The sequence below is a fragment of the Haliotis rubra genome, unplaced genomic scaffold (assembly GCF_003918875.1).
Source record: "Haliotis rubra isolate DU_JTF1 unplaced genomic scaffold, ASM391887v1 Scf328, whole genome shotgun sequence".
NCBI lineage: Eukaryota > Metazoa > Mollusca > Gastropoda > Lepetellida > Haliotidae > Haliotis > Haliotis rubra.
The window spans coordinates 24,048-168,226 of NW_025767000.1; the positions used below are offsets into that span (position 1 = coordinate 24,048).

General features: G+C 41.1%; 5 protein-coding genes and 1 long non-coding RNA gene across 7 annotated transcripts in view; all 6 read right to left on the reverse strand.

Annotated features, from left to right (window-relative positions):
* The window catches only part of LOC124284020 (2'-5'-oligoadenylate synthase 2-like), a 14,397-nt gene extending 7,485 nt beyond the window's left edge, over nucleotides 1-6,912 (reverse strand). For both annotated transcript variants that reach the window (XR_006900455.1, XM_046720057.1), the window contains exons 1-4: nucleotides 6,815-6,912; nucleotides 1,809-2,004; nucleotides 1,048-1,327; nucleotides 155-312 (exon numbers count right to left, since the gene is read on the reverse strand). Coding sequence is in view for 1 of the 2 variants with exons in the window: in XM_046720057.1 (XP_046576013.1) it covers nucleotides 155-312; nucleotides 1,048-1,327; nucleotides 1,809-1,988 (618 nt within the window). In the remaining variant the exon portion in view is untranslated. The remainder of the gene's footprint in view (nucleotides 1-154; nucleotides 313-1,047; nucleotides 1,328-1,808; nucleotides 2,005-6,814) is intronic.
* Nucleotides 6,913-9,878: 2,966 nt separating this feature from the next.
* On the reverse strand, nucleotides 9,879-21,600 carry LOC124284019 (2'-5'-oligoadenylate synthase 2-like). The gene is made up of 11 exons (XM_046720056.1): nucleotides 21,470-21,600; nucleotides 17,316-17,496; nucleotides 16,710-16,989; nucleotides 15,728-15,885; nucleotides 15,397-15,452; nucleotides 14,893-15,030; nucleotides 14,124-14,430; nucleotides 13,257-13,533; nucleotides 12,815-12,972; nucleotides 11,792-12,006; nucleotides 9,879-10,282 (listed from the first exon to the last, which is right to left on the reverse strand). The coding sequence occupies exons 2-11, from the start codon at nucleotides 17,493-17,495 to the stop codon at nucleotides 10,129-10,131; spliced, it is 1,923 nt and encodes a 640-aa protein (XP_046576012.1). The 5' UTR covers nucleotide 17,496; nucleotides 21,470-21,600; the 3' UTR covers nucleotides 9,879-10,128.
* Nucleotides 21,601-29,979: 8,379 nt separating this feature from the next.
* Nucleotides 29,980-37,687, reverse strand: LOC124284006 (trypsin-like). Its single transcript, XM_046720043.1, has 6 exons — nucleotides 37,645-37,687; nucleotides 34,996-35,173; nucleotides 33,513-33,646; nucleotides 33,092-33,247; nucleotides 32,085-32,254; nucleotides 29,980-30,757 (listed from the first exon to the last, which is right to left on the reverse strand). Exons 1-6 carry the CDS (start codon nucleotides 37,685-37,687, stop codon nucleotides 30,557-30,559), a joined length of 882 nt encoding a protein of 293 aa, XP_046575999.1. The 3' UTR covers nucleotides 29,980-30,556.
* An 11,663-nt stretch (nucleotides 37,688-49,350) lies between these two features.
* On the reverse strand, nucleotides 49,351-76,807 carry LOC124284007 (NPC intracellular cholesterol transporter 1-like). The gene is given in 20 exon segments (XM_046720044.1): nucleotides 49,351-51,682; nucleotides 52,196-52,363; nucleotides 52,503-52,624; nucleotides 54,260-54,404; nucleotides 54,710-54,835; nucleotides 55,570-55,716; nucleotides 56,337-56,467; nucleotides 58,539-58,716; nucleotides 60,261-60,454; nucleotides 60,457-60,508; nucleotides 61,404-61,576; nucleotides 63,169-63,292; nucleotides 63,733-63,853; nucleotides 64,803-64,900; nucleotides 65,476-65,503; nucleotides 65,799-65,900; nucleotides 66,175-66,291; nucleotides 66,818-66,891; nucleotides 67,250-67,496; nucleotides 76,207-76,807. Coding segments are annotated over 20 exon segments (2,643 nt in total). The 5' UTR covers nucleotides 76,320-76,807; the 3' UTR covers nucleotides 49,351-51,499.
* Nucleotides 52,887-53,567, reverse strand: LOC124284021. The gene is made up of 2 exons (XR_006900456.1): nucleotides 53,261-53,567; nucleotides 52,887-53,060 (listed from the first exon to the last, which is right to left on the reverse strand). It is a non-coding gene; the product is annotated as an uncharacterized LOC124284021 (long non-coding RNA).
* Nucleotides 76,808-96,139: 19,332 nt separating the features above from the next.
* Nucleotides 96,140-139,793, reverse strand: LOC124284005. Its single transcript, XM_046720041.1, has 5 exons — nucleotides 139,711-139,793; nucleotides 112,585-112,752; nucleotides 108,976-109,592; nucleotides 101,569-101,718; nucleotides 96,140-96,396 (listed from the first exon to the last, which is right to left on the reverse strand). The coding sequence occupies exons 3-5, from the start codon at nucleotides 109,199-109,201 to the stop codon at nucleotides 96,152-96,154; spliced, it is 621 nt and encodes a 206-aa protein (XP_046575997.1). The 5' UTR covers nucleotides 109,202-109,592; nucleotides 112,585-112,752; nucleotides 139,711-139,793; the 3' UTR covers nucleotides 96,140-96,151.
* Between the last annotated feature and the right edge of the window lie 4,386 nt (nucleotides 139,794-144,179).

The following is a 144,179-nucleotide window of genomic DNA, read 5'->3' on the forward strand; positions in this document are numbered from 1 at the left end:
TTATCAGTTAAAACTAGTATTTACAAAATTATTGTATAAACACGTGCTTTAAAAGACCAACAACCAACGTTTGGTGGGGATCATGGAGTTCCTAAGCTTCATGTATGATACCCCAGCTGTAGGGTATGTGAAAGGTACTTCTTAAAAGATTTACCTTCAGCCAGTATTTCATGAGTTTCATGAGGGAGTGTACTTTGCTCGGTGCCCGTTTGATGAATTCGATCTGTATCTCTGCCAGACACAATGAGTAGCATTTTTTGACAGCATCAGAGTGTTCTCCCATGTCTATGTACACATCGTGCTCGTTTTTGTCTGGAGGAATATTTGAAAAAGAACGTCATGCACCAGAACAGATATTACAGCTTCTCTAATTGTGGTAAATCACTACACAATGATCTCTATCGAAGCCTATTGTTCCACATAACGGGAAACATCAAGGGCGATGAACTATAGAAAGACCTCGCCTGACAACCACCCTTATCACACGTTGTAATGTCTACGGCAATGTTGTGACAATCGGGTGTGGTACATGAATTGTTCATGGAATACAAAATGTACAAAAATAGTTCCTAAATTGTCTTACAATAAGACTAGATTTAGGTCTGTGCTTCACGAGAGGGTGATGATTTAAGGGTAAATTTCAGACTTCACCACCACGGTGGTTAAGGACCAAGGAGCCCCATGAAGATCAGAGTTAGAAGTGGTTCTCCAGAACAGGCTCGCTGACTTGGTTGACACATGTCATCATAACTCAGTTGCGCAGTTCAATACTCATGATATCAATGACTGGGTTGTCTGGACCAGGGCCCCGTTCCTCAAAGCGCTCGTAGCGCTACAACAGTCGTAAGTCTATGTTAAAGTATGGGAGTTACGATCAACTTTGCGCTACGATCGCTTTGAGGAACGGGGCCCTGACTGTATTATGTACAGACCGCCGTCACATAGTTGGAGTTCCAACAAATAAGCATGAACCATGGTCTTAATAACCAGTAACCAGGAATTCGAACAATTCCTGTTGGCTAAAAGAGGCAGAATGAAACTACCTACATTTGAGGATGTCATACACAGGGAATATTTGTATCATGAGTTGTTGTTCCAAGTCGTAGCATGTCAGAAGAAACGAGATTGAGTGATCTGTGCATTCCACGGTTCCTATAGCCCCAGCTGATGGTAGCCACTGTGGAGAGTCCAGCTTAGATCTGATTATGTGGAGAAGACTACTTGTCTGTGTTTTCATGTCAGGAACAGACCTCAAGTCATTACAGAAGACGAAGATGTCCACGTCGGAGGGAGAGCAGAAAGAAGTGTTCCTTCCAATAGATCCACCCTTCAATGAAATAGAAACATGGTCAGAGTTTACCATGATAATGAGGTCTTTTTGAAATCTCCTTGGATAAATAATACGCTTAAATTGTCATGGTTCGTTTGCCTGATGATTGATGTGATATGCGGCCTAAAACACTCGTTCATATCGTCTTAATAGATTCATGAATTTGAGGAACTCAACTTAAACATATGTCTTTTTCTGCATGGAGCGATATGACATTTTGTATACACATACCACTCAACTCAAGCTGAAGAGTTAGCGGGTATGGGTTTACGCCGCTTTTAGCATATTCCAGCAGTATCACGGCGCGGGACACCAGGAATGGGTTTCACACAGAATACCCATATGGGGAATCGAACCCGCGTCTTCGGCGTGACGAGCGAACGCTTTAACCAATAAGCTATCCCACCGCCTCCTGAAGCTGGAGGACTTTTAACCAACTAATCAGGCATGTCAAGGTATTATTATCGCTGCTACCTACCTTGACGATCTTCGCAACACTAACTGGAACGTTATTTCTCAGAAATCTTATAACTCGGTCGATGAGTTCATGCGTCTTCATCCCATCAGATGTTCCCCATTGCGCCATGAACTGTTGCAACGTCTGGCCTCGCTTCATGCCAGGGAGGAGAGGTTCCGGTCCTGGCTGATATGTCGTCATACTTGCCTGGAACCTTCTGCCCAATGGAAATATTGATCCCAAGTCTTGAAAATATCATCGTAAATTTACGACACAGTGTAAAATACAGAATTTACGGGTGTCAGATAAATATGATTGGAGATCCGGGTTTGAATTGGTCTTCAGTAACCCATGCTTGTCGAAATAGGCGACTAATGAGATCGGATGGTCAGACTCGCTGACTTGGTTGACACATGTCATCGTATCATCGCGTAGATCGATGCGCATGCTGTTGATCACTGGATTATCCAGTCCAGACGCAAATATATACAAACAGCAGCTATATAGCTGGAATAATGCACAATATGACGTTGAACAACAAAGATATAATCAGAGGAAGATCGTGTGCGATAGTGGTAGTTAAAACCGTTACAGTGATCGACATATGACATGTTTGTTTTATGATGTGGAGTTTATTTGTGTACATTGTGATTGCGGTGACTTCGTGTCAGCAGCTGCCAGTACTGGTCGAGACTAATCCTGTTCTGAGAGCCGCCCTTGTCTTATACCTTGATGCCGAGCGTCAGGCACGGAACACGTAACAGGTACAAATGTCTCCCAGTTTGACGCGGCCAGGAATCACTCCACCATCGTTCTGCTCTCCCGGATACACGTAACACGTAACTATGTCTCTTGGTATGACGAGGCCGGGAATCACACCACCGACATTCCACTCTCCCAGGAGAAGGTAACACGTACAATGTCTCTTGGTATGAGGGGGCTGTGGTTAGACGACCTACCTTCCGCTCTCACGGGTAAATACACCACGTACCAATGTCTCTTGGTATGAGGGGGCCGTGGTCAGACGACCTACCTTCCGCTCTCACGGGTAAATACACCACGTACCAATGTCTCTTGGTATGAGGGGGCCGTGGTCAGACGACCTACCTTCCGCTCTCACGGGTAAATGCACCACGTACCAATGTCTCTTGGTATGAGGGGGCCGTGGTCAGACGACCTACCTTCCGCTCTCACGGGTAAATACACCACGTACCAATGGCCTTGGTGAGGGGTCGTGGTCAGACGACCTACGTTACGCTCTCACGGGTAAATGCACCACGTACCAATGTCTCTTGGTATGAGGGGGCCGTGGTCAGACGACCTACCTTCCGCTCTCACGGGTAAATACACCACGTACCAATGTCTCTTGGTATGATGGGGGCCGTGGTCAGACGACCTACCTTCCGCTCTCACGGGTAAATGCACCACACCACGTACCAATGTCTCTTGGTATGGGGGCCGTGGTCAGACGACCTACCTTCCGCTCTAACGGGTAAATGCACCACGTACCAATGTCTCTTGGTATGAGGGGGCCGTGGTCAGACGACCTACCTTCCGCTCTCACGGGTAAATACACCACGTACCAATGTCTCTTGGTATGAGGGGGCCGTGGTCAGACGACCTACCTTTCGCTCTAACGGGTAAATGCACCACGTACCAATGTCTCTTGGTATGAGGGGGCCGTGGTCAGACGACCTACCTTCCGCTCTAACGGGTAAATACACCACGTACCAATGTCTCTTGGTATGAAGGGGCCGTGGTCAGGCGACCTACCTTCCGCTCTCACGGGTAAATGCACCACGTACCAATGTCTCTTGGTATGAGGGGGCTGTGGTCAGACGACCTACCTTCCGCCCTCACGGGTAAATACACCACGTACCAATGTCTCTTGGTATGAAGGGGCCGTGGTCAGGCGACCTACGTTACGCTCTCACGGGTAAATGCACCACGTACAATGTCTCTTGGTATGACGCTCGGCTAAATTGCTGTATTAAAAGAGAACAGCCTAGCCATGCCATTAATCATGTCACATTTAGTTAAGCTATCTCTAGACTAACAACTAGTCTCTGAAATGAACATATTTTACTGAAAAAAGTTCATAGTAAAAAAAAATATATATAATGAAAAGGAGCCCTGAGACTTTCTTCATTTTCAGAAGCTGAGGAAATCTAGACTTGCCACATTTTCTAGACTTGTGTGGGCTTTCTTGGATATATTTGCTTCAGGGTCTGTACGAGAGACTAAGCTATCTCCTAAACAGTTATTTATGGATTGGTGCAGATATCATTTGATGTATGTGACATAACACCCGTGCGTGCCTTTGTGTGAGAAGCAGAGTCGTTCCCAGTAAGATTGTGTGAGTGTGATTTGATGCCGCTGTTAGCAATAGTCCCGTAATATACCACTCCTAGAACTCCAGAAAAGAGCTTCACATTCTGTGCCAATGAACGGAATAGAAGCCGGCTCTCGGCGTCACGAGCCAAGCATTTAACCTCTAGCATACCTTACAGACACACACGCACGCACGCGCACACGCACACGCACACGCACACACACACACACACTCTCTCTCAACACACTTCTCCAGACAAATACATTAACAACCTTTCTTAAAGGTCACATGCAACCAAAAAATCAAACATAATTAAAACACAATTATCACTTATTCATGACATATAGTATACATTGCTGGTTATGAAAAAACATATAAACAAAATTATAAGCGTACAATCGCAAATCAAAAGTGCAATATTGTGTACTTGGGTTTACTTCCCAAGAAACGAAGCAGCCGGGATACCGAACCCAGTCAGAGCGGGTGGGTGTGCACTCAAGTGTAACGGCTGGTTCATTTGCAGATTCCCCCACGGCTCATTGTGTGTGTGTATATATAGAGATGTTGGGTTTTGTAAAATACATGCTCATTTTTTGTGTATAACATTTTACAATCAACAGACATAACAACATGTCATGTGTTCAAGTATCACACCTGCCTGTCTGTGTAATTACATAAAGTGACAGAGACCGAACTCGGGCCATAAATCAATGCATTTTGTTTATGGTGTATAGCCTGATTGGTGTTAAGTTCAAATTGCATGTGGTCAGTGATAGCAGTTGTGTATTGAATATTGTCATTAGCAGACAGGCAGGCAGACACACAGGTGTCAATAAAACAAGACATTGAGTTTTGTCTGTGACAACGACATATCTATATCACAGTTAGAAAATTCTGTCAACGCTAAATAATGACATTGCTTTTAAGTATCGAACTGAGAAAGTGACTTGGTGAGAAGAACGTGTGGTGAAATAGACAAAGGAAATTATATAAACAGTTAATTTACTGTCATAACATATAAAAAGCTCGCGCCAGTGAGATATCAACAAAACATTAGAAAAATAGCTCACACCAAAGCCTTCACCGAGTATTCACTGGACAACCCGCTTCCAAGCTGCGCGAACCTATTTCACTGCGCACGTGCTATGAGCGCAGCCCAGCTGTTGAAACCAGTTTTTCCCGAAAAGTCGGGGGAAAATTAGTGAAACGTTTGAACTCCGATTTCGCGCGGTTTTTTTCATCGCGTAATTTTTCAACTTTATAAGTTGAATTTGCATTTTTGACGTTTTGTTTCAGTCAGTCCATACTGAAAGGTATCAGAATCTGCAAAGTTGTGTTTTACGTTGCATGTGACCTTTAAGAAAAAACTGATTGAAGTAGTAAATAGTACTTGAAAGATACCTGACAAACTTGAGGTCAGCACTATAAATAATTCGAATAGAGCAGGGCGAAAATCAAAATACAATGTATGAAATCCAGGTCAAACTTCAAAAGATTACAAATGTATTACACAGCATAACAAGATGTAGTTGGTAGGCAATATCGGATTTATTGTTGCGTTCGGGATTATTGCACTCAAATAAGAAAACCGGTCCATGAGGTTTTTTGAGCGGCTGCTTGTGCTAGTCCGGACTAATGGATGATTATTGCTCGCACTTAAACGCGGATACAACATTCTAACAATGTATATTGACTCCGAGCCGACTTGTTTTATCCCTATAATGCCAGAAGGTAACAAGGTCTATCTTCTCGAGAGCCAAGTAAGGAAACAAGATCTATCTTCTCGAGAGCCTAAGGACCGTTCATAATTTATGGCTAGGGGGGTGATGATGATTTTAAGGGGTGTCACCCATTTTGTGCTAGGGGGGGGCAGCAATTTTGTACACACGTACTAGGGGATTTTTAAATTATGGTTAGAACTTATGGGAAGGTGGGGGTCATTGATTTTGTACATGACATGCAAGGTGGGGTCACTTATTTTGGACATAGATTTCAGGTGGGGTCATTCACATTGTGCATGCTTCTCAATAAAAATGATCACCCCCACCCCTGGCCATAACTTATGAACGGTCCCCTAGCAAGGAAACAAAAGCCAGGTAAAGTTAAAGCGTTCTATCGTCACGCCGACGGCGCGGGTTCGATTCTACACATGGGTAAAATGTGTGAAGCCTATTTCTGGTTCTCTCTTCCCCCTCCGGGCAGTGATATTGCTGGAATATCTATCTTCACGAGAGGCAGGCACCAAAATTGAAATATACTCTATCCAATATACCACTAAGCTTGTGTGTCACTATCTGTGGGTGTCAGATATCATGTCATCATATCATTACATATCCTGATTGTTAAATCAGACACGACAAACATGATTATCAAAATCAGCGCCATATACTAGAGCTGGGCGTGTACTGCCCTGGTGAACTAGATATGCCCGAAGCGTTGTCGTGTAATAAAATTAACTAAGGCGTCATTTGGATGTGCTATTCACACATCAAGCAGATTCAACCTAAAGGTTCACTCAGTACACTCGCGGTAGACATCTTACACATTGAACTTGCAAGTGTGTACACAGATAGACCGCGTGGCCGAGTTATGTGTAGTTGTATGTGTATATAGTGGATGTATAACCCATCACTGCCCAGACTCATTAGCACATACCATGACTGCTGCTGACTAAATGTTCCCAGTATATACTCACTGTTTTGTACGACGGCGTGTGTGACGGCGTGTCGCTGAAAAGCGATCTACTTCGCCTCTCTCCTATCGGGATTGCACAAACCTCGGGCCGGGCCGGACCGGGCCAAAACGAGGCAACGTTATTATTGACTTATTACTACGTCATCGACAACCCGGTATATATTATGGCGTAACGCCATACCTGACGCTATTTACAAACTGTACAAATACAAATATGCAACAAAACCACGTTATTGACACTTTCTTCCTCCGACTTTTACGCAACCATCCTTTATCTAGTGAACCTTTCGTGGAAAGGCCTCTGTTTCTTGGAAACCTATCCGTATTTGGAATAGGAAATCCCAGCAAATGTCATTGCTTAATGTTTTGTACAATATTTTAACCAGTATGTTATTTGAACAGGTTTAGTGTACAATTGTTACAGTAGACACATACTCTAGACTACAATTTTTGTGAATTTCCTCGGTGGAAGTAGGGCTCGGTTTTGCCTGTTTGTTGTTTAACGGCACACTCAACAATTTCCCAGGTACATGGCGACGGTCTGTAAATAATCGAGTCTGGACCAGACATCTAGTAAGCGCATTATACAATACCCTGAACCTTTAGTCGACACTTACGATAAGCAGACAAGCAACAGTTGCAGAATTCAATTCTAACAAGATCGCATCGGTTAAATCGCCGGCGCGGTTCGAAGCCCGTGCATGTTTCATTTTCTTTATAATTTTTTTTTTTAGTGTTATTTCATATTATATACTTTTCATCTTTTTTTAGGTTTGTTTGTTTGTTTATCTTTTAAGGTTTGTTTGTTTGTTTGTCGGTTGGTTTGTTGGTTTGCGCTATTGTTCCGGTAGACATGGATATGGGATTCAAATCTGGTCAGTTGACAAGGGACCCGGATATACAGGTTGCCGCTATTCCGGACGCTGTTTGAGGAAACGAACATGCATGAGTGCAAGTGGATGGATGATACAATGTGTGGTTGTATCACCTCTCCATCTACCTGTACTAATCCCTGGAAATCGTATGACACGTCCGTAAGTAGCATACGGCACCTCTCGGGTTTACACACCACTGTCTTGGGTAAAACAGATACACCGAATTTATCTTTGATAACATGCCGTTGTCATCCTCATTCTGAAAACTCATGTAAAACCAAATCTTTCACTCCAAAACGATACGTTCGGATGATACAGATGCTTTGAAGCTGACATACTGATTAGAGAGGTCATATATCGCGACCTGCTAATGAAGAGTATTCGGATTTTCACACAAGGGTATGGAATATCAGATCTAACTTCAATACATTTCCAATCTGCATGGAACAAAATTCACCCCGAACCGTGCCTACAGTATCACTAATGATTGATTGGTTGGTCTCAGCAATATTTGAGTTATATGGCGGCAGTCTGTAAATTAATCGAGGTTGGACCAGACAATCCAGTGATCAACAGCAAGAGCATCGATCTACGCAAGATGGGTATGTGGCCAACCAATTGCAAGTCAGCGAGCCTGGCCACCCTATCCTGTTAGTCGCCTCTTATATTATTTTACAACAAGCATGGGTTGCTGAAGACCAATTCTAACCCGGACCTTCACAGGTCGTATTACCAATGAAGTTAGAAGATTAACCTAACTGCTACGGAACTCGCGCTACTGGGCGTAACATGAAAAATAGCCGTGACATGAATGGATCAGGATCAGTCAGGACACCAGGTGTTCGCGAAAAGGGTAAACATGCCCTGAAACTGCCGCGGACATTTTTCTTGTTGCAATTCAAGTCGTGAACACAAATCAGACTACCAAGCATTTTTATTCATTTCCCATTTTGGTTATCACATAAAAATCACACTAATAGGAGTATCAGATACATGCGTAATACATGTACATGTACATAGCAAATAACAGTAACACCACAGAAACACAATGAAAACGCAATAAAATGTAATATTATAAAGCTTTCTAATAAAACATGTCGGTGCATTATTGGTTCTGGGGTTAACCTTACATTAAGATTAACTCTTCAGGTTTGCAATGAAAACTAAGTGTGTGCTAGATGTGGTGACCATTATGTTGGAGAATCTGGTATGTAGCTAAAGGACCGAGTCATTGTATACAGGCAGGAAATTCGAGATCCTAATGTGCGATAGGCATTTACGTCTACCACTGTTATTACAAACTATGACGTCAAAAAACATGATGACGTCACACACGTAATATTACTGCTATCTATGACTACGTTTTACGTATCCGGCTATTGTCACTAAATTGTAACGTCATATGAATGGTGACATAGATACTAGTTTCCATTGAACACTGTATTCACACACGCGCGCACCTAAATGCATATGGATAGACAGAATGATAAATAGACACACAGACATACCTCACTGTAACACAATGGGCAGAAATAGACAAATAAGGCACGAGATGTTCATGAATATCAAAAGCACGATTTACTGCATACATATCAGCACTACTTTAACAGCTACAAGGGGTGCCTAACATTCAAATAGATAAATAAAAACATGTAATTATTTTATGTGCTTGTTTTCTGTTTAACGCTGTACTCCGCAATATTCCAACTATCTGATGGCGGTCTCCACACATTAAAGTGTGGACCAGACAACCCGGTGATTGACACAATGAGCATCAATCAGCCCAATTAGCATACAATAACAAGTGTCAGACAGACCAATCGATTCCGTTGGTATACACTCTTATGAATAAACATGGGTTATTGAAGATGGCATCAATCAATCTATCAATACAATCAATCGTCAATGACTACCACAGCACAAAGTGGGCTTTTGATTAGGGCTGGGACGATTCATCGATGCATCGCGATACATTTAAGTTTGATACAGCTATCATATCGTCGACTGGTGTATCGATACAAAACGATACACAACTTTTTTTTTGCAAAACAGTATTTTCTTAAACATGTTACAGTACTTTTTGAGAGAAAAATACGCAAGTATGATGGAGTTACTTGTTTGTTTATTACAATAGTGTTATTGTTAAACACAAATACCTTGAAATAAATCATTTTAAATCTTGATACCGTGTCATTCTTTCAAGGTGTATGTACCGTGATACGTATCGTATCGCAGGTAAAATATCGCGATATGTATCGCATCGTGACATAGTGCATCGTCCCAGCCCTACCTTTGATGAATTTTGATCTAAATCTACAGGGTTTTATTAGAAATTGATATGCTAAGCAGTCAACACTGAAACTGCCAGATGGCTTTCCTCACATTATATTCAATGTATCCATACACTGCACTAGTCCATATGCAGTGGTCCATATGTCCTTTAACTGTCAGCGTAGCGTCCTGTTCTGTAGTTCTTCCACGCCTGCATCCTGTACAACACGTTCTGGGCACACGTCATCACCAGGGAGTGGTGCTTCTCCAGAGGTGCTACATTGATGTAAGGGTTTGCTGGATCCAGTACGACCGGATTCTTTCTGAAATACATTGAAACATTCAGTCTTTTATAAATGAACACCAGGAAGTGGTGCTTCTCCAGAGGAGCTACATTGATGTAAGGGTTGGCTGGAACCACTACGACCGGATTCTTTCTGAAATACATTGAAACATTGTGTCTGTTATAAATGATCACCAGGGAGTGGTGCTTCTCCAGAGGTGCTACATTGATGTAAGGGTTAGCTGGAACCACTACGACCAGATTCTTTCTGAAATACATTGAAACATTGTGTCTGTTATAAATGATCACCAGGGAGTGGTGCTTCTCCAGAGGAGCTACATTGATGTAAGGGTTGGCTGGATTCAGTACGACCAGATTCTTTCTGAAATACATTGAAACATTGTGTCTGTTATAAATGACCACCAGGGAGTGGTGCTTCTCGAGAGGTGCTACATTGATGTAAGGGTTGGCTGGAACCACTACGACCGGATTCTTTCTGAAATACATTGAGACATTGTGTCTGTTATAAATGATCACCAGGGAGTGGTGCTTCTCCAGAGGTGCTACATTGATATATGGGTTGGCTGGATCCAGTACGATCGGATTCTTTCTTAAATACATTCTTCAGTGATAGTCAGTTCTCAATGTTTGTATACACGATTATATTGTAAACATGATTATTAACATTAGGTAGGAAGTTTCAGTAGGAAAACCTCGCCCCCGGTTTTATGCACTCGATCCCAGCTACAAACCGTTTTAGAAACATGATTGTATGTGTGATTGAACTAGGATTGCATATGTTATATACATAACACATCCTTTAGTACAAATGAAACACATGTGTTGGTATATTTGAATCACACTCTTTAGTATATATAAAACACGTACGTTTTATATGTGAATCACATAACTAAAGTATCGTCTGTAAATATGTGAATCACACAAGTTGGTATATGTGATTTACACATGACTGTAAATAGGAAGCATGTCCTATATGTGAATCACATAAGTTTGTATATGTGATTTACACATGACTGTAAATATGAAGCATGTCCTATATGTGAATCACATAAGTTTGTATATGTGATTTACACATGACTGTAAATATGAAGCATGTCCTATATGTGAATCACATAAGTTTGTATATGTGATTTACACATGACTGTAAATATGAAGCATGTCCTATATGTAAATCACATAAGTTTGTATATGTGATTTACACATGACTGTAAATATGAAGCATGTCCTATATGTGAATCACATAAGTTTGTATATGTGATTTACACATGACTGTAAATAGGAAGCATGTCCTATATGTTATTTACACATGACTGTAAATATGAAGCATGTCCTATATGTAAATCACATAAGTTGGTACATGTGATTACACATGACTGTAAATATGAAGCATGTCCTTAAGAAGATCTGAGCAACGTACGTTTGTATGTATGAAACACATACGATAGTATACTGGTAAATGAAACACATACGTTTGTATACATGATAAACATACATTAGCATATGTGAATAGAATGCAGAAGATACTCACGGAAAGACCTCGTGAACGTTATAGTACAAAGACACTGTGTATTTGTCTGGCCATAGTATCCGCAGTGACGTCAGGTCGGCCAGCTGGGTCATTATCTCTTTGAACCAATCGTTGGTGTTAAAATCATCCGGGGATCTCCGATTTTTCCAAAAGGAGATGGCGACTAGTTCCAGAAAGTAAGACGTGACGGCTTTCTGTTCTCTGTTGATCTCAACCTATCAAGTACAAGCGACAAAACCATTTCCATAATCAGGAGGAATCACTGCTTAAAGCAGATGTCTACAGTATCATAGTCGCGAGTTTAAGAATCACAGTCAAAATGTACAATACCAGGTGCTTGCGAGAGATGATCTACGGGTGGTGAATCACAAACACACGCAAAACCAAGTAAATCGGGAAAGGCAAAATAATAGCAAACGAATCAGACAGGCAATAAGCATAATTTAGTGGAATGCCAAATGGCCAAGTCGTTTACCATGTTGATTGCGACTATGGTACGGCGCTGACGTTCCCAGGATCACAATCGGTGAGAATCTAGCATTCAGACCAGTATGTAATCTCGTTAAATTCTCCATAACATGACTTTTTGTGAAAAGATCTATTGCTGTTTATGTTATATTGTATATAATATATGTGATAATAGTTTCATTTCTACATTGAACGAACATCGAATGAAAAACATCAGGTTGTTTCTTTCATGTGAAGAATTTTTACATGGCGACCAAGAATTGAAAAATAATTTATGATATGAAGAGTTTATGACATGAAGACCAAAACCACCAAAACCTCGTGTATTGACGGCTTGAGCATGCTGCACATTTATTTACCTGATATACGATATTTAGATGGCGCTTTAGTCCGTTTATGGTAGGGAAAGATTTTAAACATCTGTTTGCATACATCATGGTTTTGTGGAAATTAATATTAAGAGATCTTAGCAAACACACATTTCATGGTTAATAGAAAATGTCACTGACCAGTCACTGATCAGTAGTTTAATCAGGAGATATGAACATATTTTACCTTTGCCCAATATTTCAGCAGTCTTATGAAATTCTTCACTTTGATAGGAACCTCCTTCACAAATGCCACCTGTTTCTGAGCAAAGCATACTGAATAGTAGGCCCTTTCCTTCGGAGTCTTAGATTTCATCTCCTCAAAGGCATTACGAGGCTGCTTAGCTGAAATGTACAATCATGAACAAACATGTGACATTTCATTAAAATGCCATTTAGAGTGATTATAGCGTTTGTTATACGACAGGAATATTTGTTACCTGAAAGTAATCGAGAGTAAACACGAACCTTCAAACACAAAACGTCGATGCAAAAAATACACAGTTTCAACGTCGAAAACCAATATTTTGGTAAAACATGTAGAAAACTTATTGCTCTGTACTTTCGTGGTTGATTCCTGATGCCTCCCTCATTCATCTATTCGACTACATAGAAACATACAGAAATACCTTCAAGGATGTTGAAGGCTGGTAGAATGTCAACATCGTGGACATGGCTGGATTTACCACAGCCCAGTTGGTACTGAATACCATGAGATGTATCCCGGATGTACTTCAGAGAGCCAGCAAATTGGCTCCACTGAGTATCAAGCGTCTCCTTCAGAGTGTCAAGTATGTACTTCATGCTGTCTTGGAGATGTTGAACTGAACTGACATCGTTGATGAAAACGACCATATCGACGTCAGACTTCCCTAGAACATTTGTGCTCTTTCCGAGTGACCCACCCTGTGAAGAACGATTCCATTTCGTGTAAAAGATAAGCCTCGTTGCATCAGCAGGTAACATACAAGCGACAAAACGCTGGAACATATGGTACAAGTCAGACGAAGGAACGAGACTAATTAAGTACATTGTAGATGGGCCGTTAAGTTCAAGTTAAAGAGTTGCCCAAGTTCACTTAACGTGTGTCAATAATATAATTTTACTTAGGTTCTTCCCATTGTAATCTATTATGTATTTTAGTGAATATATTACCAATACACTATTGTTTTTGCACATATATTAGTGTATATGTAGGATTATTTTTTTAAATACGGGAACATAATGTTCGAGTCAAAATAATGAATGACAACAGACATGCGCGCTAGTTTCTTTATGTCAGCGGTCTTTAACTAACTGGGTCCCGACCAGACAATACAGTGAGTGACATCATGAGTAGCGACCTATGCCACTGGGATATACGATGACATGCATTAACTGTTTCCATATGTCTCAGCACCTCATCCCCCTACGGATTTCTCACAGCACAGATGGGCTGCTGAAGACCAATTCTAACAAACATCTTCGCGGGAACACACCGGTAGAACATCGCCTACCTTAACCACCATTGAGACCCCGAAGTTTGTTTTATGCTGCAGGAAGTTGGTGACACGTTCCACAAGATGGTCGCACTCCCGGCGGTCGTCACTGCTGGGTTGTATAGTGTGCTGGATAAAGTGTTGCAGTGTCTCGCCCCTCGCCATTCCTTCAATGATTGGGGCAGGGCCACCACCTATGTAGTCCTTAAGGGCTTGGCTCCGAGTCACCACTGCTCTGGCACATTTCATTATCTTCTCACAGCAACGTTGATCGGGGACGACATTCTTGTGAGGGTTTGCAGGGTCCAAAACAACTGGTTTAGATCTAGGAAACATGAAGATTTTTCAGATCAGATCTTTAGGCCTTAGTGGCTTTCGGGACACCTATTATCAGTTACCACCTATTATCAGTTTACAAATATTTCCCGCCGTATTCACCAAAGATTGGGTGATCCACTTCTTTCTTTTTAAATGTAGATTAGTCGAGACACCTGGATTAATCGAGACACCGGGCTTCCATGTTATGGTATTTTGTACATTACGGGATCAACTACTGACTTCTCTAGACGCAATCACAAAACAACAAACATAACGAATACGTATTAGAGGATGAGTATATTCCGGTTTTAGCATTGAGTTAGACATCTCACAGTGTGGGACACCTCATATTGGCTTCAACGCTGGTGTCCACGTGGGAAATCGAGTCCGGGTATTCTTCGCGACGGGCGAACCCTGGAACCCTGCGCTACAAACTGACCCAACAGAAATGGAATTTGAGTGTACGTACGGCACGGTCCTATAGTTGCTTGCGGTATATTTGTCTTCCCATATAATGCTTAGAGATGTAAGGTCGGCCAGCTGGGTCATAATTTCTTCAAACCAGTCTGATATGTCGAAGTCATGTGGCTTTCCTGCTCGCTGCCATCTACAATGAGTATTATGTAAACATCATATCAAAATTTGACACATTAATGTTTACAATAAAACATTTCAAAGCACAATGTTCATTGAACTACTTCTCAATACAATGTGCTTGTGATTGTGAGAGGGTGGTGTGACGTGTTGTGGCGGTTGGTTTTAGGTGGACGGTTTGTGTGAGATTGTGTCTTGCTGGGTGCTGCTGTAGTTATTTGTGACTTGACTTGTGTCCGTGATTGCACTGCAGACAATATATATACAGATTGTTTGATTCCTGCACTTTCGTAATATTTTTTACAATTTAAAGTAACATTATAGGTCATATCTGTCAACTTTCGAGATACTTACAGTTTAGATAAATGAACTTACATACCTGTGCATCGCCATGACCTCTAGGAAATAGTACCAGTCTTCCGTTTTTACTTCCTCCTGTAACAATGACATACACACATGGTTACCACACATGGTTACCACATACAGTCATGTATAATGTCACTATAGTAATAATGTTAACAAATCCAAACATCTTCCCTAATTTGAGAAATCGGTTTGGAGACCATGGATATTAATTAGTTGGTACAATATGTATCCATACATTGGATGATTGGTCATGATAAACATTGTATTTACCTTCAGGGACAGAAAAGACAATATTTCCTAAAACACGATACATTTGTTGCAATACCAACGTATGACTTTATTACCTTCAGCCAATACTTGAGGATTCTAATGAGAGTGTGTACTTTGCTCGGCGCCTGTCTGATGTAGTCTATCTGTATCTCTGCCAGACACACCGCATAGAAGTCTTTGTCGGCATCGGGGAGGCCGCTCATGTCAATGTACACGTCGTGCACGTTCTTGTCTGTAGGATGCACATGACAAAAATATCGAATTATAACGTTAATTGTTATTTTATCTATTAAGTGAAGAAATATGTTTTCATATATCGAGATGAACATACACTCACGTGTGTCTGTGTGTGTGTGTGTGTGTGCGTGGGTGCGTGCAAATATCGTAAGCACATGTGACACATGTGGTCTCACCTTAGGCAAGTGAGTTTGTTCAAAATTGTCTCTGTTCACCCGGCAGGAAAATGGGTACCCGGTGGGAAAAAGTCATATGATTATAACCTTCTGGCGCCCAACAGGCAGCTTGGGTTATCCGGGGTAATAATGTGCTGTGCCATGATTGTTAGCGCTATGAGCATACCTAGTGTGGAGTTTGGCGCTATATAAATGGACACATTATTATTATTATTATACATGCACTGGAGTGTTCTAACACACTATGTGATAATACTTCAAGGTGTGTTTTTGTTAATCATATGTTTTAGATGAATCAGTATGCATCAACAACACAAGGACTAGCGTATTATTGATCATTTATAAAACACAAATACACTGAGGTTTTTCCCATTAGGTGTGCGTCTGTGAAGTTTTTTATTTAGACAAGAATTCAAACAGGAAAATTCTGTTCATATTTGTACACATGATCATAAAACCTCAGAAGTATGCCACACATGTCTGCATTGAAACGGAAATACAAATATACTACTTCGTAGATATTTCTCATGGATATGCCCTAAATAGGTAAGACGACACACGATGACAAAGAAGTTTGGGTCTCGAATAGGGAATTTAAGAAAGGCAAACGTTCCGATGAACAAACGCATAAATGTATACGTACATTTCAAGATGTCGTATGCAGGGAATACCTCAATGGTGTGTTGTTGGTCCAGATCATGACACCTCAGGTGCAACTTCATCGACTGAGGTGTATATTCAATGAACTGAATGACCCCATATCGCGGAACAAATTCAGAAGAATCCAGCTTTGCTCTTATACTTTTAACGATGCGTCTAGTTTTTGATTTCATGTCCTGCATGGAACTCAGATCATTGATGAACAAGAACAGATCCACATGTCCCGGAGTGGATGCAAATGTATCCTTGCACATGGGTCCTCCCTGAAACGACATTACACATCATGTGACAATATTTCCACTGAGAAAGGACTTTATACAATACACGACAGCACTAAATTACTAACCGGGTGGTCACAATATTAATTAAATGATTAAATGGTAACTATTCCATCTGCTTGTTAGAATGTCTGGGTCTAACAGAATATTTAGATCACCTCTGACTTAAGCTCAAAATAGACAGCCAACATGTACTTGTCAGATAGTATGCTGAGTTTTCCCCATAAACATTATTAGGAGAGCACATCTCAAGATCAGTCATTACATGACATATATCTGTGCACTTGTGAACTGATTTGGAAAACACTGACCTTGACGACCTTTGCCACTCTGATAGGTACGTTCTGCTTCAGAAACCGAATCACTCGCTCAATCATCTCGTCACACTTCTTGGTGTCAATTGAACCCCATTCTGTCATGAACTGTGGAATAGTCTGTCCACGCTTCATTCCACTCAGAAGAGGATCCGGACCAGGTGGGTGTGACGTCATTCTGGAATATTCACTCTCGAACATGTACAATAAAATATAAGAAAACGTTGTTGAGAGTCATCAACATGGCGGCAAACTCTTAGCTCGTCAAATTATCATCAACCCATTATGTATAAAATGATATCAACAATATAGATTTTAATTCAATCCCTGTTTTACTTCTATCACCATGTTCTAACACTACGCAGGTACCGCCCATGCATACTGAATTTGATATAAAGTTAGTTACCCGTCTAAACTAGAAATAAAGATGACCAGTGAGAACGCTTCGATTCAGACTGACAAAAACCTTTCCACAAGAACCTGACAAAGGGGATGACGTAAGAGTAAAGGTTTTCTCGAGCACCTACTGGCATTACTGTTTGATTGTTATTCATAAACACAGGCTCATGATAAGACGAAATCGAACAACCAATTTGGGTTCCTAATTCAATCGTAGAGTTTCAACAGAAATTGGAACATAAAGTACTGGGTCCCGTCCTCAAAGCATTCGTACCCGTGATGATCCGGGTTAGAATTGGTCTTCAGTAACCCATGCTTGTCGCAAAAGACGACTGACGGAATCGGGTGGTCAGGCCCGCTGACTTGGTTGACAAATGTCATCGGTTCCCACTTGCGTAGATCGATGCTCATGCCACAGATCACCGGATTGTCTGGTACAGACTCGATTATTTACAGACCGCCGCCATATAGCTGGAATATTGCTGAGAGCGGCGTAAAACTAAACTCAGTCAAACTCAAGGCATTCGTAACGTTACGACCTGTCTTAACTCTATTAGTTTATCACAGCCTTACAAATGTCGTAATGCTACGAACGCTTTGGAGATCGCAACCACACTTTAATGGAAGGATAAAGCACCACTCCCAGGCGATAGTCGATAAAGAGAGACTAAGACAAGATGGTATCGGCAAGGTAAGACCGAGAAACGAAGAGGTTTTATCTTGTCGACACCCTCTGAAATCTGTGACACTGTCAGCACCAAGAGAATACAAGTCCGTTGTATTGAATTTCTACTGATATGTCATCTCAATAGGGAATGAGCGAGATAATTTATTTCAGTAATAAGGCCATGAATCCAAGATACATTCATTACAAGTATGAATACCATAGGCCCAAAATACATTCACTATAATATGCATGTAGCATGTGAATAGTCCCCCGAATCTTTTGGTAATGAAATTTTTAATATCGAATAGTATATAATTCATCTGTTGTTTTCCTTAACTCTTGAACTTTATTTAGATAATAGCAAATGTTATACAATATATCGTAATATGTTGATGACATTACCAAACATGTACAAAGTGGTGTACAGACTGATACTGATATCTCGTCTGATACGCGAAGCATCTACTGAATTGTTTCGGTTTTAAGATATTTTCTCTTAGTATACTGTAACATTTTACATATATACTACCGTCCAAAAGAAAGTATACAAAATATCTTTGCAAATTAAAATCTTAATTTTGAACCCATATCCAGGAATATTTACAGAAATATGTGACAAGGTAATGGCTACCTCTTTGTAATGACAAATTTCTCGTCTCGCGAACTGTCTCGCTCAAATGCTCATTTTCTGAAGAAGTAATATGCTCGTGCTCCACAATATGCACCTGCACAAAATTGTATAAGCAACTGATGACACAAGGCATTGTCACAGAATAAAAAAGCACACAAGAAAAATGCCATGCCTCAGCGCAGTAAAAAGAGAGAGAGCCGTAGGAATGGCCCAACAAGGAGCGTCACATGCCCTCATCGAGAGAACCTTCGGCTGCACCCGGGCATGCATCACTGGGTTGTTTCAGCGTCTCCGCCAGACAGGGCAGACAGTAGACAGGCCGAGAAGTGGGAGACTGAGGGTGACCACGCCCCAGGAGGACCGCTACATCCGGGTGATCCACCTCAGGAACCCAGCAACAGCAACGGCACTCGGACATCGTATCAGTCGACAGACAGTATCACGACGACTGCGTGAACATGGTTTTCGAGCTCGAACGTCCATACCGTAGGGTGGTACTGACACAACAACACGTAACAGGCTCCAGTGGGCAAAGACAAGTTCGACGTTGGCAAGTCCGAAACTGGTCACGTATCCTCTTTTCGGATGAGAGCAGGTTCTGCGTATTCACAGCTGATGGCCGTTAACGTGTCTACGGACTTATTAGAGAACGTTTAGCTCCTACCTGCATCCAGGAAGTTCCGGCGTATGGTGGAGGTGGTATTATGGTGGGGGGAGGAATATGTGGTGAACTGAAAACAAGGCTAGTCATCATTCGTGGCAACCGTACCACACAAAGTTACAGGCATGACATTCGGCGACCGGTAGTCCTTCCATTCATTCACCAACAGCCACGTGGCATTGTCTTCCAACATGATAATACAAGACCTCATACCGCCAGACTGACAAGAACAACATGGACGTCCACGTCTTACCATGGCCAGCGTGTTCACCAGACATGAACCCTATCGAGCATTTGTGGGACCACCTCGACAGGCAGATTAGGAACAGACCAGTACCCCCCAGTCAACGTGCGACAGCTGGAACAGTGCCTGAATGACGCTTGGCAACAGATTCCACGCAACGTCATTAGACGCTTGACGTCATCCATGCGCTGACGTTTTGTTGCTTGTGTCAATGTTCAAGGAGAACATACTCGCTACTGAGGCAGTACATGGCTCTAAATTGTGTACCGGGCATGGTGAACTGTTTCCCAATGAGTGTATTCGTGAAAGAGACTCGTGGGGTGGTCCAAGCATCATAGTGTGGGGTGCAGTCGGTCTAGTTGCACCATGTTCCAGAATCTTGGTCTAGGATGAGGAAATGACGCGGCAGCTGCTCGCTATATTGATTAAGTCATAAGACTCCACGTTGTACCACATTTTTTGACGTTACAGAAATCGTATCTTCCAGCAAGACAACGGTCGTGCCCACACTGCCAGAGCTACATTGTACTTCCTAAGACAACATGGCATCCAAACCCTACAATAGCCTACACCCGTTTTGGTGATTTTGTTTGTGTAAACGGTAAATGTGATTCCCGAAAATGTGTTAACCATAATTGTCAAGTTTGAACTCAGTACTCCGGTTTTAGAGTTAATTAGAGTTAATTAAAGCGTGTGCTTTAAGAAACAGCTATCGGTGCGACATTTCTTTTGTGGTTCAGTATATATTATGCATGAAATTCATCTTTAGTTTGTCAACTGAATAAAAGTATATTAACTGGAATTTATACATTCCCAGGGATAATCTGCATATCATGTTTCACTGCCTAAATCACACTCAGTTTATAAAAGAAAGAATGCAGCCAAGTTACTAATTTTTAGGATTTTATAACCGCTTCTTATCGGGTTTGAGAACTATTCATACCATTCACTCACTGAATAGAGGAACAACTGATACTGCTTTGTCGCAAGCAAGGGTTGGGGCTAGGCAAAATGAAAAGAGTTCGTCCATGTTAGTTACGTAAGGAGAATATAATGTAGTTTTGATTTTTTATTCATCGTTATATTTCATCTATATACAACATCCAATGAGTAAAAGATAATTTATATAATTAAAATGAGAACGAAAGAAAACATTATTTTTTATTGATGGCAAACTATTCAAAAGACCACTCCACTTTATAGTGTATGAGATCTACGCCCTTTGACAGTGATACGCATCATTTTTGGCTTTCAGGGTGCTCCTCCCACCCTTTTTTAAATGATCATTGAAACTCTCTTTCCTCCCCCAGCCCTACCCCCACACCCCTCACCCCCACCCCTCCGACGATCAAATGTTTGCCAGTACCGGCAATTTTGTTGCCTGTCAACTACGCTTTGTACTGATAATGCTCAAAGTTTAATTTTCGTGATCGTGAGGTAATCAAACGCTAGTGAACATGATGTGCTTGGCAGGAACTGATAACTCAATATTCAATCAACAATGGTCGTCTTAAATGTAACGATAAATTAATGAAAAACTACAACTCACGCTTGTACAAGTAATGCGATGGCACAGGCGCTTCTTTGGTGACAGACCTCTGCGTCGAGACGACCCAGCTTTGTATCTGTTACACAACTGATTGCAACTGGTTTCCCCGAACCATTCTACTTTCGCTTTCCAAGAAAATGTATTTTATGCTTGATGATGTCAGTGTGTCTTTCATGGCACGTGTGTTATGTAGTCAGTGCTATTTGTGTACAGCAATGATCAACAAACGTGCTGACGTCACTTGATGATAGTTTACAATGGGTGGTGATGTCATGAACCGTTAAGTATTCTCCTTGAGTCCTAGAATGTGCGGTAATATCTGGCCACCTATACCCGTGATGAACCAGGGCTAAGGGACCGTTCATAGTTTATCGCTGGAGGATGGGGTTGGGTGGGGGTGTTGAGATAAATTTAAGGGAGGGTCAACCATTTTGTTTTGGGGAGGCCGGGGTCCTCAGTTCTTCTTACATATATGTTTTCTTTGTTTTGTGTGTTTTGTTGTGTGTGTTTTCTTTGTTTTGTTTTTATTATTGTTGTTTTCTTTTCTTTTCTTTGGGGAGGGGTACTTTGTTTGTTTGTGTTTATGTTTGGGGTTTTGTTGTTGTTTTCTTTTTGCCTTTTTTTTTTTTTTTTTTTGGTGTGGGGGTTTTGGGGGGGGGAAGTCATTCACATTGTACATGCTTCCCCATAGAAATCACACACACACACACACACACACACACACACACACACACACACACACACACACACACACACACACCACACCACCACCTCCACCCCACCCTTGCCACAAATTATGAACGGTCCCTTACCACAGACATTTGTAGTGTTGTGATATTTTGAGGGTTGATGTGAGTTGTGATGTGAATGTATGTGAATGGTGAGGTATGATTTGCGTGCTTGCGTGTGTAGGAGGAAGAGTGTGGGTGTGTTTGGTGATGCGAGAATGAAGTTGGGAATGCAAGTCTCTATGAACTATTGTAAGTAAGGTAGATTTAGTAAATAAATTATATTAACTTTTAAATTTGGGGTTTGTGTTTACTCTAGTATTTGACAACCACTTTCGATGGCTTTACAACATAATCACTTGAATTCATTTCACGTATTTTGCATTTTTAGGGTAAAGAAGGTTATGTAGCCGTTGTGTCAAGATTTTAGCTTCTGTTAAAACATACAAACTGAGGTATTAGCAAACACTATAACTGTACGCATCGATGGTAGTTGCTCATGTATACAAATCAACTGTACGGGTTGTTGAAAAGGTACTGTACGGGTAGTTGGTTTCCTGTTATTTATCAGCTGAGGTAGGACCTTGGTTTGAAGCATGCAGCTGTGTATTAAATGACATATTTGGTCCTATGTTTCACTTTTCCATCTACACAAACGTTTAAAGCGAGTGAGTTAAAATTTTAAGTCACATCGGAAATATTTCAGCCATATCGTGACTAAATCAAGTTATAGTTTTATAATAATTAAAGCGTAAATATAATGTTGCCAAAAAATTACAAACACGGCTATGCTGAAAACACTCCAGACACAGCACACACAATGCCTCAAACACAACTGAAATGCAGCACTAAATATTGGCTTTGGACTGGCAGATATTCTTGGTCAAACAAGTCAAAGCAACCCGAATTCCCACTTTAAATTGCGGTAATATTGGCTTTCTAGATGGTGCTAACCTTAACAATTGCACTATTAACGTTGTTGATGGACCAAAACCGAACACTGACATGGTTGGCATGTTGCAGGCTATGGTCTTGTCAAAGGCCAAGGTCGAATATCGTCACTTTCTGTTGTGACGTCACTTGAATTGTTCGATGACGTAATTGCATTCGGGCAGTCAACCCCGTCAGAAGTTGGTTTTAAGTAAATTTACAGTCAAATTCCTTCATTGTTTCCTTTTTCTTTCAACACAAATTCCATGTATATTAGCAATAATAAGGGTAATGCTATTTTTGAGGGCATTATCATTTGCAGAAGCCCTCGGTCTTCAAAAGTTCATGGAAGACCGCAGGCTCCTGCAAATGATAATGCCCTCAAAAATAGCTTAACCCTTATAACAGTATCATTTTGAACCACAATCAAACATGAATGTTTACTTTTCTGTGCAGTTAATTGAGGCTGGATAAGAAGATCGATAGACGGAAATATCGTCGACGGGAAAAATTATTAATGATTGTCGATATGAAACTGGTCGATAATAACGTACTTACACTATCGTGATGTAACAAAGTTTTGTTTTACTCAGACACAACAAAAAGGTAGGCTTTTATCCATCGGCTACTTCTAAATTATGTTTAAGATGGTGTTCTGTTAGTAATCCAAGCCTAAATATCTCACCACTCACAGTGATGTGAAATATTTGGATTTTTCAGATTATTTTGGTCTATTTGTTCAAAGTTACTTCTATATTACTCGATAAGCGATCCATATTCAGTTAAGATCTATTTCGATAGCTAGCCATGCGGTTTATGTGCTCCATTAGTAAATGCTTGTGGTCGTTAGGTCAGCCTCTGTGACTAATCAACATCATGGAGGGTTACTCATTATATCGACCACTAGTTTGTCCAACCCAGTTTATAATACAAATCAATGGGATATAACTTGAATATATCTTACTACCTAAAATAACAATCACACAAACAAGATCTTCTTGATTGGTTCGAATCCCTGACTAAGCCCGATAGACATCACAACTATAGTATGGCAGACTAAAATAACTAAAACAGATTACTTTAATCATTGTCGCCATTTTTATTATGATCTTGTCAACAAGTAGTTCATAGTGCAGTGACATTTTGCAATGGGAAACGAAAGAGACTGAAAGGTGATCCAAAATTGCAAACAAATCTGTACATAATTATGAGACAAAATACCTCTGCATTATCAGATAGCACTGCACGATTGCTGCCAGAGCATGAATATGTGGTTATGTGTCCCTGTCTTATAATAATGAGATCAGGAGTTCGTGTACTGTTGGGCCTACCCTGCTCTACCGACCAGTGATAGCGGTCACAAACACATGCAAAGGCAAGACAATTATTCAACTAAAACACAGGAGCACATGGTGTTTATGTTTTGAAACATCACAACAAAACGCACCATCCGTTAAATACCCGTATTTAACAGCATGATTTTCAATTTCAACACATACACACGCATGCACGTCGTCATATGAGCGAAATATTCTCAAGCACGACGTTAAACCCAATTCCACCTCACCTGTTTTGTAACTAATTAATTAAATAATTTAAAGTTTGATTTGCATGCTAATTCTCACTTTAATATTAAATTGAGTTTTACATGTGGACAGTGTCTTGTGTGGTATACTTATATGATGACACTGCCTTGTAATGGTTGTGTGTGTCAGTCAGCATACTGTGGTGTAGTATTACAGTATCATATCATCTAGTGCATATCGCGTCATAATCTATTCTGGGCTTCCTGGAAAAGGTGTTTGCTTTCGTTTTCTTGGAAACCATTTGTGAATGCTTCAACCTCGGTGATTTTTCTCCCCGTTTGTTCTGTACATGTATTGAAAACATTCAACGTGTCGAATGAATGCAAAGTCCCAAAGTTGTATAGCTATAAACACTTATAGCTCGGCGGTATCTCTACCTGTGGAATGCTCTCGCTGTGCTAGTCAGCCCCACATAACAGTTGCCATTTTGCTCAGTCGTGATTAACAACAACATACGCCCGAGGAGTGAGCAGATATGCTCTTTTCGGCATGGGGGAATGAGCGCAGTATATGCTGTAGTGTGTTTTGCATTCCTTTTCAAGCTACCTTTTCAATTTCAAATATTTTCATAATTCTTAGTAGTTTCAAAATAGACAATCTTCTATAATCCCACCTTGATATATATAGTCAGTGACAGTGACGTGAAAGGTTTACTTACAAGTTGGAGGTTTCATGTAGAGTACACTTACAATTTCATATACTTGGATGTTGACAGTGAATTTTGTGATATACATGCATGTTAACAGTGTCCACTAGGATATACATGTACATGCCTGTTAACAGTGTCCTGTAGAATATACATGCATGTTAACGGTGTTCTGTAGGATATACATGCATGTTAACAGTGTCCTGTAGCATATACATCCATGTTAACAGTATTCTGTAGGATATATCAACATACTGACAGTGTCCTGTAGGATATGCATGCAGGTTAACAGTGTCCTGTAGGATATACATGCATGTTAACAGTGTCCTGTAGAATATACATGCATGTTAACAGTGTGCTGTAGGATATACATGCATGTTAACAGTGTCCTCTAGGATATACGTACACACTGACAGTGTCCTGTAGGATATACCAATATACTGACAGTGTCCTGTAGGTTATACATACATGTTTACAGTATCCTGTAGGATATACACATATGTTGACAGTGTCCTCTAGGATACACATGCATGTTAACAGTGTGCTGTAGGATATACATGCATGTTAACAGTGTCCTCTAGGATATACGTACACACTGACAGTGTCCTGTAGGATATACCAATATACTGACAGTGTCCTGTAGGTTATACATACATGTTTACAGTATCCTGTAGGATATACACATATGTTGACAGTGTCCTCTAGGATACACATGCATGTTAACAGTGTGCTGTAGGATATACATGCATGTTAACAGTGTCCTCTCGGATATACTTACACACTGACAGTGTTCTGTAGGATATATCAACATACTGACAGTGTCCTGTAGGATATACTTGCATGTTAACAGTGTTCTGCAGGATATACATGCATGTTAACAGTGTCATGTAGGATATGCATGCATGTTAACAATATCCTGTAGGATATACATGCATGTTAACAGTGTCCTGTAGAATATACATGCATGCTAACAGTGTCCTGTAGCATATACATCCATGTTAACAGTGTTCTGTAGGATATATCAACATACTGACAGTGTTCTGTAGAATATACATGCATGTTAACAGTGTCATGTAGGATATACATGCATGTTAACAGTGTGCTGTAGGATATACATGCATGTTAACAGTGTCCTCTCGGATATACTTACACACTGACAGTGTTCTGTAGGATATATCAACATACTGACAGTGTCCTGTAGGATATACATGCATGTTAACAGTGTCCTGTAGAATATACATGCATGTTAACAGTGTCCTCTAGGATATACTTACACACTGACAGTGTTCTGTAGGATTGATCAACATATTGACAGTGTCCTGTAGGATACAGCTACAGTATCAAGTAGAATATACTTGCATGTTGACACTGTCCTGAAGGAAATACATGCATGTTGAAAGTGTTGTGTAGAATATGACAGTTTCTTTAGCATATACTCACAGTGACAGTGGCGTTTAAAAATATACATACATGTTGATAATGGCCTATAGAATATACTCACGTGTGTATAGTGTCCCGTAGAATATACTCACATGTTAATAGTGTCCTGTAGAACATACTCACATGTTGACTATGTCCTATAGAATATACTTAGTTGATGACTATCTACTGTAGAATTTACTTACATGCTGAGAGTGTCCTGTAAAATATTCTTAATTGTTGACAGTGTCAGGGAGGATATATTATGGCGGAATGGTACACTGCGTTTGATGGCTAATATAATATGTCAATACTATCTTATCGGTATGGCCTTTCCTAGAAATTGCGTTTCCGCAATTTGCGTGTCATGGCGACCTGGGTCAAAATCAGATCGATGTTTTTGATGGCTGATTAAAATCCTCGCGATGCATCATAATCACGGTAATTACATATAAGCATTTGCTGTGTACTTAAGTTTGTAATTACTTTATACAATTAATTGTATATACCTATTTACCTAAGTACATTTTCAGATTGTTCTAGCAAGGGCAAAGTTTGGTTGTTTAGTTTACGGATTCAAATAAATCAAATGTGTGTTTTTAATATCATATGTAATAGACATCATATTTATACATGACATGGTTAAATATCGTGGTAAAGAAAACACATAAATAAGATCAAATTGGATCAGTCACTATGCCATCCAGACAGTAGAAAATCCGAAAAGCCTACATTGCTGGGATACTTTATTGCAATCAGACAAGAACTACCGGGGATATTTTCAAATAACGGCATCTGATGTCCCGCTGTTTAGGTTGAAGAAATCTTGCCAAGGTGTACAGTAGCCCAGGCCCCATGCCCGTCACGGTCGCGGGAGCAGGTACTGACCAGCTTGAATCAGTGCCCCTTTAATTATAATTGCAGCTTAATACGTAAACATTTCGCTTGTGGCTGAGTGACTCAAAACAAATAGATCAGGCTCTGAACTGATATATGTTTTGTAAAATTTGTATACGCTAAACACGTCGCTAACAGCGTCTTGAAAGCATGTAAATGAACACTCCAAAGAAAGCAAATGTATCTTTATGACAATATTTATTTCCAAGGAGCTGCAAAATAATGAACGGTATTATCAATAGCCAACTCAAAATGTTAACATACTTCCTGATAATTCTAAGCAGTTAGCAAAATCGAACATATTGCATTATAAAGTCTCGGAATACCTGTTTTGAAATTATAATTATAAATATCATGCAATTGTTGATTGGCTAATATGTTTGCAGAAGTTATCAATCAGCAGTTGAATAATATTTCATTATATGTGGTATTTATAGGTAATTATTTTATAAAGATCATTTTACCGTAATTTTGTTTTTGTACCATACATGATGGCACTGAACTAGCACAAATCATCACTTGATATTTGATATCATAGAGAACATATTTAATAGATATCAACCATGGATACAAGGTAGATCAGATAAGAACTAATATCTATTATTTATTTAGATCACCGTATTCCTCAACTGCAAAAATGATATTTGAAACTATTATGTTTCTTTCCTCAAGATAATAATACTGAACAGTTGGAGTCACGCTGCAAGATTGTAACCTCTTCTCTGAATGCCTGTAAGTTCCCCTGTGTTTCTGGTGAACAACTGACTTGGCCTTGCATGTGTTTGTGTCTGAAGCCAGCAGAGGGACATGGTAGTATTTACTCATGGTGACATCACTATTTGATCGTAATTCTGGGATACAGCACAAATATTCGTAAACATATCAAGAACCGTCAGTGAAATTCCTTAGAATTTTCGGGTCAATTTAGAAATTGTTGAGATTCGTCATTCACCATGCAGTAAATTGCTCTGTTTCAAATTAACGCCAATTTTTACTAGTTCTGAATGAGTGGGTTTAGTTTTACGTGGCGTATAACAACACTCCAGCAATATCACGGCGGGTGGCACCAGAAATGGGTTTCACACATTGTACCCATGTGGACAATAGAACCCGGGTCTTCGGCGTGACGAGCGAATGCTTTAACCACAGGGCTACCCTACAGGCCCTCTCTATTTCTGAGATGCCTCTAATCTGTGCAGGACATCCTGGGCACAGGTCATTACAAGGGAGTAATATTTCTCCGAAGGTGTTTGGTTGCTGAATGGGTTTGCTGGATCTTTCTGAAACATCTAAGAGACAGAATATTGTTTCTGTGGTATAAATGCTTCAACACCAAATCTAAAAGTTCGATACACTTCTTTGAACCTAAATTTTATAACAAAAAAATATCACGATATTATTTGAAATATTTGTTTTGTAACATCTGATGCGAAGTCACTTTTCCAGTATTTTCCATATTTCAGAAACATGTGGAAGAATATATAATGATCGAAGCTAAATTCATAGAAGATGCCACGTACGTCTCGCGAATGTCATAGTACAAGGTCACGTCGAATCATACCAATAATAGACCCGTGAAGGTCCGGGTTAGAATATTGATCTTCAGTGACGTGAGGTGAGGTGAAATTGGGTTTTACGTCGTGCTTGAGAATATTTCGCTGTGACGACGTGCATGCATGTGTATGTGTATGTGCGGCTGCTTGTACTAGCCCAGACTTAAGCTGGTTTTATAGTGCTAGCCCACTGAGATACCATGCCGCAGTGAAGCATGAATACCCAACTCAGACACATTATACTGACTCCGAGCCGACCAGTCCTTGTTGTACCCATTAATGCCGAGCGCCAGGCAGGGACCAACAAGGACCACATTTTAACGTCTTTTTGGTATGACGCGGTCGGGGATCGAACCCGCGACCTTCCGCTCTCCGGGCGGACGCTCTAACCACTACACCACGGAGGCGGTCTTGATCTTCAGTAACCCATGCTTGTCGTAAGAGGCGACTATCGGGTTCGGGTGGTCAGGCTCTCTGACTTGGTTGACACATGTCATCGGTTCCCAATTGCGCAGATCGATGCTCATGCTGTTGATCACTGGATTGTCTGGTCCAGACTCGATTATTTACAGACCGCCGCCATATAGCTGGAATATTGCTGAGTGCGGCGTAAAACTAAACTCACTCACTCACTCATTGATGTGGAAACACATAGCCACATTCAGTAAACTTAGTGCTAACAGTGATTGTTCCGATGCCTTTGGAACAATGCCTCCAAATGAGATGCCGAACAATACAAAAATACAAAATATTGTCAGTTCAGCACATTTTATTCAATTTCATTTGTATATATGTATGGCATTATATCTATATATTATTTAATGAGGTATTCCGTTACAGCATGTCTGTCCCAATGTAGATACTGATGAATTTCTATCAGTTGTCTCATGGAAACACCAGAATGAATCACGTGCAAAGCAAATAGATCTACTTCTGTTCATCGTTGGTTTTTTACTTGAAATGAATATAAATGGCATCACGCGAAATATTTCTCTTCTATTCAGATGTTAAAAGTTAAAATAATCCCATCTCAATGACTTTCCAACCTTATAACCTAAGGTAGAAAACTCATTTTCGTATTTTGAGAACAATCTAAACGCAATGCAGCATGCACGCTGTGATGGAAATGGGTTTAACGATAGTACACGTTTTATCAGAAAACATCTTTTCTTTCTGAATACAATAGAAATTTTAAACTCTCATTTTACGTTTGGTTTCTTAGTTTGTTCACAGCATATGGTACAGTTTTAGAATACATAAAGATTAAAGCTGATATAATTGGATGTCGTGGTACAGCTGATTAACTTGTCTGTGTATTGTGTTTCATCTTATAGCTGAATCTTATCCGTGTGGGGCTGGCCAGCCTGGTCTTTGCCACCAATAACGTCTTCAATCCAATCTTTCAGAAGAGACACTCGAGTGTAGATTCCATAAAGGTTTTCCCTGGCACAGCCGTGACCGTGAGAGACGATACCGCTCACGACCTCGGCGACATCGCACACACACACCAGAGGCCCTCCGGAATCCCCCTGAAGTAAACAACATGTGCTTGTTTTTCATGCAAACTAGTATTTGGTTATTATTCAGAAAAATAAATTCGAAATTTACAAAGAAGCAATGGAATTTTCCATCTGCACTTTTCAAAATTAACAGCCTTTCGCTCTATTTTGGATGAGCTGTTTCAATTTAGCAGAAAACTTACGAGAGCAAACATGGTCATTGACAGAAACAATAGAGAGTAACTCATTCTCTGGTATGGTATGACAAGAACGTTCCTATGGACATCATCTTTTTTACCAAATTCTGAACATGGGTCGGTCGGTCGGGAAAAAAACCAAAACAAAAATCTTAATAAAGACAAAATTACCTGAATAATGTTCTTGATTTTCATATATAGTAATTCTTATTACAATTTCTCGCGTTCTTTGAACTTGTGGCAGCGACTGATTCAAAGATAATCCTTTTTTTTTGATATGACGAGACGGTACGTTTTAGGTTCGAGTCGGCGATGTTGGAATGAAAACATAATTGGGGTGGGTGGGGGAAGGGGTGTTCGGCAATAATATTAGAAGGGTCGGGCGGGCGTTGAGGAACACAAAAAATATAAATTCTGCCCTATTTGAATGTGTCAACGCCAGCCCCAGTGAGCGTGCCCCGGGAAGACTCCTGGTGCTAAGCAATAGGACTGCAACGATTCGGTTCGATTCATCGAAAATCGGATCTGACACCTTTAGTTTCGATAACCATTATCGCTATTTCGATTCGATATTTGAATACCTATTTAAATTAACTCCACACAGACAGAACGTAATGTTGACTCCAACCATCCTGGTTCCCGGACATCCTGGTTCCCGGGCCTCTCATTAGTTAATGAGAGGCCCGGGAACCAGGATGGACTCCAACTCGAGCAGTTTCGAGCGCTGAAATAAGGCGAAACGTGATTGGTTGAGGCTGGACTAATTATCCAATGAGAATTATTGTTAGTTGATATCGCCACGTTGACGATGGATTTAACGCTTAAAATGAAACTAACTCTGAGAGGTAAATGAAATCTGATGTTTTTACTTGTATAAAGAATCGAATCAAAAATCGAATCAAATCGAGGTCTGGGTGAATCGTTGTATACGTAAGAAGCATACGTAAAAGAAAATAGAGCTACCTCGTTGAAATTGATACATACAACACGTTACGTTAAAGTCGCCCGGAGACAGACACAGATGCGCTCATACTTCTACTATTAAACGTCAATGCCAGACAGCAGCCAGGTTCGGTTATAAGGCCAAACAGATGAACACTATGAATGAAATCACACACTGATGGACGTCACCATGTGCTCGACCGTGCATATATACTTACAGAACAAGCGTCCACCTCTCCCTCCACGTGGCCGGCACACACCAGGCTGTCGTCGATGGCGATGGTGCGGTTTTCCACGTTCTCTGGCTTCATCGCCTCCTTGCAAGTCTGTGTGTCCACAACCGGTATCTCTGCCACCACCGGGATATACATCCCGTAGCCATAGGGTGCTGAGATACAGAAATAGAGTGAGTGAGTGAGTTTAGTTTTATGCCGGCTTAGCAACATTCCAGCAATATCACGTCGGGGAACACCAGAAATGGGCTTCAGACATGGTACCATGTCGGGAATCGAACCCAGCTCTTCAGCTTAACGAGCGAACGCTTTAACCACTCGGCTATCCCACCTTAGTGTAAGACTCTACCGAACGTGCTGCAAGCGTTTACGAAATACACTTCTTCGGTGAAAGTACGCACTTCCTTCCTTTCACTTCCGTCCTGATCGCCGACAGATGAATGTGAGTTTCTGTTTTTGCCCACGTTTGTGTAATACATCGTATGTTATCGCATTTCATTTCTAAACCAACAACATAAACCATACAAACCTATATAGTGAAACACCATCGAGTCGAAGATGAAGGGACACAGTAAATACTCTACGTTATTCGAGGTTCGACCCAACCAATAAGAACTTAATCATAATTACGCAGGGACTAAGCTTTTACTTCGAGACAAGCGTACGCTCGACACATCAAAGTTCGTATTCTAAAGGATGGACGATATTTTATGTCAAACGGAAGTATTTCATCTCAACACATAATTTTGTAACGTTGGCTTCGGCGTCAACATAGTCCCTTTCCATGCGCTTCATTAGTACACATGGGGTCAGGCCCATGCTCGCCCTAAGTCACTTCGCCATATCCTCACAACATAACAAACAGCTCTTGCCACGCCGTATGTGGTGTCTCTCAGATCCATCGTACTTCCAAGTGCCGACTACCCCTACCCAACAATCAGATCCTGCCACGACAAATGTCGTCATCAACGTCATCCTATTGATATACTCACCCTCAGTTACTTGTCCCCACCCCACGACATAACAATCAGCTCCTGCCACGGCGCACGAGGGGTCGGTATCCGGCTTGATGACGGAAACATCTTCCCTGGATAAATCCACGGGTTCGTTCAGCTTCAACAAGGCAGCGTCTCCGAGGAGCTTTTTAACTGCAAGAAAAATACGAGTATTTTGTGTGTGTGCGCGTGTGTGTGTTTTTTCAAAGTCAGTTAATCTTTATCCACAAGGAACCTAGTTCATGGGCAAACAATGTTTCACGCACAGTGAGTTATTAATAATCATGAGAATTTAGTTTGATTACTGTTCGACTGATCCCATATATTTCCACTGATCGTTCATCTACAGCGATAATGCGACTGTTCACAGCTTGTCTACCTACTAATTAATCCATGCTATCATTTCATTGATACCCACTGTTCCAGCCGCTGTACTTATGAACTTCCGTGATGGTGCGGAACTGGTCGGAGTCTTCGTCGGCCACCTGATTGAATTTTCCGGCAACTACCTTCCACGACTCCTTCACGTCAATACCCGGCAACACCCGAGCACTGTGTAGGGAGAGAAAACCAGTTTGCGTTACACAACAGACTATTTTCGACAACTACTTCACATCATGACCCGGTACACCCGAGCACTGTGAAGGGAGACAAAACCAGTTTTGCGTTACACAACATACTATTTTCCACAACTACTTCTCATCATAACCCGGTCTGACTCGAGCTCTGTGTTGGGAGACAAAACCAGTTTTGCGTTACATAACAGACTATTATCCACAACTACTTCACATCATGACCCGGTATCACCCGAGCACTGTGTCGGGAGACAAAACCAGTTTTGCGTTACATAACAGACTAATTTCCACAACTACTTCTCATCATGGCCTGGTATCACCCGAGCACTGTGTTGGGAGACAAAACACATTACAGCGTCACACTACAGACTGTATACCATTTAGACGATAACTAACGAGGGGCGGGGAATGACAGATTATCCTTATCGAGTTATATTAATTACGTAATTTTCGAGCCTTGGCGAGAGAATTACATAATTAAAATAACGAAGGAAAGATAATCTGCCATTCCCCTGTCACGATTATTGTTGGTTATTGTTTTTATTACCATATCCGTTTTCGATCGAAAAAACGCTAAAATAAATACAGGAAATAAGAAAATCCGCGATGTGGGGAATCCCTGTATACCTACGCGTTGTGCGGCTTCATTTCTAAGGATTCCATCGCATTACCACAATCTTAAACGGGTGTATTACGCGAGACTAAATAGTCTAAAACAGTGAATGAACTGAAAAGATGAATGAAGTAGTTCCGGCATATTGTTTTAACCAATGAAATCGTTTATTTTCTGAAACAGTCAATCAAAGTTCACCAAAAGGTGTAACCTCCCTAGGGACTTACATGAAAAATACCACCCTGTGTCCTCTTTCCCATATGGATAATACATTCACATCAATACCCGGCTACACTGTGGCGTCATCAGTCATCTGGATTGTCTGGTCCAGATTCGATTGTTTACCGACCACGTCGTAAAGTTGTAATACGACTGAATGTGGCGTAAAACAAACACAGATACAAGACAGTCAGATTGTACAATACTCAGCTTCTAGCAGATAATTCTTATGGAAGTGATAGGAGTTATGTCGTATTTTGTGGGTTAGCTAGCTATATTTAGGTGAATATTTGACTTACCTTTGCACGTGTTTGTGATCACAATATGATAGTGATACTCATAAATGCATGATAGGATTAATTATAAATAGCAATCGTACAATGGACTTGGCTGTTAGCAAGGCTTTCATTACAAAGTGGAAATGATTTGTGTGATGCCATGTACTCTTATGAATTCACTGCACTGGACGTATGTGTGTATGAAGGCATACATACTCGAAGCAATGTGCCGCAGTCAACACCCAGCTGGGGTCTATCAGAGCTCCCCCGCAGACGTGGTGCAACTTGGTGTTGTTCGTGAAGGGATTCTCCTTCATATACCACAAGGAAATGAGGAAGGGGTAGTCTCCCTTGGACGTCAGCTCGCCGCCAACCACACGTCGCTGTAATGAGACTGAAAATAACGCTTAAAGAATATCACAGAATCAAGGTGTGTTTCGCTTGTATACAGCACCGGTTAACTCTTTGACGGGCATTTAGATATGGAATGCATAAGAAAAGCAAGATTTATGGATGTCAACTTCTTTATTGTGAATAACACGACGTTTCGGAGTGTATGCTTGCTCCTTAAACACCCGATGAAGGAGCAAGCATACACTCCGAAACGTCGAGTTGTTCACAATAAAGAAGTTAACATCCATGAATCTAATTACTTTTCTTAAGTATTGTTTATCAACATTTTCTTACATTTGCTCAAAGAAAACCTCAGAACAATCTTTGTTTTTGACGTATCCCCTTAATTTAAGGGATGACTTTGTTTCCAATGAGTTTCGATGTTTTGTTTTCAGTTCAGTTTTCTAGCTGCTTTTGTAATTTATATTGTCTGCATTTAAGAAAAGAAATCTTCCCTTTTCTTAATTAAAATTATTTAACGGTTTCAATAGTAGTAAGATCGCCTCGTAAGGAATCAATCCATTCTCAAAAATGAACCATGTGCAGTTTGACGGCTAGACGCTGTTATGACCTACGAACATGACTGCGCTACGCTAAATACGCTCTGCGGGATGTCTCGTTAACTCCCTGCTATCCACCAAGTGTCAGTGAATTATGGCACCCTGGAAGGACATTATCGCGCTGTCGCCCACACATTTGTTCAGTTTTTAAGGTGCTGCTGTTCCAGCTACATGACGGCGGTGTGTAAATAATCAAATCCGGACCAGGCTATCGAGTAACTGACGTCATGAGTGAGTGAGTTTGGCTTTACGCCGCTTTTGGTAATATTCCAGCAATATCACGGCAGGGGACACCAGAAATGGACTTCACACATTGTACCTATGTGGGGAAACGAACCCGGGCCTTCGGCGTAACGAGCGAACGCTTTAACCACTAGGCTACCCCACCGCTCCACTGACGTCATGAACAACGATCTACGTAATTGGGACACGAACCAAGTCAGTGAGTCAGACCACCCCGTCCCCTTTAGCTCCTATCGGGGACTGACCATTTGATATTCCGGAGGAGCTATATTCCAGCTATATGGCGGCGGTCTGTAAATAAGCGAGTTTGGACCAGACAATCCAGCCATCAACAACATGAGCATCGATCTACGCAATTGGTATACGATGACATGTGTCAACCAAGTCAGCGAGCCTGACCACCCGATCCCGTTAGTCGCCTCTTAAGACAAGTATAGGTTACTGAAGACCAGTTCTAACCGGGTTTTGGTATTATATTGGTACGATATTCTGGCGATAGCCTGGAATGGTAATTACTTGATTGTCCCAGAAAATAAGAAAGTAAGATACTTTATGGATGACTTCTTCTTATGATGCAACGTTTCGGTATATATTCTTATACTGTGAGTGAGTGAGTTAATATTTAACGTCACATCGGCAATATCTCAGCCACGATCTTATACTGTGACAAGAGTGACAACGGTATAAGAATCTATACCGAAACGTCGCTTGTCAGTCCCGAAGCGCGAGTTCTATTCCCCACATGGGTACAATGTGTGAAGCCCATTTCTGGTGTCCCCAGCCTTGATATTGCTGGAATATTGCCAAAAGCGGCGTAAAACCATACTCAGGCAATCAGTCAGTCATTACAGACAAAGCGATTGCAGACTTGTGTACATGTGCGTTGTTCTCGTTAAACAACACGCCTTAAGTGAGTTTTCTATGACGTTTTAACCCTGATATTCTCACGCTGTTTCCTACGCAAATTAGCATAACTGTGACCATGGGGGGTAGGGCATTTCGTGGGATAGTGCACACGTAGGATTCAATCCCATAATTTCTTCGCCAGGTAATGGAATAGAATTTGCCTTCTAAAAGAGGAAATGTATGATATTTTGATATGTTTACGGTTCTGGCTGATATTTGTGATCCCGAGATTCACACATGATAGTGCTACTTCAGCATTGTTAGAGACTGCACAAATTACGTCTGTGTAAGCAGAGATTACATTTGCAGACACTGGTTTTAGTTTAAACATATTTTATTCACAATGTGAAAAGGATCGGGGACGAGTTCTTTCAACTTATTAAACCCCTCTCCGAAGATATTTACAGTAACTAATTACATCACAAGCAATTATTAGAAACAGAGACAGAGAAAGTCTGAAAGATAACAGGGGGAAATGCTATGATACAAAAGGTGTATAGAGAGAAGACTACTGGAATCGTTTAGATTTGCATATATATTGATGTACATTTTTTAATATAATTTCATTTTTATGATTTGTCAGATCAGCAATGCCGTTTAAAATAACAGATAGTGTTATCACAGAATTACTACCACATACAGCTTGAATCGCTTTAAGCATGATCTTTCTATGTTGATTGTGTAAAGAACATTCTAAGAAATAGTGATGAGCATTTTCGCATGGGTTTCCACATGCGCAAGATGGATCAGTGATTAGCCCTACTGGTAGGCGTCGACCGAGACTTTGTCTTGATGTACATGTACATGTATACTTATATAATCAATATTGAAACTGGGCCACGCTTTAAGCTTCATTGTATCCTTAATGACAAATGGCGGGCAATTTCACAGATGACTGGCCGGTCAAGCTGTGACACTTATTTTTTTAATAATACTTTAATTTTGTGATACCACTGCGTCAACTGTGCTGGAAAATGAGGATTTAATTTAATAAGTCACTTTTAACTTTATGTGTCTTAAACAGGGGGTTCATAAAAAATACACGTGAATAAGTACAAGTACACTCTCCACTGAAGACTTTTAACGTAGTGTTTTGTTATATTATGACGTACGATATATACGGAGTTTCATGGACTGGTGGTTGTGGGTTGGTTTAACGTCGCACTAAGTAATTTTACAGCTATATGGCGGCGGTCAGTAAATAATCGAGTCTGGACCAGACAATCCAGTGATCAACATCACGAGCATCGATCTACGCATTTGGCAGAAGATGACATGTGAAAACCAAGTCAGTCTGACCACCTGATCCCGTTAGTCGCCTCTTTTGACAAGGATGGGTGGCTGAAGATCAATTCTAACCCGGATCTTCACGGGTCACACCCACGTATGAACATTAACAGCAATGCGCCCCTAAACACTTGTTCAATATACAACATCAAGGGATTTTTCGGGTTTTTTATATTTCTTTTACTTGCTTCAAAGGGACAGTAAGGAAGATGTTGCATGCCTGTCAGACTATATTAAGTTAGTGAGTGTTGTTGTCATTGATAGAATAAACAGCTAATAATGACTGTCCAGACTGTCCAGTGATCAACCGCATGAACATTGATCTTCACAACTGGGATACGATGACATGTGTCAACCAAGTCAGCGAGCCTGACTAGTCGATCCCGTTTTTCGGCAAGCCTTTTACGACAAGCACGGGCTGCTGAAGATGGATTCTAACCCGGATCTTCACGGCTATTCAATGATGGTAGTGTTGGCAGTAGTGACAATGTGTGACATGATAATTTTAGAGAAAAGATACAGAAATATCACAAAGCAAGCATTCACTTTACATTTAATCTTTGAATGTGTATTTGTATTCGTACTAATGACATCTAAATAACTTTTCCTATCCCTAACCTCTTTATATATCACTATAAACATTTTGTAAACAAACAGACAAATAAACTGCAAATAAAGTATTTCTATTTTTGCCGAAATCTTTTTGCATTGATAATATAACAACTGTGTATTATGTTATTAAACGTAAGTATTTTTGGCGTTTACACTCAATGTTTCATCGGATAATTTAGACTGGTTGACGCTATATAAAACATAGTCAGAATATCTATCACGCAATTTAAGATTTACAACGTCGTTTATCTGTTCTTTAAAGTTTAATAGAAGGATGGCTATTACACTTACCTGCAATGCATGAAGTAACTGCAGCGAGAACGACAACAGCTGTTACCACCAAATTTCGATATTCCATTTTAAAATCTGTAATTAATTCAAAATACAGCAATATGTATTGTCAGCTTGCGGACATGTAGATTACACCACAACGTTGATAGTCAATGAAGATAGGCATTAACAAAGACGGAATACTAACTATTTCTATATAATTTCATAAATAGCTTGTTAAGCAATCATTATGGTATGAAATTACTGGCCAATTATTGTTCTGATTCGCCGCTATAACTTTTGACTCTGTGTCAGACATAAAAAGCCTAATGGTCCAATTAGAATAGCGATAGCGACTGATAATGATGATACTGATGTTGCTTAATTATTTCATCGGTGCACATCATTGGAAAAATATCCAATTAATATGACAAACAAATCAATTAAGATACATGTACATAAAAACCGAAACGTTATTGGCAAAATCTAGATTGAAAGGAGACGGTAATTTCACTTTAGGTTCCATCAGGTATACGTAAAACATAGAGAAGAAATGTCAGTAAGTATCGGCAACTTTAAAAACAAATTTTGAACTTTTATAGGCGTAAAAGTTCATGCGTAACTTATCATGTATACTCCCAAAAAAAAGAAACGCATATAGGAATTTCAACTGTATTTTTATGTTTATTTTGAAACATCTTGTAGGCTTTATGAGTCAATGAAATATAGCGAAATTGCACACTGGGAATGCAGACTTATCCGTCTTTGGCACCAACTCGAGGAAAGTCAGTCTGAGTGTCACATGGAGACGTGTGGTGGCGCTGAAGTCAATACCTCGTGTGACCACCGTGGGCATCCAGAACTGTACGGCATCGCCTTGGTATCGAACGAATAAGTCTCAGAATCTCGTGTTGCCCAATCGCAGCCCACTCCGCCTGTAGTGCCTGTGCGAGTTGCTGAAGTGTCTGGGGCTGAGGGGTTACGGCGTCGCTCCCGTCTGTCCAGGGCATCCCACAGATGTTCGATCGGGTTTAAGTCCGGTGATCTCGAGGGCCAGGGGAGCACATTGATGTTGTGGTTCTGGAGGAAGTCTCTAGTGTGACGTGCTGTGTGGGGCCTGGCATTGTCCTGTTGAAACAACCCCCTCTGGCGATCAATGATTGGAAGGAGGTGTGGGCGTAGGATTTCGTCACAGTACCGTTGAGCTGTCAGGTTGGATCATCACCAAATCACCATCATAACACTGCCCCGGCCGAATCTGTCCACCTGGGGAACGCAAGCGTCGGCGAAACGTTCACGTCGACGTCTGTACACCCGCATTCTTCCATCGCGTCGTTCCAAAAGAAATCGTGATTCATCACTGAACCAGATTCTATGCCAATTCGGTAGGTTCCAGGCCTGAACGTTAGTGCACCATTAAACTCGATGTCGACGATGTTGTTGTTGAAGCAAAGGGCCAAAATATCGTCTTCTGGCACGTAAACCAGCCTCTCTCAACCTGATCCTGACGGTCTGTGCAGAAGGCCTCCTCAATCCAGGTATTTGTCGAGCGGTACTGGTCGCTGTAGCTGTTCGATGACGCAGGTGATGTACCCGGATGTAGCGACCCTGCGCCGCTGTGGTCGCTCGAGGTCGCCCACTACGAGGGGCATCTGCTACCGCATTCTGCCGGCGATATCTCTCCCAGAGCCGTGAAATGGTGCTTTGGTGAACATTCATGCGTCGGGCAACTGCACTTTGAGACTGGCCAGCTTCAAGCAAACCAATGGCGATATGACGGTTGGCTTCACTTAGACGTGGCATCAATATTCCAAATACAGTGAATAATCGACAGACTTTCTGATCCCCAACTTTCACGTGCATTGCATGTGAATTGTGTATTCTGTGACACTACACGCCGAAATTGAAGATCATGCTGTTAAATATGGGTATTTTACGGATGGTGCGTTTTGTTGTGAGGTTTCAAAACATAAACACTATTGGACTCATAAACAGAGCAAAACCTATTGTAAAATGAATCACGTTTTAATTCATTGCTACATGAAATTGCTATTTTCATGATGCGTTTCTTTTTTGGGAGAGTATATAACTAACTTTATCTTTGGCAATACTCTATTGTTCAGACCATTCGAACAGTTGTTTGATTTTTTTCAAGTCTACCTATCTGAATTTTATTCGTGAGTGCGACGTTTCGATACAGATTCTTGTACCGCGAAACGTCGCACTCACGAATAAAAAGAAATTGTTATCCATAAAGTTTGTTCTATATTTTACTTCCCAACTTCTAAAATGCCACTCAAAGAAACAAATCAATTTATCATAGCTGTTTGGGTTTTTTTCTGTGAAGTTCACGTGAAGCACACTTATGTCTATGCAGTGCAGCCCACCATATATATCCAGATATACATAAATCACACGTCACGTGATGTGGCAATTTTTTATAAAGAAAGAAACGTTTAACCTTCTAGGGAGATATTTTATGTATCAACACAGGTGGTGGCCGTACATCCATCAGCGATTATGTAGATCACGACATTTACTGGGGATCGTGGTATCCTTCCATATTTTACAGTCTCATGCTTATTCAGTAATTTGCTTAATTGCTGTCTGCGGTAATAACGCTGACGTGAGGTAATTAGTCAAATTCACGTACGTGACGGTATGAAATATATACATGACATCAATTATGAAGATCCAGGGCCTCTCGAGATTATATAGGATTAATGACTGTTCTCCATACCTAATGTACTTTGTTACGCGATGTTTATTTCCATTTATTATTCCATTTATTAGATAATAACCGTGCAATCAATTATTTCTTGAACATTGTTGTGTGGAAGTGTTATTTATTGTGTAACAGTGTTTCAAGTGTATTATATTGTTTCTGTTGACACTGAGTAGATGGGGAAGTGGTTTGCCATATTTAGACGTGTGCTGTATTTAGACTGAGAGTGAGTGAGTGAGTGAGTGAGTAAATGAGTTTAGGTTTACGCCACACTCAGCAACATTCCAGCTATATGACGGCGGTCTGTAAATAATCGAGTCTGCACCAGACAATCCAGTGATCAACAGCATGAGCATCGATCACGCATTTGGGAACCGCTGACATGTGTCAACCAAGTCAGCGAGCCTAACCACCCGATCCCGTTGGTCGCCAGGACAAGCATGGGTTACTGGAGATCGATTCTAACCCGGATCTTCATGGGTGTATTTAGACTGAGAGTCCTGGAAACTATCAGTTTAAGTCTCATCAAGGGTATACAGCATAGCCATATTTTATGACTTATGAGAGACTGTTGGAGATAATCTAAAATACAAATTGAAAAATGATAGAAAAAGGGCATAGAAATGTACAACATTCACTGTAAATAAACATTCATAGGGCATAGAAATGTACAACATTCATAAATGTAAATAAACGATCTACTTCATACTAAAATTAGGTAGGGGCATAGAAATGTACAACATTTGGCAACTTATACTCAAATAGGTGACAGGGTTTTGGCAATTTCTTTGACAGATTTAGATAGCAAAATGAAGAACTTGTGTACATGACAGACACCACTTTATATTCATCACATAACAACTGAGACTGACATTTGAAGTTAAAACGAAAAGTGGGACAACTCATTAAGACATGTCGTTCTCAGCAGTATTTACACAACACATGGAACATAATCCCATGTAATTGAAATTCCTTCGTAATTATTTGTAAATATATAATAATTTTGCAATACAATAATTATTGTAAAATATATGACATTTCTGTGCTGTTTGCTGGTTTCACTTCAAATTCTTTTAAGGACTTATCTTGTGGTGACTTCTTGTTTGGGAATCGACAAGTAACAACACGAGTGTAACCATTAATGTCTGTTCCTTTGTTTGTTTGTTTGTTTGTTTGTTGTTTTATGCCGCACTCAGCAATATTCCAGCTATATGGCGGCGGTCTTCTAATAATCGAGTCTGGACCAGACAATAAAATGATCAACATCGTGAACATCTATCTACGCTTCAGAATACGATGACATGTGTCAACCAAGTCAGCAAGCCTGACCAGCTGATCCCGTTACTCTTACGACAAGCATGAGTTGCTGAAGGCCTATTCTAACCCGGAGTTTCACCAAGTGAGTCCGGAGTTTCACCAAGTGATCCCTCTAGTCTTCACGAATGAATGTGCCTTGATACGTACCTTAGGAATATCAGGGAACGACGACGTCTTGGTTAAACAATTATAACGATATTAAGCTGTCGCGGTTTTGCCAACAGTTCCTCTCTGGGGTGTGTGTCTGTGTAGGACCCCTTTTTGTACAGGATGCGCTGCCCAACAGCTGGTCTAATCATTGTGAAATTGTGATATACATGTCTTGCATTAGTGTCAAATGAACATTAAAGTAGCCTTTAGGCGTAATTTCATCCTTCGTACGATATAGAGTGGGATATACCACAAGGATGGGCGAATGAAATAAACAGCTGTTGTAATATTTTTGTCAAAGCCAGTACACGGCTATGGTTTCTTCCTGAAACAAAATAGTGATTTCAATTAACAGAAACGAACAAAATAACAAAAGAAAATAATTGAAATTGCCGATATAAAGTCACCCTCGAAACTAAAAACTATCTGTTTACATTACAATCTACGACATATGCACCATTGTTTAGCTGAGGTGAGCGTTTAGAACTTAGGTAACATACAACGTTATTGATATCAACAATGGTACCGTTGTAGACAACAACCTTAGCGTTAAGACAGTCGTACGTTTGTGTTACGGTATGGCAGTTACGGCAACCTTAGCGATATGTTCGTTTTGAACAACGGCACCCAGGTCTAAGCGACTTTTTCACGAAGTTTCTTACCCTCTTATAAAGGCAAACTGAAGGCCGTCAAGTATATATATATATTTGAGATGTTCTGATAAGCAGTATGTCAACATTAATAACAATAGATACTCGCCAGATGTAAGTCGGAATAGCAAATAACACACAGGCAATTAATCCAGGTATAAAGTACGTTTTAATATGTTGTAACAACCTTATCAGAACGAAGTAAATAGGGCATTTTATCATTAAATGAAAATCATCTTCGGAGACATATTAGTGACAAATTGTACAAATTCTTAGATTGAGGCTCATGTCATCTAACCGGGTCGATCTAATCTCTTTAGCATACTGTAACAAATGTTTAAGGTATCTATTATCAATAATATATACAAGTTTAGAAGTTTCACCATTAATATTTGAATGTTCGCCAAAATATGACTTCGTGTGAAATTGTTCAATTTCTTCCCACTCGTGCCAAGCAATACAAAATTATTGGTTTCTGTATGAGAATGAAAGGCCTGTGGAAGAAAGGTTATTCAATGTAAATTGCAACTGTTTGATAGGAATAAGTGATTAGCTTGCTCTCAAAATTAACGTTTGTACTGACTTCGACCATGATAATCTATTTGAATTTATTTTTTTAAATGCAATACGTTTGAAATATTCAGTATGTTTTAGTTTACCGCATTACGAGATACATCATTTCAGTTTTGTTGAAGTTAACTCTTAAGCCGTACGTCTTACGAAATATGCCACTTCATCAAATTTCATGAAAACAAATGCAGCACCTTAAAGCAGAATTCATGAGCATTATAATTCTAGAAAGTCATCGCCTACACAAATACCCCTTCCTTCATGCCGTTATTAACTCATCTTCAAGTTGATTAATAAACATGGAGAACAAAAGAAGACTTATTATATAACCCTGTGTGACACCACTTAAGCAATCGAAACATCCTGCAATGCTAATGCTAGATAATTCCACATCTGCTATAGTCTTGGAGTCGATATCACGAACAATGTTTAACATTCTACCATGAATACTTTGCTTTGATAGGGCATACCTTATAAGGTCCCTAGATCGATTGGTAGAATTACAAGCTTTGTGAAAGTCCACACATATACAACAGAATCTACCCTTAGAGTTTGATGAATATTTTTTGAATCAGTGGAGTCTGGGAACTGTTGAGTATCTTTTACGAAAACCTTGCTCACGCTATGGGTATCTATTATATAATTCTAATAATTCTTTAGTCTGTTTTTAAGAATATATAGAATTTACCAGAAATGTCCATTAAAGAAACACCTCTGTAACATTTTTTCAGGTTGTCTTTCAGATTTCAACTTTTCAATCGTCAAATTTCTTTTCATGTCGAGTAATATTCCAACGGCTCCAACCTTTGGTGTTTACATTTCACAACGTTTGAGGTACAATCGAGCGTGCTCTTTTTACCAATATTTGAAAGTTGCTCGCTCAAAGTTGTTTGAAGTATACAGCATTCAAGGCATCAGTAAAGCTTTCAAAATGGTTTATGGTAGATATGTGTGTGATATTTCATTTATTCCACGTCAGTGACAAAGATGCAGTTCCCTATTTTGACCATACGTGCCCATTCATTTTTCAGATGAACAGTTGACTTGCCTCTGCATGTTTTTTATGACGTATGGGTGAGTGAGTAAGTGAGTCTAATTTTACGCCGCTGTTAGCAATATTCAAGCAATATCACGGCGGGTGTTACCAGAAATGGGCTTCACACATTGTACCCGTGTGGGGAATCGAACCCGAGTCTTCGGCGTGACGAGCGAGCGCTTTAACCACTAGGCTACTCCACCGCCCCTTATGACGTGGTATGACATCGGTGGGGCAGGATACACATTTTCGCGAATACCTGGTACCATCACTATCTGATAAGGATTCATAACCACATGCTCTGTCACAGTATCTCATGGTGTCACTCACTGGATTGTCTGGTCCACACTCGTCTGTTTACAAACCGCGTCGTACAGGAGTAATACTACTGAATACGGCGCCAAACAAACACGTAATCATTATATAGTCAGAATTGCTTTTCACAGAGATTTCTTTCGGATGTGGAAAAGGGTTTTGTCGTTTCCCTGGCTTTGGCGACCGATTTTTGTCTAGCGCTGATGTTAAAAACCAGATACTAATTAGTGCCTGGCTCTGGTGTTGTTTATCAGAGACCGACTATTCTGCGGAGCTGACAGTATGATATAAAGCATCTGGAGTTTACTTTTATATATCCACTCTCTAGTCAGAAGCATTTCAGGGGACAAATATTTTTCAATAAGATCATTTTACGAATCGATATGCAAATAGCCGCGTCATTGGTTTCAGGAAATTAAGTGCGACATCAGATTGACGAGAGGATGTCAAGACAAAAACTTTTAAAACTGAATTAATGTAGTATCGTCTTTCCAGTGATACCCGATGAGGATGTATGCATTTTATAATTGATGTTTAGTACGTAGATCCTGACATCGCGTTTATACTTTCACCAGAAAATGATATCTGTAACATAATAGGATTGTAATAGTGGGTGTTTTGAACAGCTGTTCAGTAGAAGGAAGGACTATTTAAAATAACGTACATAGAGATTAGTATTAACCTACCCATACGTGGACCACGTGGGTAATAAATCGGTATAGGTTATCTCTGCGTATCCATTGAAACACATTGTGTTCATCTATTTATTAAAATGTATAGGCTTCTGCAACCAGATCCACGATATTGTATTGACTGAATTTGCAGTTTAAAAATATTGCTGCGTACCTGAAGATTTGAGCAGGCGTCGTTATGCTTTTATCGTCTCTACACTGCAGCTATTTACAACAGCTTGGTTTTGTTAAGTCGCCTGATTTAATGAAACACCTGCATTGTATCAAATTTGCACATTCCAGCTATGCTTCGTAGTGGTCGATGCCGACCCTTGCAGTACAAAGTTGCGTCCCTTTGCTTTATCAAGATCCGTTGCTGATCCATAGATCAGACTAGGATTCTGGGTCTGAACCATGCAGTGAATGTTGACGTCACCTATTGAATTCTTCTGTGGTCATAGCTACAAAAAGCGTAGAAAGCCTCCCCCACAAAGTTAGCTTCACACGCTGAAGACCCGGGTTCGATTTCCCACATGGGTACAATTTGTGAAGCCCATTTCTGGTGTCCCCCGCCGTGATATTGCTGGAATATTGCTAAAAACGGCGTCAAACCATACTCAGTCAGTCAGTCAGTTAGCTTCACGTAAATAATTTATAAACTGCCGGACAAAAGTAAGTACACGCTTGAAATCTGGACTTGACCCAAAAATACGTTATTATCAAAACGTTACTAGGCTAGAAAACACTGACTGAAACACTGAAAACTTGACACTTCAATCAGAATCATCACCTTCAAATAACCAGGCTGCATTTGTGCATATTTTCAGCCACCATTAAACATGGGCGTATACTTTCTTTTGTCCGTAGTTTACTACAACATGTACCAGAATTACCAGCACTACTGCGGGGGACGCGGGGGACGCGGGGGACGCGGTGGGTGAGCTGACTAAGGTGCCAGGCTAGTGATCCAGCGAGGTTGAGGTGTCGGGATCGAGCCCACCCGTAACCGGGTGTAAAAACCTTGGATTCAACATTGTGTGCACTATTTCCGTGTTGTCACAACCCCTAGTGTACAGTACACAACCCTGTGGACTTAAAAGAACCCACGAATCCGTTGGCATATGACCAGATGGTGGCCGCATGAATACGTGCAAACATCTATAGTTGCGGGTTCAGCAACGTGCAGTGAACTTGGACAAAGTATTGTGACTATGTGTCCCAGTCCAATCAGCTGTAAATGGGTACCTCGTTAGAATGAGAAAGCCACAATAACCCAGTGCGCCTAGTGGCTGCAAGAGTTGTATACTCCCCAGGGAGTTGAGATTGATAATACGATGTGCAGTTGAGATTGACATCCAATGATCGAGGGAAAAAATACCAGCGCCTTGAGCATGCATTAGTTGCGCGGATATGTGCCCTATATAAATATCCTATAATAGTAATAAACACTTTGGCCCCTTTTGGGATAGGATGAACAAATTTATCTTAAGTGTCCTTGCTTGTGAGAGCCGACTAAAGGGAATCGATCGGTCACGCTTTCTGTCCCGGATGTGTCTTGTCGAGAATATGTGCTGTCCGCCGTTTTATAATGGAAAGTCACTGCGTCATTAAACAACACTCACTCCCCCATTTCATCTTGAGATCCTGGTCCTAGATTTTCGGAACTCTCTCAGCGCTAAGATAATCGTAAGTGCCATGCATTAACATTAACGTACGACTATCTTAGCGCTAAGATAGCTCCGAAAATCTAGGCTCAAGTATGATCAATCACACAATACATTCGACTATTCACACAGACAATGACTGATGATCATCATTAAAAAATCATCACAAACATTTATGTTATGATTGAATGTAGTTTTAATCAGTTTCATATGAAATCACTAAACGATGGTGAGACCCTATTCCGCATGTACCCGTGAATGTCCGTGTTAGAATTGATCTTCAGTAACCCATGCTTGTAGAAAGAGGCGACTAAGGGGATCGGTTGGTCAGTCTCGCAGACTTGTTGACACATGTCATCGTATCCCAAATGCGTAGATCGATGCTCATGGTATTGATCACTGGATTATCTGGTCCAGACGTGGTTATTTACAGACCGAAGCCATATAGTTGGAATATTGTTGAGTGCGGCGTAAAACTAGACTCACTCACTCACTCACTCTACCGTATGAACAGCAGCCTTAACTGTGCAGTACGCAGATGTTAATCATGGCATTCAGGTCAATATACTCCATTGATACTGATGATAATTTCCGGTAATCAACAATTATATGTTCTGTATAGGCAGTGAGTATGTCATTATAAGTGGAAAGAGGTCTTTTAAAAGTCATAAAGATGACGAGTATGACATCAGTTGAACGCTGATAAGCTCAGCCAGATTTTTCCAAATAGCACCAAATGTTTGCAAAATACATTTTGCCTATATTGTATTTATTTTTTTCTTTGTTTACCGGTATTGTAATAGGAATGAAGCACATATTCTTACAACTGTTCAGCTACTGTTGTCTTTAACACCTACTTCGTTAGTGAAAACAAAGGTTTCGGTTATTCGGTTATCTGAATACGTCATGGTCACTGGCAGATTCTTCTTTGTAGTCATACATGTGTGAACATCTTGTCCTCCTTGAGTAATTATTGAACAATTATTATAAGCGTACACAACTGTTATATGATGAATGGAAGTGAACACAAGCTTTCTGTGAGAGTCGAACACATCTACCACTGGACCCCTGTTGACATGGGGACATAACAGAACACTTCTAAAGTCGATATACCTGCTGAGTATCGACATGACTCGCTCAGCTGAAGTAGGCTGTGTGAGTCAATTCTCACCAAGGGGAGCTTAGGTCCCATTAAAACATTCTAACCAAACCTAGAGTTATGGCCCGCCCTGTAGAGTGTACACCATTCGACGAGATAAAGAATGTGTGTGTTCATTCACATGAAGACAACTGTGACTGAATTATGATTCAAAATATGTTTCAACCACACAGAAACACAAAAATATTTTTTCATAAAAAACGGTAACGAATACGATGATGATGATGATGATGATGATGATGATGATGATGATAGTTATGGAATAATCAAGATTCATGATTTCAAAACAATCCGAATAATGCCATCATATATATATATTCTGTAAATCCTTTAATTACTGGTTCGTGGGACATCAGTGTAATGATAATGTTCTACAAACAAATGAGCTTGACAAAAAGTCTCTCACAAAACCTGGTAATGAGTAAAATATAAATATCAGCCCTGACACCGGCAAGTATGTTGCTGTAAAATATCAAAACATAAAATGGCAAATATTCAAAAGGAAGTAATGTCAAGGTGCCAACCCTTAAAATAGAGCCGCACATTAATCACGTATAGGACAGTGGTCCTCTCCATAATGACACCATTTAAATCAAATTAAATATTTTGAATAATTCGACACGGAAACGATGATTAATCCGCAGTTAACTATTAACATAAGAATAAAAATAATTAAGAAAGTTCAATGCAAAATGTATACATGAGATTCTTAACAATATTAAAATTTGAATCAAACCATTTACACTTATACAGCCAGCCCTGTCATTATTCCAAACCCACGATAACAAACGAGAGACCCCACTGAGCTGACACAGAAACCTGTCAATTGTTTCTGAGTCAGCGCTGCCAGTGATTGAGGAGGATTCGCTGTCTTTGTTACATGGGCTATTATCTCTTGTAATAGGGGGCGTATGTTAAATAGATAATGCTATCTATTTTTATCTGGCTACACGTCTTTGAACTTAATGCGATTAATGTCACAACTACGAAGCATAATTAACGAAACACGGCGGTTCCGATCAGGGATATCATACATAATATACACACTTCCAGATTTTAATAATTAGATATATACAGCTACGTGTTTTGTGGAAGATGGTTTATAAATACTCTCGGGGAGTGCCAACAGGAATCGTGAAAGCGTTTCAAGTCGACAAGTCAATCAATGTATGTTTGCTCCGGGTTTTATCGCTGGACTGATCATATTCGTTAAATATACATGTTTAAGTTGTTGGTCAAAAAACAAAACAAAAAAATACAAACAACTTGTATATTTGTACAAGAGGGTCAATCGTCATGTTGTAGGATCATTATATTTCAAATACCACCACATGATCACTTCAGGAAATCGACATAATAAGGAAATTCATTTTATCCCCATCAACATGTGATCAGAATATTCATGAAATCGACAACACAATGTTATCATGTTTACAACTATTTCACTTTGAGATCACCATATTTCATGAAATCGACATTATATGGCTCTAATATACAAAATGTCATTCTTACCAGCAATATCACCATCAGATCACAATATTCACGACACAGACATATATATGCATCTGTGAGCTTGGTAATTACCTTTTTGAAATTATATTACTATGGGGAGATAGCTATATTAACATGGCATCAATCAATCAGTTTCACTTTACGAATAATTATTGTGTTCGAGAAAATTATATTTCTTGAAATGTACATTGTAAAGTCGTGAAATATAATATTATCGCCAAAGATCGAACAAGGTCTAATGATCAGCCATCACTAGTGCACCTCTCTGGCAAATGCACGGACGTTCCTGAGGTAGCAGTCCGAAATCTGAATAGACGTTATTATGCACAACACCACACTGTAGAGCATCCGTTCATGCACATCAATCAAACGGCAAGAATAACACATATCACAGAAAACATGACTGGAGATAAATCTCACATAATATCATGTAATTAATACAACTGTCGTCACAATCCGTGACACTCTTTGTCCATCAGTATCTTCCACAAAACGGCTCCGGGTATGGCCATCTTGTTTTTTAACAGCCGTAATCACATCACCAATATGTCTTTTGAGTGAATGGTCCAGAGAATATTTACAACTACCACCCTGAGGCTGCAGTGATGCGGATTGCATTCACATCTAAGATACTGATAAAACAAATAGCAACATGATTGTTCTCTGCTCATCCTGGCCAATCACGTGCTTACACGTGGTATAGATCTCCGTGCTGACATGGGCGGGGTGTAGTCTGGTGGGGGGATGGGAGGGGTAGTTGTGTATGGAGACATGCCATTGGGGGTCACCCTCTTGGGGAAGCCGTTCATGGCTGGTTTGTCGTAGTCGGGAGGTGGTTCCGGTGGCGGTGACCCAATGCTTACCTGAAAGGTATACAAGTATATAAATACTATTCAATGTATCGCTCGAGATGTGTTATATAACATTATGTCAACTTATGAAACGCCAATCCTTACACTGGTGCTGGAGCATAACCACTTCAGCAAAACCCATAGGCACAGTCATGGTGCTGACAAACCGATGATCACAATCAGCGGATCCTGACTGCAGAAGGCGAAGTTACTCTTCTGACAAGTAAATTTGATACCAGACAGCTTATATTTCAGCTATTGAATTTAATGGTTGATAAACTTTTCAGCCGAATCCACTAATCGGCTTACCCATTAACCGAGTCAATCCGGCCTGAAGATATTTTCTGGTGTCATCAAAGTGTTTCAGTGATCCATGTAATTTTCACCTCCATTTAGCCTCTTACTACTTGGTCTGGCCTTGGTGTTTTAAACTCAAATGTCAACTGGTATTCATGACATTCACCCTACTGTACCGGACACAGAACATACTTTGTATAAATGTATACTACGTATAAATTGACTCACTGCGCTTTGGTTGGCATATCCGGATTTGAACGCAGGGTCCACCTCTGCTTCATTCGGATGGTAGTCGTGGTCAGCAGAAAGATAGGGACTTGGCCCTATCCAGCTGAGTACGACGGGGAGGTAGATCAATCCATGGAACAGCCCGAAACATACAACAAGGAGGAACACCTGCGGTGAGAGAATAACAGTACGTGTACGGTTTTCGGATATGATAAAACGGTTTCTGTTACAGATCAACTTCTTCAAAGACATATTCTGGGTTTCAGTGATGAAGCCAGTAGTATGAAGTATCGGTAGCTGTACGAACCTTGAAGAACGTCGTGAAGACGTAGCTGTTGCTGGCCACAAGTAGAATGAAGGCGAGAAAGGTGCTGAAGCCGCCGTTAAACACTGGCGGGCCCATCTCGTTGAGTGTCTCCATCATCCGCTCTGAAACAGACACCATGGGTCACAGTGAGTACAAGATGACCGTACGTACACAAGTTGTCAAGAAGTGATGTCTTCCTTTGTCTGTTTCCCCAGATTGACATGAAGTGATGTCTTACCTTGTCTGTTTCCCCAGATTAACATGAAGTGATGTCTTACCTTGTTTGTTTCCCCTGATTGTCATGAAGTGATGTCTTACCTTGTTTGCTTCCCCTGATTGACATGAAGTGATGTCTTACCTTGTCTGTTTCCCCTGATTGTCTCAAAGTGATGTCTTACCTTGTCTGTTTCCCCAGATTGTCATGAAGTGATGTCTTACCTTGTCTGTTTCCCCAGATTGACATGAAGTGATGTCTTACCTTGTCTGTTTCCCCAGATTGACATGAAGTGATGTCTTACCTTGTCTGTTTCCCCTGATTATCTCAAAGCGATGTCTTACCTTGTCTGTTTCCCCTGATTATCTCAAAGCGATGTCTTACCTTGTCTGTTTCCCCTGATTGTCATGAATTGATGTCTCACCGTGACTGTTTCCCCTGATTGTCATGAAATGATGTCTTACCTTGTCTGTTTCCCCAGATTGTCATGAAGTGATGTCTTACCGTGTCTGTTTCCCCTGATTGTCATGAAGTGATGTCTTACCGTGTCTGTTTCCCCAGATTGTCATGAAGTGATGTCTTACCTTGTCTGTATCCCCTGATTGTCATGAAGTGATGTCATACCTTGTCTGTTTCCCCTGATTGTCATGAAGTGATGTCTTACCTTGTCTGTTTCCCTGATTGTCATGAAGTGATGTCTCACCTTGTCTGTTTCCCCTGATTGACATGAAGTGATGTCTTACCTTGTCTGTTTCCCCAGATTGTCATGAAGTGATGTCTTACCTTGTCTGTTTCCCCAGATTGACATGAAGTGATGTCTTACCTTGTCTGTTTCCCCAGATTGACATGAAGTGATGTCTGACCTTGTCTGTTTCCCCTGATTGTCTCAAAGCAATGTCTTACCTTGTCTGTTTCCCCTGATTGTCATGAATTGATGTCTCACCGTGTCTGTTTCCCCTGATTGTCATGAAGTGATGTCTTATCTTGTCTGTTTCCCCAGATTGTCATGGAGTGATGTCTTACCGTGTCTGTTTCCCCTGATTGTCATGAATTGATGTCTCACCGTGTCTGTTTCCCCTGATTGTCATGAAGTGATGTCTTACCTTGTCTGTTTCCCCTGATTGTCATGAAGTGATGTCTTACCTTGTCTGTTTCCCCAGATTGTCATGAAGTGATGTCTTACCGTGTCTGTTTCCCCTGATTGTCATGAATTGATGCCTTACCGTGTCTGTTTCCCCTGATTGTCATGAAGTGATGTCTTACCTTGTCTGTTTCCCCTGATTGACATGAAGTGATGTCTTACCTTGTCTGTTTCCCCAGATTGACATGAAGTGATGTCTTACCTTGTTTGGTTCCCCAAATTGACATGAAGTGATGTCTTACCTTGTTTGTTTCCCCAAATTGACATGAAGTGATGCTTGACCTTGTCTGTTTCCCCAAATTGACATGAAGTGATGTCTTACCTTGTCTGTTTCCCCTGATTGTCTCAAAGTGATGTCTTACCATGTCTGTTTCCCCTGATTGTCTCAAAGTGATGTCTTACCGTGTCTGTTTCCCCTGATTGTCATGAATTGATGACCTATGTGAGCGGAGTAGTCTACAGCAAGACCGATAGCCAGGATGAGGATGATGCTTGTCACAGTGTCTATGGTGAGTCCCCAGAAGTACATGCAGCCGCCGACATTCACCTGAAAAGCAAAGGTGGGAGAATATGACATCAATCTGTGCAGTGGGATAATTCACGCTTGAAATGGGAATACCTTCAATTAGAGATTTACAGCCTTGACGAAGTCAATTGCAGAGTGACCTCAAATCTTTTTCACCACAGTGACGGTGACGGAAGTAAAGACAAGGTTTTTGTACTCACCAGAGTGAAAGTGACACAGGTAAACACGAGTTTTGTACTCACCAGAGTGAAGGTGACACAGGTAAACACGAGTTTTGTACTCACCAGAGTGAAGGTGACACAGGTAAACACGAGTTTTGTACTCACCAGAGTGAAGGTGACGCAGGTAAAGACGAGGATGCTGGTGAGGAAGTTAGCAATGAGGATGAGGGTAACGACAAACACACAGGCAAAAGCCAGCCCCAAGTTCCTGTACAGCTCCAGCTGGATGACCTGGGGGAGATGAGAACAAAAACATTTACACAAGGCCACTGGTCTCAGGCTACTGAGAATCTATAGGGACTCCACATACACCCCAAACACTTTGTTATGTGGCAGCTGTCTGAAATGTGACGTGTACTAGTTGGATACTATTAAGGGTGACACCACTTGATACAGTACTGGGGTCGGCTACACAAAGAAATTTTATCGCTATGATCGTAACTGTTATACTTTAACACAGACTGACGCCAGGCGTAACACTAAGATTTCTTTGTAGAATGGTGCCGGGCTTTATAACTTTTAAGGATTATCTCAAAGTTGGGACTAGAGAATTAGAACTAGGCCGAAATGATTAACATTCCCACGTGTGGGGCAAAGATCCTGGGTGTTCAGCAACACAATTTAACAACAGGAACTAGACCATTGCGCAGTCTCTGATGGTCAGAACTGACGTAATGTTCATTGCAGGATGTCCGTCCAAGGGCTCTGTGGAAGCATACTTGACACTATGAGTTTGACAAACCAGGGACAGATATTATGAACATCATTTCATGTCATCAGGATACCTTAACTCACAATAGTCCAAATCGCCAGAACATCCGACCCAATAATCGCTTAATCAGTACCAGGAGGCCGATTCCAACCACGCAAAAGGTTCAACAGTAAAGTTATTACATTAATGATATTTATATTACATACAAATAAGATGGTTTTGTGATTTTGTGTTTTCTGGCATATTAGCTAACCTTGTTGGTCTCCCATCCCTGGTATCTCCTGGAGTAGGGGAAGCAGGTGGGAAGTATGCTGGATATGACTTCCCTGATGGTGTCCATGGCCTTCACCTCGGACTGGGAGTCGGGGAAGTCAACGTGCTGGAAAGCAATCCGCGTTGCCTGCAGAAAAAAAGATAACAATATTGATATAGTGTGTCAGTCTCTAAACGTGGTTTCACAGTATTTCAGTCAAATATCACATCCTGTCAGTGTCATGCGGAGGACCGTTCGAAATTAAGCAGGGCTTAGATTTTGTGTTGCGTACAAATCAAGAAACATTTTCAGGACGAAACGGGATCTAACCCATGACCATAGGTTTCCGGCACGCCTTGTGCAATAAACTCACGAAATGTGATGTCTTAGACCATCGTGCCACTTTGGTTACCTATCAGGCTAATCGTGGCAGCCAGGGGCCCGTTTCACAAAGCTCTCGTAAGATCTCGTAACATTTCTCGTAACATTCGTACCTCCTAGACTGTAACATAGGAGGTACGAATGCTACGAGAAAGTTTACGAGATCTTAGGCCTACGAGAGCTTTGTGAAACGGGGCCCTGATAACCACTAGTGGCTAAGAGTCCTTTCGCTGGATGTCCTGAGAAAGGTGTGTGAAGGAAAACCTGTTTAACAGGCGACATCCCCCCTCCACTCCCCTACTGATCTCACTCACACACACACACACACACACACACACACACAAGTTTGTAGGATTCCTCAATGTTCTAACAAACAAATGACATACCTCAATATCGGAAGCTACTCCTGAAGCGTTCGTGAACTTGACGTCTCTCAGAACCCTGCTGTTGGCTGGAAGGTGGGCCCAGTCGAATACTGACTGGATAAACGTAGCCTCATCAGTAGCGACGCCGACCCCTACAAAACATTGATGGCATTTTCTGTGTGAGTGAATAAGTTACATTGATGGCATTTACTGTGTGAGTGAATGAGTTCAACCTTTACATCACATCGGCAGTTTCTCGGCTATATAGTGACGAGATCATATATATCTGCTACAAAAGACTCCAGAGAACGACCATTTATCCACACCAATTAGTGCGTGAAAGGGTGTAAAGAAGACGTTCAACGACAGTGAGTTAGTGAGTGAGTGACGGCAATGTAATGAAACACGAGCCACGGATGGGTGTTGGGTGTATTCATATACATATAATATTTAGTTTTTCTTTTAATGTAAGAACGGACGCTTAAAAAAATTAATTGATTGTCCTTTCCTTTTAGGGGTACAAGAATACCATAAGATTAGGATACTCTAAGTTGTATACGAATATTCATCTAGACAGCAGAGAAAGAATTTGCCGGTGGTGTCGTCGAAGATGTTTAGCGTCCACCCAAAAATATATCAATTAAAATCACAATAATTCAAAAAGGACAAAACACATTCTCTAAATGACGATAGTAATTGATCTTCAAAACGTCTTTTCATTTTTTTTTTAATGTATTTTAACTTCTTCCAAATTTCTGGTTTAATTAATATGCAGCTGGTATCCCCGTTCTCACAACCACGCCACCTTTCAGTACAGTATTACACTGATGCTATGGCACATGGCATCAATCACTAGATTGTGTAGTCCAGGGTCTAGATTTTCGAAGCTCTCTTAGAGCTAAGATAGTCGTTTGTTAATGTTAATGAATTGCATTTACGACTAGCTTAGCGCTAAGAGAGCTTCGAAAATCTAGGCTCAGACTCGATCATTTACAGGTCGCTGTCAAACACGCACGCACGCACAGCACACAGAGATACACATCTTGATGCTGATGGGGACGTGATGACCATTACATGTGTAGGGGTGTGAGCTAGATACGGCTGTTGTAATCCTTGTTGGGGTTCGTTCAGGCTATCACTCACAGGCTAACTTGCTACTCGTCATGTAAGACCAATCTGAGTACCAGCTGTCGACATTGCTGTTATATGAGACTGTGAGACATTGGGTGTATGAGCTGACCGTTTCATTACAGCTGTTGACTAAGCTCTAGACATTGACTGTTGTTGGCGTAGTAGTTCAATGTTGGCTGAAACAAAATTAATGCATAAGCTGTAGTGATTTTATATACAAGTTTCTAAGATACATTAAATCACTTCGGCAACAGGTTAACCTTCACTTCGTTCCGATCTGAGACATTGACTGTCATGTATGAGACTAAGACAATCTGAGACATTGACAGCCATGTATGAGACTAAAGACAATATGAGACACTAAGACAATCTGAGACATTGACAGCCATGTATGAGACTAAGACAATCTGAGACATTGACAGCCATGTATGAGACTAAGACAATCTGAGACATTGACAGCCATGTATGAGACTAAGACAATCTGAGACATTGACAGCCATGTATGAGACTAAGACAATCTGAGACATTGACTGTCATGTATGAGACTAAGACAATCTGAGACATTGACAGCCATGTATGAGACTAAGACAATCTGAGACATTGACAGCTGAGAGTCATGTATGAGACTAAGACAATCTGAGACATTGACAGTCATGTATGAGACTAAGACAATCTGAGACATTGACTGAGACCATGTATGAGACTAAGACTGAGAATCATGTATGAGACTAAGACATTGACATTGACAGCCATGTATGAGACTAAGACAATCTGAGACATTGACAGTCATGTATGAGACTAAGACAATGAGATTGACTAAGACAATCTGAGAGACATGTATGTGACTAAGGCAATCTGAGACATTGACAGCGCTGTATGAGACTAAGACAATCTGAGACATTGACAGCAAAGAGATAGAAACTTATGTCTCCAAACTCAAGATACATTAAATCACAATTTTATAACTGATAAATATCGGATTCAAAGAGTACAGCTTTACGTTCACAAATATTATTCCATATCAAACTTTGTCTGATGATATGGTCGACTTAAGTGTTAATTTCATGCATTGCCAACACATTAATAACATACGGCAGTAGATGTAGCCATCGGCGCCGTCGTCAGGGAAGTATTTGTCTTGGGCCTCAAAGAATTTAAAAGCGTAGCCATCTGACGGAAGGAACCAGGCTGAGTCGAAGTCCTGCTTCAGGTTGATCAAGCCGTAAATGTTGGCAGCGAATATCCCCAAGGTCATTATCAACACGACGATCTGTGAAGGGAAGGGAGACAACTGTTACCGGGATTCTGAGGCGTGTTGCTGAACTCCGATGTCAACAATACACCTAGTGTTCGGCCTCTTCAGTTCCCTAGATTACTGCCCACCTATTCTGACCCTCACTCTCCCAATGACACAATGACAAGGCCAAGAGTACGATTTCTTATATATATTATTATGATATTGGATTTTGATTGAGTGAGTGAGTGTGTGAATGATTGAGTGAGTGAGTGTGTGAATGATTGAGTGAATATTTTGTCAAACATTGTACCAAGTGAACACACACAGCAGCTGGCACTTTAACCATTAAAAGAGCTTCACTTCGGGAATTTCATAAGTTTGTAAAAACATTTAAACTTTCGAACTGAAAAATTCTCTCTCCGTATGCTTCTCACCTAAATCTGTACAATGCACAAAACTGGTATTAAGAGAAGAACAAAAAGTGGCTCGGGTTTTGGAAAACAGGAATGTTGTCCTCAGAAAATGCAACCGTTTCCCACTTACGATCTTAAATCCTTATTCAAAGTCCTATTTCTTCGAAACACAGCTAACGCATTTAGAGAGTGAGTGAGTTTGGTTAAACGCCACTTTTAGCAATATTCCAGCAATATCACGGCGGGGGACACCAGCAATGGGCTTCACACATTGTACCCATGTAGGGAATCGAACCCGGGTCTTCGGCGTGATGAGCAAACGCTTTAACCACTAAGTGATGAAGGAAGCCATAACCAAACAGACTTTCACAGTTTTCAGTTATTGCCAGTCGGAGATATAGGTGTACGCTGAAAATCCCGCAGAGCCCACCGGCAGTTTAATCCACCCGGGTAACGGATTACCACGGCTAGTAAGAGTAACATAATCTGAAATAGCTAAATGAGATTAACACTTTATCTGTACCAAAAGCACCATGCCAGATTAGCGCGCTCATATATCCCTAAGGCTTCCTCTACTTAATGTACATAAATTACATCGACAAATAACATTCTAAAAGAAAGGAAATCTTTGCTAAGAGGTCAGTGTATTGTGAGACTCCGTCATATAAGCATGTGTTTAAGAATACAACCTCATCTTCTAACCACCGATTCATATAATACCAAACATAAGAAAATGATTTGCTGGCTAACCTGGAATATCTTGATAATGTAAATAGTTTCATTATTATCTTAGGTATAATTGTACACAATGAAAGTTGTGAACAAAACACTTTTCTTCAACGTTAACAGCGTTTCAGGTCGTGCTTAGAAATACCGTTGCAAGGGAGATAACTCTGTTAGCCTTAATAACATTTCCCCGTAAGAAGCCATCTCACAGACGAGTAAGGTCAAAAACATGTAAAACTCTGTTACACAACACCTGCATCAAATTCCAACAGAAAATAAACTAAACAACATAAAAATTAGTTTCTTCCTTTTTGCATGAGATGCTATATTTATTAACAATAGAGGTAAATCTCAGGTACGCATATAACGGCATAGCAGAACATTTCTATTAAAACGATAGAAGATACAAGTACAGTTTGACTATAACATGATATTTACCTTGACGGGCAGCTTGGACAAGATCGGTCCAAGAATCTTCTTGAAGAACAGCGGGATGAGCTCAGTCTGGCTGCACTTGTTGGGATGCCAGTTCTTGTGCTTGTAGCAGCAGCAGCACGCATCTCTCATCCCGGACATCCGATGTAGGTCCACAGTGAGACAGGCGGTGAAGAACACTGTCTGCATGATGTACACCCAAGGATGCCGAACGCCGCAAATATACAGAACGAACGCAAAGCCGGAAGAATCTGGAAGCCAAAATAAAAACAACACGCGCTTCAAAACACGGTTTATTTTTAAGTTTGTTTCAATTGTTTGCAATGAAAACAATGACGTACATAATCTCCTGTTTCTTTGGGTTTTAAATCTAAATCTATCAGTTGAAAAATAAGTTGTAAGTTTTCGTTTCCATTTTTTACAATGAAAACAATGACGTACACAATCTCCTGTTTCTTTGGGTTTTAAAAAAAATGTGAAAAATCAGATGAAAATAATACGAAACCAAGTTGTAGCAATCTCCTGTCTTTGGATTTTTAAAAATTACAGTTGAAGAATTATGAAAAATGACGGACCACTTTGTGTTTTTGAATGGAGAGATAGATGAAACGTTACGCTGAAGTCACATACGTGTTACGCTTCATTGTATTGTTATATATGTAAACAACCGACCAACGGTTGATATCACGAGCACAGATTCTTTTAGTGAGTGAGTGAGTTTAGTTTTATGCCGCTTTTAGCAATATGCCCCCAATATCACGGCGGGAGACACAAGAAATGGGCTTCACACATTGTACCCATGTGGGAAATCGAACCCGGGTCTTCGGCGTGACGAGCGAACGCTTTAATCACTAGGCTACCCCACCGCCCTCACCGATTCGTTAACGTAGCTTTGGATGTGTTCACCTCCGGTATCCCCTGGATGGGATCGGGTATGGGATTATGTATTACAGTACGGCATGATACTATGGCGAGAAGTGGTACCAGTGATGCGAATATATAATACATAAGTTGTTTAGTTACATTCGTACAGTGACATCATTCATTTCATGCACATATTTTTCGGACTTTTCAAACTATGATTACAGACGTTAACATGCATAAACTCAATAAACGTACTTAAACATCAGTAATAGTGTCACCTACCGTAGACGCACCAATCGCGAAGGCGACGATGTCGGTAAGGGAGGTAACGGTGACTGAGACCCCAGCGTGTCTGAGTACCCGACCGACCTTCTCAGGGATTTCCATCTCCGTTTCTTCTGGCGTCAGGTTGTTCAGGGCTCCGATGATCACAAACATGTCATCAACACCAATACCTGTAGGTATACCAATACAATACAGGTACACAACATGTAGATACGCTCATTTAAGGACGTAATGACAATTATTACCTACGAGGGCGAAAATATCGGGGTTCATATTTTTCATACGATGCTCTAGGGCAAAATATCACTTTGTCATGGTGACCTGATGTCATGAACAATGCTTTGACGTCACGTTTCTTCTATGACATTGCGTTCTACATGCGGCGACGGTGGGAAGCCAGCCTATGTTTGAAAGCAAATTTGGGTTTATTTTCAATTTGACGACTTCGGTAATAAACAGAATTATATTCGTGTCCATATGATACTATGTTTACGACACTCGGGCCTAAATATCGGTATATCCCTCGCTCTCGCTCGGGAAATACCAACATTTAGGTACTCGTGTCGTAAACATGGTATGACATGGGCACTCATATAATATCCTCCATGTATAAGCACAGTTGCGTATCAACACAAGATAATACTTTATAACCCGTGAGGGCATTTTGTGAACATCAGAGGCATATGACATAATAAAACAGAAATCACGATACAATCAGACATACAAACATAAACAATAATGATATTTAAGACATCCAAAGCAATAGCCCATGTAGAATCCCTAACAGTTAAACTGTGAAATAGCAGACTATCAAAACTATTGACCATTCACAATGCAGGATGGGGTGTGTTTCGTTATCAGGGAAGTATCCAGTTACTGGCGTGCCTCTAAGTTTTAACTGTTGACTGATGCTCTGTTCGGCCAAAAGAAATTTAAGAAACACATACTTTTGTACATCAGTTTTTGTATTAGTATATAATTTACCATTTATGCATGACAACTTCCCAGGGCCTGCATGCTACTCTGGCTTCTTGTCGACTCCACCGCCATTTTGCTGGAATATTGCTGAGTTCGGTGTAAAACAACAGACCATATCAAGTCGAAGCCAACTCTTGCGACTGTAGTAACCGCCGGAGTTACTGACGGCCACAAGAGGGTCCGGGGAATTAATCACAGTCAAAATTGAATACACTGTATCGAGGCTTTTCATGTGAGTGAGCGAGTGAGTATGGTTTTGCGCCGCTTATAGCAATATTCCAGCAATATCAAGGCGGGGGACACCACACATTGTACCCGTGTGGAGAACTCAACCCGGGTCTTTTGCCAACACCGGCACCTGTCTAATTCGGCACACTGTCAAAACCGGCATAAAATTTTGGTCCCGCCATTTTACAACGATATTGTGATCATTAAAACATTTTCTAATCCGGCACCTGTCTTTTCCGTAGTTACCTATTGCTTTTGTCATGAAACTCTTTAGTTGTGAAGGGTAAGCGCACATGGGCGCTGCTCTTAATGGTTCAACAATAATTGTGATCAAACTGTGCAAGCGGACATTGATCTGATCGCAGAAAGCAGTCTAAACCTTTGAATTTAATTTTATTACTTACTTTAGTTGTTTATATATTTTAAATTACAACAAAAATGCATTCTCACACGTCGCAAAACCGCTGTAATGAGCAGTGATGAGTAATGGTATCTATTGTGAACAAATCTATGTGAGACATCAAGACATTGATGCTGGTAAAGGGGGGTAACCTACCCAGCAGCAGGAAGGGCAGGATGGAGTGTAGAGGACCATACTCAGCTCCGACCATGGACGCCAGGCCAAAGGACACCAGAATGGACAGTCCAACACATAGGATGCCCGCGAACGCCAAACCTATCTGTTAACACGGAAACGCACGGAAAGTGTGTAATGGATATATTCAGGAAGGGAGACTGTTATGCCTTTTGTTGAGGTAACGTGTAGCTTTATGGATGAGCGAGTGAGTTTTATTCCGATCCGATTCGAACTTTCTTTTTGACGTACGTGTCAGCTTAATGTTTACAACTGGCGCTGGTCGTACGTGTTAGTCACTATGATGAGCCCCAAATGGCGTTAATGGATCAAACAAGAGAATCTGTTTTTCGGAATCCCCGACTGGGGGCCTTAAAACTACAGGACCAAGCCCCTCTGTCTTAACATCTTACCTTTATAACCCAATACAAACTACATATTAAGGTATCTCTAAAAACGGGCCTAAGCGTGTTGAATGAGAACATTATGGAAACTGTCGATAATAGTTTTACGGTTTGTTATTTCGGGGAAAGATAAAGTATTTACCCGCTGTTCCACCAAGTTGAATCTGCCGAGGACGGTGATGACGAAGAGGATGAGGATGAAGTAACCAGCTGACAGCAGCGTGACATCACCCTGGATGGCGTTGCCGCCTTCATCACTGAAACTATAACACAGCAAATCTCTACACATCACCTTCCCATCCAGAGAAATATATAAATGCAGCTGAGGTTTTACATTCATACATTGAGACTTCTGTAACAGTCCCATCTCCTACAGTAGTATTATTCCAACATAACGGTGGAAATTAAAGGTCCGTCTAGCTGAACACTAAATATTGCTTGACATGGGCACATTTACAGCTATAGTCTGTTTGCAGTGAAAACGTACCGGTGAATTGCACATTAAACAAAAATGTAAATCGAATAAAGTGAAATTAAGATTGCGAAATCCTCATAATTCTACCTTGCCAATTGAACATTTAAATCTTAGATTTTTATTCAACTTATGAAAAAAGTTGTTCAACAAACGATCATAGTTTCAAATCGCTTATATTGGTTTGTATTACAAGGGGATAAGCGCAGTTGTTGGAACAGTGAAACAAATGCACGTGCGGTACGTGATGAGCGTTAACTTAGACCAACCCTACTTGATCTCGGTGTTTCATTTTATGTGCATACCTCCTTGTAATACAAACCAATAATACCGATTTGAAACTATGATCGTTTCTTAAACAACTTTCATCCCAAGTTGAATAAAGTTCTGAGATTTAAATTTTCAAATGACAGGTAAAATTATGAGGATTCGCAATCGTAATTTCACTTTATTTGATTTACTTTTTTGTTTAAAGTGAAATTCATCGGTACGGTTTCACCGCAAACAGACTATAGTGCTAGTGCTGAAGATAGTGAGTGAGTTACAGGTAACGCCATCCTCAACAACATGGAATTCAAATGATGCCGTATCTGCTCAGCAGAATCACGGGTGACCCACAAAGGAACGACCCACTTCGAATCCATTAGTATCAGTGCATGCTACCACTGGGCCACCCTACCCCACCTTCCTCCATATGCCTGCACCACAGTGTCAACTACGAGAGGACCAAGCCAACGTACCTTCGTGCTGTGAAGACGTACGACCCAGTCAAGCCGGCGTGGCCGTTCTTTCCTATTTCTATCAGCTGAAGTTCCCAGTCCTCTGTGTTTGCCTTTATCTGTACAAACAACGATCAAGTGTTGGAACTGCCAAACAGTTATATTATTTATTTATTTATTTTGTGAACTACTTATTAAGAAAAAAGTAAGATAGCTGAAACTCTACATTACAACTAGAAAGTATTTTACTCGTACAAACCGATGTCTCCCCCTTACCCCAATTCAACGTTGAGAGCTCAACAGAAAAAAATAATTGAAACAGAAAAAGAAAATATTAAAACAAAAGTTCAAACCCCCCAAAAGCACATCTACATGATATGGAGGGGCAGTATAGCAAATTTAGTGAACATGGGTCAATTAGTTTCAGAATTTTGCTCCGGATCCTTCAAAAAGACAAGTCCAAATTGTTGCCATGAAAACAGAGAAAAATAAAATTGATATGAACCTCAACCCCCAAAAGGCACATCTACATGATATGGAGGGGCAGTATAGCAAATTTGGTGAAGATTATTCAAGTAGTTTTAGAGATATGTTCAGGAAACAATGGGAACGCCGACGCTGACACCGACGCCGACGGAAATACAACCAAAAACAATATGTCTCCCGATCCTTCGGGGGGAAACATAATTACTACATGCAAGTAGTTAAGGACCGCCCGAATCCTTCAGATTAAGATAGGTGCATATGGGCACAGTACTGTGAAAGAATCGGGTGGTCCAGCGTCTAATTCTTTTGTGTATACTAGTATACTTGGAGTACAACATACCCTCTTATTTTATAAAATAAACTACAGTAAAGGAATTGGGGGATCCTTAGCTTCTATGGAGTGTTATGTATTGATTTCAAGAATTTTGTCATTGCAGATATTAAGCACAACTATAGGGCTTGGAGCAAGTATACATTGATGGTAGATCCTTTCACATCAGCTACGTACACTGTCATCACCAAGTAAAAAACCAGGTAGATGTCATCGCCCCCGCAGCAGTGATGTGCCCACTTCCGTTTTCAGTGCGCACGCCCAGAAGAGTCTTCACGTCAAGAGCGTTGCCGAAAACAGGGCTGAAATTAAATGGTGGCAACCGTTACGACTTTCTGAGACTAAATTGTCGAATGTCTTTTTTGATCTACCCAAAGTAATATATTCAATAATTCTTTAATTCAGGTGTACGAATTACTTTTATATAATTAAACTTTTGTATTAAGGTGTCTTTAGCAGGGATAAGGCAAAATCCATATAAATTTATGGAAATTTCACAAATACAGCCAAGTGTACAAATTGACAAGTATTTTATTCAGCTGCTGATTAGAGTATTTTCTTATTAATTCATATCACCTGAATTTGATCGTATTAACATCGTCCAAGATGTCCTGCTGAGAGAGGCCGTCAATTGTCGCTTTGTTGAATGACCAAAGGTCCAGTATACTGGACACTCGACAGTTGGCCCCGATCCTGTTATAAAAATTAAGTTAATGGGTTCAGATTTGCTTTAAACGGTACCTTCGCACCATAGTCATCTCAGTTTTATATTGATATATTAAAGTTTAAAGGATTTCCGTTTATATCTGGCCACAAGTGTGATGTTACGTTTCAAAGAGTATAATATTCGATGACACGTGTTCGATTCCCCAGGTGGGTACAATGTATGAAGCCCATTTCCGATTTCCTCGCCATGATATTGATGGAATATTTGCTTAAAGCGGTGTTAAACCTTACTCACTCACGTATTTTTTATCAAAGACGTCAAATAGTCAAAAGTTATTTCTGTTTTTCTCTGCATTTTTAATACATTTTAGCCTAACCTATGCCTATATTTTTTGTCCCCAAAATGCAATTGTTAGAATTCTTACTCCTATACATTTGACCATATATGATAGCATTTCATTGTAAAGGTAACGGTACCCCGGCTGTTGTCATTTATATCCATGGCAACGTTACAAATGTTGACTGAAGGTTACCGCGCCTACAAACGACTTACTTGAGACATACATCGGTCAACTTGTATCCATTAGCGGAGGTTGCGTTCAGAGCAGATTCATACATCGAATACACCTGCAAGTACATAGGGAAAATAATAATGCTCACTATCGATGGTGACCCCAAGGGTTTTGGAAAACATGAGGTGACATCTCAAAAACATTACCGCGTCTGTTTTCGATCTGGAAGCTTTATTCAAGTTAAGTGAGTTTAAGTGATTGATAAATAGAACTTTCTCAAGGGCAATGCGGCTTTCAGAAAAGTCAGTCGAAAGAAAACGTCACACATCGGGAAACTTAAGGGAACGTGAATCAGTAGTGTATTGAACACACATACATCGATATGTGGGGATTAAAAGTAGTTCCGGCTGCCTGACCCCATTTGCATATTTATCGTATCGACAACACAGTTAATACGCGACGAGACAATTTACCGCTTGTAACGATGCTCTTGTGAGGAGGTTGTTGCCCGTGACTATGATGGTGGCAACACGTAAGGTAGATGGAAACTGCTCCGTCGCCCATTTCCGCTGATTAATGATGTCGGCACCAATAGGTATCCAGAGCTTGTCGGGGTCGGTTGTTTCGTTGAAGCGGAGAAACCCGATGCCGACCAGCCCGCAAGCTATGGCGCAGCACAACATCACAATCCATGGCCGCTTTCCGATATTCAAACCAAGTCTGAAATCAAAAATACTCGAAATTGTAAAACAAATCATTTGAAATCACGAACTTATGTCAGGGAGAGTGGTAATAGTATTTTGTGATGCCATAAGTGAGTGAGTATGGTTTAGCGTCGCTTTGAACAATATTAAAGCAATGTCACAGCGGGGAACACCAGAACTGGGCTCCATATTGTACTCATATGGAGATCCAAACCCGGGTCTTTCATGTGACGATTGAATACTCCAACCATAAGGCCACCCCCGTCGTCCCTGTATGCGCTAAGTAGTATGACTCTGATTTGTCTATATATTCAATAAACTGGGTACGCGCTTTGTCCTTTTTCGTTCAACTTGCATTTTGTAAAATGCCTTTTGTTCGTACAGGTTCGAGCCAAGATCGAGCATCTGGACAGCGTCACCGGATTACATGAATAAACCTTACGATGTAACGAAGTCGGTTATGTCGAAATATCATCTTACACGAACCATATTCTAGTCTGGCTCGCAGTCCCTTAACCATACAGCCTAGCCCTCCCCTGCAGTGCAAAAGCCCTAAATGAAGCAATTCTAGATTTCCCCAGGTTCTGAATCTCTGGTCTTCCTGGGGTCCTTTTGAATTTAAATGGGGTTATTTGTTACGTTCAGAATTATATATATTCAGAGACTTAGCGTTAGACTAACCATATTCATATGTCCAACAGAAAGAAAAGTCCTGAGTTGAAAGAGTTATATTTATTAATTATAACGTCCCTTGCAAGCCACTGAAGCCACATATAACTATCAATAATAGTGGCTATTGTTGAAACACGTCTCAAGCTGTTAGAGAATTACAAACATTTACAAGTTAAATATCTTGAAAAAGACAAGGGCCTCGGCTATTTCAGTTCTTCAGGACAAAGCGCAGGGTTATTTTCGACTAACCAAAACACAGGCCTGAGCTTTGCTCCTTATTTTGTTGTGCAACGAAATCTCATAATTGCCGTAAAAGTGTTTACAACAACTGTCTTGCTGTGAACAGGATGTTTAATCACACGTCGCCTGGGAAACGAGTCTGGTAAGTATCATTCCTTCGTGATAAAATGAAGCAGGAAGCGGAAAGAAATCTAATGACATTGTAAATATTTTGATAAGATACTTTACTGCAGAAGGTGATTCCTGACGAAATACATTTAGCCATTATTTGATACACAGTTTCTGACTCGTTGCCATGGTAACCTTCGTAAACATTAGCGCTGATCATGATGTAGATGCACACGTCTATATGGGCTGTCCTTCCGGTAAAGAGGTTCCTGTGTTTATAGATATCTGTTCTGTCGTCAATGTCTCAGTGGTTTGTGCCGTCACTACGTACGTTCAGTCTGTTTTTGTTTTGTTCTTTATCTTCCATTAATCCTAATAACTAGCTTCGTAATTAAATTGTTATCTTTGTACATTCCCCCACCTTGCGTTGTGTAAACATCTCCTGAGCAAAAATTAGCTCTGAAATGTATAAAGAATAAAAAGAAGTTGTTATCCATAGCAACGCGTCATGTATTGTTGTTCTTTTTGTGTTTAACGCCCTCTCAACAATAGTCCAGCTACATGACGATGGTCTGATAGTCCTGTGATCAACAGCATGAGCATCGATCTACGCAATTGGCATACGATGACACGATCCCGTTAGTTGCCTCTGAAGACAAGCATGGGTTGCTGAAGACCAGTTCTAGCCGGGTTTTGGTTCAGCAATGTTAGTGAAAAGAGTCAGTGTATCCTAATTCTTCTATTTTAGTACATATAAACATAAACTCTATATTTAGTGTGGTTCAAACCGAGGGAGAGGCGTGTGTGCGTGCGTGTGTGTGCGTGCGTGTGTGCGTATGTGTGCGAGAGGGGATGGGTGGGGTTTGGGAGATAAGAGTGGGAGCTGAAATTCTGTGATAACTGAAATCAAACGGTATTTACTGATGTCACACAATATTTACTCACTCCCTTATCGTGTATTGTAACTAATGGCTTTTAGGAAGTGATTGCCATAGTGACGGTGATGGTAAGATATGACTGGTCGACACGATACTACTCCACTACCAATTAATATTCTGTGACAGCCATCGCTCTGATTTATGTCTTTGAAATACTGGCCGTTCAATGAAACCTGTCAGCGATCTTTAGAAACAGAAATATGTAGACACACCCAACGTCATATTGAGTTTGACCCCTCACGCATTACCTCACACTACATGAATCTCAACAAGTAATGAAATCATCTTTGACTCAAACACAAGTTTACAGGACAAACAGAGTGATAATGAATGTTGCCTGTTTTCAGTACAAGCTAAGACCAATGTTTTGTTTCCAGTATTATCGAGTACACGTACACTGATCCGCCCTCCCGTGTCTCCTCTACCTTGGTTTATTGCCAGCTTGAATACACAGCGGGTAGACGGGTACTCTGTATACCAGATCATCTCCACAGTAATCCAACCACCCGCTTACCGCAGATCATGCGAAACATTCCATTAACTACATGCGTGTTTGCAGTTACTCTACAGGGGTAATGAATACAACGTTTATCACCCCTTCACGACCCTCCTTCCACGTGGTATATGGACACGTGACAGTTGCCTTGATCAGATATAGAATGGCCCACAGAATAATACCTTGATAAGGAAGTTCTTGAACCGAGCAGGTCAACACGTGACACTGTTGGTTGTGTAACTTGTGTAAATGTGAGAAACACTATTGCATAGTGAAGCCAAAATATTGAGCTGCATCGGTCCTATTTTGACATTAGTTTTGGAAATAGTTTGTTGTTGTTTTTATTGCGGCATGTGTTTGGGTTTTCAGTTTGGTGACTTTATTATTTTCTATTAAAGTTATCAAAATTATTTTTATTCATTTTACAACTGTGCATATGAATATATCCCATTGCCGGTGAAATGCGTTGACGATTTCATGTAGAGCTGTTTAAATCAAGCATTATTTTACACGCCGTCAAATATCAAACTCTTCTATGACAGAGCCTCTTCTGGGTGATTTATAGCTCGGTTAAAGCTACGAATCATGTACAAACAAATATATCCAATACATTTACAATGTATGCATGAAGTTGCCATCAAGGGTCACAGCCTTGCCCGCTGACCTATATTTAAAACATTGTTGTATAAAACGTAACTCGTAAAATGAGGAACCTATGAATCGTTGATACAGTTTCTGACTAACGTACTAACCATAGAGTACCTTGCCAATACGACTACGTTAGTCAAGACGCAAATATTAGCATTTGTATAATACGGATTAACCGGGCGTTTAATAATTTCATAAGCGTATAGGTTGGGTATATATACTCATGCCAATAATGGTTGTCACCTCCCTCCCCACCCCAACCCCCCACACACACCCTCTCCAATAAAAGATATTGAAGGGGGTGACAACCATTATTGGCATGAGTATATTAACCGCTGCTTCAATTAGACCTGGTTAAGGATCCCGGAGTTCATTGGCCTCGATGTGAACCTACCATTTACAGACATTAATATCACACATCCTAGCCAGCGGTATACTAGCTTATATAACATTTGCTTAGTAAAGCACAAATTCTGACAATTCCGACAACTGCTGGTTTGGTGTACCCTCTGATAAGTGTAAACTGTCACGGATTCCATAGACGAAAGAATATCTTTGGTGCCTCTGTCTGAGGGCTAGGGTTCAATTTCCGACTGGGACATAACCCCCCAAAGTACAAACATTTTAGCTTTACAAAGTGTAACCCCAAATACGACACATGTTACATCTGACCACTTTCTACAAGGAAGTGAGTATTCATCCCTCCCATTGTGAGAAAGTATGTACAAACATGTGGTATTATCATAATAATTGATCATTATCATAATATCTAATGGTATTTTCCGAGATGTGGAGCATCAACGGTATAGCAAATTAGATTAGGCTTCGGACAGATTTACAGTGACGTCTCACTGAACGCCTTTAAATTTGGACATGGATATGGAGTGGGTTTTTTCATGGATCGAGAGGTTGCCTTGCCTTTAGTGAGTGAGTGAGTTTAGTTTTACGCCACACTCAGCAATATTCCAGCTATATGGCGGCGGTCTGTAAATAATCGAGTTTGGACCAGACAATCCAGTGATCAACAGCATGAGCATCGATCTGCGCAATTGGGAACCGATGACATGTGTCAACCAAGTCAACGAGCTTGATCATCACCACCCGATCCCGTTAGTCGACTCCTACGACAAGCATGGGCTACTGAAGGTACATTCTAACCCGGACCTTCACGGGTTCCTTACCTTTATAAGTGTTTGTGACCCATGTAACTGGTCGGGAAGGTACATTTGATACAATCATAATAATTGATCATTATCATAATATCTAGTCGTATTTTCCGAGACGTGGAGCATCAACGGTGTAATAAATTAGATTAAGCTTCGGACAAGTGGACAGGCATCTCTCACTAAACGTCTTTAACTTTGGACATGGATATGGAGTGTCTTTTATGGATCGAGAGGTTGCCTTGCCTTTGTAAGTGTTTGTGACCCTTGTAACAGGGGGTGGGGGGAGCATAAGTTTACCTTACGCTTATCATCACTATTTAACAGTGATAAATATACACACAATTGTGTTACCGAGATTTCCTGTGATTTGGGAAATATTGGGATCGTGTAATGTACATTTCGCGGTCACTACAGGCCCTCATAGACAACATCAGTGTGTAAATCATAAAATAACTATTAGTAATCTCGACCTACTGATCTAAGTTCATTCATATCTGTAAGAAATGGACACAATAGACAAAAGGTCAAACAAGGTGTAATCTCAAGACCAGTGAAGCAAAGAAATCTACGGGACATATCAGAGAATAATTTCCTCATAGCCTGGAGGTGTGTTTAACACCGTCAACCAAGTCCTACTGGTTGTGTATATGTAGGTCGCTCAAATCTCAATATTGTGAATCAGAATTCTGAATTCAGATTAATATCACCCATATCTCCATATAATCAACATATCACGGTCGATTGATGGTCAGTGAATTTCTCTACTACTCGTAGGAGAGTGAGTAGGTATGGCTTGTAGCAATATTCCAGCAATATCACAGCGGGGGACACCAGAAATAGGTTTCAAACACTGTACCTTTGTGGGGAATCGAACCCGGGTCTTCGGAGTGACGAACGAACGCTTTAACCACTTAGCTACCCCACCGCCGTAGAATAGTGAACACTGATAGGGGTTGAGAGCGGGGTAATATAGGCAGGATACATTCTCAAACTAAACAACTAGAACGATTTATTTTACACATCACGTTATCTATCAGAGCCTACCTGCACAAAGCGCTGTAGTCACAAGTCTACTGTTTGAGGGGGCGGTGGGGTAGCCTAGTAGTTAAAGCGTTCGATCGACACGCCGAAGACCCTGGTTCGATTCGCCACATGGGTACATAGAGATTACTAAACTAGTGTCTGTCAGATACCATTTATCTTACAACGAGTTGTTTCAAAACGTATTTAACGAGCGAAAGCGAGTTAAATACGTTTTGAAACAACGAGTTGTAAGATAAATGGTATCTGACAGACAGGAGTACAGTAATCTGTTTCTTACACACCATAAAATCGCACCATTTTATGGTAGAATAGATTCAAATTTCATGTTTTCTCATCGTAGGTGCGCAATAATACACAACACATTTATGAATGAGTGACGTCACTTGGCTTCCTTATCACTACTCATCCCCATGGTGACCCTCCACAAAAAGGTTTCTGCCACCTCTTCGCATCATCAAGGCAATGGTGATAATGATATCTAGATAAGATCACAGAAAATTAATTAAACCCTCTAAAACGACGATGTTACCATGCAAATGTGGATGATTTTAATTCTTGCAAGCGTAAAATATTTGAGCGAGTGACGTCATCGTTATCGCTTGGTGGTTGTCGTCATCGGACGATTGTTTTGTGTACATGCAACCATAAACTTCCCATAGAAACTGGGAGATGGCAAAATATACCAAAAGAACACAGAGTTTGTAACTAATGTGACTCACATTTGATCGGAGATGAGTTCCACTATTTGTTTAAATGTAATTATTTTGCAGACATACGTAAATCGTTGTTAAAAGAACCTTATAGTTCCTGGCCAAATTTATCGAAATTCCGTCAACTGTTTTCAAGTAAAATATCTACCCTTAAAAATGTATCCAAGTTCATCAAGATTGTTTGCAAACACTTTAATTGTTGCATCATTTAGTCATCTTGTTGTACATATTGTATGTAACATACTCCTTTGTTATACTCATGTACCACCGATGGTGGATTATTTTGAGTAATAAAAACGTGTGATGTATCTCCGCACATTGGGGATCTGTACTTGTGTACCAGTTTACGTTCAATGTTCTCCCATCGACCGGAGCCAAAACTTTTGAGTGTGTGTAATTAGGTACACCCAGTGTGCTTGAATGTGACATTGCTGAGGTTACGTTCACTGTCTATGGGGGACTACTCTTCTTCGCCACATCCTTCTCGTTTTCCCGAGCCAAAACCTGCCACTTGGAATGTAATGGAATTTACGGAGTTTTCAGTATGAAATGTGAGTTGATTACATCCTGTAAGTTATCAAGACATAAACTTTTCATTATCATGCGTCGGAGGAATATCTTGAGCAATGACTTATGTGTAGATGAACCGTGCCTGTACATGTTCGATTAAATAGAAAGGACGTGTGCCGCCATTTGCACTCATGAAGCCTTGCAAAACGTACCATGTCGTACATTGTTTCAACGAGTGTGTTTTGGTTCTGATTGTCATGAGTGAATTTGATAACATTGGAATCACATAGTATCTCGGAGCTGGAAGTGGGTCTTCATCATGTGTATCAGTGAAAAATGTCACCTTCATCAATGCATCAAAGAAACAACGAGGCAAATCGATCTCACAATGGACAGGCACTGACGTTATTGTGTCAGGTATTTTTGCAAGACGACACATGACACTTGTCGCATCTCTCCAGTAAAAGTACCAGTGTTGTACATTTTGAATATTCGAAGGGAATCAAGGGCTTTATCTCTAACGGTGATTTTCACATAATTGTGACTCATTGTATAAATACCTGTTTATGTTGCAATCGCGAAAATAACAGGTAGGTGTAAAGGGGTATTTTTTGCATGAGTAACAGGTTTCTGTTCGATTGAAGCACGAGTAACTTATCAATGAAGGTTAATCAGGAAAGTAGTCCGTCATAACCTGACCCTAGGTCATCACCATGGAGTAGCAAATCACGGGATTAGAAATCGATCTCACACATATGTGTGATACCAGTTTTCTCACATGGGTTTCTCACCCACGTATGTGTAAGAAAATGTGTGAAGCAATATTCCAGCAATATCACGGCGGGGGACACCAGAAATGGATTTCACACATAGTACCCACCGCCCCCAAACCATTTACTAACATGATGTGTAAACATTCGAGTCAGGGCACATGCTCTGACAAACCAGTGTTCGATATTATGAGCAGCGAGCAACTCAGTCGGGTACATGTCTTACGACATTCTAGTGGAAATTACCACTGTTCTACAACTATACGTACAGAATACCCTTCCGAGTGTGTATGTGTTACAGAAAGACCACGACAGTGTTTGTGAGGTAACGCAGCCTTGTCTACTAGGAATAGTGTTCAAACAGTTCAGTTCAAATAAGCATAGATTTTGAGTATTTATCAACGCCATTACACGCACCTGCACAACTGCCAAGTATCAAACACTCCGTTACATCTGAAGGTGTTAAACTAAATATGACTGAAATGGGGCGCTACTTCTATAAACTGAAAGAATTCACCCATCCTAACATAATACTCGGGTCATCAGTCTTGAAATTCCTTTGACAGATACCTTTTATGAGAGCTCTATTACGTATATAGTCTCCTCGCTATACAGCGTATTTACTGTTCACACGCTCCAAAAAGCACAAACTCTTAAAGGTTTCAAAAAACGTTGGGATTTCATATATTGTTTGTTTCCACCAGAACTGAGTCTGCACCTTGGTTATATGGCCTGATGACTGGGCATTAAAGATAGGGTTGAATGCCATCCATGAATGCGGTCGAGTGTTAATTGGCGTCCAAGCAGGGCTGACCTGGTCAGTTTCACGATACCCGAAATATGTGAGCTCACCCGTTTAAAACGCCTAACAAGTGCTCTCAACCGTGAACCTCAGATACCTCATGTGAGTTACTCAAGAATCACATAATGTCAATGAGTAGTAAAATAAAGTTTCAAGCTCCGATGAAACAGGCCGATGATACCATTAGGCATCGTTATAACGTGTTATAACAGTGACGAGTTGCGTTATAAAGAGAACATCGATCGGTTACGAAACGGTTATTTCAATGTTATCAACCACAGCTTGTCAGTGTTGTATTCAGCAGCAATAACCCACATATACCACAAATAAATTAACATCGGGATGAATGTGTTTGCGATGATAAGAAACCCCGTGAATGACAACAAGAACAGACTATTGATTTCCGCTGCTTTACTCCCAATATTTGTGAAATACCACAGTAAAAGCGTGACACTGGACTTGATTCTCAACAGACAACCGTAAAGAATGTGGCAGCTATATAAATACACCGTTTGCCAGCGTTATATTCAACCATTCACATAACAATACCACAACACAGCTGGTAATGGCGTTCTATCGTCATGGTCAATGTTGTGTGTAACTATGATGTTAGGTCACTCACTTGTAAAACCCTTTCTCGAGGGTCTCGATGATGGCGTTGCTAATTCTCTTCAGAATCCCATGTTTCTTGGGAGCCTTGTCCCTCGCTAACTGTTCCCTGCTTCCTGAATTCATTTTGAAGGAAGATGATCCAGTTCACCATAAACGCAGCTCCGACCTAGCCGACACACCTGGTCGCTTCGGCACACCTGTAGACAATGTTACAACGCGATGTACGTTATTACAGGTAACGTGATCTCTCAGTCAAATTAGCCGAGTCACTGTCATAGCAACACACGGACGCCTCCACCTGGTTCTCTCACATCTGGCCTTGGTCCAGTCTCTAGCAATATGAACGGGGTTCACGATGTATTGAAGACAGATCGATTGATTGTATCGCGCCGTTTGGCTGTGACCGATCTCTGGATAGTCACGTGATGAGCCACGTGACAACAAGGACGCCTGCACGTGTACTGTCGATATATGAGTATGTATTTTTTACGAGGGGTGTTAACTGGATTAGCTATGGTTAATCGGATGAGCGAAGGTTATGCAACATGGAAACATGTGCTTCACGGATAACTGGACCAGTTTTTGGACAGGCAGTTAAGCCAGCCCGTCTGTTTACAACTGCTCATCCGTGTATGAAGCCAGGGTTGGGTCTATACAAAGTCTATACAATACATGAAGTAGTTATGAGGCTGTCGTATATTTGTGAGCATGAACAAGCCTCTGTAAATATGCAACCCTTATATCGATCTATTCATATGCCCATTTTGACATTTAAGCTATCATACTGAACGTTTACGTCAACAACGAATTGGTATCGATTTTTTTCCTTTATATAACTACCGAACTAGATGAACTGTTTCCTCAATGCTTGGCCAATGAAGCGAAATCTAGAGGTCAGAAACTGGGACGAGGAGATGAACTAATAATTTGAAAAGAAATTACAAGCGTACGCTTTATGTGTAAATGGTACCTCCACTTCCTTGTGAAAACTAAACTGACATGTTGTTGTTGTTGTTGTTGTTCGGATGAACTATTTCTCAAATGTTGTAAAGTCAAAGGGAACGGAATCACAGCAACTTGGACTAAATAATTTGCATTCATATTAGAATAAATATAATCATTTCTATTTCCACAGACTAAACGTATACCCAGCTATGTGGAACACAGATTCTCTTTTGACACCAAAGGAGGGGATGAAAAATGACCATTTATCGTGAAACCCTTTGGCAAATTACATAACATCTGTTGTAGCGCTTATGACCCTTCATATACTATTCACACTTTGCTAAGGATCAAATCATGGATTCAACAGGAAACTATGATGTGGGGTCAAGTTTGGTTTAAATGCTAGTATCTAAGCCTATTGTAAGCATGGATTTAAGTTTTCAGTATGTCACTGCATCTTGTGGATCCCATACCTGCTGTTGACAGGTGATTTGTGTTTGTCAATGACCCGTGCCATGATTTGCAAAATGGTTGATTGGTGCCATGAAAACCATTTTTTATGGTTACTCATGTATCAAGTGCATACGGTGAGCTTAAAGTGGCTGTTTTCCTAAAGATGTGTTACAATATCATTATTTATCCAGTTTTAATTGGATACAATTTCAAATTATAAATCTGCGTTTAAGTAAATTTGCGAATTTTTGTGATCCTTAGCAAAGTGTGAGTAGTATACTTTGAATCTGGAACCAAACGCGAGAGTGAGTGAGTTAATTAGTTTCACGTCGCTTTTAGCAATATTCCAGCAATATCACAGCGGGGGACACCAGAAATGGGCTTTACACATTGTACCCATGTGACGTGAGGAATCGAAGCCGGGTATTCGGCATGAGGAGGCAACGCTTTAACCACTAGGCTACCCCACCGCCCCCGAAACGCGAGAAAAAAAACAGTTGGGATACCGATGGGGGATAAAACAGGTTGATCAGAAACAACGTTTTTCCGAGTATTACGCCGGTTTTGTAATTGAGTGAGTGAGTTTAGTTTTACGCCGCACTCAGTAATATTCCAGCTATATGGCGGCGGTCTGTAAATAATCGAGTCTGGACCAGACAATCCAGTGAGCAACAGCATGAGCATCGATCTGCGCAATTGGGAACCGATGCCATGTGTCAACCAAGTCAGCGAGCCTGACCACCCGATCCCGTTAGTCGCCTCTTACGACAAGCATGGGTTACTGAAGGCCAATATTCTAACCCGGACCTTCACGGGTTGTTTTGTAATTGACCTGAGTATAAGACTGTTTGTAGCTATGTAATAAACCTTTTTAACGGCAGCAACTGTCTCTTCTACACGTGTTCACTGCGTTAAGCGTTTTAATCATCGACTCTTCTATTCAATGCATATGTTCACACCGAAAGCGTCACTCTGTAAATGATCAGAATTCTAATTTTGTTCATCATTATTTCCATTTAGACATCCGAGTATTGACAAAACGGCTTTGTAAAGAAGATAGGACATTTTATCAACTTTACTGCTTATTATAGATATACACGAAAATACTGAATATATCACTCACATCAAAATATTACCCAGTATCCCAATTGTCGTATCGTTTATGAGTGAGTGAGTGAATATTGCTTAACGCCGCATCGCTATTCGCGGCGATATCGTTTATGATCCTTCATATTTTATTTTAGCGAATATAAATTTCCACTTACCTTATCTCTAGATAAAAAAAACACAGTATGTTTATCTGCCGAATGGGATACACTCATCCCTGTGTTGAGTGTAGTGATGTGTGAAAATCACTATTCTTTGACAACAGAATTTATATAAGAGGTTACCGATTGCGATTTGAAATTTCTCTTCAGGGATCCGGAGTGATTAGAGTCCCAGTTTACACTGTGACGTAGCTTTATGATGACGTCACAATGCAACGTTAAAACACTGTTCTCATGACGTCACTTTAAAATGTCAATGTTAAATACAATGTTCATATTCCTGTTTACCTATTCAAAGATCGACACAACGTTTTATTGAAATATAATGTTTTCCTTAGCCTTACGTTGCAATGTATCAGGGTCTATATATATGTATGTGTATGTGTATATATATATATATATACTCATGCCAATAATGGTTGTCACCCCCTTCAATTTTTTTAATTGGCGAGGGGAAGTGGGGGTGAGGTGTGTGTGGGGGTTGGGGGGGGTCACAACCATTATTGGTAAAGACAAATAATTTCACGCATCATACGTTTTCCCATCTGTCTCAGTTTGACGAGTATTCAGAATAGTTTACTTCTCCTAAGAAAGTATCTTAAAATTTGAAGCCCTATATACTTTCTTTCCATTGGCTGAACGGTTCCACATGCATACATCGAAGCCCTACAGCTGGCGATACAGTCACTTTAGTGTATAAGTTAGGAGATAAACATCATGTGTTGGCCAATTTCCGGGTGTTATTGAGCATTTGAAGCACGGGAATTCGTTTGGAACCGACGGGGTTAATTGGCCAACACATGATGTTTATCGACATTGTAAACACAAAATTTAAGCAAATCAAAAGGCCCACAAGGGTTTTACTGTCTGCACTCATTGACATCGAGTACGGGTACAGCAGTGAAGTGTCATCAGCTGGCCGTTTCAGCTTTTCCCATGGTAGCATCTGGAACTGCTCATTTGTGACGTCATTCCGACTTTACGTCACAATATGATTTGAATGACGTCACCACTGCCGACGATGCAACGATACAATATTGTGTGCGATATTTGTACGTGTCAATATGCAGCGAATAGTCTTGCAATTTCCGGGAATCGAATATATCATGTTTTTCAACCAATCAGATTCAAGAACACGGTGACTTTTGGTTTACAATATGTATTGTCATCCACCTCATGTCGCAGAAGTTCTGGAATATCTAGTAGAATATCTATAAAACTATGCAAAACAGTATGAAGAGTGCAAAGAAGTTCAGTCTGCTCTTTTTCAGAATAAGCGCGTGAAAGGGGGTAAGAGCATATTTTATGAATGGGACTCTTGTTTTCCTATTAATGACGATATCGTCTGGATCAGGTAACGAGGTCAGATAAACACGATTAAGATTTGAAAATGCACATTCTCTAGATCTGGATCTATTTATGACATATGAGCTGCCATTGAAGTTTGTGAGTGACATTTTCACTGTTATACCGTAGTGAATAAGCTGGTATCGACGTTGATCGAAGTTGTAACTTTGATTTACAGAGACTGATTGACAGTCGCTTCATTTGTAAGTTGTTCAAGACGCAGACAGAGTTACGTCCCTTTGAGCGATTCGTGATCAGTGGATGACCCATCTCGGTCAAAAACATTCTGTCCAGAACTATGTGTTTGAAAAATATTTTGACAACATTTGTTTTAGGACATAGGACATCATTATGGGGTAGCCTAGTGATTTAAGCGTCCGCTCGTCATGCTGAAGACCCGGGTTCGATTACCCACGTGGGTACAATGTGTGAAACCCAATTCTGGTGTCCCCCGCCGCGATATAATAAACTGACGGGCAAAAGTTAGTATATGACGTTTTGAACGTCCTGTAACAAAGACATACACCGAAATTCCCCAAAAATATTTAATGCATCATAATAAAAAAACACTTGAGCTGTAAATCACAAAAAATCAACAATTTCATGCAAGGAGTTTGTGAGCCGCTGTCAAGTAAACACGCAAGGGGTGGAATTTTGCATAAATCGATTATCACAATCTGAGTTTATGAGTCAGTAGCAGGGGCATTCCTTGAATACAGGATCTTGTGCACATCAGTATCGTGTGTGACCCCCTGCTGCGTCAATGCATGCCCTCACACGTCTCCTCATTGACGTCGTCAAACGTCGAATGACGTCATTGGGAATGCGGTTCCATTCCCTCTGAGTGCTTGCTCTAGCTGTTGCCTGTTCTGTGGAACTTGTTGCCGACCTCTGATCTTCCTGTCCAGATGATCCCAGAGGTGCTCGATCGGGTTCATATCCGGTGAGCACGCTGGCCAGGGCAGGACGTCAACATTGTTCTGTTGCAGAAAGTAGCGAGTCTCTCTGGCAGTGTGAGGTCTCGCGTTGTCATGTTGTAGGAGTACACCCCGGGTTGATTCTGTAGGAAGGGTACCACAACTGGCTGTAGGATCTGTCCGATGTACCCCGTGCATTGAGATTGCCCTGCACTACAACCAGACGGGTCTTCTGGTCTCCACAGATACCGCCCCAAACCATGACTCCACCCCGCCGAATGGATGAACTTCTCTGATGCATGGCCTTGCTAAACGTTCCCTCGTCGACGATATACCCGTTCTTTGCCATCACACTTGTAAAGGGTGAAACGGCTTTCATCGGAAAAGAGAACACGTCGCCAATCTCGGACTTGCCACCTGTATACTTGCCTTGCCCACCGCTGTCTGTTTTGGCGATGTCTGAGGGTCAGGACCATTCCGTGGAAAGGCCGGTAAGCCCTTATACCAGCTAATCTCAATCTTCGGGTCACTGTGCGACGACTGATACGATGCCCGAGTGCCGTAGCCGCCGTCGACGTTGCCGTCACGAACCTGTTCCGGAGATGGATAGTCCGGATGTAGCGGTCTTCTATGGGTGTAGTGACCCGTGGCCGTCCACTTCTCGGCCTGTCTTGAGTGCTACCAGTATTCCGGTAACGTGTGAACAGCCTGGAGATTGTTGCTGGGGTACAGCCGAACGTTCTGGCAAGATGAGCTTGGGTAGCTCCCATATCGCGCATTCCAATGGCTCGCTCTCGCTGAATTTGTGTCAGCTTCGGCATTTTTGCATGTGCTTTCAGTTACTGTGATATGCCAGCGTGTATCCATCCCATTTCTACCCGACTGGTGCACGTGCATGTTCGTGATTTTCAAAGATTTCATGTTTTACCTTTTTCTCGTGCTAGGGGTCACGTGACTACATCTACTGACATCACTACCATTCTGCAATATTCTCGTGACTTTGACAATGTTTGCTTTGGATGTTTGGAATTTAGACATGCTCAATTTCCCCAAACCAAACTGAAAACGTTATACTAACTTTTGCCCGTCAGTTTATTTCTAAAACCGGCGTAAAACCATAGTACTCACTCACCCACTTTCATGTACATTAATTTACCATTCAATTAACATCCTTTGATGTAACTATTTCAAGCCAGCATCAAGCAATCATGGTTGTATACAGTTTAAAAATTGGATTTGACCAACAAAAAACTGTAAATGTTATAGTGGAAACAATAGCCTAATACTCTTTGATATAATCCATCATAGGTCTCATGTACAATGCTGCGGTGGGGTAGCCTTGTGGTTAAAGCGTTCGTTCGTCATGCTGAAGACACGGGATCGATTCCCCACTTTGGTGCAATGTGTGAAGGCCATTTCTGGTGTCATCCACTTTCCGATGTTACGAAATATTGGAAGAGCTCTCTTAAACCAAACCTACTTGCTGATGTACTTCTCATCAGACCGCCTCCGTGGTGTAGTGGTTAGAGCGTCCGCCCGGAGAGCGGAAGGTCGCGGGCTCGATCCCCGACCGCGTCATACCAAAAGACGTTAAAATATGGTACTTGTTGGTCCCTGCCTGGCGCTCGGCATTAATGGGTACAGGGAGGACTGGTCGGCTCGGAGTCAGTATAATGTGTCAGTGGGGTATTCATGCTTCACTGCGGCATGGTATCTCAGTGGGCTAGCACTATAAAACCAGCTTAAGTCTGGGCTAGTACAAGCAGCCGCACATACACATACACACGCATGCACGTCGTCATATGAGCGAAATATTCTCCAGCACGACGTTAAACCCAATTTCACCTCACCTCAGTACCCATATAGGGAATTGTATGGCTGCTTCACGTACCCATGATGGAAGCGCTCGTAGTATATATATGGAATGTGTCGACAGTCAGCGGCTCTCCCGACTTCAAGGTGAAGATTAATGATTGAGTCTGTATGTCAGCTGTCCAGCAAAACGACGAGTCAATCCGTCAGTGTCCACTCAATACAAAGAGCCAGATCACACGTAATCACAGCAAAAACCACGTTAGTTGCCTCAAACGACAAGCATGCACAACCAAGTTGAGGAATCTGGGTGTATGTGGTATTGGTGCTTTGGGAAATGGAAGTGTCATTTACGCGGGATACCTTTTCACCAAACCTGATTGGAACTGCTATATTTTAGAAATTGCTATCAAATATAACATATACTGTAAAATTATTCAAGCTAACCAGCTTATACGTCCCTGTTACATTAACATAGATAATTCCTGGATGTTCGCTATGTTCCAGTTCCTTTGGACTTTGAATTCCGGTAGTGAGTCTTGAGATAGCCGAGGACGAAATGCCCTGACTTTATCAACAAGACCTTACATTCTCTTAATAATGTTAATAAGACTTTACATTAATCATCATGGTTTCCATAGCGTTTTGCTATCATCAATGACATGATTCATGTTGCATGTTATCACGCAACAGAGTTGCCCCGTGCCTGATGCAACTACTCGCGTGTGATGCTGTGGTCCGATGTGAGAAACTACCAGTAACTATCAGGTCGCTGTACAAGCGAAACACGCGGTCAGGAGAGTAACCGGTCTTCTGCTTCTGATGCTGTTGACGTTGTTGGTTGATAACTTGAATGCTATCTTACAAGACGTGGCTTTTGATGTCCTGACTGATACATTCTGTTATTTCACCCTGCCTGTATGTGTTGATGTCCTGACTGTTACTGTCTGTTATCTCATCCTGCCTGTATGTGTTGATGTCCTGAATGTTACAGTCTGTTATCTCACCCTGCCTGTATGTGTTGATGTCCTGACTGTTACTGTCTGTTATCTCATCCTGCCTGTATGTGTTGATGTCCTGACTGTTACTGTCTGTTATCTCATCCTGCCTGTATGTGTTGATGTCCTGAATGTTACTGTCTGTTATCTCACCCTGCCTCTATGTGTTGAGATCCTGACTGTTGCAGTCTGTTATCTCACCCTGCCTTTATGTGTTGATGTCCTGACTGTTACTGTCTGTTATCTCATCCTGCCTGTATGTGTTGATGTCCTGACTGTTACAGTCTGTTATCTCACCCTGCCTGTATGTGTTGATGTCCTGACTGTTACTGTCTGTTATCTCATCCTGCCTGTATGTGTTGATGTCCTGACTGTAACTGTCTGTTATCTCACCCTGCCTCTATGTGTTGAGATCCTGACTGTTGCAGACTGTTATCTCACCCTGCCTGTATGTGTTGATGTCCTGACTGTTACTGTCTGTTATCTCATCCTGCCTGTATTTGTTGATGTCCTGACTGTTACTGTCTGTTATCTCATCCTGCCTGTATGTGTTGATGTCCTGACTGTTACTGTCTGTTATCTCATCCTGCCTGTATGTGTTGATGTCCTGACTGTTACTGTCTGTTATCTCATCCTGCCTCTATGTGTTGATGTCCTGACTGTTACTGTCTGTTATCTCATCCTGCCTGTATGTGTTGATGTCCTGACTGTTACTGTCTGTTATCTCATCCTGCCTGTATGTGTTGATGTCCAGAATGTTACTGTCTGTTATCTCATCCTGCCTGTATGTGTTGATGTCCTGACTGTTACTGTCTGTTATCTCACCCTGCCTCTATGTGTTGAGATCCTGACTGTTGCAGTCTGTTATCTCACCCTGCCTGTATGTGTTGATGTCCTGACTGTTGCAGTCTGTTATCTCATCCTGCCTGTATGTGTTGATGTCCTGACTGTTACTGTATGTTATCTCACCCTGCCTCTATGTGTTGAGATCCTGACTGTTGCAGTCTGTTATCTCACCCTGCCTCTATGTGTTGATGTCCTGACTGTTACTGTCTGTTATCTCATCCGGCCTGTATGTGTTGATGTCCTGACTGTTACTGTCTGTTATCTCACCCTGCCTGTATGTGTTGATGTCCTGACTGTTACTGTCTGTTATCTCATCCTGCCTGTATGTGTTGATGTCCTGAATGTTATTGTCTGTTATCTCATCCTGCCTGTATGTGTTGATGTCCTGACTGTTACAATTTGTTATCTCATCCTGCCTGTATGTGTTGAGATCCTGACTGTTGCATTCTGTTTTCTCACCCTTCCTGTATGTGTTGATGTCGTGACTGTTACAGTCTGTTATCTTACCCTACCTTTATGTGTTGAGATCCTGACTGTTACAGTCTGTTATCTCACCCTGCCTGTATGTGTTGATGTCCTGACGGTTACAGCCTGTTATCGTACCCTACCTTTATGTGTTGATATCCTGACTGTTGCAGTCTGTTATCTCATCCTGCCTGTATGTGTTGATGTCCTGACTGTTACAATTTGTTATCTCACCCTGCCTCTATGTGTTGAGATCCTGACTGTTGCAGTCTGTTTTCTCACCCTTCCTGTATGTGTTGATGTCCTGACTGTTACAGTCTGTTATCTTACCCTGCCTCTATGTGTTGAGATCCTGACTGTTGCAGTCTGTTATCTCACCCTTCCTGTATGTGTTGATGTCCTGACTGTTACAGTCTGTTATCTCACCCTGCCTTTATGTGTTTATGTCTTGATTATTACAGTCTGTTATCTCACGCTGCCTGTATGTGTTGATGTCCTGACTGTTACTGTCTGTTATCTCATCCTGCCTGTATGTGTTAATGTCCTGACTGTTACTGTCTGTTATCTCATCCTGCCTGTATGTGTTGATGTCCTGACTGTTACTGTCTGTTATCTCATCCTGCCTGTATGTGTTGATGTCCTGACTGTTACTGTCTGTTATCTCATCCTGCCTGTATGTGTTGATGTCCTGAATGTTACTGTCTGTTATCTCATCCTGCCTGTATGTGTTGATGTCCTGACTGTTACTGTCTGTTATCTCATCCTGCCTGTATGTGTTGATGTCCAGAATGTTACAGTCTGTTATCTCACCCTGCCTCTATGTGTTGATGTCCTGACTGTTACTGTCTGTTATCTCATCCTGCCTGTATGTGTTGATGTCCTGACTGTTACTGTCTGTTATCTCATCCTGCCTGTATGTGTTGATGTCCTGACTGTTACTGTCTGTTATCTCACCCTGCCTCTATGTGTTGAGATCCTGACTGTTGCAGTCTGTTATCTCACCCTGCCTGTATGTGTTGATGTCCTGACTGTTGCAGTCTGTTATCTCATCCTGCCTGTATGTGTTGATGTCCTGACTGTTACTGTATGTTATCTCACCCTGCCTCTATGTGTTGAGATCCTGACTGTTGCTGTCTGTTATCTCACCCTGCCTGTATGTGTTGATGTCCTGACTGTTACTGTCTGTTATCTCACCCTGCCTGTATGTGTTGATGTCCTGACTGTTACTGTCTGTTATCTCACCCTGCCTGTATGTGTTGATGTCCTGACTGTTACTGTCTGTTATCTCATCCTGCCTGTATGTGTTGATGTCCTGAATGTTATTGTCTGTTATCTCATCCGGCCTGTATGTGTTGATGTCCTGACTGTTACTGTCTGTTATCTCATCCTGCCTGTATGTGTTGATGTCCTGACTGTTACAATTTGTTATCTCACCCTGCCTGTATGTGTTGATGTCCTGACTGTTGCATTCTGTTTTCTCACCCTTCCTGTATGTGTTGATGTCCTGACTGTTACAGTCTGTTATCTTACCCTACCTTTATGTGTTGAGATCCTGACTGTTACAGTCTGTTATCTCACCCTGCCTCTATGTGTTGATGTCCTGACTGTTACAGCCTGTTATCGTACCCTACCTTTATGTGTTGATATCCTGACTGTTGCAGTTTGTTATCTCATCCTGCCTGTATGTGTTGATGTCCTGACTGTTACAATTTGTTATCTCACCCTGCCTCTATGTGTTGAGATCCTGACTGTTGCAGTCTGTTTTCTCACCCTTCCTGTATGTGTTGATGTCCTGACTGTTACAGTCTGTTATCTTACCCTGCCTCTATGTGTTGAGATCCTGACTGTTGCAGTCTGTTATCTCACCCTTCCTGTATGTGTTGATGTCCTGACTGTTACAGTCTGTTATCTTACCCTAACTTTATATGTTGATATCCTGACTGTTACAGTCTGTTATCTCACCCTGCCTTTATGTGTTTATGTCTTGATTATTACAGTCTGTTATCTCACGCTGCCTGTATGTGTTGATGTCCTGACTGTTACAGTCTGTTATCTCACCCTGCCTTTATGTGTTTATGTCTTGATTATTACAGTCTGTTATCTCACGCTGCCTGTATATGTTGATATCCTGACTGTTACAGTCTGTTATCTCACCCTGCCTCTATGTGTTGATGTCCTGACTGTTGCAGTCTGTTATCTCACCCTGCCTCTATGTGTTGATGTCCTGACTGTTACAGTCTGTTATCTCTTCCCTACCTTTATGTGTTGCTATCCTGACTGTTGCAGTCTGTTATCTCACCCTGCCTCTATGTGTTGATGTCCTGACTGTTACAGTCTGTTATCTCTTCCCTACCTTTATGTGTTGATATCCTGACTGTTGCAGTCTGTTATCTCACCCTGCCTCTATGTGTTGATGTCCTCACTGCTGCAGCATATTATTGTCGCCTGACTTTGTGTGCTGATGCCATGACTGTTATATATACTGACGTTGTGGATTGGTGACGATCAAACGCTGATACGTCGACAAAACATTGGAAAATGGATGTGCATATTTCTCAAACCCAGTAACTGTGTCACTGTTGAAGGAAAAACACAACTCACATCCATGGGAACAGTTTTAATGAATAACAGGTTGACATTATTGCATTTTTATTTGAGGTTAGACAACAAAGCAAAGCAGTGACTGTAACAATCGTACCAAGTATATGTATGCTATTTGGCGAACTGCGTTCGTTCAAAAATATAACATCATCGCTGGCTATTTTACTGTCATTTCTGACTAATCTCAGCCTTTAAGCCTTGCCTGTTATGAGGAGGTCCGAATAGAATTCCACGAGACGAACATTAGTGTGCAGGGATGAATCCAGGAATGGATATCTTTTAAAGATAAATATATTTCTAATAACATAACACTATTTATGAATGAATCCAGGAATGTATACATATATCTTTCCAAGATAAATATATTTCTAATAACATAACAGTATCTGTGAATGAATCCAGAAATGTATATCTTTCGAAGATAAATATATTTCTAATAACATAACACTATTTGTGAATGAATCCAGAAATGCATATCTTTCAAAGATAAATATATTTCTAATAACATAACACTATTTGTGACACTGAATATCCAGCATACAAGTAAAACAAATACAATGACTGCATACTGGCCGCTCTACTCATCAAGTAAACATTTACAGCTTGCCAACAAAAACATTAACATCAAATATAGCACGTTTACACACTGTGGAGGCGATGGGGTTTGATTTACAACATGAATCATGGATTAAATAATAGCACCGCTGAAAGCACACATATCTATATATAAATACAAAGGCCTGAAAGCGACCTCTGTATTACGACTAAAGAAACTTAAACTTACGATCGCATCTGCACGTAGACAGCGCATTGTAAACTTACGACTTACATTACGAAGACGTACATACGTACAAGATATAGAGTGCGTGTGCATATGATTCAGCTACAAATGACTCGGGTTACTTTTATTTACAGTTGAAACCCGAAATGGAAGAACGTTGCGATCCTGGTTGTTTAACTTAGAGTCATATCCAAATAGATAGAAACGAAAAAACCCACCATGTCTCTATATGTAATCCCCATGTGCTCCGACATGTTACAATTAACTTATTATTTATTATAAATGAATGTCTGACCTTAATTTTGTTTTCGACCGCCTCCGTGGTGTAGTGGTTAGAGCGTCCGCCCGGAGAGCGGAAGGTCGCGGGTTCGAACCCCGACCGCGTCATACCAAAAGATGCTAAAATATGGTACTTGTTGGTCCCTGCCTGGCGCTCGGCATTAATGGGTACAACAAGGACTGGTCTGCTCGGAGTCAGTATAATGTGTCTGAGTGGGGCATTCATGCTTCACTGCGGCATGGTATCTCAGTGGGCTAGCACTATAAAACCAGCTTAAGTCTGGGCTAGTACAAGCAGCCGCACATACACATACACACGCATGCACGTCGTCATATGAGCGAAATATTCTCAAGCACGACGTTAAACCCAATTCCACCACCACCACCAATTTTTTTTTTTTCAGACAAAAGTACCAAAATTCTGTGTAAGCTGTATGTTGACAAAATATATAACCAGCAAAGCATGTACTCCTGCTTATTGAATCCTTTTCCCATACACTGAAATACTGGGACGACGAGCGTGACCTACCAGTCAACGTTGTGAAGTTAGTTCTTGTTTATAGTTGATGATGTAATGATCTGAACACTAAAAACATCATACTTGACTCTGAACAACTGCGTCCTTATACGATATAAAGACTGGGATGTGTTAGCATTACCTGTCGCCATTAGTTCTAAGGTATGCTTTTAAGGTTAAAAGGTTGATTTCCGAAATCTTCGAGAAGCTGTTATCAATCCCTGTGAAGATTTATGGACAAACCTTCTTATTTCAATCAAATATTGTCTTTAATTGTTTTTTCGATAAAAGCAGTCATAGCAGTCTCGTAACAGGCTGCCTCCAGCTGAGTGTGATACAAACGTATCTATGGACACCCTTTGCACTAGAGCACTTACGAGGTAGAAAACTGGCGCTTTCTAACGGCCCAAATGCTACATAATATCGACAATAAACTAATTTTTAATAGAACAAATGCATTTCTTGTTTATTGTGTCTCATACTTTTTTAAACGACCAGAAATACCGATCATCCCGGGTACAGTGAAAGCACTGTGTGGAGTTTGAGTAGACTCCGTACACCGTTGTCTACACTAAGTCTCGTGAATAATGGTTTCAGTGAAAGCAGTGTGTGGAGTTTGAGTAGACTCCGTGCACCGTCGTCTGCACTAAGTCGTCTGCACTAAGTCTCACTTCTCACTAAGAAGATGGCTTCTATGATTCATACACCTCTTTGAAATCGCAAGTTGTTTCAATCAGCCGCCAGCAAAAGTTATAATTTCATTACAATTCATCGAAGATGTACATTTCACAACCGTTCTCGTGTTCTAAATCACAACCATGATCGACAACCATGTAGTTGTCACTTTAAATGGAGAGGGGCGGTGGGGTAGCCCAGTGGTTAAAGCGTTCGCTCGTCAGTACGAAGGCCCGGTTTCGATTCCCCACATGGGCATAATGTGTGAAGCCCATTTCTGGTGTCCCCCGCCGTGATATTGCTGGAATATTGCTGAAAGAGGCGTAAAACTCAACTCACTCACTCACTAACTGGAGGACACTGGTGCAAAAACAATACTTTCACATATTTCACATGAAAACAGGACTAAACAAAGGGGTTAAATTAAGATATGAATGCAATACTTTAAATGAGAATCTTTCAAATATTGAACTGTATGTATAGATGGTATGTGATCCCGAAGGCGATTGGATTACCTACAATACAAGTGCTACTGTGCCCTTATCTGACAATATATTATCTATTAAATTCACAACGAAACACACTTACACAGCACGAAATATCAGATTTACATTCACAGTTAAGCATAAAGCTTACACAGCACGAAATATGAGATTTACGTAATACAGTCATTATGTGGCATTCAAAGACTAAAACCGAGTACGTGTCATCCGCGCGAATATTTTGCATAAATGGCTTGAAAAACTTAGCATGGAATGTTTGTGAATGACACGAATTTCAACACAACATCGTGTTGTATACACAACTGAATGCACATCTACACACAAGACATACACTTTGGGTCATAGACATCGACGGCCATCTTGGATGATGGTACACATTCTAGTACACATGTACTACTCGACACTGCTACTGAAGATCAATACCATGTCTTAAATATCTTTTCCAGTTAATTAAACGTGTCTCTTGTCAGGGGGCAGTGGGATGGCCTAGTGGTCAAAGCGTTCGCTCGTCACGCTGAAGACCCGGGTTCAATTCTCTACATGGATACACATTCACATGTTAGGAGCCCATTTCTGGTGTTCCCCGCCATGATATTGCTTGAATATTGGAAATAGCGGCATAAAACCATTCTCGCCCACTCACTCTGTGGTGAGACGAAATGTTTAAATGAATGACTCATCTGAAACACGAAACTTAGCTAAAGATGCTATATAAACTGGCACAAAACGGTTTATAGAATTACATTGTGTTGTTCTTGGAAACTACATCAGTGATCGAAACTAAAAATAGTTAAAGATAATAATTAATTGAAATGTTTTAGATACATTCTTTTCATTTTTGTATACTCCTGCGCTAAAATGTATAACCAATGCCGTTTTGATAATAATAATATTTGCGTACCATGGTTAAATATGATATTAAAACCTTATAACATGAAGGGTAAAAGTTTGAAAAACAAATTGAAACACAGTTTTGTCATTTTACGTAAAGTGTATGTGGCCAATAAGCGTTTTCTAGTTTCGCGAAATAAGTTCGTTTAGAGTGGTGTCCCTTTGAAAAACCACGTGACCGCGGGCAAACAGTCAAAACTTGTGAACGGCAAATCTGGAAAATGACTTATTGAATAACATTAAAGAATATACAAGCATGCAGTTGTAAATGGAATACTTAAGAGATGGTATTTACCCTCAGACATTTATCACAACCTTGTAACATCAAATCAACAAGTAATGTCAACAATAATATTCTAATAATTCATAACATCATGAAATATGGATTTATTACAAGTTCAGTGCTTATGTTGATGCACGATCAGGGTATTAGTGGCCCTTATCGAGGCAAACGTGAAGGCATGACCACTGACGTGGATCGGCTGACAAGTCGTGTTTGGTAGTGTGACAAGGAATAGAAAAGAATCTTGTGCTTCGGAGTAGGGGTGAATGTGTGGTGTGGATGGGGAATTGTGATAGAGGTAGTGTTCGGGTGAGGACAGGATGGTGGACTACGGACGTTGGTGTGGGTGGAGGAAGGAAATCTTGGTTCTATCGTGACATAGCACAATATCGGAGAAGCCCACTTTTCTAGAACATAGCAGTCATGGAAAACCCGAGAAATTACACCTTATTGTGGAATAATAAACGCAGATTAAGTGGGTTCTGCGTATTAAACTGTATTTTTGTAATATCACGACAGGTCCGTTGACACACAAGGTCGTGAAGTTTATCACTTTTCAGCAGCTCAAGTCAAACCGACCATTTATATATCTTAAGGAGGCCCGGGATACAAAAGTTAAAATTAAACAATGATCCTGAAATAGAAATTATTTGTTTGCTATCATACGAGACCGGTAATTCCGCGCGTCTGGTAATTCTGCGCAGCTGCAATAACGTACTTCCGTATCGAAGGTAAACATCGTCTGCTACCACATTTACGCTTGAAATCGGGACGTTTCTACAAGGGACTGGCTTTTAATCACTAAAGGTAAGTAAATAACAATAATTGACAGATAAATTGACAGTTTTATGAAAATTCGTTTTCTTCAGACTTTTAAACCCTTTTCTTCATTATTCATAATTGGATTTAATATGAAACTCTCTTCCTTACATTGATGAAGTGATTTTTGAAAATAATCTGGCCCTAATACGCTCCCATACTTCGGATCTCCATCTGGATGTTATGCGCATCAGTTGCAAGCGATGTCGTCAGAACGTATGGCATAATGCAACGTTAGAATCTTACAGTTACTTATATTTCTAGGTAAATATGAAGCATACCAGCATGTTTAGTCACGTAAACCACAAAAAAAAAAAAAAAGAGACGTTAGTTGGCGTGTTACCGGACGGTATTGTATATGATTTGTGTCCTGATTTTTTTTAATTTGTTTATTGTATTGCTTCATCTTTCACGGAAAAGTTAGGTGTTTTGAAACATCGATCGAGACAGCATCTTCTTTCTCACAAACATTCGTATTTTGTATGTTTTTCTCATCTCCAGCCCCAACCAACAAGACAGCGTTCGGTCAACAACAAAATAAAAGAATTAAAAATTTAAAAGTGTTTTTCACTAATTGTGTAACATATTTTATGAAAAATGTAAATTTATGGTGTAGATGGAGTTGCTTCGCTTCGGAAATATCTTTTTTAAAATTAAATTGAAGAATGATCAAGCTGACCTGAGAATGCAAGGGCAGGGGCATATCTATTTATTACACAAGGGCATAAATTTTCCGAAGCCACGTGGAAAATTGACGCTAGGGGAAACATTATATTTTTCATGTCTGAATGAAAATTTAAGGTGGGCGAGAGAAGGGAAACACAGAAACAAATACAGACAGCCTTGCAACAATCAAGTGTGGTGCTGGTACACCAGGGATTATAATCAAGTCAATCGAATATTCCAACTTTTGATATGTCCAAACTTATGAAGCTATGTGTTATAACTGAAGATAGTAATTTATAGAATTTGCGATTATATGTTAATGAGTCCAACGCTACTGTATTCTCTGAAAATCTCATCCATATTATCAAAATCTGACAATGAACATGTCTGATATCTGAATGATACTTTATCTGAGTTTTACCTAAAGATGTAAGTGAAATATCTTCAGTGTCCTGTTGACCACAATGTGCATGAGTATTTGACACTCGATGTATATGAGAATAATTCGTTGGAATGAGTAGAGAGTAAGAATTAACAGTGAATAGATATTAATGTACATGATTATGGTAATTATTATTTCCACCGTGTAAGAACTACGACTGGTACAATCACCCTGATAAATTAAAGATAAAATTTTATGGAAATTATCCAAAATTCTAAAGCATCAAATTTCTGCCCACTTCAGGAGAAATACCATTTTCAGGATGTGTCGACAATAAAATTGTATATACTCATGCCAATAATGGTTGTCACCCCTCCCCGACCCCAACCCCCACACACCTAACACCCCACCCCACACCCCCTCTCCAATTAAAAAAATTGAAGGGGGTGACAACCATTATTGGCATGAGTATATATTAATCGTCGAAGTTTTTACACAAGGAAATATATTTAACAACAAGCATATGTGTTCCTCATTCAAACATACACTGTAACTGTTACGTAACAATAAGTGTTGTCGGAATCGTTAAGAGGGACGAACAAAGGGTGGTTTTGTCTTAGCAGGACTTGATCCGTTCTGGTTGTTTAGCAGGCCCTTATCAGACTAAGGATACATTGACATTGTGTGATGAGACAATAACGGAAACAGTGAAGCACTGGCACCGATGAATCACGTTCACTGTCCAGGTATAGTTTAATTAACACTTCTCGTTATCATTACACCCTCCATCCTATCTTACCATCCCACAGCACAAGTGTCTTCACAGATTGCGGTTTATCATACCGGTTTTAGATAACGGTTTATAAAACCGGTTGAAGATAACGGTTTATAAAACCGGTTGAAGATAACGGTTTATGAAACCGGTTTGATGTATCCGTTCTTGATTCCTTTCTAAAGACATATTATTGTGTCTCAGTTACCAGTACCGTGATCGTAACTAAAATGTTTCCTATGAGAAACTGATATTTTCACATGCCCTGAATGTATGATATCCATACGAAGTCTCAGAGTTCCTGCACTGGGTGTTTCCCCTGGCATGTATAGATGATATTCTGATGGTACCTGATATGGTATGGCGGTGCACGTACATGGTAGAGATGCCTGGATGTAGGTTGGCCGGGTCCTAGAACATATCCACACTGCGTCATCACCAGGTGTATATACAATGAGCTTTCTCTTAAAACTTCACGCCAATCAGATATGAGATATGAACACATCAATCTCATTCTGTTCGAGGTCCTAAGAAACATTTCATTTCACAAAACATTCTAACGTGCTATTTCTGGAAATGGGGTTCCAAGTTATGTTGAGCTTTTCCACAAAAGTTGATTAATCACCATACGACTTTAATTACCAGCCCAGTGGCATTACAGACGGCCCTGCTTTCTTCATCTGAATGGCCTACGTCTCCATTCTCATGTCTGGATGTATTCATGATTTCATTCCATGTTGACTGTATTGACCATAACGTCATTTCATTGAAAAACGCTATCATCTGTCCATATCCTTTCAAAGGCTTCTTTCCGAGAGCCTCCCTATAACATGATATCCATCTTCGGAACTGAACACATGGGGGTGATTGGTCTTTACAGTTGGAGTTCATCATAAACCAGCCATCGAGCGGTAAGCAATTCTTCTTCATCCGTGACCTTTCGGAGTCTAGAATCTTTCTCGCACTTTCGCTTTTATGGCTGGGATGCTTGCTGATGTCAACACACATATATGAGTGTTCCTTTTCTGGGTTAAAGAATTAGTATGATTATATAAATAAACCCATTTATTTTAAAGATGAGCAATCGTCTCATCTTACAGACCATCTGACGTCTCTGTACATAAGTACTTTTTTTATTCATAACTTTGTAGTCCATCGCCATTGGTAATGTGTTGTTGATAACTCTATGATATTTTAGCGTTTGTCCGGGTTTGTGACACGACGTGATACCAAGCTGACTCAATACTGTCATACTCAAGACCAAGTCTACAGGGAGAGGCGTTCTCGGTACATGTACTCATTGCAATAATTATTACACAAAATTATTCCATCGCCAGCTACCTCGTTTATCGTAAGAGTGAATCTTGTTTCCCGACGTTTCCCCAAAAATAGCCAAAGAATAAATCAGAAATAACACTCGTGCTTGTTGGCAGTTCTGTTTTTTTCTGAAACACTGTTTGACCGGTCGATGACTTCAAGGTGGGCTTTGAGCTGGCAAGAAAAGCCATGTTCAGCATTGGTGGTAATGGTGATAGTAACTTGCCTTGATGGGAAACCATTACGGAAACGACTTAAATCACAACTCAAAGTGACAACGATTGAAACCAGTCCTTACGTCTCTCATTACACACGTGTGGATCATGAGGCTCCATGATGGAGGTCTGTACATGTTTTGTACCGGATTTTACACACCTATTTGAGCACACAGTCAGTTTCGGCTAACGTTCTTCGAGACTCAGTGCTGTCTGACTGGCATGTCGTTGACCCTGATGAATTCCAACATACAGAAGGCAAAGCTAGATAGAGTGACGATAGAGGATAAAATGGCTATAACAAAGGACCAACCGATGTAGAAGGAACCGTATGCGTTAACTCGTAATGCAAAGTAATGGAGTAGCTTCGTAATATCTCGTCGTATATCTACACAGAAGTCTTTGCCTTTGATTCCCATGACGATAAGAGCCATCAGCGTCATACAGCCTGCAACAGCAACAAAGAGATGCGTTAGAACTTACTGGTTACATACCTATTGGCATACTGCTCCCCGCTGTATGCAGTCGAGTGAATAACAATAATTAAAGTACCGTATTTCCTTTAATAAGCGCCTGGTAACTAATAAGCGCCGGGAGTAAAGCAGCGGTTAAGAAATAATTAATTACAGCCAGTAAGCGCAGTAAGCGCCGGGCCTCTAAAATGCATCGGGTCTGGAAGTCCGTTGAAAAAATAAGCGCCAGGGCGCTTAATAGAGAAAATACGGTAATACTAATGTAATAACGTGTTAAACGACGACGATGATGATGATGGTGATGAATGATGATGATGGTGATGGTGATGATATATTAGCGCTAAACCCCAGAAGTGCTTGTAAAGGTGCTAACTGTGCTGGACATAGACTAAGGCTTAGTCTCTGAATATATATAATTTTGATAGTAACAAACAAGCCCATTTATATTGAAAAGGAGACCCAGGGAGACCAGAGATTCAGCCTGAACCTGAGGAAATCTAGACTTGCTTTATTTAGGGCTTTAGAACTGCAGAGAGGGCTTGGCAGTAGGGAAATTAATGTGGTTCAGGGACTGTGTGACAGACTATGCTGGACACATCACTGCAGGCAATAGAAAATGTGTTTGTAGTACTAACATCAAAGTTAAAGCTGACGTTCTATATGCTGGAGAGAGAGGTTCGATTCTCAACACGTGTACAACTTGTGAGGACCGCCCATTGAGTCTAGAATTTCCGTTGAATCTTAATGTGTATTCATGTCGTTTTCAGTAATGTTCCATCAATATTACGGCATTAGACACCAAAACTAGGTCGAAGACCAGATGGGCCCTCAGGATCATCTTGCACGTAGATGACTATAACAGATATACATTTGAATTCGTTGATTAGGGAAATCATTGCTGCCGTGGAAGAATTGAAACGTTTCAAAATTTCACAACCAAACATTCTGTTGTCATTAATATTCTTTTTTACAAATTCCATATACCAAATGATTCTCTGCACCGCACAACACAGACAGATACAATATAATGTCATCATTCAGTATTAAGCTGCTGTCTCATTCTGGTACGTCTTCACAGAAATAGCAGTAATAATACCCTCCAAGCCTCTTACTCCAGCTATAAGACTAATTATACGGGTGAAGTATTGTGTATGCGGACTGAGTGTAAGTGTTAGACAATGACGGATGGCCGAGCACCAGCCTTCGTTAAAAGGAATCGGTCAAGGATATAGGATTCATGCCACGGAACTAGTAAATACTTACTCAATGTATCGGGTACCGTTATTACATTGATTTTCATGTCGCGGCACACGGGTATCATTAGGACTTTTCCGAGAATATCCAAATCCTGTCACATTGTCTACAAAGTTTCACGAAGCTCTTAGCGTGACGGATAACAAGCCTGGCCTAACACGCTCAGGCTCTTAGCTTGGGTTGCGGCTGAAACACATCCTTTCTGGTCGCCATGTAATGGATTGCTGCTCAGGTGGACTTCCGTTTTGTCGAACTCTCTTGTAACAAACTGCATATCTTAAAATGCAGTGACTCCATGATCAGCTTCCTATTTTCTAACTTAGGTAAATATTGATCTGAATTATGACAACAGTCGCAGTCTGGAGCGTGAATGGACCCCAACCCCATACCCTATCTTAACATTCATTTAAACCCAGCATGTAACTATACTTCTAACCTCTAACCCTAAACCTCACCCAACATGTGCTCCTAAACCTCACCCAACATGTAGCCCCAACCTTTACCTCTAACCCAGCCTTCACCCATCATGTAGCCCTAACGTTAACCTCTAACCCTCACCTGCACCCAACAAGTAGCCCTAACCTTAACCTCTAACCCTAACCTTCACCCAACATGTAGCCCTAAACATAACCTCTTACCCTAACCTTCACTCACATCCACATCCACATCCACACCCACTCCCGCACCCGCACCCGCACCCGCACCCGCACCCACACCCACACCCACACCCACACCCACACCCACACCCACACCCACACCCACACCCACACCCACACCCACACCCACACCCACACCCACACCCACACCCACACCCGGCACTACAAACACCAACACGACGAACCATCATCCTAACCGTAACCCCAGACCAACAGAAAATCTCTAACCCTTTCCCGATCCGCAAGCCCCATTCTTCTGGCGCTTCCTCGTATGGTAACGGGCATATCGCTGGAAGAATGCCCCAGTGGTGTACTAGACTTGTGAAGTGTGAACTTGTAATGCTCAAGAGTGGAATGGATGAGATCCGCAAAATAAAAACCCAGAAACGATCACTTTCGCGTGCTTACATGTAACACGAGGCTGACACGTCATTTTGATGTCTGTTCAACCCATAAGGAGTTTCGATTATGGCCGCTTGAGAGTATCAATAGATGCGTCAATGGGCTGCTGGCGAAAAGACCGAACGGATGTATATTAATACAGTTCCGTGTGATTTCAACACGTCATGCCACTTTGAGAAGATCGCAGAATACATAAGAGGTTCAATGTCGGTAATAGGCCAGTTTTCCTTTGTGTGGCAAGTTTTCACGTCGAACTATCCCACGTGGCAGGGCCTATTAGCTGGAGCGTCCCTGCCAAGATTACCCGTGAAGATGGACGGCATTGTGCACGAGACGACAGGGGTCCCCGTATGCGAAGCTGCTGCCCTGCCCGTGACCACGGCGGTTATGACGAAGCCGATATCAGTTCTAGGTCCATCGATTGCTCAGCCGTCTTCGCCAGATTTCCAATACTGAGAAGAAATTAAATAAAGGCAGTGTATGCGGTGCATGCCGCCATCGATTTATGAAATAGGAAAAAGCTATTAAAATCCCCGTGTCTTCAGATCAATGTAGTTGAGCGTCCTTGATTACGGACGTGGAGTGTACGGCAATAGGTAATTGTCCCGGGCCAGCTGGGACCTGCTGGGAGACCCACAGCCTTCTTTGATAACCAACCATTTCAAACATCACAGACGCAAAATCAGAGACGCAGGGAGTTCGACAGGGGCCACGGAGCGCAGGAGGCATTTGGGGTCATTCTCTTAATTAGGATGGCTGTAACTACCATAACCAAGGTACTGATGCAACTTGTAGTGGCGTGGAGACTGTCGGTTATCCTGAAAATGGCGTTTCTGGGCTAGTTACTTCATAAGGACTGCCAGTATGACGTCCACGCAAATGTCTTTTATTGGCAGGAGCACCATGCCACTTAACTGCCTCAGAGTAAATACTGGTGTTTTCAGTTCAAATAAAGAGGTCAATATTTTTCAAGGGGATCGATATGGGGAGATCATATCATGCCCGTGGCGAGTTAAACCATCGCAAACAAATATTAAGTTTGCCGCCCACATCGAACACGATCTGAGGAAAACAATTAAGCACGTTATTGAGTTCTGGCAAGCGATACGGTACTTTGTGAATTGCTATGTATATAGATAGAAACGTGTAGGAAATGATTAACTGGTTACCCTGTTCCTTATTTTGCGATTTTATGCATATGAATGAAAGTGACAAAACATGACTGGCCTCTATGTATTTACTGGAGGTATTGAGCACAAAAGAAATAAACTGCTCTACTGTTTTCATTAGTATTTGGCCTGAGAAAGAAGTTCGAAATGTCAAATCTAATTACTCTGTTGACAACGATAAAATTCAAATACCGTCAAGCGCCTGAATCAATCAAACTACCCTTCTACCAGAACTTATTCAGGATCTGAAGTAACTTAGGGCGGATGAGCCCACTCTCTTATACCGCTGCTACAACTCTTCATGTATCGCTGAGGTAACATTGATGACACCAAGTGGATGGGCCCACTCTCTTATACCGCTGCTACAACTCTTCATGTATCGCTGAGGTAACATTGATGACACCAAGTGGATGGGCCACTCTCTTATACCGCTGCTACAACTCTTCATGTATCGCTGACGTAACATTGATGGCACCAAGTGGATGGGCCCACTCTCTTATACCGCTGCTAGAACTCTTCATGTATCGCTTCAGCGGACCTCGTCATGACATACATGATCGCCAATGGGTCCTCTCGACCTCTTCAACCAGTATTAGAACATGACGTGTCATGTATCGCGGTAATTGCGGTGAGGCACAGCAGGAATCACCCCAACCATGGAACTCATGCAATAACATAATACGGGATGGAACAGTCCAACCACCTAAACGAATCTGGACCAGACAATCCAGTGATCAACAGCATGAGCATCGTTGATACGATGACATGTATCAGCGAGTTAGACCACCCGATCCTGTTAGTCGCATCTTACGACAAGCATGGGTTACTGAAGACCAATTCTATCCCGGATCTTCACGGGTCAAACCCATGGACCTATGTCTATGGACCCGATTTTACAAGCTTCTTCATGCACGAACGCGATTCCTGCAGCAACTAAAAACTACATGTAAACATAGTGTTATACCAATTATACACTGTCCGGGAAAAAAGAAAATATCTGCTTGAACATTGGACATTACAAAAAGCACGTTGTCAAAATGTTGCAAGACTTAGAAAACGGTGGAAAAAAACAACATTAAAGTCTGATACAAATCTCTCCTACCAGTATAAAATACATCCCCATCGAATTACCATTTCTTGTTTGATTCCGCCATCATCAAACATAGGTGTATACTTTTTTGACAGGTAATGTATACACACATAAATTTACAAAACTCCAATACTTTCTCCAATACTGCATTTCCTTTGCATGCTCAAGTCTGGAGATGCAACAAGATATTAATACAAGACAACTAACGGTGTATATACCCACAGTACATCGACGAAACACATCGATCAAACTTTATTCGGTCCTGAAGATTCCTCAGGCATATATGTGATAGTATATACATATGTACGATACAGATTAGAGAATACTATTGGCGCTTGCTTTGTTAAAGACGGTACGTATGGGATACAATGTTGATCAGCATGGTTGTAATCCGATAGCTGTATACTTCGGACGTAACAGGGCAGATATTGGCCACACAAGTAGAACTCGTCTTCAGGTTTATGTATTATGCTTATTTGGTAAATTCGGTTTTCTTGTGGAATGCCCAGAAATCGTTTCAATAAAGACACCCCGAAAGGAACATCGGAACAAACGAAATAACGTCACATGACTCACCTGCTGAAAATATAAGTAGACATAAGGCTATAAGGACCCCTCTTGTTTCCTGGAGAGTGGGCACTGTGATGTAGGCCACGAGGATCATCAGAGACAGGGCGTAGGTGAGGATGCCGACCACGCAGAAGCCTTGGGCTGCTCTCACGAAATCTGCAACAGGGGTGAGTGAGTGAGTGAGTGAGTGGGTGGGTGGGTCAGTGAGTGAGTGAGTCGGTGGGTGGGTGTTTGGGTTTTGGGTGGGTGAGTGAGTGAGTTAAGCACGTCCCAAGTCTCTCTGTGAATGACAAGATCCAGACCATCGTCATGGTGATAACAAATCTGGACTCGTTGGGTTAGGTTTCGTGGGTGGCTGGGAGGTTAAGGGTTCGAAATAAGGGGTTATAATGCCAGTAGTTATAATACCAGTGGTACACGCATTCAGCTTTTCTGAGTCAGTCCCTCATTTCTATACACTGACAATAAAAACTAAAGAAAATAACTAAATTAAAGCAATTTATTTATTTGTTTAGCGTATACCATCGACAGGAACAGCATGCCTTATGACTGGTAGTTCTATAAAACATGTTATAATTTCTAGTAATCCAGTCCACTGCGACCTGCAATGGTATCTATACATTATATTAACAGCATAGATTCTTACTGATACAGCCATGCTAGTAAGACCATACTTCGAGAGTCATTAACTTGGAAATGCTATTGGTTCTGAGGACGTGAAACTATTTGTAGATTTAAGATCGCTGATGCTAACTTATGGTACAGCAATATATCGGGTGTCATATTGGTCAATATTGTGATGCTAACTTATGGTACAGAATATATCGGGTGTCATATTGGTCAATATTGTGATGCTTACTTATGGTACAGAATATATCGGGTGTCATATTGGTCAATATTGTGATACTTACTTATGGTACAGAATATATCGGGTGTCATATTGGTCAATATTGTGATACTTACTTATGGTACAGAATATATCGGGTGTCATATTGGTCAATATTGTGATGATTACTTATTTTCGGGTGTCATATTGGTCAATATTGTGATGTTACCAGGCCAACAAAAAAAGAAGGGGAGCTGAGATACCAGTGGACACTTAGATGATCTGTCGTGTCACACAGCAAAATGCGTTAATTCCAAATATTTTAAAGCATGTCAAGTGTTATCACTTTTGTTTTTGTAAATGTTATTGTATTTCTACGTCCCTGTTACAGACAAGACCAGACACACAGAGTAGAGCTTGACCCATGTAAGAATAGAGATCCAGACAATTTCAGAAAAACGGAGCTGTTAATATGCACGTTGAAAATAGCAGCAAGTGTACAGGTATTGATATTATCGATTATGTTCTTTTACAGTTTGACACTGATATGCACCCATTCACGATCAACCCACGCAGTTTCAGTACTAAAACATAACGAAGATTTCGTATTGTGACAACATAACATAATTTACATCAACAGCAGTGAGTGAGTGAGTGAGTGAGTTGGCTTCAACGCTTTTAGCAGTATTCAGATTATAACACATGGGATGAAAGCCCGAAGTGACGTAGACCTCAGACATTTTGATGAAATCCAGGAACACGGGTCCATAATCAGGACGAACCGTTAGAATTTGTGTCCATGCATTTCTGACCTACACTACAAGTAGTACTGTGTCAATACTGTTTCATTTGACTTGTGAATATATCAGAAAAATCAATGTTTTGGGAAAAGAGAAAAGAGATGTTTTTCTTTCTGAAGTCGACACAAGCTACATAAAATCTTTCTTTGCCTGAGGTAAATAATTACCCAGCACTTTACTCGACACTATCCATGTCATACCTATCTGACTATTTCTCTGAAGTAATCAGGGCATTTGTTTTTCAACGGGAGGATTACTCCCCGATTTCTCGGCATTTATATAAATCATCCACCCGAAGGATGTCACTTCGCCTTGAAGAAATACCAGTACATAGTTACACTGAAACATTCATAGGTCTCCATATTTAGAAGTATTTTCACAGAAGATTCTTAAAATCGGAATAACATAACACGACTTTCGAGATTCCCTAAATATAATTGGTTTTCTAACATTTATTTCCGATTATTATATTTATTTTCTTGTACCACCATATACCTGTTCGTTCTGACCAGGAACATGAACTGCCACACTTATGAATATTCTGGCTAAGTGTCAATAAGTTCCAAATACTAAAATAAACATCACTTTCGTGCATCGTTAACCCCTTCCTTTGTTTGCATGTGGGGTTACCCAACATGGGAACAATGATGCAAAGATGCATGATGCAAAGTCCATTTCTGGTGTACCCCGCATTGTAGACATGGCCAAAACCGGCGTGAAACTAAACTCACTCACTCACTCACTCATTCCAAGTGGGGTTCACAGGAAAGGGTGATCTGACTGGTGCGTTTGAACATTCGAACACTTAGTGGAAACATCAAATTAAATCTATTTCTCTCAGTGACATGTTTAACGATAGCATGTGCCAAAGGAAATGTCACATGAATTTGGTTTCATCAGAGTCAATCAGGATTTCAACTTTAGTATTTCTCTGTAACGTGGAGTAGTGTCAATTTTAGAATGTTTAAATGTCAGATGAGAAATTATAGTTCCCTCTGTTGCCCAAACAGAGAGAGAGTTGCGTGAGGCCAGAGAACCAGTTCGAGCATGCATCGGTGTATATGAATAAAGACACTAACTCAGACTGACGCGAGTAATGAATACTTTGACACAAGCCGTGAATAGGACTGGGCGCTGTCTCTGTTTCACAGGCTGTTTAAATAGAAACACTGCGTCCTTGTCATTTATGAGTTCCCAATTCACTATTACCTCTGTAATGCCTTTGTCTATTGCTTTTGTGGTTTGTGGGTTAGGCCCATTGTTTTTAATTGACATTATATTTAATAGTCATAGAATGGAGACTGCCGAAGCTTAGTCCTGGTTGTGAATGAATAAGGAGCGATAGTACGGATAACGGTATTTGTGATCATAGAATGGGCCTGGGCTCCGTCGTTAGGCAATGCTTCTTCTAATTACATTACCATCAAAAGAACAGCCGTGCTGGATTTATCATGTTACTATCTATGTAATTACACACATAAAAATACTGTGACGTTTTGCATGATGGAGAGCTATTCACAAATGAATCCCATTTCGAAGTTGAAATTACTCAGAGTTAATTACAACAACCCGTAAATGACAGCATGTTTGAATGTAATTAGGAATCTGAAGTTCACTGGGGGAAGGGTAGAAGGAGGTTTTAATGCGCAAAGATATTTCAACGGATTCGGAACAATGCTTCCTGGGTGTTTAATGGCGAAAGACTTACCTCGTTGCGTAAGATGGCAATAAGCATGCAAGAGTGATTGGAACGTATCACGCACAGGATTAGATTAATGGTGTAGATATCCTTCCTTTACTGATTAACATGGAACCAAGAGAGTATTACAGAGAAGTCTGCCAGTCTAACATAATGTACAGATGTGTGCGAGACGTTATGAGATGTTGTAAATCCTCAAATTAATGAGCTTAAGGAAATATAAGACATACAAGCAGGAGGTTTCCAGTAGGGTTATTAATATATCTTTGCCATGGATATGATGACGTTAGACACATACTGACAGACAACTGTACCAGTGAGGGTGTTCTGTTTGTCACATTGTGTTGTGTCAAACTTAATTGTGAGTGAGTATGGTTTTACGCCGCTTATAGCAATATTCCAGCAATATCACGGCAGAGGACAAGAGAGTTGGGCTTCACACATCGTACCCATGTGGGGATTTGGCATATTGGCGTGACGAGCCGACGTTTTAATCACTAGGTTACCCCCACCCTCCCTTAAACGTTGTAAAATACGTCGACGGTGTGAACTTCTCATGCAACTCTGTTTATATATTTTTATCGTAACATCATGATGTAGGATTTGTTTGTTGTTTAATGCCGACCTCCGTAATATTCAAGCTATATGACTTCGGCTTGTAAATAATCGAATCTAGACCAGTCAATCCAGTCACCAACAGCATGAACATCGGTCTAATTGGGATACAGTGACATGTGTCAACCACGTCAGCGAGCCTGACCACCCGATCCGTTAGACGCCGCTTACGACAAGCATGGGTTGCTGAAGACTAATTCTAACCCGGATCTTCCCGGGTAGAGACAAGCATGGGTTACTGAAGACTAATTCTAACCCGATCTTCACGGGTTCATGATACAGGACTCCGCGGTCTTATATCCGTATCCCTGGTGATCAGTATGTTCAGTCGTCATATGCATCATTTAATGTCTGAAAAGGTGGACAATTTAACATGTTGGGGCATTTGCATTAATTTGCATTATTACATGTGATGGTTATAAGACCGTATTTACACCAGATAAATTGCCCTGTGTTGGGAACTGAATGTTGTTAGGATCAACGTTTTCAGTTGCTTTCAATTTTCGTTTCATTATCATTTTTCGCTACCATAACCAGGAAAGGATTTGATGTTGTTTAGTATATAACCATCTCTGTCAGGCAAAAGGCATCATGGAAGTAGATATCGGCCAACAATGAGTGACATTGATATCACCGATATCACGGTCATGTCAAAAGAAGCAAATCGAGTCAACACGAATGTTGCCAATCTAATGAGTGAGTGAGTCTAGTTTTACGCCTCACACAGCAATATTCCAGCTATATGGCAGCGGTCTGTAAATAATCGAGTCTGGACCAGACAATCCAGTGATCAATAGCATGAGCTGCGATCTACGCAATTTGGATACGATGACATGTGTTAACCAATCGTTTTGACGTAATTGAGAAAATACATTTATATACTTGCAAGAAATGTTTAGGAGTGAAAGCAAGTACACCTAATGCCATGGTATATGGATATTGTGGAAGATTTCCCATACACATTTTTGCTAAAGCTAGAATAATAACATATTGTACACGTCTGTTATATATGCCATCTGATAGATACCCTAGACAGTGTTATGATATGATGTTAATGTACGATAACAACGGGAAGACTAACTGGGTGACTAACATTCGAGAATTGTTAAATACAATAGGTTTTGGGGAGGTATGGCAAAGGCAAAATGTTGACTTTCATATAAATTTTGTGAATAATGTTAATCAAAGGCTCAAAGATATATATACACAAGAATGGGTTGTAGCACTGTCATTGTCAAGTAAATGTTTCTATTATAGAATGTTTAAATCCCATAATTATATACAGAGAGAATTAGATCTATCTGTTCTCACTAAATATCAAGAAATTTCGAAAGGCATTTGCTCGGTTTAGGTGTTCCTCACATGACTTGGCAATCGAAACAGGGAGATATCATAAAATAGAGAGAGAGAATAGAATTTGTACATTTTGTGATCTTAATTGTGTAGAAGATGAATATCACTTCCTCTTAATTCGCCAATTCTATTGTGAGTTAAGAAAAACAAAAAGTCCCAACATATTATTCTGTATATCCCGATAGGGTGAAATTTTCTTTGTTAATGAGTACTGATGACAATGTTCTTATCCGTAAGTTGTCAACCTTTATCTATCAAGCATTGTCTCTAAGAAATAAACATAATAATTCATAGAATGTATGTACTTATATTGTTATTTGATATGATATGGTATGATGTGGTGCGATATGATATGATATGATATGATATGGAATGATGTGATATGATATGGTATGATACATGGTATGATATGATATGATGTAATATGGTGTGTTATGATATGATGTGATATGACAAAGTCAGTGTAATGTGATGTTATATGATGTGATACATTTTGATGTGATATGACATATTGTGATGTGTATATATGTGATTTTCTTGTATACTTTGGGCCTGTGGCCTTCAGTATGAATACAGATTGATTAGTGTTAACCAACTCAGCGAGCCTGACCACCCGATCCATTTAGTCGCATGGGTTACTGAACATCAATTCTACCTTAAATCTTCACGGGTAGCCAATCTAATGAACACCTAAGCTTCAACTACACAGGTTTGGATGTCTTTGCCTCTGACAAAACTTTTGGGGAATAGATGATGCATACTTTCTCCAAAAATAGTTTGTTGAGAAAAATAAGATATGAAAAGCAGGATTTGTTTAAACCATCCATACACTGTAGACTACATACAATGACTTCAACTGTATAGTTATGTGATTCGCTTTATAAATTATGAACAATTGACAATGTATAATTACCTATATCACTTTCCACCTACAAACTGAAATGTGTTGCAAACATATCCGCAAACCAATTAATGAAAAATGTCTCCGTTTTAGTACCTTCGTTATCGTACCATTATCTTCATGTAAAATGCTTTAATTTCATTGGTCAATGACGCTTTAACAAGTTTCCGTGTCACCCCTCCCAGGAGGGTGACAACTGGAAAAATATTACCCGCTGCCACGGTAACCGCCATTCTCTCCGCCGAGAAGCTGAAGCGCTAACAATCGTATGACGTCATAATATGACGCATGCCGTGCCCGGAGTTCGAAAACCGTTCGATCAGCTGTTTTTGTGTTCACTTTGTACAGATTTATTTTCCGACTTTCACTGCTTTTTTTACGCTATTTTATACATTGAGTGGTTTGCACACTCAACTTAAACAAAATTAACCATTTTTATAGCTGTTTTAAGCTTGTCAGAATATGTTTCACTGATTTAGAAAATCCAGTCGAGAGGCAGACGCCATTTTGTTTACATGTCATATGGTTGGTCGCGATCTTTAACATAAAATAAAATGATATTTTGTACAATTAACATGGCGGTAAGATAAATACGTCGGGTAATACGGTCTGATGTATGCTTCTCCCTCGGGTAATAGCGGGTCTGATGTCACAAGATTCTCTTATTGTAGCAGTGTCATCTAACCTCGTAATAGCCGGCTCGGGTGACACTGCTACAAATACTAGGTACCCTGGCACCAATCTGAGAAACCCGTCCGCGTTGTCACCAATAAAGATTAAGGAAATGTCCGTCTGATAATCTATCAGACATATTGTATTCATTGACCAGAAAATATCTACCTGCATGAATTTATTGAGCATCAGTTGGCATTCTCAGTGAGGAACATAGGCAGGTAAGTGTTCACTGATAGGACAGCTCTACGAAATGATATGTTGTCATTTTTGTTAAAAATTGGTGTAAGTAGATCTGTTACACTTTATCAAAAGACGGGGCGGTTGGGGTAGCCTAGTGGTCAAAGCGTTGGCTCGTCACGCCGAAGACCCGGGTTCGAATCCCCACATGGGTACAATGTGTGAAGCCCATTTGTGGTGTCCCCCGCCGTGATGTTGCTGGAATATTGCTAAAAGCGGCGTAAAAACAAACTCAGTCAGTTATCAAAAGACTATTTTGATGTTCGGTCAGAAGCCAATACCCAATAAAAGAGAATAATTAACTTACCTGGTAAGCCATCCCATGCTACACACGTCCACACCTGAGTCTTGTAGTCCTTGGAACAGCTCTTCCACAAGGAAATAGAAATACCTCCTTCCAAACCAAGCCATTCCGTGGAAGCAAAGGCCATAAGAAACATTCCTAGTCCTAAGAAAAACGTAATGGCTGTAGCAGCACCCTTTATGGACAAAAGCCCCATCTTGGTTCCAACGGGCTCTCCGGGGACTGACATTTTGCTTGTAGCGTTGAGCAGTAGTAGATGTATTGGTCTCTTAGACAAGATTCTGTATTCGCGAACGTTAACAATCACAATACACTTTCATCCTATATTCATTGTTGGTAAAATTTCCAACCCGACCAGGATATTTCAATACAAATAAAAATATGATCCAGATTTGCAAGGTACCTCCTTCTGAATCCACGCCCTGTGTTCTTTTGAGATTCACAACACAGCTAATTCAGAATATTGTCCAATCCTCTTCGGAAGAAAACTTCTTCTCTGCCAGCTTGCTCCAGCGTCAGCATCATCATCACGGTTCTCTGTCACAGATGAACCCATTTAAAAGTCCCCTTTCGATGACCCAGAGGCTGTTCCATTGGCAAGGCCTTCTCCAGCCCATTCTCTGCGGAACAAAAAGGTTGGTAGTTATCAGATTGCTATTAGATGTGTCATGTTGGAATAACTGCCTCTGCTAAGTATCGAGGACAGGCTGTCATTGAGTTAAATCACCAAGGTACATCTAATGACCTGATATCGTCCTGAAAACAGCGACGTTTGCCTGTAAATAACGCAATTTACCGCTGTCATGGGCTTGATGGTGAACTGTACCAGAAGCAGTGGCTGAATGGCATAAAATATTGATTGGTAGTCGAGTACTTGTATTTAGGTATTAAACGTTAGCATGGAACAGAGTTTTGCACGACGTGATTACTATTTTAGAGTTTGATGAGCAAAGATTACTGTATCTAATTGTGAAATTGTTCGCATGTCTATTTTTTAATCAATCGTGAGCACTGATTTTCAGATAATAGAATAGACGTACAATTGTGTTACATTATCGAGCATTTCCCTAGTTAAATGAGGAATTAATCGAGCAGAGCATTTCATTGTTTAGTGAACTATTTAAATCTTTGATAATCAATATCTAAAAAACGGTTAAACAAATCATGTTCCATGTCGCTTGAGGTGATTTCAATGAATATGTTACAAAAACATGCAGTTATACCATTAACTCATAAACAGTAATGGCACTAATCATTTTCAATATCCTCACCCCCTCCCCAACCCTTGACACATGATCAGCAGCAGCAGCAGCAGCAGCATCATAACACCATTAATAATAACCATCGCCATCAGCATCACTATCACAAACACTCGCTCTGTTTTTTCTCGAGAATTTTATGGAAATTTGTAGTGCAATAGAGTAGCCAGTTGTGGTACTCCTTCAAGTAGACAGTCCAAGACAATACTGATCAATCACGTTAATTTAAGAGTGAACTTTTCTATAAAAAATATACGTACTATTGTCATGTGCAGTATTTAGGGTTGTTTGGTTCATGGGTGAGTGAATGAGTTCAGCAATATCACGGCGGGGGACACCGGAAATGGGCTTCACACATAGAACCCATGTGGGGAATCGAACCCGGGTCTTCGGCATGACGAACGAACGCTTTAACCACTAGGCTACCCCACCGCCCCTTGGTTAATGAGGGTTCATTGATGTGTAAGATTACATACGTCTCTGCTAACCCGCCAAACATTGAGTATATCATCTAAGTAAATTAAACGTTGTGTATGTCAACCTACTTCTCTGGGATTATATATCGTGACCCTAAACCATATACATAGGTTTCTTCTAAAAAAGAAGACTGCAAGAGTTTAATAATTGCTTACCGTGTGATGAAATATAATAACCAAAACAAGTTAAAGAGCAACCTCGAATGAAAATCAGCCATAACAGATTAATTATCGTCACATGAATTGTCTTGTTCTCTAACTTCTTTAGAATGGTATCCTTTAAAGGGGGCCTCCTGCGAGGCCGACATGTGTACCAAGTAGACATGCAGAGAGGTGCGCCAGGACGGCTTGCCGGTGTCATTTGAAGTAAATAACGCCAATTATCATTGTTTTGACAGTATGGGGTCGTCTCACCATTTCAGTGAAATAAGCTCACCACTTACTGAATACGTTGAGTTTGGGTTCACCACTTTAGTTTAAAAAACATGTTCACCACTGATTTACTTTGGAAAGCAGTAAATATTTTTCACAAAGAGTATAAATAAATATATTCCGTCCCACCGTGGAGGAAGTATATCGAATTTTGGACACCCGTTTCTTGACCCTCTAGGAGAGACTTCAGACAAACCGCATCAATACAATGCAGTTTGTGGATGAAGTTGCTGCATGTTTGCACTTTGAATGAAATGTATGAATTGTGATTGATTAATTGAAATGCATGAAAAGTGCTGAAATAACATATATGAAATATATGTACGGTACTTAAAATAAATTTTATATAAAATATTATATACTGTAAATACACGCATCATCTTGAAGGGTCTGAAACCCAGGTATTAACCCGACTGTCGGCCTGGCAGAACTCTCTCTCTCTCTCTCTCTCTCTCTCTCTCTCTCTCTCTCTCTCTCTCTCTCTCTCTCTCTCTCTCTCTCTCTCTCTCTCTCTCTCTCTCTCTCTCTCTCTCTCTCTCTCTCTCTCTCCCCCCCCCCTTAAAAACAACGCATAAATGTACCTTCTGTTTCCAGAGTGACGTACTTATACGCTGGTGTCACTTCCGGGAGTGTTCCGAGTGTCATGTCGTATGTTTGTCAAACATTGATCTCTATTCCACCGACAAAATCATAGACGTTCAAAACGGAACTTTCAAATGAAATCACCTCCACATGACCGTTGCGAAACAGTATGGTTAAAGAGTGAGTGAGTTAGGTTTTACGCCGTTTTTAAATATATTCCAGAAATATTACGGCAGGGGTCACCAGAAAACGGCTTCACACAATGTTCCCATGTGGGGAATCGAACCCGGGTCTTCGGCGTGAAGCGAAAGTTTTAACCACTAGGCTATCCCAACGCCTCGCATGTTTAAAGAGTCTTGTCATCAGGTATATTGAAGGCTCGAACTTGAACTAGAAGTGATTACGTAATTCCCATTCACGTCGTAAAAAGATATTCAGTCGTGACCTACACCTTCGCATTTGTCATCCAGTTGATGAGAAGAATAAACAGGAAGGATTTTGAACCTGGCATACACATTGTAAAGCCGACCACAGAACGCCCATCAAGAGACAATGTAATTAGCCAAAAGGTAAAACAACATTATTTCGAGATAATTCATTATTACAGCATAGTGGAGTGATCCCGCGGAGTTATACAGGTCCATATATCTGGGCTCTATTACCCGCCTCCAGATTAAAGCAGGCAAGCACAAACATAGACTGGGCACTGGTATGATTACTTACTTTGTAGTTGTTTTACAAGCACTGCCGCTATGGAGGCCTGGGCATAAAACCAGAGCATTAATCAGGTATAAAACCCACCAGCCGGCCTTCTATACACACATCTGAGACACGGACTGCAATTTGATGTTGAGAGGTTTTACCTTGGAGTTTGATCATGAGAAGCTGAGGCTGATGCTGTGGACTTCGATCACATCGTTATCCAGGAAGGGAGATTACAAGACCAGGATGCTACATCGGCCAGTGTACCAGCTGTCTCGTATATATGGGTCTGGGTTGACAGGCGTTCTGGGAGCTGGGGGACAATTTGTCTGAAATAGGGAAGGATGTATAAATTTAGCTGTCACTGTCTGTGTGTGTTCAACAAACCGTGCCGTGAGAGAACAAACAGAAGTTGTGTCGGAATAGCAAGGAGATTTGCAAACAGATGTATCTTTGTCACCAGTAGGGCTGTGTCTCGTCTTAAGATCAGAGAGTTTAGTGGCGTATCTGTCATTAAGGCTGTTATCTCTGCTATACCGGACATTAAGGGCTACGTGTAAAACTAGATGCTCTGGTATATTGAACTTATTCGTCAAATCATTGACTACGGTACATTTACCCAATCCTCTTAGAACCCAGCATCTTGATCAATTAGGATGTGGTTCTTGGTGGGAGTTGTTTCAGGATAGAATATATGATGGTATTCTGAAGCTTTCCGTCCTCTCTTTCCTATATGTCAACCAGAATTGTTGTTTTGTATGTTTCATTTAATCACCTCTGAGTTCAGTTTGAAGCAATTCAAATGTGCGTACCTCGAAATTGTTCTGAAAAGTTTGTATCTGTTTCAAAATGTCACAATGTATTTCTAATATAAACATAGAGTATGAATAAGGTGTATTTAGGTATAATCTAGGATATGCTGAAAGGAACATGACGCATTACCTGTGTCATGTGGTGTGAAAAGACGTTAGAACAACTTTACAATATGGTGTGAAAAGACGTTAGAACAACTTTACAATATGGTGTGAAAAGGCGTTAGAACAGCTTTATAAGATGGTGAGAAAAGACGTTAGAATATTTTCCGAACACCATTTGTCCCGAAGGAACAGATTTTATGTGTACCGTCTGTATGAAAGACATACAACAGACACCGGGTGTCATGAAGGTAATGGCTGTTCATGTTTCGCTGTATATACACGGGTATTGTACAAACGTGGTATCCTTAAGGTATTGGCAATTCATGAATATGCCGTTGGATAAACTTGCCTATTGGAAACAAACGGGTATCGCGAAGATACTGGCTCTTATGAAATTATTTAACCAAAGATCTGTTGCAGGTTGTGCACAATCAGAACATTCCGACTACCGGTTGGGTGTAACAACTGCCCATGTTTGCGTAACACTCTTGATACAGCTACATGAGAAGTAAACTTTATTTAGATCAGAAATGGGGCGGTTGGGGTAGCCTAGTGCCTACCTGCATGAATTTATTGAGCATCAGTTGGCATTCTCAGTGAGGAACATAGGCAGGTAAGTGTTCACTGATAGGACAGCTCTACGAAATGATATGTTGTCATTTTTATTAAAAATTGGTGTAAGTAGATCTGTTACACTTTATCAAAAGACGGGGCGGTTGGGGTAGCCTAGTGGTTAAAGCGTTGGCTCGTTACGCCGAAGACCCGGGTTCGAATCCCCACATGGGTACAATGTGTGAAGCCCATTTGTGGTGTCCCCCGCCGTGATGTTGCTTGAATATTGCTAAAAGCGGCGTAAAACCAAACTCAGTCAGACAGTCAGTAGATCAGAAATACATTCTAGATGACAATTTGATTCTAGATACAATACTGACATTTATCCAACACATGCTGCATCGTTTAACACACGCACAATGTGTCCTATTCAGACGAGCGATCATATCAGAAATACCAGTCCATTTCCTCTCCGTTGATGCAACAGTAGCTCATGTTTAGAACGTTGTGCCCACCCCGATCTGTTCATAGGCATGGATCCATCAATAATACACTCGCAGTCAGGGTCATTCTCATAGCTCAGCAAATTAGATCTGTCGTAGGTATGAAATATTCAACGGGATGAGTTCCCATCAACATTCATGCTGATTCATCCGTTTGGAAATAACTGCGATTGCCATGAGATTTACATGCACGTTGATTGTGTAAGAACAAACATGGGTTTTCGAGTCACATGACACATTAGAGATTATCAAGAATGCCTTGTCGCTACCTTATTCAAACGTTCACTAATGGCTTCAGTGCTTCATTGATATTGCTTAGAATACGTCGACTCCAAATCGTTTGGAAACAGCTCGGTTTTTTTTTTCAGAAATTAGAATTTCATAAATATTACTGGGGCCAGTACACGCTATTGTTCTTTACATGAATCATATTGCTTGTTGTATCCGATTCTTTACATGAATCATATTGCTTGTTGTATCCGATTGTTCTTTACATGAATCATATTGCTCGTTGTATCCGATTGTTCTTTACATGAATCATATTGCTTGTTGTATCCGATTGTTCTTTACATGAATCATATTGCTCGTTGTATCCGATTGTTCTTTACACCAATCATATTGCTCGTTGTATCTGATTGTTCTTTACACGAATCATATTGCTTGTTGTATCCGATTGTTCTTTACATGAATCATATTGCTCGTTGTATCCGATTGTTCTTTACACCAATCATATGGCTCGTTGTATCTGATTGTTCTTTACACGAATCATATTGCTTGATGTATCATATTGTCCTTTACATGAATCATATTGCTCGTTGTATCCGATTGTTCTTTACACCAATCATATTGCTCGTTGTATCCGATTGTTCTTTACATGAATCAGATTGCTCGTTGTATCAGATTGTTCTTTACAATTGCTTGTTGTATCAGATTGTTCTTTACATGAATCATATTGCTCGTTGTATCCGATTGTTCTTTACACCAATCATATTGCTCGTTGTATCCGATTGTGCTTTACATGAATCATATTGCTCGTTGTATCCGATTGTTCTTTACATGAATCATATTGCTTGTTGTATCCGATTGTTCCGAATGTGTATCGTTGTATCGGATCGGATTGTTTTTTACATGAATCATATTGTTCGTTGTATCCGTTTGTTTTTTAACCGCCTCCATGGTGTAGTGGTTAGAGCGTCCGCCCGGAGAGCGGAAGGTCGCGGGTTCGATCCCCGGACGCGTCATACCAAAAGACGTTAAAATATCTGTACATTAATGGGTACAACAAGGACTGGTTGGCTCGAAGTCAGTATAATGTGTCTGAGTGGGGTATTCATGCTTCACTGCGGCATGGTATCTGAGTGGGCTAGCACTATAAAACCAGCTTAAGTCTGGGCTAGTACACGCGCATGCACGTCGTCATATGAGCGAAATATTTCTTCAGTGTGACGTTTAACCCCATTTCACCTCACCTCACCGATTGGTTTTTTATATGTACCACAATGTTCGTTGTATCCGATTGTTCTTTACATGAATCATATTGTTCGTTGTATCCGATTGTTCTTTTCATGAATCATATTGTTCGTTGTATCCGATTGTTTTATATGTACCACAATGTCCGTTGTATCCCATTAATCTTTACATAAATCATATTGTTCGTTTTATCAGATTGTCTTTTGTATGCGCCATATTATTCGATATATCCTATTATTAGTTATATCTATAATATTGTTCCTTGTATTCGATTGTACCTCTTATCAACGGTTATATGCATGGTTTTGTTCTTAATATCCGAATGTTTCATATACGCATCACATTGTTCGTTATATCAGCGGTTCTGATATGCATCACATTGTTTGTGATAACCGATTTCCGATATTTCATTGCCATCAATTGTACGTTTTATCCACCTTCGACACATACGGAGTTAAGGACAACAGTTCACTTTGACCTCAATCTCTACATCCGTAGATGTAAAATATTTCACAAGAAATTGTTTCCAAGACTAACTTTTCAAATCACCTAAAACAATTTTCCGATGAATAAACTGGGTTCGCAATAACCGATACTTTGGTAAAGTGGCTCGCCACTATGAACATGCAAAGCTCACTCCTCCTACACCTTCTGGAACAAACTGACTTGCCAGGACAACTGCGATCGAAACCCAAGCAATAAGACGGGTCGTGGGTGAAACCATCTATACACGATTCGGTTTTAATACAGACACAGCTCCGTGCCAGGAAATTCATTACTGCTGGTGACAATGCTGCAGAGCATTAGAAATGAGTCTATTTCAAGGCTAAAGTAACACATTTCAATGTTGGCGATGCTTGCTGCACCTGCGTATCCTCAATAGCTTTGTATCCAAGTGTATTATGGGGTGTCTTATAACCCACGTTATGGATAATGGTCGGATCATTTCAATCGCTGGTGTAGTAGTACATGTAAGCCGCGATGAAGTCAGGAGTAATTGCGTGAAGGAGTAAGGAAGGAAGTGAGCTTGAGTTAGAAAGTTCTTGCATTAGAAATAGTTCAGTGAAACTTCGATAAGGGACATCATGAATGAGAACCAAGTATCGGCTTACACCTTATAGCTATATGGGAATCGAGCCTTAGCGTTTGGTGGACTGTCGAACATATGACAACCACCATGGCCGCAAGTTTGTTTGTTTGTTTTTATTTGGTTTTGTTCTATTTGTTATTGATGTATAACGCCGCACTCAGCAACATTCCAGCAATACGAGTGATTGATATCATGAGCATCGATCTAGGCAACTGGGATATGATGGCATGTTTCAGAGAGCCTGACCGGCTGATCTCGATAGTCATCGCTTACGACAAGCATTGGCTGCTGAAGGCCTATTCTAACCCCGATCTTAAGATAGGTCAGTACGCGTCCCATCTGCGTTACGAGGAATTATTAGTTTATATAAAGGTGAGGTGAAATGGGGTTTAACGTCGCACTTAAGAACATTTCGCTCATATGACGACGTGCATGCGTGTGTATGTGTAGCTGCTTGACTTAAGCTGGTTTTATAGTGCTAGCTCACTGAGATATCATGCCGCAGGTAGCATGAATACCCCACTCAGACACATTATACTGACTCTGTGCCGACCAGTCCTTGATGTACCTTAATGCCGAGTGCCATACAGGGACCAACAAGTACCATATTTTAACGTCTTTTGGTATGACGCGGCCGGGGATCGAACCCGCGACCTTCCGTTCTCCGGGCGGACGCTCTTACCACTACACCACGGAGGCGGTAGTTTATATATAAAGACATTAATGGAACTTATTCACAGTATGTTGTATTATGTGTCGTGACTGTGTGTATTCTTTCGGAATAGGGACATACGTAAGGTGCAGTTTACATGGATACCCCGCTCAGAGAATACTGACTTTGAGTCGACCAGTCCCTGCTTTACCACTGTTTAGGAACGCAACGCAAAATCCAGGACCAGTCTTTATGAAGGACGTGGTCGGGGATTGAATCATTGAATTCTCCCGGCTATATCCACTACACTTCGGAAGCATGAGGGGTTGGTGTCGGGTGTCGGGTGATTATATGCCGGCCTCTTATAAGTCAGTTTGTATGTGTCGAGTGTCATATTTTGATTGGGCATGTTAGGTCAAAGCGCACAATGGCGTTCCACAGACAATCTCCAGATTTAATGCTGATAATGTTGCAGTTCATATATTCTCGCCAGGGAACTCCGATAATGAACTTCACATGGGCTTCACGAGATCTTCATATCGGCTTCACATAATGTACCATATGGGGTTCTAACCCGGATTTATAAGAGCCAAGGTTTCTACGAATACACTACATCACCGCCCCCTTGTCATGGAACCCTTGGTCAATATTCAAATGTTGGTGAATCTAACCAGGTCATTGTACTGGCAGCGAGTAGACCACATACATTCATTTTATCATTTAGTGCGAACCATAACCTGCATCCCAGTTAAAGTTCTTTGAAGTAGAACCCAAAGATTATCCAGTCGATGGGCCCACAGCCTTCCGCTTCCTGGAATTGTCCCGAGACACGTCCTGGTATTTGCCAAGACACAAGGTGAGTGTCCTCTGACCACGTTTTCCCGTCACTTGTGTCCAGCCACATCGACAGCAGCCAGACTACACCGACCCACAACTACATGTACATATCGAACTGAATAAAGGGAATTGGCTCAATGACAAACACTCGGCTTCACAATCAATAGGAGAGACATTGGACCTACACAACGGGATTCCTTCGTATGGTGACTCACGGCGTGGTCACTCGGACCTGTGTCCGTGCGCGTCACATGATGGTCTAATTGCTGCTCATGGCGCTATCTCTGCAGGTCCGTCTCCACGGGTCCGTCCAGACCTGCATGACCTGGTGGAAGTACAGACACACACCATGAGTCTGGGTGGTTTTCGTTACTGACATCATGCCGCTATGTTAGTCATCGATAATCCTTATTGTCGCTGGTGGACATTTATATAGAGTTCATCAGACATATCGAGATTTGACTTTCTGCTCCAGACGTGGCCAGTCACGTTGTGATGTACTTCTCCGCGACTCATTTAGATGATGAGAAGAAGATTAAGGTCACAATAACCTGATTATTTTATCTTCATCGACGTAATTATGTTAACATAAAAAATGTATATTTATTAATTTTATGTTTTTTAAATTCCTTGTTTAGATTAAAACGGTTGCAGCTCTCTAGGCCTTCATGAATATTTCAGAATCTACTTTAAACTTTACGCGTGCACTGTACGCTGCCAGTTTCAAATACTGCTATTTCGAACTACGGTTGTCTCGAAATTATAACATCGTATTTCTTTGGTTGTATCGAACTTCGGATAACTCGAAGTATCATGTAGGCTCCTTAAACTTCACAACAACGTTAGACTGTAACATACAAATAGTAGTGTTCTATTTCTTAAGCCTGCATATATTGGACTTCTCACGCGTTCAAGTACATATGTATGAAGAAACGGCTGTTCAGTTTGTTTGTACCGGTTTATCTATGTCTCCAAAAATGTGCTTATTTTAAACTACATTTATTGATAAAAGCCTGTTAAAAACTATTAATTGCACCTACACAAACATTAATTTAATGAAGCCCAAACATGGAGGTGTTTCATGTCGAAACTTTCATCATGAAATATAATGGAATGACTCACTTCTAAATTAGTGTTTGGTTTGGATCATAAGGGAATAAAATGTCCTTATGCTACCTCGCCCTTTGTACCTAGACGAGGGTACTGCATTATTAAAAATACAATTAGATTTGAGTCCGACAAATCAAATATTCTTCAGCTCTTACAAGTGCGCGAAAGGATGTTTTAACAACACTATCAGATACAGCCCAGGTGTATCAATACAAACTGTTGTACTAAAGAAAGTACACAACTGATGTGTTGTGTTATTTCCCCGCAAACTACATATACATTTTGAAAAGTGTTTTGATTGTGACTTACAAATTCCAAACACTGTGTACATGTTGCCTAAAGACCACAAATGTCCTTTACAGTGCTGTCAGTGGAATATTAAATTATGATTTGGTTAAATCCCACGTGCATGTTATGCGCCAACAGTATAAAATACAGTCGATTGAGATTTTTAGCGGTATACCTGTTAAAGGTACACATCAAAATGCGGACTATCAGCATCGGAGAATGCCATTGCATTGGGGCTTCGAACACCCATATTGACAGAACGTTCGGTTGTACAAAGCAGACCATCATGTGACTAATGAGACACGTCAAGCAAGACTGATCACACATCTGACTTCACCAGAACTGAAAGACCGAGAGTTGCCACCTGCAAGATGACTATCACCTGCGCATTTTCCATCTGCGCAACCGGATGCTCATAGTGACGTCATCCGCATCAACAACGTTGGGTCACTGCATCAGCAGGAACACAGTCATGAGACGACTGCGTGCTGTGGGTCTATCGACCATTTCGGGGCATGTCATTTACCCGTCAACATCGACTGAACTGCAGGGGCTGGTCACGACCACAACTGATATACTCATGGAAACGAATAAAGGAACACATGAATGTACAAGTGTTCCTTTATTCATTCCCAGAATTTCACCCACAGTGCAATACATACCTTGTGAAGAAACCTGGAAAAGAATAAAGGAACACTTGTACTTTCATGTGTTCCTTTATCCGTTTCCATGAGTATATATGTGGTGTTTTGGGCAACATGTACACAATGTTTAAGACTTGTAAGTCACATTCAGAGCGCTTTCCATGATATGTACTGTGTTATTTAAACGCTCCAAGCTACAGGTTGTGTACTATCTATTTCACATGACTTTATATATATTAACTATATTATACTAGGAAAAATAAATAATAATCTGTATATTAGTCTGGAGCAAGCAAATCAATGATTGAAAAAAATGAGCAATGATTAAGATCATAAGCATTTCAGAAATATTCCAGCTATGTGGCAGAAGTCTGTAAATGATGGAGTCTGAACCAGACAATCCGGTGAATGTGATCATGAGAATCGATCCATTTAATACGGATACCATGGCATGCCTCAACCAAGAGCCTGAATCAATCCCGTTAGTTTCCTCTTACGACATATGATGGTCGCTGAACACCTGAATCTTCGCGGAGGTCCACACTATGATGATACGATTAACGCTTTCACACGTCAAGCTTAACCATCTGATCCTATCGTAGTCGGTACCTCGCATACGGTACAGGATACATATTCAACCTTACGTATGGTACAGGATGCGTGTTCATTTTTGTATATGGTTCAGGATACGTATTCAACAGTACAAACGGTAGAGGATACTTGTTCAACTTTACATACGGTACAGGATAAGTATTCAACCTTACATACGGTACAGGATACGTGTTCAGCCATACATACAGTTCAGGATACGTGTCCAAGCTTGCCTGCGGTAGAGGCTATGTGTTCAACCTTACATACGGTACAGGATACGTGGTCAGTCTTACATACGGTACAGGATACGTGTCCAACCTTGCCTGCGGCTACGTGTTCAGCCTTACATACGGTACAGGATACGTGTTCACATTTATATTCGTTACAACATATGAGTTCCGATCAGTATCCCCAACGGATCACGCAAGCCCAGCTTTTTCAATTACATCTTTATGCTCGTGGCCAAGGTTGTATCGATGTTAAACAGAAACTGACCAAATGTGCTCAACCTGAAAACACCCTTTAGCACAGGTGACCTCTCATATCAATTTCATAGACGCTCGCCAACCTTATCATGAAACATATTACAATGTATTTGGCGACTGAATAATGCATTCTTGTCACATCGATGATTGCTTGCGGTCATCTTAGAGACTCACCAGGCTGGATATAGATCTATTCTTTGTGGCACGTAATGAATACCTGAATAGTGCTGATGGTTATTCCAAGCTTAGATTGTTATGGATCTGTTTTCCATGCAGACCCTATTGCCACTTAGTCTCGGAACACCATTCAGGGGGCTGACCGCAGCTGTTACTAGTCTGTTTTCTATACACTTCGCCTGGTCACTTACTTATTGGCCACTGCTGGATATATCTGTCTCTTAAAGCTCCTTTGTGGGGATAACAGACATTATCTGATCCTGTAAATGCCTGTTGTGTGTATCGCTTCTTAATCTCGGCTGTCCACGTGGTATTCGTCTCCTGGTAGGCAGCCATTGAGAACGGCATGTACTGACGTTAATAGGTCCACTGACAAACTGAATGCTACTGCTGTATAGCTTTTCATTCTCATCTGGAGGTTTTGCCATTCAAAACGAATCTTTATAACCAATTCAATTTCACTTTAAAAGCTTTTGCTATTATTGTAAAAGCATTCATTTGTACACGTGCATTTAGAAACATGGTTACATTCTTCCCTGCTGACGGGTTATTTGTTTGAATAAGTTTAAGAAAAAAGAATCATCTTAGCTTTTTACAAGCTATGAATGTACACCTTGTGTGTGTATTCATAAATATCATTAACGCGGAAATGCGTTAGATTCTATCTGATTGTCCACCCTTCACAGTTGTAGGTATACTCCAGCCCATTGTAAACCCTACAGTCTACTCGAACAGATTGTCCATCTTACACAGTCGTAGCTGTAATCAAGTTGATTGTCCACCCTACATAGCTACTCGAGTATTAGTCCATCTTACACAGTCGTAGCTCAACTCAAGCACATTGTCCACCCTACACAGTCGTAGCTCAACTCAAGCAGGTTGTCCACCCTACATAGTCGTAGCTCAACTCAAGCAGGTTGTCCACCCTACATTGTCGTAGCTCAACTCAAGCAGGTTGTCCACCCTACATAGTCGTAGCTCAACTCAAGCAGATTGTCTTCCCTACACAGTCGTAGCTCAACTCAAGCAGATTGTCGTCCCTACACAGTCGTAGCTCAACTCAAGCAGATTGTCGACCCTACATAGTCGTAGCTCAACTCAAGCAGATTGTCCACCCTACATAGTCGTAGCTCAGCTCAAGCAGATTGTCGTCCTTACACAGTCGTAGCTCAACTCAAGCACATTGTCCACCCTACACAGTCGTAGCTCAACTCAAGCAGATTGTCCACCCTACACAGTCGTAGCTCAACTCAAGCACATTGTCCACCCTACACAGTCGTAGCTCAACTCAAGCAGGTTGTCCACCTTACACAGTCGTAGCTCAACTCAAGCACATTGTCCACCCTACACAGTCGTAGCTCAACTCAAGCAGATTGTCCACCCTACATAGTCGTAGCTCAACTCAAGCAGATTGTCCACCCTACATAGTCGTAGCTCAGCTCAAGCAGATTGTCGTCCTTACACAGTCGTAGCTCAACTCAAGCACATTGTCCACCCTACACAGTCGTAGCTCAACTCAAGCACATTGTCCACCCTACACAGTCGTAGCTCAACTCAAGCAGATTGTCCACCCTACACAGTCGTAGCTCAACTCAAGCAGGTTGTCCACCTTACACAGTCGTAGCTCAACTCAAGCACATTGTCCACCCTACACAGTCGTAGCTCAACTCAAGCACATTGTCAGAGAAATGGTGAAATTATGATAGCACTTGCTCCCTCAGAAACAATAATCTGCGTACATCGGTCAGCATGAGGGGGCGCACATCCTTTCACAGCAGGTATCCTGCATGACTAAGTGTGTTGTCTAATGTACAAACACGCTAGATTTCGCACGCCTCTTTCCGACTCAACACCTCACAGATACTGATGGTCACACACGCAACATTCCAGCAGACAGAGCCGTAGGAATAGTTAACGTGAACATTAGCCACAGTCGAGAAGATATCGCAGCCCAGAGAAACCAATGATCACACGAGGGCCTACACCACATTCTATCAGATGCTCAACTTCTGATAGATCGGAGATCGATACGTTCCATTGTAGCTACACAAAACAGCTACCACATAACACAGCAAAAGCAAATAAAAACAAAATCTCATTGCATGTAAGCTCAAGCAAATGTGTAACAGAAGTCATTAGTCAGAGTTCTCAGCCATGTTGGAAGCAAGGCGCGGTTGCTGAACACAAACCAGGAATACAGCACACTTGCATGCAGGATGCAGAAAGTACACTTCATCACGCTGTTGTTTAAACCATCAATCCTGTTTCAGTTCCCAGTTCTTGTACTGACCGCTGCCATTTTCCTTTGTTCCCTTCAGAGCCGGTGCGATTAGCCATCAAACTTTGAATAATAGGTTGGGCATGTAATTATATATGATATATTGTCATTAAGTGGTCGTTACCCACCATGTCCAGATAACATATCCATTGCGAATACTCATTAACAGATTCATCAACAGTTAAAGGGGCGGAGAGGTAGCCTAGTGGTTAAAGCGTTCGCTCGTAACGCCGAAGACCCGGGTTCGATTCCCCACATGGGCACATTGTGGAAGCCCATTTGTGGTGTCCCCCGCCGTGATATTGCTGGAACATTGCTAAAAGTGGCGTAAAAATAAACTCACTCACTCGTGCGAATACTCATTAACAGACTCATCTACAAAAGCTAGAGGGGCGGAGAGGTAACCTAGTGGTTAAAGCGTTCGCTCGTAACGCCGAAGATCTGGGTACTATTTCCCAATATATGAAACCCATTTCTGGTGTTCCCGCTGTGATGTTACTGGAATATTGCTAAAGGTGGCGTAATCCGTACTTATTTATAACAGCACTGGCGGCTTCAGTAAGTTGAGAAAGAGAATAATAACAATCATAGACGACTGAGGAAATATATCATACAGGCATGTACGATTGCCCTATGTCATTATTTGTCAACCTCCTGTCGTAATATCGTTGTCACGGTTTCTAAATCCCATTCAGTGTGACGTAATGTCACATACATATTGGCTGCGATAAGTGTTTGCATAAGTAAAGCTTCAATAATAACATGGCAAGCTAATTCCGTCGGTTTGCTCTGTATTGACCACATTCGCCTTTACTCGCCAAACATGAAAACTCACCAACCACGTCTCATTTCCCAATCAATGTCCACTTTCCTGTTTACTTACTGAGTGCATATCAGAAGAATGCTGTTGACATAAACTCACGTCATGCTTTCTTTGCCCATAAAAACCTATCACTGCGATTTTATCACAGTCTGTACAGTCATCGACTATGTGGGACGACGTCATCTGCAGCCGCACAACGACTTCTCCGACCTCACACCGCAGTCCGACGTTAAGTGATCTTAACGTGTTTGAAAGTGGATTTCTCGCCGGCTCAAAGAGGCAATAAAGCTTTAGAGATAATCTTAGCTTTAAAACGCGTGGTGAAGCATGACATGTTGTATGGAGCATGACAGGTACCTCTGGTGATAGATTATTTTTGCATTATGGTACCCAATAGGGTAGAACGACAAAGGAGTCTACAATATGCCATGCCAAATCGAGGACAGAGGACAGATAAATATCACTTACCCTTGTATGAGGGACAATGACCTTGAATGCAATAAATATAACTAAAACATATTAAGATGGTACCAAGTATGTTCATTCGTATCCCGTTAACTGAATAACATTGCCCTGTCCTAGATGATGGTATCATGGACAAAACCATTGTTTCAGATACAGTACGATGTTGCCATATAAATGCAACCACGTATCGTATGTGGAGAAAGTCTGGATGGTTTCTTTTCGGAGAATAGATGTATGGTTTATAGTACACATAGGACATAGCTTGTACAAAAGGAAAATGCTTAATAAAGCTGATTGTGAAAGATGCAGTATGATGGTGCTAGGTATAATGTAAGTGTTACATAATTTAGATAGGAAACGGTGTCACATACAGTTTGACGGTTCCAATTATGGTATAATGGTGCCATGTACAATTTTGATAAAGTAACGGTGTGTATCATACACAGGCTGATTGTCGTGAAATCAGAGTGGTTGTGCCACATACGGTAATTGTCGTACAATAGTATTCATTATATCTTGTCGCATACAGTAATGTCGTACAATATGCCTATATCTTGACGCTTACAGTAATGTCGTACGATATGCCTATATCTTGTCGCATACAGTAATGTCGTACAATATGCCTATATCTTGACGCTTACAGTAATGTCGTACAATATGCCTATATCGTGTCGCATACAGTAATGTGTGGAATATACCGACTTATGGTTCCAGATACAGGATACAGATTCATGGTGCCAGTTCTAATAGCACACAAATGTATGATATGTCTATACATTGCCAGCAGAAAGGTATCTCACAGCACAATGATGGAAACGCGGACACAGAAACATAAACTAGCGTCCAAAAGAAACGCCACCAAAATAAAAATTATCTGAATTGTCAAAATAATTGCCAATCTGCTGAAAAACGGCTGAAAACACATCCCTCGATAACAACCTGTCTATTCCCAGTGAACAAGTGCAACACAGGAGCACGTGGCCAAGATCATGGGATGCTGCAAGTCCACCATCGCCAGACTTGTCACACGTCACAGACAGACTGGCAGTACTGCTGAGAGACCCAGGAGTGGCAGACCCAAGGTCATGACCCCACAGAAAGATCGATATTTACGGGTGCTTCCTCTGAGAAACCGCTACCTCACTGTGACGTCATCAAGCGCCAATAGCCTTGGACATGCAGTCAGCAGACAGACCGTAGCAAGACGACTCCGTCAGCATGGTATTCGTGCCTATCGACCTTTCAAGGGCATGACGTTAACGCTCCGACACCGACGTGCCATATTGAGGTGGGCCAGGACCGTAATGCATTACGGCGGTGGAAGCGTTATGGTCTGGGGTTGAATTTGTGGGGACCAGAAGACAGATCTCGTCATAATCAACGGTAATCTCACCGCACGTCGTTACATCGACGAGATTTTACGGCCTGTGAAGTAATTGAAGTAATGTCAGATCTTTAACCACAGGTTCGTGTACTACAGATGCGATACCACTAAATAACAATTGGGGCGGTGGGCGAGACTAGGGTTCGCTCGTCAATCCGAAAACCTGGGTTCGAATCCCCATATAGGTGCAATGTGTAAAGCCCATGTCAGGTGTCCTCCTCCGTGATATTTCTGGAATATTGCGAAAAGCAGCTTAAAACCATTCTCATTCACTCACTCATTCACTCAATAACTCCCTCACTAACTCACTATACAACAACGGTTCAGTGCCCGATCTATCGACCATTGCGCTCTGGACTCTGGACTATAATGACACTAAGTTCTGAAGGCTTTATCCCTCTTGCCTGTGAGAGGCTTTGGGGTAGCCTAGTGGTTAAAGCGTTCGCTCGTCACGCCAAAGACCCGGGTTCGATTCCCCACATGACTACATTGTGTGAAGCCCATTTCTGGTATATTTCTAAAAGCGGCATAAAACCATACTCACTCACCCACTTTTGCCTGTGATCTCTACGTGATTTTGATATAATCCGAAATTCATACATAAAATGAAACAGTAACGTATTCTCAAGTATGTACATTAATTATCACTCTCACACAATTACTCGTACTAACCTTATGAAGAGACGACAGGCACGGCAGAAACGTCAGTACAAACGCAGAGGGGTTATCATCTAAGTTTCGTGTCTTCGCGACGTAAACGATAACTCCAGACGAAATGGAGTTGACTTTATACATCCTGAGAACCAATTTACGATGCTTGATAAATATATTATTTATCCGAAAGTGACAGTTGTGAAAGTGTTAACCTGACGTGTCATGATAAACGTGGATACCGGGACCCCTGTGACTCAACTGATGAATAGTAATTGCTAAACTGATCATGAAGACAAGTGCGTCGACCGATGGAAACGAGCACGCCTGTCTCCCCCTCAACACAGACGTATCTCTTGTAAGTATCTCTGTATTTATATATACGCTGATTTACACTTCCATCATGTAATGTTTATCTGACACTATAACTCCTGAGAGCATAGTTAAGTGGCGTCTTAGAAGATGTAATATCAATGTAGCATAGTTGACCATAGATTTCAACTTCTTTGTTTGTTCCGAATGCGGTGGGGTAGCCTAGTGGTTTAAGCGTCGCTCGTCACGCCGAAGATCCGGGTTCGATTCCCCACATGGGTGCAATGTGTCAAGCCCATTGCTGGTGTCCCCCGCCGTGATATAGCTGGAATATTGCTAAAAGCGGCGTAAAACCATACTCACACTCTTTGTACGTTGCAGGTGACGTTTCGCTACAGATGCTACTGTCTTAATCGAGCAGGTTCACTGACATTACTGGACACGTGCATCTTCGGCGAACCGTGAGTGAGTGAGTTTAGTTTTACGCCGCACTCAAGCAATATTCCACCTAATAATCGAGTCTGGACCAGACAATCCAGTCATCAACAGCATGAGCATCGATCTGCGCAATCGGGATACGATGACATGTGTCAACCAAGTCAGCGATACTGACCACCCGATCCCGTTAGTCGCCTCTCACGACAAGCATGGGTTGCTAAAGATCAATTCTAACCCGGACCCTCACGGGTCTTTCGGCGAAACGTGGCATTGAACATAAAAAAAGTTCTATTCACAAGGAAATTTGCCTGCGATAAGCATTCGTCCTAAAACTTATAACGCTAAGAACAACATTCATTTTTGGTTGTATTAAAACGTAACACATGTATGAAAAACGTAAATCCCAGAATGTTGAGTAGTGGATTGTCAGTGATGTGTGGCTGTTATCTTGGTACTTAAAGCAAACGGTGAGTGAGTGAGTGAGTTGGGTTTTACGCCGCTTTTAGCAATATTCCAGCCATATCATGGCGGGGGACACCAGAAATGGGCTTCACACATTGTACCCATGTGGGGAATCGAAGTCTTCGGCGTGACGAACCAAAGTTTTAACCACTAGGCTACCCCACCGCCCCCTTAAAGCAAATGATTTCCCCTGAATGCTTGAACAACCATGGACACTTGTGATATACAGCTACGTTAGTATAGAGTAGCAGGTATAAATCGCCAGATCATGACAGTAAACAGTCTATCAGGGCGATACAACAAATACCAGAATGGATATAATAAGAACCGATTGTGTGGACCACACGAGTCCGAACAAAAGCCTTATATTTTCATCATGTCTGAGAAAATTTCAAAGTGTCTATGCAATATCTAAGTTCTACCATGTCAGGGTTAAAATCAAATGGAACTGCACCATGCCAAGTCCTGTACGGCGATCAAAAAGCCGGTAAAGCCGGAGTTAAAGTAGAAATATCTTCAGTGTGGTAGTGAATGGTTGGTACAAGGGTCTTAACCTGCAATCAATCCTTCAGCTTAATTACGCCAGGGTTAGTAGAACCAAACAGGAGTAATTATTGTACTAACCAGACGCTCAACCACCGGGGTGTAAGGTCGCATCCATATTGCCAGCCTGCCGATAGTTGATTTAGATACTAAGCAGATGCAAGTACTTTCAGCACCCAAGAGGCAGTGGCAACTGAAGGTGTTAGCGTATGTTATTTGAGGTTATATGAATGTTCGTGGGGAATACTATATTCGGAATGGACGAAGCAGCAATGAAGGTTAGGGAAGGGCGGTTCAGAGAACCAACGATATTCAGCTACTACAGCATCATCTACGGCGCACACGCATAATCACACACACGCACAATCGCACACGTGTATACGCACATGTACACCACAGCAGTGCCACAGACCAAGTTTATGTTATCCTCAATAAACCACACGCAAACAGGAATACACGCATACACACGCATACATGTACACACTCAAACGCACATGCATAAACACACAGTCGTAGCAATTTCGACACCCTGGCACGCATAAACGCATCATACGAATGTCCGTATGCACATAAAGCGACGCACACAGATATTCATACATGTACGCACGCACGCAGGCACGCACTCACGCACACAGCCAGTGTGTTACTCTATATTAAGTACTCGGGGGTTACAGTCAAATTTAGTCGACGAAGCAGACTACTTTCATGCCTGTCACATTATTGATTCCCGTTGCTTGTCAGTGTCTGATATTCCAACATACGCCACGAGGTAATCCATAATCCGGCCATGTAGAACACACCACCAATATGGCCATGTCACGACAGGTGACGCCAGCCATACCTGACATATCCGTACTTTGCTATTTCAGGGTTTAAGATTCCTTATTAAACTTGACGCAGCACCTATGGCAAAGTAAACAGGTGACCAGAGTTGACTGGACGTATATTGTGATGTGGCGATAGAGAGTATGAGACAGGGCTACATCGATAAACTTAGCTGTAGGAGGTTATGGCAAACAATGTGCTTAATGACTGTTCCAGAGTGAATGTTCTCACACTAAGGCAGAGCGGAGATTTAAAGCATATTTAGAGTTCGCCCGTTATGCTAAAGTCTAGGTTTGAAACCTCACAGAGGTGAAATGTTGGTTTCATGGTGACATTGAAGTTACCATGCAGAAATCGTGCTAAAGCAATGCTAGCATCACACAAGCCCGCATCTGCATCGAGAATGGATTGCAGCGTAAGATGCGTCCATTTGGGTGGCACAGTGGATACAGCGTTCATTCGTCAGGCTGGAGCTGTGGGGAGACCCCACATATAGGTATAATGTGTAGTTCTGGTATACCCTACTGTGATGTCGCTGTACTGTTACCATAGGGGGGCGGTGGGGTAGCCTAGTGGTTAAAGCGTTGACTCGTCACGCCGAAGACCCGGGTTCGAATCCCCACATGGGTACAATGTGTGAAGCCCATTTCTGGTGTCCCCCGCCGTGATGTTGCTGGAATATTGCTATAAGCGGCGTAAAACCAAACTCAGTCAATCAGTGTTACCATAGGCTCATAAAAGCAAATTCACTCACACTGAAGAGTGAATACATTGGTCTTAACATTTGGGCTTCTTTCAGTTTCATCTAGATATTCCAGCCTAATGTGCGAAAACCGGAATGATGCAGATTTCAGTGGTGTAGTACTTTGGTTAAAGTGAACGGGCGCCAATAGGGTGCTACAAAACAGAGAATCATGATCAGCACGAATTTGAGATCCGAACCCGATCATAATGTTCTGGATCTTCTAAGGGACGCAAATAGGTTACCTGTGCCTGCCTCACTGACGCGCTTCAAGAGCAAGAGCAGAAACATTACCTGTCGAACTATCGAGTAACACTGACATCGATTTACCGTCAAGGTGTATTTCCGATGTAAACACGATGTCCCGTCCTGTACTCCTACTGCTTTACCATAACGGACATGAATAGAAATGGGGATCCAATACGGATCCAATACGGAGCCATGAGCTTGCAGGGCGGAAACCTTCGTTACAGAACCCATACGACAAACTTGACCCTAATTCGTACATGGCCTCGATCAAGGATGAGAAAAAATGCTCTTTTCCGTAATTTGATTTGATTGAAAGCAATTTCATGGCCAGATCTTGTTGACCTGGTCGACATTTCCGAACAGATGAAACCTGCAACTTGTGATTATGGCCATTAACGGCTTCAGGGGAAAGACCTTCAATCTGAGGAGAAAGGCTGCTGGGTTGGAATGCTGCAGTACATCAAACGCTTGATTGGGACATCCGAAGAGAATTAATAGACCCGCGTCAAATGACGTCAAATTTCCCTATACTACTGTTTACGGTTTTCGTGACCAGGATTAAGCATAAATGGTAAGCAAACAGATGCTTGCTTCTTAATCAGAAAAAAGCTAAAAGATGCATGAGTTTTTTTATCATGAACGAAATATGGCTCCGGAACGAAATAACTATAGAACGTTGGTGCAAAACAATACCTAGACACAGAAAATCTGGGTTAAGCGTAATTTTTTCTTCAATAATTTAATGCGATGCATTATTGTTGTTGATGACTGCCTGACTGACTGAGTTTGGGTTGACGCAGCTTTTAGCTATGTTCCAGCAACATCACGGCTGGGGACACTAGACTGACTGACTGACTGAGTTTGTGTTGACGCCGCTTTTAGCAATATTCCAGCAACATCACGGCGAGGGACACCAGAAATGGGCTTCACACATTGTACCCATGTGGGGATTCGAACACGGGCCATCGGCGTGACGAGCCAACACTTTAACCACTAGGCTACCCCACCGCCCCTGTTGTTGATGAAGAGATAGTATCATAAAGGCCATGTCACATATTTCTTATTCAACAGAGACTCCCTCGTAAATTTAACCTTGACCTTGACCTGAAGTGGCTCTTTTAATCGTTGTTTGAACGCACTCTACTTGCCGATACTTTTTGCCTGATTGCATCTGGAAAGGCATTAGCGAAAGACTAATAATCAGCTACTCATTTTTTCTTCCACTTCTGTAATGCTCATGTGTACTTGGTTAATCCCTCAAAACCGAGGCTTTGGATATAATTGCTCGTTTCTTAATTTACCTTGATTGGATTTTGAAGGAAAATTCACTTTCCACAAACTAGATCGATCATGGCATTTTCGCTGGTACTGTTCACTAACGAAAGCGAGAAAGGACATTATTAGAACACAAGAGGAAGTTTCGCCGTGGAGGGAAAATGGCAAATGGAAGGCTTGATTTCCGGGTTCGATTCTCCAAACGGTAAATGATTGGATGACTTTTCTCATGTCCTCAATCATTTTAAAATCATAGAAGTAATTTTAAAAGGAATACATTCATAGTAAATACCAAATGAAATAGAAACACACAATATATGTGGTAAATATGAAAGCGGACATAGATACCAAACGGCCGCATTGTCCGAATATCGAGTGCTTCTGTTTACAGTGTCCACTGTCGTACAACATGGACGTTGATGGCTCAAGACGGTTACGAGGAACTGCGATTAAAAAAGCCAGATTTGCGTCCCTTAGGCGTGGCACAAACATATGATTGTATATTTAAATCCCAGATTCAAACTGAGTATGACTATGTTTGCGTGCTCGTGGATTGCACCGTATTTGTACAATTTAACGCTTTCATCACACGAGGCTCACGTCTTACGTCGCACAGGAAGTTCACACCCATAACCCCTACACTCTCATTTCACCTACACCCCAGTTCACCTACACTTTATCATTGCATGTTTTCTCACTACCCCTACACTTTGCTTTGGGGCGGTGGGTTAGCCTTATGGTTAAAGCGTTGACTCGTCACGCCGAAGATCCGGGTTCGAATCCCCACATGGGTACAATGTGTGAAGCCTATTTCTGGTGTCCCCCGCCGTTATGTTGCTGGAATATTGCTAAAAGCGGCGTTAAACCAAACTCAGTCAGTACACTTTTCTTTGGTTCTACCCTACTCACAAGTGGACTCACCCAGTTAACAAACGGGCTTGGCCCATTTGAAGAAATTCGGGGCTTGATATAGACAATGAGCATAAGCTTTGATTCTGAGTAACAAAATTGGTTTAGGGAAGGTGTTATGCGTTGTCTACTTAAGCAATCAAAAGGACTGCCATTACTCACATAAGAATGGTGTCTATTTAAGATGTATATTGCATTTCAACGCACATTTTCGACATAGGATTTGTCAAAATGGTCGAATATGTAACATCACTAAGGTGAGGTGAAGTGAAACTGGGTTTAACGTCGTACTTGAGAATATTTCGCTCATATGACAACGCGCATGCGTGTGTACGTGTATGTGCGGCTGCTTGTACTAGCCCAGACTGAAGCTGTTTTTTATAGTGCTAGCCCACTGAGATACCATGCTGCAGTGAAGCATGAATGCTCCACTCAGACACATTATACTGACTCCGAGCCGACCAGTCCTTGATGTACCCATTAATGCCGAGCGCCAGGCAGGGACCAACAAGTACCATATTTTAACATCTTTTGGTATGACGCGGTCGGGGATCGAACCCGCGACCTTCCGCTCTCCGGGCGGACGCTCTAACCACTACACTACGGAGGCGGTCAACATCACTAAGGGGTGGAAAACGAGCATTATTAGATGGGTATCGCTACAGTTTAAATAATAGGAGAAAAGTCACTACTCATTGGACATTACAAAAGTGGCTTTTTAGATGCTGTTGGACATTTGGTGAAACTTGGAATCTAGGAATTTTAGCATTTTCACGTTATATGTTTTATAACATATGTTTTTAGCTTTCGTATTGCTAAGCTATTGCTATCATTTCAATATGATTTTTGAATTTTGTATTCTTAGCAACTTTACATTCTTTAACAGACGTGGTTCATTTATAAATTCTTTTTCCAGCGATAAACTTATAAGTTAAAATATATTGTTTGTTTTACATACAGATTGACAGAGTCCATTTTACATGAGAGGGTGTACCTCATCTACAGTTTTTATTTAAGACCCCCATTACCCCCACACTTTTTGACCCAAAAAAGTGTAGGTGAACTGAGAGTGTAGGGGTAATAGGGGGGACACCGCACAGGACTGCGACAGAAACATTATTCAAAGCTGGGTTCAACCAAAATCTCACTCTCTAACTCACACTCTCAGCTGAATGTATTGGCATTGCCGTTTTGACTTGAATTAGCAAATGCAGCAAAAGAGTGAGTGAGTTTAGTTTTACGCCGCTTTTAGCAATATTAATTCCAGCAATATCACGGCGGGGAACACCAGAAATGGACTTCACACGTTGTATCCATGTGGGGAATCGAACCCGGGTCTTCGGCTTGACGAGTGAACGCTTTAACCACTAGGCTAACCGCCCTCCCCACCCCAGCCCCACGCCCCAGCAGCAAAAGAAGTAATCGCGGAAGAGGAAGTTTTTTTCGGTGTGGGAGAGTAATTATAGGTATATTTAAGTAGTGACCAGGCTAATGAAACTAATGGTAGTAATGCCACTAAGGAAAGTGATTGTGGTAGTGTTTTGAAAGTGGTAGTGATTGTGATGGTAGTTACTTTGTGGGTAGTGTTGTGTTGGGGTTAGTGGCAGTGATGGTTGCTACACTAATGGTTGTGTGTTGAAGGTGGTAGTGATTGTGATGCTAGTTACTTTACGGTTAGTGTAGTGTTGTGTTGGAGGTAGTGACAGTGATGGTTGCTACACTAATGGTTGTGTGTTGAAAGTGGTAGTGATTGTGATGGTAGTCACTTTACGGGTAGTGTAGTGTTGGAGGTAGTGGCAGTGATGGTTGCTACACTAATGGTTGTGTGTTGAGGTGGTAGTGATTGTGATGGTAGTTACTTTACGGGTAGTGTAGTGTTGGAGGTAGTGGCAGTGATGGTTGCTAATAACAACACTAATGGTTGTGTGTTGAAGGTGGTAGTGATTGTGATGGTAGTTACTTTACGGGTAGTGTTGTGTTGGAGGTAGTGGCAGTGATGGTTGCTACACTAATGGTTGTGTGTTGAAGGTGGTAGTGATTGTGATGGTAGTTACTTTACGGGTAGTGTTGTGTTGGAGGTAGTGGCAGTGATGGTTGCTACACTAATGGTTGTGTGTTGAAGGTGGTAGTGATTGTGATGGTAGTTACTTTACGGGTAGTGTAGTGTTGGAGGTAGTGGCAGTGATGGTTGCTACACTAATGGTTGTGTGTTGTAGGTGGTAGTGATTGTGATGGTAGTTACTTTACGGGTAGTGTAGTGTTGGAGGTAGTGACAGTGATGGTTGCTACACTAATGGTTGTGTGTTGAAGGTGGTAGTGATTGTGATGGTAGTTACTTTACGGTGAGTGTTGTGTTGGAGGTAGTGGCAGTGATGGTTGCTACACTAATGGTTGTGTGTTGTAGGTGGTAGTGATTGTGATGCTAATTACTTTACGGTTAATGTAGTGTAGTGTTGGAGGTAGTGGCAGTGATGGTTGCTACACTAATCGTAGTGTTTTGAAGGTGGTAGTGATTGTGATGCTAGTTACTTTACGGTTAGTGTAGTGTTGTGTTGGAGGTAGTGGCAGTGATGGTTGCTACACTAATGGTTGTGTGTTGAAGGTGGTAGTGATTGTGATGGTAGTCACTTTACGGTTAGTGTTGTATTGTCTTGGAGGTAGTGACAGTGATGGCTACTACACTAATGGTTGTGTGTTGTAGGTGGTAGTGATTGTGATGGTAGTTACTTTACGGGTAGTGTAGTGTAGTGTTGGAGGTAGTGACAGTGATGTTTGTTACACTAATGGTTGTGTGTTGAGGTGGTAGTGATTGTGATGCTAATAACTTTACGGTTAATGTAGTGTAGTGTTGGGGGTAGTGGCAGTGATGGTTGCTACACTAATGGTTGTGTGTTGAGGTGGTAGTGATTGTGATGGTAGTTACTTTACGGGTAGTGTAGTGTTGGAGGTAGTGGCAGTGATGGTTGCTACACTAATGGTTGTGTGTTGAAGGCGGTAGTGATTGTGATGGTAGTTACATTACGGGTAGTGTAGTGTTGGAGGTAGTGGCAGTGATGGTTGCTAATAACAACACTAATGGTTGTGTGTTGAAGGTGGTAGTGATTGTGATGGTAGTTACTTTACGGGTAGTGTAGTGTTGGAGGTAGTGGCAGTGATGGTTGCTACACTAATGGTTGTGTGTTGTAGGTGGTAGTGATTGTGATGGTAGTTACTTTACGGTTAGTGTAGTGTTGTGTTGGAGGTAGTGACAGTGATGGTTGCTACAGTAATGGTTGTGTGTTGAAGGTGGTAGTGATTGTGATGGTAGTTACTTTACGGGTAGTGTAGTGTTGGAGGTAGTGGCAGTGATGGTTGCTACACTAATGGTTGTATGTTGTAGGTGGTAGTGATTGTGATGGTAGTTACTTTACGGTTAGTGTAGTGTTGGAGGTAGTGGCATTGATGGTTGCTAATAACAACACTAATGGTTGTGTGTTGAAGGTGGTAGTGATTGTGATGGTAGTTGCTTTACGGGTAGTGCAGTGTAGTGTTGGAGGTAGTGGCAGTGATGGTTGCTTATAACAACACTAATGGTTGTGTGTTGAAGGTGGTAGTGATTGTGATGGTAGTTACTTTACGGGTAGTGTAGTGTTGGAGGTAGTGGCAGTGATGGTTGCTACACTAATGGTTGTATGTTGTAGGTGGTAGTGATTGTGATGGTAGTTACTTTACGGGTAGTGTAGTGTTGGAGGTAGTGGCAGTGATGGTTGCTAATAACAACACTAATGGTTGTGTGTTGTAGGTGGTAGTGATTGTGATGCTAGTTACTTTACGGGTAGTGTTGTGTTGGAGGTAGTGGCAGTGATGGTTGCTACACTAATGGTTGTGTTTTGAAGGTGGTAGTGATTGCGATGGTAGTTACTTTACGGATAGTGTAGTGTTGGAGGTAGTGGCAGTGATGGTTGCTACACTAATGGTTGTGTGTTGTAGGTGGTAGTGATTGTGATGGTAGTTACTTTACGGTGAGTGTAGTGTTATGTTGGAGGTAGTGGCAGTGATGTTTGCTACGTTAATGGTTGTGTGTTGAAGGTGGTAGTGATTGTGATGGTAGTTGCTTTACGGGTAGTGTAGTGTAGTGTTGGAGGTAGTGGCAGTGATGGTTGCTAATAACAACACTGATGGTTAATGTGTGCTGAAGGTGGTAGTGATTGTGATGGTAGTAACTTTACGGGTAGTGTAGTGTTGGAGGTAGTGGCAGTGATGGTTGCTAATAACAACACTAATGGTTGTGTGTTGTAGGTGGTAGTGATTGTGATGGTAGTTACTTTACGGGTAGTGTAGTGTAGTGTTGGAGGTAGTGGCAGTGATGGTTGCTACACTAATGGTAGTGTTTTGAAGGTGGTAGTGATTGTGATGGTAGTTACTTTACGGTTAGTGTAGTGTTGGAGGTAGTGGCAGTGATGGTTGCTACACTAATGGTTGTGTGTTGTAGGTGGTAGTGATTGTGATGGTAGTTACTTTACGGTGAGTGTAGTGTTATGTTGGAGGTAGTGGCAGTGATGTTTGCTACGCTAATGGTTGTGTGTTGAAGGTGGTAGTGATTGTGATGGTAGATGCTTTGCGGGTAGTGTAGTGTTGGAGGTAGTGGCAGTGATGGTTGCTACGCTAATGGTTGTGTGTTGAAGGTGGTAGTGATTGTGATGGTAGATGCTTTACGGGTAGTGTAGTGTTGGAGGTAGTGACAGTGATGGTTGCTACACTAATGGTTGTGTGTTGAAGGTGGTAGTGATTGTGATGGTAGATGCTTTACGGGTAGTGTAGTGTTGGAGGTAGTGACAGTGATGGTTGCTACACTAATGGTTGTGTGTTGAAGGTGGTAGTGATTGTGATGGTAGATGCTTTACGGGTAGTGTAGTGTTGGAGGTAGTGGCAGTGATGGTTGCTACACTAATGGTTGTGTGTTGAAGGTGGTAGTGATTGTGATGGTAGATGCTTTACGGGTAGTGTAGTGTTGAAGGTAGTGGCAGTGATGGTTGCTACACTAATGGTTGTGTGTTGAAGGTGGTAGTGATTGTGATGGTAGATGCTTTACGGGTAGTGTAGTGTTGGAGGTAGTGACAGTGATGGTTGCTACAGTAATGGTTGTGTGTTGAAGGTGGTAGTGATTGTGATGGTAGATGCTTTACGGGTAGTGTAGTGTTGAAGGTAGTGGCAGTGATGGTTGCTACACTAATGGTTGTGTGTTGAAGGTGGTAGTGATTGTGATGGTAGATGCTTTACGGGTAGTGTAGTGTTGGAGGTAGTGACAGTGATGGTTGCTACACTAATGGTTGTGTGTTGAAGGTGGTAGTGATTGTGATGGTAGATGCTTTACGGGTAGTGTAGTGTTGGAGGTAGTGACAGTGATGGTTGCTACACTAATGGTTGTGTGTTGAAGGTGGTAGTGATTGTGATGGTAGATGCTTTACGGGTAGTGTAGTGTTGGAGGTAGTGACAGTGATGTTTTTGCACGAATGGATGTTACATGTATAACATTTAACATGTCCACATCAGAGGTTAAAGGGTGCAAATGTCTTGACGATCGAAGATCTGATATTAGGGGTATCACGTTTAACATTTAAAGGAAATATTCCATGTAAAAGAACAAGGTAGACAAATATGTCTAACTCTTGTTAATGTCACAAAGTAGGGACTATTAAATATAACTTTCAGGAAGGAATTCTCAATACGACAATCACCTGAAGGCTCTGATGTTAATATCAGGCTTAAATGTCCATTTGAGTTTGCCGTTAAGCGAATTATTCCTACCTCTCTAAACCCGTTGCAACGTTGATCCTCTTATATCGTCATAATCAGCTATGACCTTTTTCTTCTTACATTTAAAAATATGACATATAACATACCAGTTTTATATCTTTCCGCTAAAAATTACGGTTTAGCAGATTTTTGGTGTTTGCCCTGTACTGGCATCGATTAGGTTGCCTTCGCTTGGTTTCTGTTATGTTACTTCCGTACTCATAGCATAATGTAATTGTTCGATGGCTGTTGATTTTAACACGGCGTTTTATACAAAATCTATCGTCGTCCTACGCGTTTGTAAACACATCGACGGCTATCTAGACACATGTACATTATCAACCCTTACACGTAATAAATGTACATTCGTGTCAACATATTAACATTAGATCTTCTACAAATGTCAGCATGTCAGAGGTCCGTGGTCACCATAAGTAATAGTCATGACAACAGAACTACTGTACACCCTGGCCGAGGTCATGAGTGTGTGTGCAACATGACAACCATAGACAAGCTCTCCCATGGCGAGGACCTCATCCCCACAAAGTCCTGCCCCTCCCTGCCCCTTCTCCCTAAGAAATCAATGCTGGCAGCAGACTGGGGCGATTAAGTACCAAGAGTAACAGTTCCATAGGTTCCTCTGTAGCCTGGCGCATCGTAACAGAGCCGAACAGCCCATACCAACACTGCACCCAATTCAGCTGTGAACGGAGAGTCATCGATTTGCCAGCGGACATCGTTGGTCAACTCCGATGTGTGCTTCGGTAAAGGTTTGCAGACAATGTACTCGTATTTGATTGATGTCAGATACATATACGAAACTGTAAAGGCAAGTCTTACCTCAGATTGATGCAGCGAGACTGGACAAGTGACAGTCGCACCATTGAAGATTCGTACGGAGCAGACGACTATACCATGTTGCACTGCGGCACGCGGCTTCCGCCTATACCATCAAAGATTTCCAAGCCGAGAAATATCGATTGAATGTTGCCATGGTCACCTGCGTGATTCGGTAAGGTGTGTGGTTAATAGGGTTTATCTTATAGATACTCAGGAAATATGAAGAGAAAGCGTGTTACTGTAGTCGACGAGGAGACCGGTAATTATTACTCAATAATATATAATTACTACCAGGCCATTCTTTAAAGATAACTATAATATCTTGTGTAAATCTTTACTGTCTCTGCATTCGATAGAATCGGGCAGTTAACATCACTGTGTCGTAGACGGAAAACTAAAGTTGGTCAGCATGGACGACATGATATGCACGTGTTTATTGTATACTCCCCATGGAGCAGAGAATGAAATTCGAGAGCACACTGATCCATTTGCCGAGGTAAAAATAGTGTAGTGCCATGAGCATATCGTCAGGCGTGGAATCTGGGGCTTGTTATTGATGATGAAAATGATGATGATGATGATGATGTTGCTGCTGCTGCTGATGATGATGATGATGACAAAGACGACGACAATGATGACGATGATGATGGAGACTGCGACGGCGACGACGATGGTGATGACGACGACGACGATGATGATGATGATGATGATTATGATGATGATGATGATCTTGGGTTTTATTTAATTGATGTTGCACTTACCATTGTAACAACTATACCGAACATTTGAAATTATATAAAACTGATAGGTGTACCTAGTGGCTATATGGATGGTTTGGGGTGCGATGCTGGAGAGTGTTCATTTATTTATGTATGTTTAAATAAGCGTTACGTAAGCCAAACAGTTCAACAAAGGAAAACGGTTCACATATGACGAATTCAGCAATGGTGACTTAAACAATAAGAAAACTGTTCACATATGGCGATTTCAGCAATAAGACAATAGGTCGCATGCGGCGACTTCAAAGTTTGAAAGCGATTCACATATATCGATGGCCAGTGATCCCACTACAGTCAAATCTGTCCATATACATCCAACGTATGCATATATTAAATTGATTTTAATTGGCTATTTGTAAATTTGGAACATGAAAATAAAACGAAAATGGTATCGCGTTTCCCCTCAAACATCGGTTGCGTGACTTTCCCGGGATCAGCAAATCCCAAACTCTATTTCGATTGCAATCATCCCTTTTTTCAACTCATGAACACACATTGTTTCTAAATCGGTAAGCGACCCACCGCCATCGATATTTTAATGTTGGCATGTTACTTCGTAATGACACCATACTGAGTCAAGGAGGCAGTTTACTGAAGGTCTCGTGTTGTGCGATCCAATGTTGTCAGCTGGAAACCTTTCACTGCGCATGCAAGGTGGTATTTACCCACAGCTTACTTCACCAGTCGGAGTACCACCGTGTAACGACCTGAAAGACCAAACGGGTGAACAAGACAAGATAAGAGCTACGACAACACATTCAGTCGTGTGTACCACTTAGAAGATCAATGGTGGAATACCTCGCCAATTTTATGCAGTTTCGGCTCTTTTCTCCAAAATTAAAACAAGTAGTTCGTATCTTTAACATTTAATGGCAGTGGAACAGCTAGTGGTTAAAGCGTTCGCTCGTCACGCCAAAACTCCGGGTTCGATTCTCCACATAGGGACAAAGTGCGAAGCCTATTTCTGATGTTCCCCTACCCCGAGATTGCTGGAATATTGCTTAAAGCGGCGTAAAAGATGCTCATTCACTCAGTCCCTTTAACAGTGACTGTTAATATCTCCATCGGCCAAAAAGCCTTTCTTTATCAGTCTTAGTGTCAAATATAAGCAGCTGCGATGTTTGCACCCTATCAGAATGGTTTGGGTTCGAATGCAGCAGCGGATCCTACAAGGACAGGACATGTTCAGATTCCCTTTTCGCGAACACCTGGTGTCATCACTGATTTCCATATGGTTTTCAACATCGGGTTGCCTTTGAACCTTGTTCACGCCCATGGGAACATGTTTCCGCTGGTAATATCATGTCTATATCAGAAAGATAACGAGGACAGAGCAAAAGCCAACCAGGTATGTTCCCAACACCAGCACCAGAGTGTCAGGTAAACATGGCAGGTATGCTTAAATCAGATCTGAGGACGTGGGACACATTAGTGGACTTACCTGCTAGACAACAGAAAATATCCACTTTAAAACTGGATTTGATCACGCCCCAAATCAGACACCAGGTGGTCCAGTATCACCAATGATACCCGGATCTAATACATCACCATTGAATAGACATTTATTGTTTCTTTCAGCCGTATCAAACATGGGTGTATACTTTCTTTAGCACTTCAGTTTATGTCAACGGTCGTGATGTAAGACAAAGATCATGACCTTGGGTCCAGGATTCGATTTCACGGATTTAACGCATTCGTGACCAACTCGTGTTATTCCGGGACAAGCCGAATAGCGTCTCGTCTTCTTGGAGGTTACGGAAAGGGGCGAGTGGTGACGAATGGGTGTAAGGGTGGTCGGGACGTAACTAAGCCCATCCAATTTGTTTTTACATAACAGTTTACGCACAAGTATGTATATCACCATAGCAAACCGGAACATGAGTCTCGTTAACCTATTCAGACAATGACCTACTTTTCAGGCGATCCGAATTTTCTCGTGTGAAAGTGAAAACAGACACCACAAACGTCTATGGTTACACTGAATTCCAATTCCTTGTTTCATACGAAATTGATATTTACAAGTTAATTTTAATTTTAAACTTTAATACATCGTATTTCTATATTGTATGGCGAGGTGTAGGCAGCATGGCCTTAACTAAGACGTCACAGTCTGCCCCTGTTTGATGAAGTCGTAAAATAATTCACACTTCATTTGGCTCCCTGGTTACACATGTTATGTGTTCTTTGCGCATATTCAGTGTAGTTTTGCAACGTACAATGTGATTGATATAATATCAAGTCCGTACCAAACCGCCAATCGTTTCTAGCGGTAGAGCTTCATTTGGAGATTTCCACGATTTCCATATTTCCGTTTGTCAGAGCACGCTGTACGACGTGTTTGCAAGGAGTAGAAGGAGCGTAGTGTTGCAATATACAAGTGCTTAGATGTATAATTAAATAATACTGATTAATATTTATGTATCCAGTTGAATGAATTGGTATCAAAATTCTGGACTAGTTATTGTACTAATATGCGCACTAGGATGGAACCAAGTCAGCAGGAAACGAGACTGTTGTGTAACCAATGTTTTGACTTGATTAGTGCTGTTTAATGAGCACCGTTTCATCAGTGACAATGCCCTCCAGTCTGGTGCTGCTGCAAATGGAGGGCACTGTGGGAACTGGGTCATCTGTGGGCGCAGCGACTCAATCATTGATGGGTCACACCTTTGCAGCTTCATCATTCACGTGATCATAAGAGGGCGTCGAATTTTGCAAGTGTCGAATGTTCGACTATCGACTGCAGGCTACCAGAAGCAGTAACGAGGTCTCTCATGCATGGGCTTATCTGCTAACACAACCAGGTTTATGAAATCTCGGCCGATTCTTACTGACGCCCTTGCTCATTTCGTATGGCTGACTCGGTAAATCATTCGCTTTACCTAGCCTTCAAGCTTCATTTGGAATAACGGACTGGACACAATTTTCCCATGTGAAAAATCGAAGCTCCAAATCTTTCTGTCTAATGGACAAATGCTCTGAAATGGTGTATTTAACATGGCCTGTGGAGTGAGTGAGTGAGTTTGGGTTCACGTCGATATGAACAGTATGACGGCTATATTGCATATTGCGGCATGTTAGCTCGGTGTTGAAGGTCATTCAAATAATAAGGTTGAAGATTTTCATACTTTAGGGAGGGAGTGTCATTTCACTTCGAATTTTACGATAATAGGGGAGGGACACCCGAAATGAGCTTTACACATTGTACATACGTGGGGATTCGAACCCGGGTCTTCGGCTTAACGAACGAACGGCTTTAACCACTAAGATGCCCCACCTAAAAGTATTTGAACACGTATATGTGTCGTATATGGCTCGTCACTTGATGAAGCAGTTTCTCGAGAGAGGGCATTTCTTTCGTTTATTCAACTTAATTTGACTTATTCTAAACGGCGAGTTATTGATAGAATTTACATAAGGCCTCATTTATCTCGAAGTATATGAGCTGAAAATGAATCACGTTTTGTTAGTTTTGTTCAACAATTTGATCATGAAATAAAATAGGATTAGTTTATTCACTTATATATATCTGCCTTTAATATTGCACAAATGAAGTCATGCCATCTTCTTAAAGAGATGTGTAGATCGATGCTCATGCTGTTGTTCACTGGATTGTCTGGTCCAGACTCGATTATTTACCGACCGCCGCCAAATAGCTGGAATATTGCTGAGTGCGGCGTTAAACAACAA

Coding starts and splice junctions, on each gene's coding strand:
- LOC124284005 (XM_046720041.1), bottom strand. CDS start 109,201: ATGTCAGTCCCCGGAGAGCCCGTTGGAACCAAGATGGGGCTTTTGTCC. Junction 101,719..108,975: donor AGCATGGGATGGCTTACCAG/GTAAGTTAATTA, acceptor CCCCTGTTGCAG/ATTTCGTGAGAGCAGCCCAA. Junction 96,397..101,568: donor TCTACTTATATTTTCAGCAG/GTGAGTCATGTG, acceptor TTGCTGTTGCAG/GCTGTATGACGCTGATGGCT.
- LOC124284019 (XM_046720056.1), bottom strand. CDS start 17,495: ATGACGTCACACCCACCTGGTCCGGATCCTCTTCTGAGTGGAATGAAG. Junction 12,973..13,256: donor AGCCTTCAACATCCTTGAAG/GTATTTCTGTAT, acceptor TGTACATTTCAG/CTAAGCAGCCTCGTAATGCC. Junction 10,283..11,791: donor AACGTTCACGAGGTCTTTCC/GTGAGTATCTTC, acceptor AATGTATTTCAG/AAAGAATCCGGTCGTACTGG.
- LOC124284006 (XM_046720043.1), bottom strand. CDS start 37,687: ATGTACATGTACATCAAGACAAAGTCTCGGTCGACGCCTACCA. Junction 35,174..37,644: donor GTCTCGGTCGACGCCTACCA/GTAGGGCTAATC, acceptor CGTTATTTTCAG/TCTCATTACAGCGACGTGTG. Junction 33,647..34,995: donor ACTGCGGCACATTGCTTCGA/GTATGTATGCCT, acceptor CTCCCTACACAG/TGCTCGGGTGTTGCCGGGTA.